General features: G+C 45.2%; 1 protein-coding gene across 1 annotated transcript; it reads left to right on the forward strand.

Moving 5' to 3' along the window:
• Positions 1 to 13,191: 13,191 nt before the first annotated feature.
• On the forward strand, positions 13,192 to 102,850 carry LOC140198477 (uncharacterized). The gene is given in 24 exon segments (XM_072259563.1): positions 13,192 to 13,644; positions 13,722 to 13,817; positions 15,159 to 15,392; positions 16,661 to 16,683; positions 16,780 to 16,895; positions 19,020 to 19,094; positions 25,790 to 26,318; positions 33,538 to 33,761; positions 34,934 to 35,457; positions 35,596 to 35,691; positions 39,364 to 39,597; positions 41,625 to 41,647; positions 41,735 to 41,853; positions 65,280 to 65,791; positions 65,793 to 65,842; positions 71,119 to 71,216; positions 73,357 to 73,652; positions 87,466 to 87,556; positions 90,638 to 91,161; positions 91,300 to 91,395; positions 95,198 to 95,431; positions 96,483 to 96,505; positions 96,593 to 96,711; positions 101,673 to 102,850. Coding segments are annotated over 24 exon segments (5,280 nt in total). The 5' UTR covers positions 13,192 to 13,233; the 3' UTR covers positions 102,206 to 102,850.
• The last annotated feature ends 41,329 nt before the right edge of the window (positions 102,851 to 144,179 follow it).

The raw sequence follows: 144,179 nt of genomic DNA on the forward strand, positions 1-144,179 counted from the left end.
CATTGTGTAAGACTACCTGAAAGTTAATTTACAGGTTGAGTCTGCAGTAATGAAGACAAATGCAATGTTGACATTCACTTCATAGGGACCAAAATATAAAATATACAAAACATAAAAAATATAGTATGACTATGACTATAAAACAGGAAGATAATGCTGAGGCTTTATAAGACATTAGTCAGACAGTTCTTGGAGTGTTGCCAACACTTTTGGGGCCCCATATCTCAGAAAGGATGTGTTGTCATTGGACAGAGTCCAGATGAGGTTCACATGGATGATTCCAGGAACGAAGGAGTTAACATATGAGGAGCGTTTGGCAGCTTTGGGCCTGTACTCACTAGAATTTAGGAGAATGTGTGGGGATCTCATTGAAACCTACTGAATGTTGAAAGGTAGATGTGGAGAGGATGTTTCCTCTGGTGGGGGTATCCAGAACCAGAGGTCACAACCTCAGAATTGAAGAGCAACCCTTTAGAACAGAGCTAAGAAGGATTTTTTTTTATATAGCCAGAGAGTAGTAAAACTGTGGAATGCTCTGCCACAGACTGTGGAGGCCGTCCATGCATATATATAAGGTGGAAGTTGATTGTTTCCTGATTGGTCAGACATGATGGAATGGTGGAGCAGACTAATTCTGCTCCTATGTCTAATGGTCTTATGTACTGTTAGTTGTTGGCACAAATGGCACATTGCAATGTTTCTGTGTGCATGTGACAACATAAATTTAATATTATCAAACTAGAATGGTTTAACCTGCTTCCATCCATAATTCACTATGCAGAGAGCTTCACTTTAACATTGCTGCAGGCAGTGGAGACACAAGAGATGAAGATGCTGGGATCTGGAGCAACACACAGTCAGCTGCAGGAACTCAGAAGCTCGTGGAGAGGACGTTTCCTGAAGTGGCAGAGTCTAGGACCAGAGGACAGAGCCTCAGAACAAAAGGATGTCCCTTTAGAACAGAGATGAGGAAAAATTTCTTTAGCCAGAGCATGGTGAATCAAAGTCAAAGTGTATCTATTATTGAACTATGTATACCTTACGGGCCAAGTCACCTTTACAATCGTTTATACCCTATACATCCCTGAGATTCGTCTTCTTGAAGGCTGCAAGAAAACAAAGAAACACTGTAGAACCTACACAACGATGACCATCAAACATCTCGTGTGTGAAAAACAATAAATTGTGCAAACAATTAAAAAAGTAAACAAATAAGACACAGAACACAAACCAAGAGTCCCCAGAAGTGAGTCCACAGCCACGGAGCCAGTTTAGCCCTGAGGTGAGTGAATGAGATCCAGGACTCTGATGGCTGCAGGCCTCAGCAACAGAGACATTTCAGTGCTGAGCCGAGTCATAAAAACATAGAAAATAGGTGCAGGAGTAGGCCATTCAGCCCTTCGAGCCTGCACCGCCATTCAGTATGATCATGGCCGATCATCCAACTCAGAACCCTGTACCTGCCTTCTCTCCATACCCCCTGATCCCTTTAGCCACAAGGGCCATATCTAACTCCCTCTTAAATATTGCCAATGAACTGTCTTCGAAACTACCTGTAAACTTCACACTTCCATCTGCAGCGTCTGGCTAGTATCCCGATATTCACAGCTTTTAGGAAATACATTGTTGTGAACTCAATCCACTGTACTTTGTCAAATAGAAGGCTGGTGGCCAGAGTTATTTAAGTGTAAATGAACCATCTACCCAAAAACTCACTCTAACAGCAGGAAGAAATAATACAAGCCTTTTGTAACACAGGAAAAATGCTGCAGGATCTCGGCAGGTCAGGAAGCATCTATAGAGCCCTGACCCTACATCAGGATTGGAAAGGAAGGGGGAAGAAGCCAGAAGAGGAAGATACAATAGACAATAGGTGCAGAAGTAGACCATTTGGCCCTTCGAGCCTGCACCGCCATTCTGAGATCATGGCTGATCATCTACTATCAATACCCGGTTCCTGCCTTGTCCCCATAACCCTTGATTCCCCTATCCATAAGATACCTATCTAGCTCCTTCTTGAAAGCATCCAGAGAATTGGCCTCCACTGCCTTCTGAGGCAGCGTGTTCCACACCTCCACAACTCTCTGGGAGAAGAAGTTCCTCCTCAACTCTGTCCTAAATGACCTACCCCTTATTCTTAAACCATGCCCTCTGGTACTGGAGATGGGCAAAGTGAAGGAGTACATATTGATACAAAGGGCACGTTTCTCTGTTTTGATGTTTCAATGTATACTCAGAGGCTACTTTATTAGGTACAAGAGTGGAACTCAATGTGGGGTATTTTGTTTTGCTGTGAAAGCCCATCCACTTCACGGTTTGACATTTTGTGCACCCAGAGATGCTCTGCTGCACATCACTGTTGTAACACGTGGTTATCGGAGTTACTGTCATCTTCCTGTCAGCTTAACCATTCTCCTCTGACCTCGCTTATTAACAACCACAAACAGGAGAAAATCTGCAGATGCTGGAAATCCGAGCAACGCACACAAAATGCTGGAGGAACTCAGCTGGCCGGGCAGCATCCATGGAAAAGAGTACAGTCGACATTTTGGGCTGAAACCCTTCGGCAGGACTGGAGAATAAAAAAGGCTGGAGTAGGTTTAAAGGGTGGGGGAGGGGGAGAGGAAACACAAGATGAGGTGAAACCTGAAGGGGGAGGGACGAAGTAAAGAGCTGGGAAGTTGATTGGTGAAAGAGACAGAAGGCCATGCAGGGAGTGCCAGAGGGACTCGATGGGCTGGCAAGGATATAAAGTGAGAGAGGAAAAAGGGGATGGTGATAGGTGAAACCTGAAGGGGGAGGGATGAGGTAAATTAACAGGCGAGGAGAAGGAGAACAAGTCAGAAGGTGATAGGTGAAGCTGGGGGTGGGGGTGAAGTTCAAAGTACATTCACTATCAAAGTATGTATACGACACAACCCTGAGATTCGTCTCCTTACAGGCAGCCACAAAACAAATGAAACCAAAGGAATCCATCACAAAAAGAAGAACATCATACATCCACGGCATAGAGAAGAAAAAAAATCGTGCAAATAATGAAAGTAACATTCCGATCTCAAGTTCACGAAAGTGAGACCACAGCTATGAAGCCTTTCACAGCCGATCCATGAGCCAGTTAGTTGCCTCTGTTCAGCGCAGAGATGAGGAAACTTCTAGGAGCAGCGAGCTGAACACAGGCCTATCCCTGCCTCCGGCCCTCACACACTAACTTTTTCAATTTGGAAAGTAACAAATTGGGAAGTGATGTGGAAAAGGCAAACTAAATGGCTGGAGAAGAAGGAAACTGATAGGAAAGGAGAGTGGGTCTTGGGAGAAAGGAAATGAGGAGGGCCACCAGAGGGTGGGGATAGGTAGGTGAGGAGAAGAGTTAAGAGCCAATGAAGAAGAAAGAATTGGGAAGGGAAAAATTGCCGAAAAATGGAGAAATTGATTTTCATGCTGTCAGTTTCGAGGCTACCTTACTCCTGACACATGTCACGAGACCCAATCATTTACAGCCCATAGCAGAACTAGAGCAAATTCGCAGCCACTAGTTTTCAATCCAAGTCCAGAAGTAAGGATAAAGTTTCTCTGTGAATTTATTCCCAGTGAAGGTGTAGAGATGGGACTTGGTTTCCGCATCGTGAAATGAAACTGTCCCGGACTCGGAACGGAGATAAACTCCTACCCTCCCGAGGATGGGAACAGTGGGGAGATGGGATTCAGGGACAGTGAGAACCCTGATTATTTGACTAAAATGCCAGATGATCCAGAATGCAGTCACCAGACTCAGTCTGAACCTTCATTTCCTCTCCACAAACTCTGCGGCAACTTCCAGCATCCAAGGCCGATTCCCCATCACCTCCACCTCCTAGTAATGTCTCCCCGCTGTAAATCCCTCCGATCCCAGCGCACAAAACCAGTCTGTGAACCTCTTCCTGGTGTCAGGGAGATTCCTCCGGGTCTCAGTCCATCTCACACTCTTCCGATCCTCAGACACCTCGAGCTCTGGATGCACTGTTTCCACATCCAGGGTGACAGAGACTGGGGGGAAAAGCAGAGAATTAGAGAGTCTCTCGGGATCAGTGGAGGGGAGGGGGCGGGGGGCAGGCAATACGGTCCCTGGACCAGGGAGAGGCCGCTGAGTCTCAGGCACTGTGGTTAACTCAACTCCAGGGATGGACAACCCGTATCTCCCCCATGTTTTCCCTCTGGGATGGAGAACGGAGTTTTACTGATCAACACACAAAATGCAGCTTGAGTGGAGGGAGATAGACAGTCCACATTTCAGGTTGAGTGGAGGGAGATAGACAATCCGTGTTTTGGGCTGAGTGGAGGGAGATGGACAGTCCATGTTTCAGGTTGAGTGGAGGGAGATAGACAGTCCACGTTTCAGGTTGAGTGGAGGGAGATAGACAGTCCATGTTTCAGGTTGAGTGGAGGGAGATGGACAGTCCATGTTTCGGGTTGAGTGGAGGGAGATAGACAGTCCACGTTCCATGTTGAGTGGAGGGAGATGGACAGTCCGTGTTTTGGGTTGAGATCTTTCCTCAGGGATGGTAAGAAAGAGGGTAGATATCCAGTAGAAACCTGTGTGGTGAAAGAGTCGAATGGGATACAGATGGGGATGAGGGTCACTGAATATTGGGGGAATTTAAAGAGGAGGTCAGAATGTCTCTTCGCCCAACTCATTCCACCCGGCCAACTTGCTTTAAAATGCTAGTCCCATTTGCCTGGTAGCATAGTGGTGAGCACAAAGATATTATAGCTCAGGGCATTTGGAGTTCGATGTTCCTTTCTGGCGCTGTGTGTACGTTCTCCCTGTCAACATGTGGGTTTCTTCCAAAGGACGTGTTAGGAGTTTGACTGGCCATTCTCAATTGTCCCGTGATTATGCTAATGTTAAACACCTGGGTCCCTGGGCGGTGCAGATAACTGGACTGGGAGGGCCTATTCCACACTGCATCTCTAAATAAACAAATAACTGTTTACATACATTATTTCTTTACACCTTTCTCATCCAGGTACCTGCCCACATGGATTTTAAAACATTGTCACTGTACCCACCTCTACAGCTTCCTCTGTCAGCCTCCAAGCTTCAGGAAGAAAATCCCAGCCTATTCCACTTCCACTTATAGCCCAAACTCTCCAGCCCCAGTAGCATCCTTATAAAAAAGAGAAAATCAGCAGATGCTGGAAATCCGAGCAACACGCACAAAATGCTGGAGGAACTCAGCAGGCCAGGCAGCATCTATGGTACAGATACAGTCAACATTTTGGGTCGAAACCCTTTGTAAAGGATTTACATCTTCGTAAATCAGGTTTGCACCCTCTCCAGTTGAACGACATCCCTCCTGTAGCAAGGTACCCAGAACCGTACACACTGCTCCAAATATGGTCGGACCAGCACTTTGTACACACGGAACAGGAAGTCCCAGCTCCTGTACTCAGTGTTCTGACCGATAAAGACAAGCAGTCCTCCACTCCCCCCATCCTCCATCCCATTGCTCCATTCCTCAACACTCTCCAGAGTGGTACGATTGTTGTGTAAGCTGTGTTTGGCTTTGTAAATACAACACCATGCTTTTCTCTGAATTAAACTCCATTTTCCATTTCACAGCCCACTGTCTTAGTTGCTTAAGGGCCCATTTTAACTTGAGATAACCCTCTACACTGTTCACTATACCACCAATTTCAGTGTCATCCACAAATGTACAAGCCATGTCACCTGCAATCTCATCATAATCATTAATATGAATGACACACAATAGTGGATCCCTGAGGCACACCTGCAAGGCACAGGCCTCCAGTCTAAAAACGAACCCTCCATCACAACACACTGCCTCCTCCCAGCCAGCCAATTATGCATCCAATTTGCTAGATCGTACTGGATCCTATGTGATAAAACTCACCGGAATAGCATTCCAGGAACTAACTTGTCAAACACCTTGTTAAAGTCCCTGTAGACAATGGCTAGTGCAGTTACATCGTCTGTATCAACCAAATTCATGAGACAATATATTCCAGCCAGAAAGCCATGCTAACTATCCCTCATCAGTCTTTGGCCTTCTAAATACACGTGGATCCTGTGTCTCTCAGAATCCCCTCCATTAACGTACCCACTACCAATGTTAGACTCACTGGTCTGTACTTCCCAGGCATTTCCCTGCTGTCATGGTCTGGTCCGTGAAATCCACATTCCGGTTCACGGTCCGGTCTGTGGACTCAGGACTCCGGGTCTTCCAGCTGTCCCTCATTTGATTGAGTTAAGCATAGGCACCTGATTCCCATCTTGGGGCTTGGAATATAAGTAGACTTGCGGTTGAGTGTGGGTGGTTGGTTTGTCTTGTCAGTTCCCCTTGGAGCAGTCTGCTGATGGAAGGCTAGTGAAACCATTTGTGATCTCTAGGCCTGGTTGGAGGACCACCGCTTCATAGAGCCTTGTTGCCACTCGTTGGAGTAGTCTTTGCGGTATGGATTCAGCTGTTTCCCGGGCCAGCTGAGTGGCCGTCAGCCACTCCAAGCTAGGTAGGGATCCGGCTGTTTCTGTAGCCAGCTGAGGTAGCTCAAAGAACACAAGCCTCGAGGATCACAAGTCTCAAGGATCCCAAGCCAAACTCCAAGAACACAAGCCTGAAGTTGAAGTCCCCAGCTTCCAAGCTCAACACGCAAGACCTAAGACCCCAGCCTGCAGCCAAGCTCACGGGCAAAGACCTCAGCCTGTCTCCAAGCTCAGGCCTCTAGTCCCCAGCCATGTCCTGTCCTGAAGCCATGTCATGTCCTTGTCTGCATCTGGGGTCCAAGCCTGAGGCAAGACCCAGGTTCTGGGTCCTTGTCCTGTCTCGGGCTCAGAGACGATGCCTTGTCTCCTCTTCCATGGTTTCTAGTCCTGGTCCCACTTTCCCTTGCCCAAGTCTGCGTTCTTGTCCCTGCTCCTTACCTGTATCCTGTCATGTCCCTACTCTAGTCAAGTCCTGTTCCTTGTACTTCAGTGTCTGTGTCTCGCATTTGGGTCTGTTCCCAGCACCCCATTGTGACACCTGCAGCCTTTCTTAAATAAAGATACATCTTTAGTCACCCTCCAGGTTTCTAGTCCCTTGACCAGAGTTATCAATGTTACAACTATCTCCAAAAGGAGCCCCACAATTTCTTCCTGAGCTTCCCACAATGTGCTGGGGTACTCTTGATCAGGCCCTGGGGATTTATCTACCTTTATGCATTTTAGGACCTGCAGCATATTTGCTTCTGTAATGTGGTAGAAAATGGGGTTGATCGTCTTCTGTAACACGGGGGAATTGAGGGCCCCGTGGAACTGGCACAGAAGAGGAGTTGAGGCCTGGGACAGAGAAATGATGACAAGGAAGGTTTAGAAGGATAAGGGCTAAATACAGGTAAATGGGCCAAGGGGTGCACAGAGCCCCTGTGCAACTACTGCACAGAGTCTTGTCATTTTCAGAAGTTTTCGGATGACTCTGCCATAGTCGGATGCATCAGCAAGGGAGATGAGGTTGAGTACAGGGCCACTGTAGGAAACTTTGTCACATGGTGTGAGCAGAATTATCTGCAGCTTAATGTGAAAAAGACTAAGGAGCTGGTGGTAGACCTGAGGAGAGCTAAGGTACCAGAGACCCCTGTTTCCATCTAGGGGGTCAGTGTGGACATGGTGGAGAATTACAAGTACCTGGGGATACGAATTGACAATAAACTGGACTGGTCAAAGAACACTGAGGCTGTATACAAGAAGGGTCAGAGCCGTCTCTATTTCCTGAGGAGACTGAGGTCCTTTAACATCTGCCAGATGATGCTGAGGATGTTCTACGAGTCTGTGGTGGCCAGTGCTATCATGTTTGCTGCTGTGTGTTGGGGCAGCAGGCTGAGGGTAGCAGACACCAACAGAATCAACAAACTCATTCGTAAGGCCAGTGATGTTGTGGGGATGGAACTGGACTCTCTGACAGTGGCGGCTGAAAAGAGGATGCTGTCCAAGTTGCATGCCATCTTGGACAATATCTCCCATCCACTACATAATGTACTGGGTGGACACAGGAGTACATTCAGCCAGAGACTCATTCCACCGAGATGCAACACAGAGCGTCATAGGAAGTCATTCCTGCCTGTGGCCATCAAACTTTACAACTCCTCCCTTGGAGGGTCAGACACCCTGTGCCGATAGGCTGGTCCTGGACTTATTTCATAATTTACTGGCATAATTTACATATTACTATTTAACTATTTATGGTTTTATTACTATTTATTATTTATGGTGCAACTGCAACAAAAACCAATTTCCTCCTTGGATCAATAAAGTATGACTATGACTATGGGGTGATCTGACAGAAATATATAAGGTTATGAGAGTGTAGATTGAGCAGATGGTTGAAATCTTCTTCCCACAGGAGGGGAGATCAAATACAAGAGGTTACATGTCTGAGGTGAGAGGGAGGAGTTTGAAGGTGAGTTTATTTGAACAGTGAGTGGTTGATGTTGGAACTTGCTGCCAGAGGAGGTGAGGGAATCAGATACAATCACTCTGTTTAAGACACAAATGAGAGAAAATCTGCAGATTCTGGAATCCAAGGAGCCCCACACGCAACATGCTGGAGGAACTCAGCAGGCCAAGCAGTATCTATAGAAAAGAGTACAGTCAGCGTTTCAGGCTGAGACCCTTCATCAGGACTCTTCTGTCTGATATCTAATCTTGCCTCTTTTACCATTTATATATTTGAAAAAAAAAACAATGAAGGAACCATCAGCAGCTCTATGTTATGATCAGAGGAAATAATTTTTTCCTGGGATGTACGGAAGTTGTGGGAATCCAATTTTGCCACAGCAGTGCTGAATAGTTGCATCACCTGTCTGGTAAAAAATCAGTTTACTACCATTTGTAAACTGTTCATTGATGCCCTTTGACAGAAACAAAATCAAACATAATCCCTCACCTTGAGAAATATCACACTGTCTAGAAGGGCTGAGATGGCCTGTTTCCATGCTGTAATTGTTATATGGTCTTTTTGATCCGCCTGTTCCTGTAACTTTGAGATTTCCTCATTCATAGAATTTAAATTCTCTTCAATCTCTCAAAGATTTTTCTCCACTGGATTTAGAATCCTCTCTTCTTCTTCCCTGAGATCTCGGAGTAAGCACTGTTCTTTCTCAGTGAGAATCTGGTGCAGTTCAGCAAAATGGGATGTGATGTGAAACTGACGGCTATGTGACCCTTTCTGTCAAATCAAAGGTGAAGATTAATTTACTGTATTGCTGTGCTGTGTTTCCTTATGACATCAGGTGACCATTCAGTCAATTTAAATCCATGCTAGTTCTGGGAGCAAGCCCATTTGCTCACATTTCCTGAAACTTCATTGACTCATTAACTCCAACCCGATTCACATACACCCTCCCCCACATCCACAGGGTTAATAGTAATTATCCAGCATATCCTTGGAATGTGGCTGACACTGTTGTGGACACAGGGAGAACATACAAATTCCACGCAGACAGCCTCAGAAGGTCAGGATTGGACCCAGGCTGCTGGAACTGATACTCTGCTATTCTGCATCAAAAGGTGCAAAACTACACAACAATATTGGAAATTCTGCGCAGAATGCCTCACCCGAACTCCAGATTTTTTTTCTCTTTCTGTTGCTGCTTCTTTCCCTGGAAGTCTGATTTCTTTTTTTGTGAGAGAGGCTAAGGAAGATTTAACCTGATCCTGGAAGTCAGAAAGTGAATGAAATAGAGAAAAAGCTACAAAACAAACAGGTGAAATAAAAGAATTATCGCACAACATGCTGGAGGAACTCAGTGAGTCGGGCAGCAGCGATGGAAGGGAAATAAACAGGTAACGTTTCAATATGAGACCTTCATTAGGACTGGGAAGGAATTGGGCAGAAGCCAGAATAAAAAGTCTGGCGATGAGTACCATCTGGCAGGTGACAGGTGAGACAACGTGAGTGGGAACGTGGGGGAGGGTGATAAAGTAAGAAGCTGAGAAGGGCAGGTTGAAGAGGTGAACAGCTGAAGAAGAGAGAATCGAGAGGACAATCGACTATGGAAGAAACAGAGGGAATCAAGGCTGGTTGGGGCCCTGAATCGTGACGAAGGAGGATGTTGAGGAGGCAGGTGAAGCACTTGTCCTGTTTGCAGGTATAAGTGTCAGGACGGGGATCAGGGAGCAGTGGAATGAGTGAATAAAGGAGTTTTGTGGAGAGCGGTCCCTACAGAGAGCAGAGAGTTGTGTGTGTGTGTGTGTGTGTGTGGCTTCTATGAGGGGGTAGAATCGTTGAAGATGGCGAAAGTTGCAGAGAATGATATCTTGGTTGTGGAGGCTCATGTGGTGGTAGTTAGGACAAGGGACAATGGGCTGAGTATGAGTATCAAGTTTGAGTTATTTTGTAGATTTCTACAGCTTCTTGTAACGGCAGGAAGCGGTGCTCTCTGTGTTCCCGCGCACCTCTACAGATCAGACAGAGCAGTTTCTTGTCGGTTTCACAAAACTGCCTCAGTTCTTCCTCATGTTCCTTGCAGTGAGGTTTACTTTCGTTCCCTTTCGGATTCAGGTTTAGTTCTTGAAACTTCTCTGACAGACTTGCTAAGGCCCGACTGACCCTAAGTGTGCGGTCTGCATACTCCTCTCTACATTCCGGGCAGGAGTTTCTCTCCTCCTTTTCCTAATACAGGAGTGGCAGAAGTTGTGTCCACACCCCGAAGACATTGGATTGGTGAAGAAATCGAGGCAGATGGGACAAATTGCCACTCCGGTTAAACGCTCGACCTGGCCTTTCGAAGCCATGTTAACTCCTGAAGCGTCCTGACTCAGAAACCTTTCACTTTCGGGGAGCTGCTGGACCCCTGCAGTACCGCGGTTGTCCTCTAGGGGCTCTGCAGTTTCAGGGAATGATCGTTATCTTGTCAGAAGTGTTCAGTGGGCAGGGATCGCGGCCATTCCCATATCAGGGTGGGATTAGAAACACATTAAACAGGTCTGAATATAAATGAAGCCGGAGAGAAGAGCCTGATTCAATCTAAAGTAGGACTGAAAGGGACAAGTTCTGAAAAGGGAGACACAAGAGACTGCAGGGAGTGAAGAAACTGCACCAATCTCCCTCCAGGCACCTATCCCTCAAGTGGCCTGAATGCTACAGCTGCCCCTACACCTCCTCCCTCACCCTCACCTCCACTGAGGGCCCCAAGCAACTCTTTCCAGCTGCGAATATGCTGGTGTCGTCTGTTGTGTCCGGTGCTCCCGATGCCGCCTCCTCTACCTTAGTGAGATTAGTCGTGAATTGGGGGACCACTTCGTCACGCAGCTCAGCACCACCTGGCGCATGCGGGACTTCCCGTTGGCCAAACACTTTAATTCATTCTGTCTGGATACCTCCGACCAGATGGCATGAATATCGATTTCCCCTTCTGGCAAACAAATCCAAACTCCACTTCCCATTCCCATTCCACTGTGTCAATCCATGGCTTCCCGATGGGGCCACAGTCAGGTTGGAGGAACAACACCTCATGTTCAGTCTGGGTAGCCTCTAACCGGTAATGCCCCCCCCCTTCGGTATTCCCCGTCCCCCTTTCCGTCTCTCAGCTCATCTCCTTACCTGCGCATCACCTCCCTCTGGTGATTCTTCCCCCCCCCACCACCACCACCACTTTTCTTTCTTCCATGGCCTTCTGTCCTCTCCTATCAGATTCCCCATTCTCCAGCCCTGGATCTCTTTCACTAATCAACTTCCCAGATCTTACTTCACCCTCCACCTCCCGGTTTCACCTATCACCTTGTGTTTCCCCCTCCCCTCCCCCACCTTATAAATCTACTCCACATCTTTTTATTTCTCTCCAGTCCTGCTGAAGTGTCTGGTCTGAAACGTCGACTGTTTACTCTTTTCCATAGATGCTGTCTGACCTGCTGAGTTCCTTCAGCCCTTTGTGTGTGTGATTCTGCCAGACGGCTGCCGCCATGCCCATCCAGGACATTCCGTGCTGACCACTCCCTGATGGAACTGTGGTCAAAGGTGTTGGTCTGGAAGAACTATGACCTAGTTCACGAATGCTGGGTTCATACGTAGAGAGCGATGAACACAGCAGTTGCGGAGAAATTTCCGTGACACGCCGCTTCCATCAGATTGTCCACTCCAGCTCCTGGAGGCAGTCACACTCATAGCCGATCAGTGATTGCTGTTCCATAGACCAGTGGGTGGGACGCAGGCCGGAGTTTGGAACAGAGAGCGAGCGGACTACGACAGAAAACGGAGATCAGGAGCTGCACCCCAGGAAAAGGCTGAAACATCAGCCGGGAAGACTGAAAATCCGGCTGAGTGGTGCCACAGTATCAACCGCTCATTCAATGTCAGCAAGACCAAGGAGCTGATTATCGACTTCAGGGGAGGAATCCAGGGGTGAATGAAACAGTTCTCATCAGTGGATTAGGGCTGTGGAGAGTCAGCAGCTTTTAATTCCTCGGTGTTATTATATGGAAAGACCTGTGCGGGACCCACCAAGTGCATGCAATTGAGAGTTCATCTACCTCCTTAGGAGTTTGAGAAAATTGGACACGACACCTAAAACTTTGACAGGCTTCTAGTGGCGAGCTTATTGACAGCTGGTATGCAGACACCAAACGTCTGCAATGGAAAGTCCTACAAAAAGTACTGGATACGGCCCCAGTCCCACTCGGGTAAACCCCTCCCCTCCATTGAGCACATCTACGTGAAGTGTTGTCGTAGGAGAGCAGCATTCATCATCGGGGACCCCCACCACCCAGGATATGCTCTCTTCTGGCTGCTGTCATCAGAAGAAGGTACAGGATTCTCAGAGCTCACATCGCCAGGTTCAGGAACAGGTATTACTCCTCAACCTTCTGAGCCTTGAACCAGGGGGGAATCAGTTCATTTGCTCCAACACTGAACAATTCCGACAACCTACGGACTCACATTCAAGGAATCTTCATCACATGTTCTCGATGGTTTGTTTATTATTACTGGTTCTCTCTCTTGGCATTTGCAGCTTCTTGTATTTTGCACTCTGGTTGATCAATTTGGTGCTGTCTTTCTTTGATTCTATTATAGGTTTTATTCTATTGTGGATTTATTGAGTATGCCCGCAAGAAAATGAATTTCAGGGTAGTAGACGGTGATATATGTGTACTTTAATAATAAATTTATTTTGAACTGTTGTACAGTGGACAATCGCGGTACTGCAGGGGTTCAGCAGCTCCCGAAAGTGAAAGGATCCTGAACCCGGAAGTGGGGAGTTAACATGGCTTCGAAAGGCCAGGTCGAGAGTTTAACCGAGGAGGTAATTTGTCCCATTTGCCTGAACTTCTTCACCGAGCCGGTTATACTGGAGTGTGGACACAACTTCTGCCGCTCCTGTATCACACGGTATTGGGAAAGTGCGGAGAGAAACTCCTGCCCGGAATGTAGAGAGGTGTTTGCAAGCCGCACCCTCAAGGTGAATCGGGCCTTAGCAAATCTGTCTGAGAAAGCTCGAAAACTAAACATGGATCCGAAAGAGAAGGAAAGTAAACTTCACTGCGAGGAACATGAGGAAGAACTGAAGCTGTTTTGTGAGACGGACAAGAAGCTGCTCTGTGTGATCTGTAGAGATGCGCAGGAACACAGAGACCACCGCTTCCTGCCGATTAAAGAAGCTGTGAAAATTTACAAGGTAAAAATCAACCGATTGATCGCCTGTTTACTTTGTCGCATCTTTATTGTCTAACTTACTTACTCTCTGTTTCCCAGGATAAGGTTAAATCTTCCTTAGACTCTCTCACAAAAAAGAAATCTGACATTCAGGAAATGGAGTGGCAACAGAAAGAGAAGATTTCTGGAGTTCGGGTGAGACTTTCCGATCCTTCATCGTATTAGAAACATAGAAAACCTTTAGCTCAGTACAGGCCCTTTGGCCCACAAAACTGTGCCGGACATGTCCTTACCTAGGCTTACTCATACAAGGAGGAACTCAGCAGGTCGGGCAGCATCCGTGGAAAAGATCGGTTGACGTTTCGGGCCGGAATCCTTCGTCAAGACTGTAGGGGGGGAGAGGCAGAGGCCCTATAAAGAAGATGGGGGGAGGGTGGGAAGGAGAAGGCTGGTAGGTTCCAGGTGAAAAACCAGTAAGGGGAAAGATAAAGGGGTGGGGGAAGGGAGGCAGGGAGGTGATAGGCAGGAAAGGTGAAGAAAGAATAGGGGAAAACACAATGGGTAGTAGAAGGAGGCGGAACCAAGAGGGAGGTGGTAGGCAGCTGGGGGAGGGGGCAGAGTGACATAGGGATAGGGGAAGGGAGGGGGAGGGAATTACCGGAAGTTGGAGAATTCTATGTTCATACCAAGGGGCTGGAGACTACCTAGACGGTATATGAGGTGTTGCTCCTCCAACCTGAGCTTAGCCTCATCGTGACAGTAGAAGAGGCCATGTATGGACATATCTGAATGGGAGTGGGAAGCAGAGTTGAAGTGGGTGGCTACTGGGAGATCCTGTCTGTTGTGGCGGACGGAGCGGAGGTGCTCGACGAAGCAGTCCCCCAATCTGCGTCGGGTTTCACCGATGTAGAAGAGGCCGCACCGGGAGCACCGGATGCAATAGATGACCCCAACAGACTCACAAGTGAAGTGTTGCCTCACTTGGAAGTACTGTTTGGGGCCCTGAATGGTGACAAGAGAGGAAGTGTAGGGACAGGTGTAGCACTTACGTTTACAGGGATAAGTGCCATGTGGGAGATCCGTGGGGAGGAACGTGTGGACCAGGGAGTCACGGAGGGACCAATCCCTGTGGAAGGCAGAGAGGGACGGAGAGGGAAAGATGTGCTTAGTGGTGGAATCCTGTTGAAGGTGGCGGAAGTTGCGGAGGATAATGTGCTGGATCCAGAGGCTGGTGGGGTGGTAGGTGAGGACAAGGAGAACTCTGTCCCTGTTGTGGTGGTGGGAGGATGGGTGAGGGCTGAAGTGCGGGAAATGGAGGAGATGCAGGTGAGGGCATCATTGATGACAGCAGAAGGGAAACCATGATCCTTAAAGAAAGGGGACATTTGAGATGTCCTGGAACGGAAAACCTCATCCTCAGAGCAGATGCGGCGGAGACGGAGGAACTGGGAATAGGGAATGGCATTTTTGCATGTGGCGGGGTGGGAAATACAACTTAGTAACATAACATGTTAACCCTCGCCTTTGATTTGACAGGAACAGTCACACAGCCTTCAGTCAGGGATCACATCCCAGTTTGCTGAACTGCACCAGATTCTCACCCAGAAAGAGCAACAGGTACTCCAAAATGTCAGGGAAGAAGAGGCGAGGATTCTACACCCGATGGAGAAAAATCTTCACAAGATTCAAGAGGATTTAAAGTTTATTCAGGAGGAAATCTCAAAGTTACAGGAACAGATGGATCAAGAAGACAGTATAACATTTCTGAAGGTGTGGAATTACATGTAAAATTTGAATCAATAGAAGTGCACTGTCACAAAATGGGGAGTAGCATATTTGAGATAAATACAGTATTTCTGCAATTAAACTGATTTCAACTAGATGTTTTCACTGCTCAGGACTGTTGTCTCCAAATGGGCCTTGTACAACATCTGTACATCACAGGACAGTCTGCAACCTTCTCAGGAATGAGTTACTCTGATCATAGTCCTGAGCTGGTGATCGTTTCTGTGATTCCCACATATAGTATCCCTGAAAACTCGCATTGAAATCCAGTTAAAATCACACACTCTGAGTGTGACTGGTGCTGTGCATTGTCCCCTCTTAGCTGCACAGCTGTGCATAAACTGAAATGCTCCCGTGCACATAGTCTTTGTTACTACACAGCTAGTACTTTCTTTTATATACCACATGATTAATTACAAGATATTTTACAATGATATTAACATAGATGTCAAATTATGAAGGAAAATACCAGCTGTATTGGAGTTTGAGAGTGGGAGCATTTCAGTTCCTGCGCAGCTATAGTGAGGGAACAGCGGCGGTGGGTATGAAGGTCTTTTAATCGACCAGTAGGAATGAGGATAAATTCCAGAAGATAAACATATTCTGTCAGATATGTTCCTCGTGGGATTCCATCCCTTACCATATCACAGCAGGCTATTTAGTCCATCATCTCTCATCAGTTTTCCTACCCTGCACAAGCCTCCTCCCACCTGCTCAGCACACCCATCAACCATCTCCCCAACTCAATGTCTTCATTCACCTTCCACATTATATTTCATCTCTGCTGTCTGCTTCAGCAACAATGGCAGCAAATTTCACATTTTCATTGCTGAATATCTCATAGGATTTATTAAAGTCCATCTTACATTTTATATTTGCCTTATGCTGTCCTCTCAGAAGGAGATACTATACTTTACCAGATATATTCTCCACTCCACTCCTATCATGTCCATTGATAATCTTAAACTCTTCAATCTCATCATTACTGACATTTTATCAAAATGTTGATCCTTTTCAAACTTTCTTGAACTTTTCACCCACTCAGTAGAAGTATAATTTTCAGAAACATTTCTTGTACTTTCTCCTGTTGTTCTTTGTCAAATCTGTAATGTTATCATTTGGTCCCTGTGCCTGTAGGAGTGAGAGTTGGAACCTTTTTAGCATCTGTAATCGCTTGGATGAAATGCCTGCTCTCGGGCTGCATGCAGATGGTCAATCTCAGCTAATTCATATCTGTGTTTTATTTATTTCAGGACAACGCTGATCGGAAGAGGAGGTAGGACCCACTCTATGCTGAAACTCTGCTGGTTTATATAAAATGTGTCATGGATTGTTGCTGTTTGGTTAATAACCAACTGTTTAAAATTTGCAGGATTAGTGATGAGAATCAGTTATTGTCCATGACAGGCGGCACCCTGCCAATTGAGAAATTCGATCAACCTGTATTGTACACAGTGTGGAGTGAAATGTTTGATGCCATAAAGCGGGGTAAGTCTCATACAGAGTCCTTTTAAACTGAGCCAAAAATTGAATTCACCGATGGGGGAATTGAAGCTTTTTCCCTGGGCAGCATCAATTTCATATAGTCAGCTGCTGAAGTCAGATCCCTGAGCTCACCAACCGAGGAGCAGAATAAACCAAGTACATGGGCTTTTAGGTGAACCTCTACATCCTGAAGCCACACACACTGCAAAATACCCCATGAAGTGGGGTTGAAACGAGCCACAGCCACTGAGGAATTGAAATTTGTTTATTTAAATGACAGGGACAAAAAAAAATAAGCCAATGACAATGTAGTGACTCGGGTTGTTCTAAAATACCATTGTGTCCTTCAGGAAAGGAAATTAGCTCGACTCACCTTCTGTGGCTTGCCATGACTGCAGACGCTGGTTAACTCAGGTCTGCCCCCTGCTGGATCTGCAAGCCTCTTAGTTGTTCATTCAAATTACTGTAGTTCATTTCAACCAAGATATCTTCCTGAGCTAGTCCAATTGCCCATGTTTGCACCACATACCTCTAACCCTTTCCTATTTATGTACCTGTCTAACTATATTTTTAAATATTGTAATTTTACTTGCCTCTACAGCTTCCTCTAACAGCTCTTTCCACTGTGTGATAAAGTTGCCTCCAGCTCCATTTTAAAATTTCCCCTCTCACCTTTAGTCTATACCTCTTCTGGTTTTACACTCACCCATTCTAGGAAAAAGGCTGAATATTCATCTTCTCCCCACTCCTCATGGTTTTATACGGTGCCTTGTAAAAGTATTCAACCCCCAACACTTTGTTCACATGAATGAGTGTTACAAGCAGGGATTTTGATCAATTTAACTGAGAATTCTTATTTGTGAATCGCATGCTCCTTTTTTCACAGTAGAGCCCAAAAACAGGGAAAATTGTAAAGCATGGAAAGCTAAAAATTCAAAAACTGAAATGACAGCAGTTCAAAAGTATTCATCCCCTTTGTTCAGTACTTACGTAGTTGGACCACCTCTTGTAGCTATTACAGACAGTAGTCTATTTGGACGAATCTCTACTGGCTTTGCACAACATTATGGAGCAAGATTTGCCCATTCCTCCTTGCAAAATTGCTCAAGCTGTGCCAGGTTATCTGGGGAGCGGCAGTGGACAGCCATCTTGTCAGAGATGTCTGATTGGGCCTCTCAAATACATCAGTTTTCTTCATTTGAACTCCATGGTTGCTCTGGCAGTTGTGCTTTGGGTCTTTGTCCTGCTGAAGGACAAACTTCCTCCCCAGTTTAAACTTTCTGGCAGAGGCCAGCAGATTTTTTTCCAGAATCTCTCTAATTCAGCAACATTCATTTTCCCATCAATCCTGACCAATTTTCTGTCCCTGCTACTGAAAAGCATCACCATATCTCACGGTTATGAGAACATCTGCAAATGCTGGAAATCAGAGCAATGCACACAAAATGCTGGAGGAACTCAGCAGGCCAGGCAGCATCTATGAAAAAAGTAAATAGTTGATGTTTCAGGCAGAGTCCTGATTTTGGTTGTTCCCATAGCTTGCTGTTACCTCTACCATGCTTTACAGTAGCGATGGTGTTACCTACCTGTTGCACAATATTAGATTTATGCCACACTTAGTGTTGAGGCCAAGAAGTTCCACTTTAGTCTCATCAGTCCACAAGATCTTCTTACACATCTTCTAAATGATGCTTTGCAAAGTCTTTATGGGCAAGGATATGCTTCTGTTTTTAGCCAGGCCTTTCTCCTTGCCACTCTTCAATGAACACGCTTTTGGTGCAAGGCCTTAGAGGTTGTAGAGCCATGAATTTCATTTCCAGTTGCAGACTCTGACTGCTACAGCTCACTCAGAGTGACTGTTGGTGTCACAGTAGCTTCTCTTACAAATACAGTTCTTTTCCGGTTTAGAGGGGTGGCCTGACCTAGATAGTATGTCTGTGGTTTCATATTTTTCCACTTTTTCACAATGGATGAGCTCCAAGGTATGTTCCATGCCTCTCAGATTGTCTGTACCCTTCTCCAGATCTGTGCTTCTCTATTAGCATTCCTCTTCCTTGTCTTGAATGCTCTTTTGTCTTCATTTTGGTTCGGTCTGTTGAAAATCTACCGTACTGTTGGACCTCTTAGAGGGGATGGAGGTATTTATTCTTATGAACTCAATGAAAGCAGATGATCTTCTAATTTTCTACATCAACAAACTGGGTGAGTTGATACTTAATATATTGCACCTGAGGAAAGTTACTGTTATAATGACAAAGGGGCTGAATATTTCTCAGCCTCACAGTTTTGGTTTTTAATAATTGACAGGTTTTGGATTTTTTTTTCACTTGACATGATGCACAATGCTTTGCAGATCAGCTCCAAAACTCCTACAATATATTTTAAATTTGGAAAATAAGACAGTGCAATGTGAAAGTTGTTGTGGGACTGAATACTTATTTAGGCACTGTGGTGTTACCCCTTAACCTCCTATACTGAAGGGAAATGGACCCATCTATCCTATAACTACAGTCCTCCAGATCTGGTAAAGTTCTTCTGAATCTTTTGTGCACACTTTCCAGCTTAATGACATCCTTCTGATAGTTGGGCGACCAGAAGTGTGCACAGTTCTCCATGTGCAGTCTGATCAACGATTTCTACAGTGACTTTCCTACTGCTGAGCTCAATGCCCTGTCCAAGGGAACCATGAGTGCCAAATGCCTTCCTGACCGCCCTGTCTACCCGTGCTGCCACCTGCAGGGAGGTCATGTACCTGTATCCTTTGGTCTCTATTTTGGAATTATTTCTGTAATTTACTGTCTGAGTCCTGTGCCAGTTTAACAGACCAGAATGTAACATGTCACAACTGTCCAAGTCAAATTGCATCTATTGTTCTTTGATCCCTGTTCCCAGTTGATCTCAATAAGCTGGAAACTAGACAGCTTTCCCCACTGTCCACTTTATCACCAATTTTGCTGTCAACCACCAACTTACTAACCATACAATCTACATTGTTTTCCAAATTGTTAATACTGATGGCCAATAACCCTAGTACCACTGTGGCTGTGGCTGTGCCCCTTAACAATAAGTACTGCTGTTTGAGTACTGTTGGGGGGGACAGCTTACCTGGGGGAAGCGACACTGGCCGTGCCTCCAGCACAGAGTCCGGCCCTGTAGCTAAGAAGGGTAGGGAAAGGAAGAGGAGGGCAGTAGTAATAGGGGACTCAATAGTTAGGGGGTCAGATAGATGATTCTGTGGATGAAGTCCGGAGACCCGGATGCTAGTTTGCCTCCCTGGTGCCAGGGTCCGGGATGTTTATGATCGTGTCCAAGAGATCCTGAAGTGGGAGGGAGAGGAGCCAGAGGTCGTGGTACATATAGGTACCAATGACATAGGTTGGAAAAGGGGAGAGGTCCTGAAAGAAGAACATAAGGAATTTGGAAGGGAGTTGAGAAACGGACCGCAAAGGTAATAATCTCGGGATTACTGCCTGTGCTGGCGACAGTGAGAGTAGGAATGCAATGAGATGTAGGATACATGCGTGGCTGAGGGATTGGAGCAGGGGCAGGATTCAGGTTTTTGGATCATTGGGACCACTATTGGCGCAGGCGTGACCCTGTATAAAGGGGACGGGTTGCACTTGAATCCTAGGGGGACCAATATCCTGATGGGGAGATTTGCGAGGGCTACTGAGATGACTTTAAACTAGAATGGTTGGGGGGAGGGAATCAAATTATGGAGACTAGGAGAGGGGTGGTTGAACTAGGGAAAATGGAGGAAAAAGATAACAAAGTTGTTTGCTCCATTAAGGATAAACAGAGAGTAGGAGGTGGAGAGTTTCTTAAATGCATCTATTTTAATGCTGGGAGCATTGTAAGAAAGGTGGATGAGCTTAGAGCATGGATTGATACCTGGAAATATGATGTTGTAGCTATTAGTGAAACGTGGTTGCAGGAGGGGTGTGATTGGCAACTAAATAATTCTAGGATTTTGTTGCTTCAGGTGTGATAGAATAGGAGGGGCAAGAGGGGGAGGTGTTGCATTGCTTGTCAGAGAAAATATAACAGCGGTGCTCTGGCAGGATAGATTAGTGGACTCACCTAGGGAGGCTATTTGGGTGGAATTGAGGAATGGGAAAGGTGTTGTGATGTTTATAGGGGTGTATTGTGGTCACCTAATGGGAACCGAGAAGTGGAGGAGCAAATTTGTAAGGAGGTAGCATATATTTGTAGTAAGCACAAGGTTGTGATTGTGGGAGATTTTAATTTTCCACACATAGAATGGGAAGCTCATTCTGTAAAAGGGCTGGATGGTTTGGTGCTTGTCAAATGTGTGCAAGATAGTTTTTTGGAGCAATACATAGAGGTACCAACTGGAGAAGGGGCAGTGTTGGATCTCCTGTTAGGGAATGAGACAGGGCAGGTGACAGAGGTATGTGTTGGGGAGCACTTCGGGTTCAGTGATCACAATACCATTAGTTTCAGTGTAATTATGGAGAAGGATAGGACTGGACCTAAGATTGAGATTTTTGATTGGAGAAAGGCTAACTTTGTGGAGGTGCAAAAGGATTTAGAAGGAGTGGACTGAGACAATTTGTTTTATGGGAAGGATGTAATAGAGAAATGGAGGTTATTTAAAGGTGAAATTTTGAGGGTTCAGAATCTTTATGTTCCTGTTAGGTTGAAAGGAAAGGTTAGAAGTTTGAGAGAGCCATGGTTTTCAAGGGATATTGGAAACTTAGTTCGGAAAAAGAGAGAGATCTTCAATAAATATAGGCAGCTTGAAGTTAATGAGGTACTTGAGGAATATAAAAAATATAAAAAGAATCTTAAGAAAGAAATTAGAAAAGCTAAAAGAAGATTTGAGGCTGCTTTGGCAAGTAAGGTGAAAATAAATCCAAAGGGTTTTTGCAGTTATGTTAGTGGCAAAAGGATAGTGAGGGATAAAGTTGGTCACTTGGAGAATCGGAGGGGATGGCTATGTGCGGAGCCAAAAGAGATGGGGGAGATTTTGAACAGTTTCTTTTCTTCAGTAGTCACTAAGGAGAAGGATATTGAATTGTGTAAGGTAAAGGAAACAAGAAGGGTAGTTATGGAAAGTATGACAATTAAAGAAGAGGAAGTACTGGAGCTTTTAAGGAATATAAATGTGGATAAGTCTCCGGGTCTGGACAAGATATTCCCTAGGACCTTGAGAGAAGTTAATGTAGAAATAGCAGGGGCTCTGACAGAAATATTTCAAATGTCATTAGAAACGGGGATGGTGCCGGAGGATTGGCGTATTGCTCATGTGGTTCCATTGTTTAAAATGGGTTCTAAGAGTAAACCTGGCAATTATCGGCCTGTGAGTTTGACGTCAATGGTGGGTAAATTGATGGAACAGTCAACATGGATTTGTGTGTGGAAGGTCATGTTTGACAAATCTTATGGAATTTTTTGATGAGGTTACTAAGAAAGTTGACGAGGGCAAAGCGGTGGATGTGGTCTATATGGACTTCAGTAAGGCCTTTGACAAGGTTCCACAGGGATGGTTGGTTAGGAAGGTTCAATCATTAGGCATTAATATGGAAGAAGTAAAATAGATTCAGCAGTGGCTAGATGGGAGATGCCAGAGAGTAGTGGTGGATAACTGTGTGTCATATTGGAGGACGGTTTGTCGCAGTGTGCGTCAGGGATCTGCACTGGGTCCAATGTTGTTTGTAATATATATTAATGATCTAGATGATGGGGTGGTAAATTGGATTAGTAAGCATGCAGATGATACTAAGATAGGTGGCATTGTGGATGATGAAGTAGGTTTTCAAAGCTTGCAGAGAGATTTAGGCCAGTTAGAAGAGTGGGCTGAAAGATGGCATATGGAGTTTAATGCTGAAAAATGTGAGGTGCTACATTTTGATAGGACTAATCAAAATAGGACTTACATGGCAAATGGTAGGGCATTGAAGAATGCTGTAGAACAGAGGGATCTAGGAATAATGGTGCATAGTTCCCTGAGGGTGGAATCTCATGTGGATAGGGTGGTGAAGAAAGCTTTTGGTATGCTGGCCTTCATTAATCAGAACGTTGAGTATATGAGTTGGGATGTAATTGTGTAGGGCATTGGTAAGGTCAAATTTGGAGCTTTGTGTACAGTTCTGGTCACTGAATTATAGGAAAGATGTCAATAAAATTGAGAGAGTACAGAGGAGGTTTACTGAAATGTTGCCTGGGTTTCATCTCCTAAGTTACAGAGAAAGGTTGAACAAGTTAGGTCTTTATTCTTTGGAGCGTAGAAGGTTGAGGGGGGACTTGATAGAGGTGTTTAAGATTGAGGGGGATTGATAGAGTTGACGTGGATAGGCTTTTTCCATTGAGAGTGGGGAAGATTCAAACAAGAGGACATGGAGTTGAGAGTTAAAGGACAAAAGTTTATGGGTAACATGAGGGAGAACTTCTTTACTCAGAGAGCGGGAGCTGTGTGGAACGAGCTTCCAGCAGAAGTGGTTGAGGCAGGTTCGATGTTGTCGTTTAAAGTTAAATTAGATAGATATATGCATAGGAAAGGAATGGGGGGTTATGGGCTGAGTGCAGGTCAGTGGGACTAGGTGAGAGTAAGAGTTCGGCACGGACTAGAAGGGTCGAGATGGCCTGTTTCCATGCTGTAATTGTTATATGCTTATATGATTAACAGTGGACCCAGCATCGACCTCTGAGGTCACAGGGCTCCAGCCTGTAGAACAAACTTTCACCAGCAGTCTGTCTCCTATCGCAAAAGTAGTTTTGTATCCAATTAGATGTTTCATCTGCAACTTTACTGAATAACATGCAACGACAGAGGTCCCAACACTGTCCCCTGTGGAACACCACTGGTCATAGACCTCCAGGCAGATTAACACCCCTCTAGGATAACCCTTGGTTTCCCATAGTGACGCCATCTGAATCCAATCTGCACTCGTCTTTTGTAAAATGTGTATGTTCCAAGGCAGAACTATGCATATTCCTCCCATTCCCAATCTCCATGGAAAATACTTTAAAGGCCTCTCCCATCTCCTCTGGGTCCAGATATCAATGACCACATTGGTCCTTAATGAATCAAAACCCTGTATCAGAATGAGAGTGGGGGGGGCTCAGTGATGGGGTCAGGGTGGGTTTGTGTGAAAGAGGACAAAGGGACCCTCAACACCCATATTTATCCCCCTTCACCTTCTGTTTCCATCTACACACACCCTGCACCCACAGGCTTTCCACCCCCTTCCCATCTGGTTCTGATTCCATCTGCCATTCATCTCTCCCCTCACGGTTCCCATTATCACCTCCATTACTGAGAAGATTCTAAGCCAGATCAGTTTTTGTGTTTCTGTTTTCACCTTCCTCCAGTTGACTCCTCCATAACCTCGGTTTTTTACTCAGAGAGCAGTTGGTGCGTGGAATGCACTGCCTGAGTCAGTGGTGGAGGCAGATACACTAGTGAAGTTTAAGAGACAACTAGACAGGTATATGGAGGAATTTAAGGTGGGGGGTTATATGGGAGGCAGAGTTTGAGGGTCGGCACAAAATTGTGGGCCGAAGGGCCTGTACTGTGCTGTACTATTCTATGTTCTATGTTCCCTGTTTAGAAGAATGACAGGAAACATGGTTAGTAGGTTTGTAGGTGACATGGACCTTGATCCAATGGGCCAGTGCCACTGAGGAATGTCCGATGGAGTTTAATTTAGAGAAACAGGAGGCATTGCATTTTGGGGAGCTAAATGCTTCATCGGACATTCATAAGTTGGTGGGCCACTGGCCAGACAGAGCTGGTGGTGAGCGGATTCGTCAGTCAGAGTACTGCGTACAGGAGCTGGGACTTCTATTTCCGTGTGTACAAGACGTTGGTTGGGTCACGTTTGGATCACTGTGTACAGTCTGGTCACCTTGCTGTAGGAGGGATGTCATTCAACCAGAGAGGGGGCAAAGCAGATTTACAAGGATGTTCCGGGTCTGGAGGGCTTGGGCATAAAGAGAGGCGGGATAGGCTGAGACTTTCTCCCTGAAGCTGAGGAGGCTGCCAGAGGAAGCTGCAGAGCTCACAATGGTTTAAGACAACACTCACAACACGCTGGAGGAACTCAGCAGGTCAGGCAGCATCCATGGAAATGATCAGTCGACGTTTCGGGCCGGAACCCTTCGTCAGGACTGAAGAGGGATGGGGCAGAGGCCCTATAAAGAAGGTGGGGGGAGGGTGGGAAGGAGAAGGCTGGTAGGCTCCAGGTGAAAAACCAGTAAGGGGAAAGATAAAGGGGTGGGGGAGGGGCAGCAGGGAGGGGAGAGGCAGGAAAGGTGAAGGAGGAATATGGGAAAGCACAATGGGTAGTAGAAGGAGGCAGAATCATGACGGAGGTGATAGGCAGCTGGGGGAGGGGGCATTGTGAAATAGGGATAGGGGAAGTGAGGGAGAGGGAATTACGGGAAGTTGGAGAATTCTATGTTCATACCAAGGAGCTGGAGACTACCTAGACGGTATATGAGGTGTTGCTCCTCCAACCTAAGTTTAGCCTCTTCATGGCAGTAGAGGAGGCCATGTATGGACATATCCGAATGGGAATGGGAAGCAGAGGTGAAGTGGGTGGCTACCGGGAGATCCTGTCTGTTGTGGCGGACAGAACGGAGGTGGTTTAAGACATGTTGTCAAGTACGTGGACACGAAAGATGTGAAGGATTTGTTTCTTTAGCGACACAGCACAGAACGGGCCATTGTAAGCTTAACGACTCGCACAGCGCAGCAACCCACCTTCTTTAAACACTGACCTAATCACAGGACAATCTACAATCATCAATTGACCCACTAACCAGTACGTCTGTGCCTGGGTCGGCGCTGCCCGAGTCTCTTCCGCACCCGCCCCTCCCCCCCGGCCACCTCAAGATCTTCGATGACTCTAATTCTCTGCTTCTCCCCCCAGTCTCTGTCACCCTGGATGTGGAAACGGCGCATCCAGGTCTCGAGGTGTCTGAGGATCGGAAGAGTGTGAGATGGACCGAGACCCGGAGGATTCTCCCTGACACCGGGAAGAGGTTCACAGGCCGGGGTTGTGTGCTGGGATCGGAAGGGTTCACATCGGGGAGACATTACTGGGAGGTGGAGGTGACAGGGAATCGGTGGTGGTATCTGGGAGTCGCCGCAGAGTCTGTGGAGAGGAAGAGACTGGTCGGACTGAGTCCGAAGACTGGATTCTGGATCATCGGGCGGGATGATCACATAATCAATGTTTTCACCTCCCCTGAATCCCGTCTCCCTGCCGGTCCCATCCCCGGGAGGGTGGGAGTTTATCTCAGTTACGAGTCCGGGACAGTTTCATTTTACAACGCGGAAACCAAGTCCCATCTCCACACCTTCACTGGGAACAAATTCACGGGGAAACTTTATCCTTTCTTCTGGACTTGGCATAAAAACCAGTGGCTGAGAATCTGCTCCGGTTCCGCTCCGGGTCTGTAAACGGGTCGGGTTCCGGGACTGGCGTCAGGAGTAAATCAGTGTAAATATAAATGTGCGCAGAGTGAATTAAACACGGTGTGAGAATTATCGATCCGTTAATTTTAACTCGTTCACCGCATCCGTTACCGGAACAGAAACACCGCGGATTCAGCAGCAGCCGCGGGCGGCGGGTCCTGAGCTCCCTGGCTCCCCCGGGTCCTAATGTCCACTCACATTGGGCCAGGTTAAGTGGGAGAAGTTGTAGTGGTTAGCGAAGTCAAGGTGAATCTTGGGTAGGCGGGACATACGATGGAGGTAATATGGCACGAGGAGAGAGAAAATTAAAAAGTGACAGAGGGGGAAGCAACAATCGGCTGTTTGAGAATTTGATGTTCACGCCGCAAGGCCGCCGGCTGCACAGGCGGAACATGGGGTTGGGATCCTGACGGATTCCCACGTAGAATCAGTTATTCTGTTTTGGACACATTTACCCCCGGGACCTGCAGGAAACTTGCAGGTCAGTCAGGATCAGTGGAAAGAGTAACGGAGTTGGCGATCCACGTCGATGACACCTCACCGAACTGATTCAAACCTACAACACACACAAAAAATGCTGGTGAACGCAGCAGGCCAGGCAGCATCTATATGAAAAGATACAGTCGACGTTTCGGGCCGAGACCCTTCGTCAGGTCTAACAGAAAGAAGAGATAGTAAGAGATTTGAAAGTGGGAGGGGCAGGGGGAGATCCGAAATGATAGAAGAAGACAGGAGGGGGAGGGATGGATCTAAAAGCTGAATAGTTGATTGGCAAAAGGGTTACAGAGATAGAAAAGGGAAAGGATCATGGGACGGGAAGCCTGGGGAGAGAGAGAGAAGGGGGGAGGGGAGCCCGGTGGGTGGAGAGCAGGCAAGGAGTTATAGTGAGAGGGACAGAGGGAGAAAAAGAGAGAGAGAGAAAAGGAGGAAAATAAAAAAAAATATATTAAATACATAAATAAGAGATAGGGTGTGAAGGGGAGGAGGGGCATTAACGGAAATTAGAGAAATCAATGTTCATGCCATCAGGTTGGAGGCTACCCAGACGGAATATAAGGTGTTGTTCCTCCAATCTGAGTGTGGCTTCATCTTTACAGTAGAGGAGGCCGTGGATAGACATGTCAGAATGGGAATGGGATGTAGAATTAAAATGTGTGGCCACTGGGAGATCCTGCTTTCTCTGGTGGTCAGAGCGTAGGTGTTCAGTGAAACGGTCTCCCAGCCTGCGTCGGGTCTCGCCAATATATAAGAGGCCACATCGGGAGCACCGGACGCAGTATATCACCCCAGCCGACTCACAGGTGAAGTGTCACCTCACCTGGACGGACTGCCTGGGGCCCTGAATGGTGGTGAGGGAGGACGTGTAAGGGCATGTGTAGCACTTGGTCCGCTTACAAGGAAAAGTACCAGCAGGGAGATCAGTGGGGAGGGATGGGGGGACGAATGGATAAGGGAGTCACATAGGGAGCGATCCCTACAGAAAGCGGGGGGGGGGGCGGGGAGATGTGCTTGGTGGTGGGATCCCGTTGGGGGTGGCGGAAGTGACGGAGAATTATAGTTGGACCCGGAGGCTGGTGGGGTGGTAGGTGAGGACAAGGGGAACCCTGTCCCTGGTGGAGTGGCGGGAGGATGGGGTGAGATGTGTGTGAAATGGGAGAGATGCGTTTGAGAGCAGATTTGATGGTGGAGGAAGGGAAGCCTCTTTCTTTAAAAAAAAGGAAGACATCTCCTTCGTCCTGGAGTGAAAAACCTCATTCTGAGAGCAGATGCGGCGGAGACGGAGGAATTGCGAGAAGGGGATGGCATTTTTGCAAGAAACAGGGTGAGAAGAGGAATAGTCCAGGTAGCTGTGAGAGTCCGTAGGCTTATAGTAGACATCAGTAGATAAGCTGTCTCCAGAGATAGAGACAGAAAGATGAAGAAAGGGAAAGGAGGTGTCGGAAATGGACCAGGTAAACTTGAGGGCAGGGTGAAAGTTGGAGGCAAAGTTAATGAAGTCAACGAGCTCAGCATGCGTGCAGGAAGCAGCGTCAATGCAGTCGTCGATGTAGCGAAGGAAAAGTGGGGGACAAATAGCAGTATTTTTTAATTTCAAAATATACTTTATTCAAAAATAAAATTATATACAATAAACCATTCAATGACTCTCAATCCTTTACAGATGTTTCCATTATGGTCTGTACATTTCCACACTTTTAGCCACCCACGTGGCGCTCTGTTGTTTCATCTTTCCACACCCTTGTTAAGGGGTATACTCCTCGCCACCCGACCCCTCCCACTCCCGCGGTTGAAGAAACCTATGCCGTGGTCCTTCCCCACCGGGCCCTTGCGGTGGCTGCACCGAGTTTCAGTGCGTCCCTCAGCACGTACTCCTGCAGCCGAGAGTGTGCCAGTCGGCAGCATTCTCCCACGGACATCTCCATGTGCTGGTAGATCATGAAGTTTCGGGCCGACCAAAGAGCGTCTTTCACCGAGTTGATGATCTGCCAGCAGCACCGGATGTTGGTCTCCGTGTGCGTCCCCGGGAACAGCCCGTAGATCAGAGAGTCCTCTGTTACGCAGCTGCTGGGGATGAAACGTGACACTAGCCCGTCCATCCTCCTCCACACCCTCTCTGCGAACTGACAGTGTGCAAAGAGGGGGGTCACAGACTCCTCCTCACTGCAGTCCTCCCATGGGCAGTGGGGTGTGGAGGGGACGTTCCGGGCGTACAGGAGGGATCTGACTGGGATGGCCCCTCTCACTGCCAGCCAGGCGAGGTCCTGGTGCTTGTTGGTGAGATCTGGCGATGAGGCATTTTGCCAGATGAACTGGACGGTCTGCTTCGGGAACCACCCCACTGTGTCCATCACGTCCTTCTCCTGCAGTGCCTGCAGGACATTACGTGCCTGATGGCCCTGTGGTCAAAGGCGTTGACCTGGAAGAACTTTACTACGAAGGACAGATATGGCGGCAAGGACCAACTGACTAGGGCGTTGCGGGGGAGTGGGGCCAGACCCATCATTCATAGCCAGGGCGATAGGTAGAACCTGGGCACATAGTGGTACTTGGTGCCCACATACCTGGGTTCTACACACAACCTGATGCAGCCACACACGAAGCTGGCCATCAGGCTGAGGGCGACACTGGGGACGTTTTTGCCCCCATTGTCCAGGGACTTGTGCATGACGGTCCGTCTGACCCGCTCCATCTTGGATCCCCAGACGATTCTGAAGATTGCTCGGGTGATTTCCGAGCTGTAGGAGCAGGGGACGGGCCACACCTTCGCCAAGTACAGCAGCCCTGAGAGCACCTCACGCCTGATGACGAGGTTCTTGCCCGTTATCGACAGGGAGCGCCGTCCCCACAGTCTCAGTTTCTGTTTCACCTTAACAACAGGAATTCTGCAGATGCTGGAAATTCAAGCAACACACATCAAAGTTGCTGGTGAACGCAGCAGGCCAAGCAGCATCTGTAGGAAGAGGTGCAGTCGACGTTTCAGGCCGAGACCCTTCGTCAGGACTAACTGAAGGAAGAGTGAGTAAGGGATTTGAAAGTTGGAGGGGGAGGGGAGATCCAAAATGATAGGAGAAGACAGGAGGGGGAGGGATAGAGCCAAGAGCTGGACAGGTGATAGGCAAAAGGGGATACGAGAGGATTATGGGACAGGAGGTCAGGGAAGAAAGACAAGGGGGGGGACCCAGAGGATGGGCAAGAGGTATATTCAGAGGGACAGAGGAAGAAAAAGGAGAGTGAGAGAAAGAATGTGCATAAAAATGAGTAACAGATGGGGTACGAGGGGGAGGTGGGGCCTTAGCGGAAGTTAGAGAAGTCGATGTTCATGTCATCAGGTTGGAGGCTACCCAGACGGAATATAAGGTGTTGTTCCTCCAACCTGAGTGTGGCTTCATCTTTACAGTAGAGGAGGCTGTGGATGGACATGTCAGAATGAGAATGGGATGTGGAATTAAAATGTGTGGCCACTGGGAGATCCTGCTTTCTCTGGCGGACAGAGCATAGATGTTCAGCAAAGTGGTCTCCCAGTCTGCGTCGGGTCTCGCCCCACCTCCCCCTCGTACCCCATCTGTTACTCATTTTTATGCACACATTCTTTCTCTCACTCTCCTTTTTCTCCCTCTGTCCCTCTGAATATACCTCTTGCCCATCCTCTGGGTTCCCCCCCCCCCCTTGTCTTTCTTCCCGGACCTCCTGTCCCATGATCCTCTCGTATCCCCTTTTGCCTATCACCTGTCCAGCTCTTGGCTCTATCCCTCCCTCTCCTGTCTTCTCCTATCATTTTGGATCTCCCCCTCCCCCTCCAACTTTCAAATCCCTTACTCACTCTTCCTTCAGTTAGTCCTGACGAAGGGTCTCGGCCTGAAACGTCGACTGCACCTCTTCCTACAGATGCTGATTGGCCTGCTGCGTTCACCAACAACTTTGATGTGTGTTGCTTCTGTTTCACCTTGGCAGTCCGCTCCTGCCAGTTCTTGTTGCACGCCTGGGCCCCTCCGAATCAGATCCCCAACACCTTCACGTGATCAGACCTGATGGTGAAGGGGACACTGGATCGGTCGGGCCAGTTGCCGAAGAGCATGGCTTCGCTCTTCGTGCGGTTGACCCTGGCCCCCGACGCTATCTCGAACTGTTTGCAGATGCCAATCAACCTGTGAACTGACTTCGGATCAGAGCAGAAGACGGTGATGTCGTCCATGTACAGGGAGGTTTTCACTTGGATCCCTCCACTGCCTGGCAGAGTCACCCCTCTTATGCCCTCATCCTTCCTGATGGCTTCGGCGAAGGGTTCAATGCAGCACACAAACAAGACAGGGGAGAGGGGACAGCCCTGCCTGACTCCAGACCTGATGGTGAAGCTGTCTGTTTCCCACCTGTTGACCTGGACTGCACTATGGATGTCTGTGTAGAGCAGTCTGATCCAATTCCGGACTCCCTCCCCAAATCCCATTTTGGAAAGCACGTCCGTCATGTACGTGTGCGATATCCTGTCGAAGGTTTTCTCCTGGTCCAAGCTGACCAGGCAGGCGTTCACCCACCCCCCCACCCCCCGTCCTGCACGTAGGCGATGGTGTCCCTCAGCAGGGCGAGGCTGTCTGAGATCTTCCGGCCCGGTACAGCACAGGTTTGGTCTGGGTGGATCACCTGTCCCAGAGCAGACTTGACCCTGTTGGAGATAGCCTTGCACAGGATCTTGTAATCCACATTCAGGAGAGAGATGGATCTCCAATTCCTAATGTCCTCCCTTTCCCCCTTCTGCTTGTAGATGAGGGTGATGATGCCCTTCCTCATGGACTCTGACATGCTGCCGGCCAGAAGCATAGCGTTGTACACTTCCAGCAGGTCTGGACCCATCCAGTTCCACAGAGCCGAGTACAACTCAGTCGGTAAGCCGTCGCTTCCGGGAGTCTTACCTGACCCAAAGGAACGGATGGAGCCTGTCAGCTCGTCCAGGGTCAGTGGCTGATCCAGACTCTCCGGCTTGCCGTCGTCTAAGACCTGCGTGATAGACGACAGGAGTTGCGGGAGGCTGTGGAGTCTGTGGCCTTTTCGTCATATAGAGCGGCGTAGAAGGACTTGCAGATCCTCAGTATGTCGGTCTGCGAGGACGCGACTGAGCCGTCCCCTTCCTTAAGGTTGCGGATCACAGAGCTCCCCCTGTGCACCTTTTGGAAGAAGAAGTGTGAGCACGTCTCGTCCTGCTCCACGGTTCGGACCTTTGATCAGAAGATGATCTTGGAGGATTCGGCGGCGAGGTGCTGGGCTTGCCGGCCCTTCACATCTCGCAACTCCTCCCTGACTTCCACCCCCTTTGACTGTAGAAGGAGAAATTGCTGCAACTCTGTCTGGAGTTTATGCAGTTCCCTCTGCTCCTGCCTTGCTTTCTGGATACCTTTGCGAATGAAGAACCTTTTGATGTTCTCCTTGGTGGCTTCCCAGCAGTGAACAGGGGAATCAAAGAGGGCTTTCAAGGTTCTCCAACCTGTGTACTCCCTCTCTAGTTCCTCGATGTTCTCTGGGGTCAGCAGCTTTACATTCAGCTTCCAAGTCCCCCTGCCTGCCTCCTGGTCCTCCCGTAAGTGACAGGTGGCTCTCAGAAGGCAGTGGTCAGAGAAGAACACCGGCGTGACGTCGGTGGACCTGACCGTGAGGGACTCTGACAGGAAGAGGAAGTCGATCCGAGAGCGGGCTGAGCCATCCGATCATGTCTTGTGGCTGTGCTCCACCTGTGGGGGTGCCAAAGGCGTCGCACAGCTTGGCTGTCTTCACGGTTTCCATCAGGAGTCTGGAGGTACTGTCCAGCCTGCCGTTGGCACTGTTGGATCTTCCAGCCGCACCAATGGTGCAGTTGAACATTTATTTATATTTCCCCATATTTTCACCCTCCTGCTCTACACCTCTATTTATTCGCTAGCACCTTCTACGCTCCCTCAGTTCAGTCGATCCATGGCTCTGAAGAACATGGAGAATCGAATCAAGGGGAGGCAGTTCAGCCCCTCACCTGACAAACTCCCCTTCCCTGTGCTGATGCCATTTCCAGTGATTCCCCTCCGCATCGAAACCTCTACCCAGTCATCTCAGATTGGCAGCAACCATCTCCTCCACAGTCTCCATCAGCACAGGTCACCCCAAGGCGGTGTGCCTATCTCTCCACCACTCCACTCTACTCTTTGGAAACCTGTGACTGTGAGGATCAGCACAGCTCCAATGCCGTGTTTACATTTGTTGACGACACCACTGCTGTTGGCCACATTAAAGGTGGTGACGAATCTGCATACAGGAGGGAGGTTGAAAATCTGGCTGAGCCTTGTCACAATAACAACCTCTCATTCAATGTCAGCAAGAACAAGGAGCTGATCAGTGACTTCAGGGGGTTCATGAGCCAGTCCTCCTCGGGGGATCAGAGGTGGAGAGGGTCGGCAACCTTAAATTCCTCTGTGTTATCATTTCAGAGCATCTGTCCGGGGCCTGGGACACCAGTGTGATTGCGATGAAAGCATGGCTGTGACTCTACTTCCTCAAAAGTTTGTGAAGATTCAGCAAGACATCTAAAACCTCAACAAATTTCCTCAGATGTGTGGTGGAGCGTATACTGCGTGGTTATATCATGGCCTGGTATGGAAAAAGCCTGTGAATGGAAAATCCAGCCGGGAAGTAGTGACAATCATAAGAACTTCATCCTCCCTTGCTTTCCGTGAGTTGCAGCCTTCGCTTCCACTGTCACTGGACGTCACAGGTGGCCATGTCCGACCTTTGCGCCGCCTTCTTCCTTGGCCTTCAGCCTCTGCGGTGCTGCTTCCGTCATCCAGCAGCAGGTGACGGGTTTAGGAGGCAGCAGCAGACAAAACACCCCGATGCCATGGTCTATGAAAGGATGGGACCCACTGCGGCAGAGGAGTGTAGCCGACTGGCACCTTCCAGGCTGCAGAGTACGTGCTGAGTGACGCATTGATGGGACAGGGTTCCTCTGCCACTGGACAGGGAGAGGCCGGGTTGGGTGAGGAAGCCTCTCTATTATTGTCGTAGTGAACCACCCGGGGGGTCACATGAGCGGCAACCGTCCGATCGGTTTCAATGAATGTAAAGGAGCACTAAGTACCGCATTGACTCTGAATATAAATTCATTGGATAAAGGCATTACACAGTTTATATTTGTGAATATTTTCATGGTAAACAAAATTTGTACTGATTTTCTTAAAAACCAACTTGTTGGGTGTGTCCAGATTGAGGGAGATCGGACCTGCCATTGGAGCCGGGACGGACATAGTGAAGTGAGGAAGCCTCTTCATATGAACGGCAGTGGAACTCAGACCTTCACTGAAAAACCGAATACTTTCCACCCTGTGACGTATAATGTGCTTTTTTCCTGTGCTTTTTCCTGCAGCCACAAGTCATCATCACAACTGCATCTGTCTCCTCATAGCAGAATATTCTCTCCACACCCCCAGTTTCATGGCATGAACTAATTTAACAGTTGCTTTAAATGTTTACTCAACCACAGTTTTAAACTCCAGTCTAGCTCTCTTTAGACTTCAATAAAAATTTAACAAGCTGCTGGAGGAACTGTGGAGGGAAATGTAAAATCGACATTTCGGGTTAACTCCCGCTCAGTTCCTCCAGCATCTCGATTCTTGCTGGAGATTCCAGCATCTGCAGTCTCCAGTGTCCCTATTTTCAGAACTTGTCCCTTTCAGTCCTGCCTCAGACTGAACCAGGCTCTTCTCTCCGGCATCACTTATGTTCTGCCTCTTCTTATGCCAATCACGCCTGCGGGGGCACATGCTGCCAACAGCAGCTCGCCAGAGGCCTCCGTCCTGGGCCGAACGCCGATCGGCCCTCTGGCTCCTCCTTTCACCGGGCGACCAATCATCTTCCAGGCGAAGGTCCTTCCTATCCCAGGGGTGAGGCCTTTGGGGATTCAGTTGACGTATCTGTCACACTGAGATTTTGCGGGACGGGTTGATAAACCCATGCCCAACACTCCTCTTTTCGCAGCCGGGCATGGGACTGTCCATGGCTGAGGCGTTAGTTATGTTCCCACTTGTTTAATGTGTTCCTGATCCCACCGTGTTGTGGAAATGGCTCCTTTGAACACTTGTAGGAACAGAACGATCAATCTCAGACACTTCCGCGCCCCGGGAGGACAATCGCGGTACTGCAGGCGTTCAGCGGCTCCCCGGAAGGATCCTGAACCAGGAAGTACGGGGAGTTAAAATGGCTTCGAAAGGACAGGTCGAGAGTTGGACCGACGAGGTAATTTGTCCGATCTGCCTGGATTTCTTCACCGATCCGGTTATACTGGAGTGTGGTCACTACTTCTGCCGCTCCTGTATCACACAGTGTTGGGAAAGGGAGGAGAGAAACTCCTGCCCGGAATGTAGAGAGGAGATTGCGGACCGCACCCTCAGGGCCAGTCGGGTTTTAGCAAATCTGTCTGAGAAAGCTCGAAAACTAAACCTGAATCCGAAAGGGAAGGAAAGTAAACTTCACTGCGAGGAACATGATGAAGAAATGAAGCTGTTTTGTGAAAACGACAGGAAACTGCTCTGTGTGATCTGTAGAGATACGCGGGAACACAGAGAGCACCGCTTCCTGCCGATTATAGAAGCTGCTGAAGTCTACAGGGTAAAACAAATCGATTTTAATCACCTGATTTTTTTTCATTACATATTTATTTTCTATCCCCGGGTGACTTTGACAATAAACTGGCCCGAATCGGCACTGCATCTTTATTGTCTGATTCCTTCACTCTCTGCTTCCCAGGACCGGGTTAAATCTGCGTTAGAATCTCTCACAGAAAAGAAATCCGAGCTGGAGGAAATGGAACGGCAACAGAAAGAGAAGATTTCCGGAGTTCGGGTGAGGCTTCTTGGGGAAAATTTCCAATGTTGTGTAGTTTTGTTCCCTTTAATGTAGAATATCAGCTTTGGTGATTATTTTTGATCCTGGCCTTTTGTGCTGTCTGCGGGGAGTTTGCATGTACTCCTTGTGAACTCGATGGGCCGACATTGCCAAGAAATCCTGGTTGAATGTTTAATTCTCTCCTTAATTAACCCTGTGAAGGTGGGTTGTCTGTGAATCAAGTGTAAATGAATGGGTCAGTCCACGTGGGGACCAATGATATGGATAGGAGTAGGGATGAAGTTCTGAAGAAGGAATATAGGGAGTTAGGAAAGGTTAAAAAGCAGGACCTCAAGGGTGGTAACCTCGGGATTGCTGTCTGTACCGTGAGACAGAGAGGGTAGGAACAGGAAGTCATGGCAGATGAATGTGTGGCTGAACAGTTGGTACTTGGGACGAGTTCAGATTTCTGGATCATTGGGATCTCTTCTGGGGAAGGTCTGACCTGTACAAAAAGGACGGGCTGCACCTGAACTGGAAAGGGACCAATATCCTGGTGGGCAGGTTTGCTAGAGCTGTTGGGGAGTGTTTAAACTAGTTTGTCAGGGGGGTGGAAATCAGAATGTGAGCGCAGAGATGAGGGTAGAAGGACAAGGGCATGATGCTGTGTGTTCTGAGTTAGTGAGGAAGGACAGGCAGGGGACAAAACATAAATGTAGCCAGTCAGAGGGGTTGAAATGTGTCTATTTCAACACTAGGAGTGTTAGGAATAAAGAGGATGAACTTAGAGTATAGATCAGTATGTGGAACTACGATGTTGTGGCCATTACTGAAACTTGGCTGGAGGAAGGGCAGGAATGGCTGATGCAGTTACTGGGGTTTAGGTGTTTAAAAGGAATAGGATGGGAGGTAGAAAAGGTGGGGGAGTAGCATTACTGGTCAGGGATAGTATCACAGCTATAGAAAGGGAGGACGCTGCAGAGGGAGTGTCCACTGAGTCGGTGTGGGTGGAAGTCAGAAATAGGAAGGGATCAATCACTGTGCCGGGAGTAGTCTATAGGCCCCCAAATAGCCCTCGGAACACCGAGGTGCAGGTAAGCAGGCAGATTTTAGAATGGTGCAGGAAATACAGGGTTGTAGTTATGGGTGATTTCGACTTCCCTCATATTGATTGGCACCTCCTGACTACAAGGGGCTGAATTTGTCAGGTGTGTTTCAGAAGGATTCCTGACACAGTATGTTGACCAGACAACGAGAGGAGAGGCCATACTGGATCTAGTTCTGGGTAATGAATCTGGTCAGATGGCAGACCTCTTGGTGGGTGAGCATTTTGGTGAGAGTGACCACAACTCACTTAGCTTCAGCATAGCTATGGAAAAAGATAAAAACAGACAAAATAGGAAAGGGCTTAATTGGGGAAGGGCTAGCTATGAAGGAATGAGGCAAGAACTAGCGAGAGTAAATTAGAAACAGATGTTCGAGGGTGATAGCACAGAAGAAATGTGGAGGAAGTTTAGGGACCACTTGTGCTGGGTTCAGGATAGGTTTGTCCCACTGAGACAAGGAGAAAATGGTAGGAAAAGGGAACCGTGGCTGACAAAACACATGAGGCAACTTGTCAAGAGGAAGAAAGAAGCGTATGTTAGATATAAGAATCAGGAAACAGGAGGGGCTCATGAGAAATATAGGGTAGCCAGGAAGGAGCTTAAGAAAGGGCTTAGGAGAGCTGGAAGTGGGGCATGAGAAGGCCTTGGCATGCTGGATTAAGGAGAACCCCAAGGCGTTCTATGCGTATGTGAAGAACAGAAGGATGACAAGAATGAAGGTAGGACCTCTAAAGGATAAAGAAGGCAACATCTGCCTAGAGGCGGAGGGGGTTGTGGAAGTCCTAAATGAATACTTTGCTTCAGTATTCACAAGAGAAAAGGACCGTGATCAGGGTGAGGTCGAAATAGAACAGGCCTGTGTGCTGGACAATATGGAGATTAAGGAAGAGGTAGTGTTGGATCTTAAAAACATCAAGATTGATAAGTCTCCAGGGCCGGACATGATATACCCCAGGTTGCTGTGGGAAGTGAGAGAAGAGATCACTGGAGCAGTAGCTATGATCTTTGAATCCTCTTTGGCTGTAGGAGAGGTGCCAGAGGACGGGAGAATGGCAAATGTAGTTCCCTTGTTTAAAAAAGGTAATAGTGAGAATCCTGGGAACTATAGACCAGTGAGTCTTACGTCGGTGGTCTGCAAACTATTGGAAAGGATTCTTAAGGATAGAATCTACGAACATTTGGAGAAATACAGTCTACTCAAGGATAGTCAACATGGCTTTGTGAAGGGAAGGTCATGCCTCACGAGCCTAATTGAGTTATTTTAAGAGGTAACAAAAGAAATTGATGAGGGTAGGGCAGTAGATTTGGTCTACATGGATTTTAGCAAGGCATTTGGCATGGTCCCTCATGAGAGACTTATCCAGAAAGTCATGAGGCATGGGATCAGTGGAACCTTGGATATTTGGATAAAAAATTGGCTTACAGGAAGAAAGCAGAGGGTAGTAGTGGAAGGAATGTATTCTGCCTGGAGGTCGGTGTCTAGTGGAGTGCCGGAAGGATCTGTCCTGGGACCCCTGTGATCTTTTGCAATGACACGAAGATTGGAGCTGGAGTTGTGGACGGAGCTGTAGGTTGTCAAAGGTTACAAGAGGATATAGACAGGATGCAGAGTTGGGCAGAAAGGTGGCAGATGGAGTTCAATCTGGATAAGTGTGAGGTGATGCATTTTGGAGGGACAAACCAGAAGGCTGAGTACAGGGTTAATGGTCAGTTACTTAAGAATGTGAATGAACAAAGGGACCTTGGGGTTCAAACCCATACATCCCTCAAGGTCGCTGCACAGGTTGATAGGATAGTTAAGAAGGGAATTTATGGGATTTTAGGCTTCGTTAATAGGGGGATTGAGTTCAAGAGTAGAGAGGTCATGTTGCAACTCTACAAATCTCTGGTGAGACCACACTTTGAGTATTGTGTTCAATTCTGCTCACCTTATTACAGGAAGGATGTGGAAGCTATGGAGAGGGTGCAGAGGAGATTTACCAGGATGTTTTCCAATCCAGGCAACAAGTCTTATGAGCCAAGGTCAGCAGAGCTGGGAATTTTCTCTTTGGAGCATAGAAGGATGAGAGGGGACTTGATAGAGGTCTACAAGATTATGAGAGGCATAGATAGGGTGGATAGCCAGTACCTGTTTCCCAGGGCACGAATAGCAAACACCAGAGGGCGTATGTACAAAGTAAAGGGAAGGAAGTTGAGGGGAGACATTAGGGGTAAGTTTTTTACACAGAGCGTTGTGGTTGCCTGGAATGACTTGCCAGGGATGGTAGTGGAGGCTAAAACATTAGGGGTATTTTAGAGCCTCTTGGACAGGCCATGGATGAAAGAAAAATAGAGGGTTATGGGGTAGTGTGGGTTTAGTACTTTTTTTTAATATCTGGGTCAGGACAACATTGAGGGCCGAAGGGCCTGTACTGTGCTGTGGTGTTCTAGTGTCTAGTGTTCTGCTGTTTCAGGGAAAGTGAGGGAGAGGGATTGAAGCTCTGTGAACCCACATATAATTTAATGGATTGAATGGTCACTTTCTATGCCATAAGGAAATACTTCACAGCCAAATAATAAACTAGCCTCTCCCTTCATTTGACAGGAACAGTCACAAAGTGTTCAGTCCCACATCACATCCCAGTTTGCCGAACTGCGCCGGATTATCACCGAGAAAGAGCAGCACACACTGCGAGATCTCAGGGAAGAAGAGGAAAGGATTCTGAATCCAATGGAGAAAAATCTTCGAGAGATTCAAGAGAATTTAGATTCTATCCAGCAGGAAATTACCAAGTTACAAGAACAGATGGATGAACAAGAAAATCTGATGTTTCTCATGGTGAGAGTTTTGAGGTGGTTTCTGTAGACAGTGACAGAGTGCACAGTGACAGAATAATGTATTTTGAATCAATGTGGTCTTTACATGGCCAAGTGGTTAAGGCATCAGACTAGTGATCTGAAGGTCGCTAGTTTGAACCTCAGCTGAGGAAGCGTGTTGTGTCCTTAAGCAAGGCACTTAACCACACATTGCTCTGCGATGACACTGGTGCCAAACTGCATCGGCCCTTGTGCCTTTCCCTTGGACAACATCGGTGGCATGGAGGGGTGCAAATTCATGGTCTCACGAGACTAACGGATGCCTGTTAAACTGATTTAAAGCAGATGTTTTGACTGTTCCAGATTGTTGTCCCCAAACCGGCCTCTCACAACATCTGTACACCACAGGACAGTCTGCAACCCTCTCGGGAATGAGTTACTCTGACCGTTGCACTGAGCTGGTGATTGTTTCTGTGATTCCCACGTATAATATCCCCTGATACTCAGAGTAACACCCAGTTACAGTCACAGGCTGTGAGTGTGTCTGGTTGGTGGTTGTGTCGATCAGTGGGAACTGAGGTTGAATTTCAGAATGTGACCCACACATCAAACTTACTATCTATACCATCTATATTCAGTTTGTATCAGATTAACTGTTTTAGAGAATTTTGCACTGTCTGTTTTCTTTTTCATATATACTCTTCATCGGATTATATCCCAATTTACATCATAGACAGGTCTTTCAGCCCATTTTCTCCTATCAATTTCCCTGTTTAACAAGCCTCACCCCACCTCCTCACCACGCCCAGAAACAGTGTCCCAAACTCCATGTGTTTATTGAACTTCCCCATTCAGGTTCAAAGGTACAATTTACTGTCAGAGAAATGTATACAATATAAATCCTGAAATACTTCTTCTTCACAGCCATCCACGAAAACAGAGAAGTGCCCCAAAGAATGAACGACAGTCAAATGTTAGAAGCCCAGAGTTCTCCCCCGCTCCCCTCCCTCCCATGCCTAAGGGACAGCGAGCAACAATCCCCCCCACCCCCCACCGGCGAAAATAAAGCGAGCCCACAACCAGCACTCAGCGTGAGCTAAGTGATAGCAAAGTCACAGACTTGCAGTCACCCCGTAGTTCGACACACTGCAGGCTGTCTTTCTCCTAATAAGGGAGAAAGAGGTGACTCCATTTTGTTTCCAGCCAGCGGGGAGATAACGAACAACTCGCTGGATGATGATGTTAAAAGTCCGTTACATCGCTTTTTCCGAGCTCTGTGCCCGGAGATTACAAGGTTCTCAGATCCCCAGGTGTGCAGCAGATGTTCCGACTCCCCCAGCGACACACGGGTTTCCGTTGGTGACACCGACCCTTGATTCGCCTGTCTCCAGTTGCTTGAGAGCCAAGGCTGCTGGAAACGTGCCAAAACCGTAGGCCGAGGCTCCGACATGTCGAATAGTGGCTGATTGTGGAATCCCGAGAGCGGGTTCCATTCTCGCAAGGAACCGTAGTCAGCGTCTAACTCCAGGTCAGGGTCTCCAAAAGAACCCTGAAAGAGAAAAATAGAGATATTAAAGATGGAAATAAGACTGTTTTCGAAGATGCAAGCAAAGATTCGCCATTAGGCGCCATTGTTCAATCTCTGCTGTTCCACTTCTACCACTCTTGTGGCAGTGACTTCCACGTTCTTTTGCTAAACCACCTGGCACTTTATGTTAATTTAAGGTCTCCCCATAAATAGAGATGGTTTCTCCAACAGCACCCAATTTAATCCATCACTCATCTTATATTCTTCCATCTTATCATCCTGTCACCATATCCAGATAAAAAATACACAACCTGCTCAGCCTTTCCTGTCAGTTGCATCCATTCATTTGTGGCATAATTTTCAGAAACATTCTTTGTGGTTTTCCCTGTGGTTCTGAACTGTTTGTGTGTGCGAGTGACTGCGGGAGTGGGAACTTGTAACACCTTGTAATGACGTGGATGAAATTCAGGATGTGGACAGTAAGCCTAAGTCTTCTCAGATTTGTGTTTTACTTATTCCAGGAGGAAGCTCGTCGGGAGAGGAGGTAGGACACGCTCTTTACTGAAACCCTCTATGGAGTTGTGAAACAATTCAAAATTGCAGAATGTGACCATGGGTTTAATATTTACAGGATTAGTGACGATGTCCATGAATTGTCAGTGACAGATGGAGCCCTACCAGTTGAAAGATTCTATCACCCCTATTTGTTGAACACAGCATTGAGAGAAACACTTGATGCCGTTATTCAAGGTAAAAGTTACGAAGATTCATTTGTCCTTCTTTATGATACACAATTGCAGAATGCGAATGAGGTGGCTTTTTAAAGCAGCTTGTGGTTGAGCCCACTAGTAGGTATTACGGATTTGGTGTTGTGCAATTGTTCAGAGAACTTAAGGAAAAGGAACCCTTAGGGGCCAGAGATGTAATTGACCCTTCAGTTTGAGAGGGATAAGATAAAGCCAGTTGTATCAGTGTTACAGTGGACTAAAGGGAATTACAGAGGCATGAGAGAGGAGATGGCTAAGTTGATTGGAGGTGGATACTGGCAGGGATGACTGCAAAGCAGCGAAGGCTGAAGTTTCTGGAAGCAATTCGGAGGGCGCAGTTTAGATAAATCCCAAAGACAATGAAGTTTACAAAAGGGATAATGAGGCAATCATGGCTGACAAGGGAAATGAAGGACAGCATAAAAGCAAAAGAGAGCGATATTGAGGAGCAGATACGGAAACAGATCCTGGAGAGGTGTAATAATAACAAATTTGTTGTGATAGGAGACTTTAATTTCCCAAATATGATTGGCATCTCCATGGAGTGAGGGGTTTAGACGGGGTGGAGTTTGTTAGATGTGTTCAGGAAGGCTTCTTGACACAATATGTAGATAAGCCTACAAGAGGAGAAGCTGTACCTGATTTGGTAATTTGAAATGAACTTGGTTAGGTGTCAGTTCTCTCAGTGGGAGAGCGTTTTGGAGATAGTGATCATAATACTTTGTACTTTATTGTCACCAAACAATTGATACTAGAACGTGCAATCATCACAGCGATATTTGATTCTGTACTTTCTGCTCCCTGGATTACAAATATTAAATATTAAAAATAAAAATTAGTAAATATTAAAATTTAAAGTTATAAATCATAAATAGAAAATAGAAAAATGGAAAGTAAGTTAGTGCAAAAAAACAAGAGGCAGGTCTTACTTAATTCTATCTTCTTTACAATAGCATTGGAGAGAGATAGGAACAGACAAGTTGGAAAAGTGTTTAATTGGAGTAAGGGGAATTATGAGGCTATCAAGCAGGAGATTGGAGTCTTAAATTGGGAACAGATGTTCTCAGGGGAAAGTATGGAAGAAATGTGGCAAATGCTCAGGGGATATTTGTGTGGAGTTCTGCATAGGTACATTCCAATGAGACAGGGAAGTTATGGTAGAGTACAGGAACCGAGGTGCACAAAGGCTATAATAAATCTCGTCAAGAAGAAAAGAAAAGCTTACAAAAGGTTCAGAGCTAGGTAATGTTCGAGATCTGGAAGATTACAAGGTTAACAGGAAGGAGCTTAAAAAGGAAATTAGGGAACCAGAAGGGGCAATAAGAAGGTCTTGGTGGGCAGGATTAAGAAAACCCCAAGGCATTCTACAAGTATGTGAAGAGCAAGAGGATAAGACATGAAAGAACAGGACCTATCAAGTGTGACAGTGGGAAAGTGTGCATGGAACTGGAGGAAATAGCAGAGGTAGTTAATGAATATTTTACTTCAGTATTCACTATGGAAAAGGATCTTGGTGATTGTAGTGCTGACTTGCAGCAGACTGAAAAGCTTGAACATGTAGATATTAAGAAAGAGGATGTGCTGGAGCTTTTGGAAAACATCAATTTGGATAAGTCGTTGGGACCGGATGAGATGTACACCAGGCTACTGTGGGAGGCTAGGGAGAAGATTGCTGAGACTCTGGCGATGATCTTTGCATCATCAATGGTGACAGGGGAGGTTCCGGAGGATTGGAGGGTTGCGGATGTTGTTTCTTTATTCAAGAAAGGGAATAGAGATAGCCCAGGAAATTATAGGCCAGGGAGTCTTATCTCAGTGGTTGGTAAGTTGATGGAGAAGATCCTGAGAGGCAGGATTTATGAACATTTGGAGAGGTATAATATGAGTAGGATAGTCAGCATGGCTTTGTTAAGGGCAGGTTGTGCCTTACGAGCCTGATTGAATTTTTTGAGGATGTGACTGAACGCACGGATGAAGTAAGAGCAGTAGATGTAGTGTATATGGATTTCAGCAAGGTATTTCATAAGGTGCCCCATGCAAGGCTTATTGAGAAAGTAAGGAGGCATGGGATCCAAGGAGATATTGCTTTGTGGATCCAGAACTGGCTTGCCCACAGGAGGCAAAGAGTGGTTGTAGACGAGTCATATTCTGCTTGGAGGTCGGTGACCAGTGGAGTGCCTCAGGGATCTGTTCTGGGACCCTTACTCTTTGTGATTTTTATAAATGATCTGGATGAGGAAGTGGAGGGATAGGTTAGTAAGTTCACTGATGACACAAAGGTTGGGGGTGTTGTGGATAGTGTGGAGGGCTGTCGGAGGTTACAGCGGGCCATTGATAGGATGCAAAACTGGGCTGAGAAGTGGCAGATGGAGTTCATCCAGATAATTGTGAAGTGGCTCATTTTAGTAGGTCAAATATGATGGCAGAATATAGTATTAATGGTAAGACTCTTGGCAGTGTGGAGGATCAGAGGGATCTTGTGGTCCAAGTCCATAGGTCGCTCAAAGCAGCTGCACAGGTTAACCCTGTGGTTAAGAAGGCATGGGGTGTATTTGCTTTCATCAATCGTGGAATTGAATTTAGGAGCAGAGAGGTAATGTTGCAGCTATATAGGACCCTGGTCAGACTCCACTTGGAGTACTGTGCTCAGTTCTGGTCGCCTCACTACAGGAAGGATGTGGAAGCTGTAGAAAGGGTGCAGAGGAGATATACAAGGATGTTGCCTGGATTGAGGAGCATGCCTTATGAAAACAGGTTGAGTGAACTCGGCCTGTTCTCCTTGGAGCAACGGAAGATGAGAGGTGATCTGATAGTGGTGTGTAAGATGATGAGAGGCACTGATCGTGTGGATAGCCAGAGGCTTTTTCCCAGGGCTGAAATGGTTGCCACAAGAGGACACAGGTTTAAGGTGCTGGGGAGTAGGAACAGAGGAGGGGTCAGGGTTAAGTTTTTCACTCAGAGAGTGGTGAGTGCATGGAATGGGCTGCTGGCAATGGTGGTGGAGGCGGATACGATGGGGTCTTTTAAGAGACTTTTGGATAGGTACATGGAGCTAAGGAAAATAGAGGGCTATGTGTAAGCCTAGTAATTTCTAAGGTAATGACAAGTTCAGCACAACTTTGAGGGCCGAAGGGCCTGTATTGTGCTGTCGGTTTTCTGTGTTTCTAGAGGGCATACAACATTGCAAAAATTTGTAGAAAGGCTGAGGACTGGGAAAAACTGGCATATGGAAATCATGTCGGTAGGTGTATGATCATGCACTTTGGTGGAAAGAAGAAATGTGTAGACTATTTTCTAAATGGGGAGAAAATTCAAAAGTCAGAGTGCAAGGGAATTTGGGAGACCTTGTGTAAGATTTCCTAAAGGTTAACTTGCTGGTTGGGTTGGTAAGGAGGACAAATGCAGTGTTAGCCTTAATTTTAAGAGGGATGGAATATAAAAGCAGGGGCTTTATAAGACATTGGGCTGGCTGCACTTGGAGTATTGTGAGCAGGTTTGAGCCCCAGAACTAAGAAAGGGTGTGCTGGCATCAGAGAGGATCCAGAGGAGGTTCACAAGATTGATCCCAGAAATGAAAGGGTTAACATATGAGGAGTGTTTGATGGTTCTAAGCCTGTACTCACTGGAGTTTAGAAGAGTGGGGGAAGATTGCTCTCAAACCTATTGAATATTGAAAGGTCTGGATAGTGTCAATGAAGGGAGGATGTTTGATACAGTGGGTGAGTCAAGGAGCAGGGGGCACAGACTCAGACAAGATCAGCCTTTCTCACCATTTTGCCCTGGAGGAACCCTTGAAATAATTTTCAGGTCTCGAGGAACCCTTGTGTAAAAAATATTATATCTGCAGCTCATGGTACATTAGCTTGATCAGTAAGTAAGTTGTAGATATAATAATCTGAAAATAATTCAGTATTGTTTTAAGTAGAGAATCAATTTGTAGCCAACCATTCTTGGAAAAAAAACAGGTAGTTAAGATTAGCTTCAGTTTCTTGAAATTAATCTCTTTCTTTCCCTTTAATAAGTTTAAAAAAATCAAAAGGCAATCATAATAAATTTCTGTTAAATAACTGGTTCTGGAATTCTTCCAGGTAGTTTTTTTTAAGGCTTGAGACTTTTTGATATCCTTCCTCACTCTCAAGTCCAAGTAGCAGTGGAAACATTTCAAGATTTCCTTTTGCAACATGATTGTTTCAAAGATTCAGTTTTCTTTTAAATCCAAGAATATTGTCACTTAAGTCAAATCATTTTCTCCATGGCCTTGCAGAGACTTGTTCAACTGGTTCAGACTGTATGATGAAAAATGTCTGCTAGGTAGATTAGTTTCTGCAGCTATTCTTCATCTTCAAAGCACTCAGCAAAATCTGGCCGACTATTTTCTTAAAAGTACTCCTGCAATTCACCTTTCAGCTCAAATACCCGGTTGAGAACTCTTCTTCTGCTAAGCCACCAGATTTCTGTATGTGAACTTTGTTCAAGTTTTCACACTTTTTTAAACATTCTGGAGTGAACTGGTCTTTCTTTAATAAAGTTAACCATTTTTGTAGCATCATCCGGAACTTTTTTCATTTAATCTCCGAGAGTTTTTGACATCAGCACCTCTCTGTGAAGAGATTTTCTTTAACAGGAGAAATGAAACTTCTCATGGAGCCAACCATTGATGGTCACCATCAGCGCAGATGTCTACACAGCTCCTCCGGGTCAGACCTTTGGCTTTCAGCTATGAAACAAAACAAAATACCATAAGCCAAAGGAGCAGAAATTGGCCATTCAGCATATAGTCTGCTCCACAATTTTATCATGAGCTGATCCATTCTCCCATTTAGTCCCACTCCCCCGCCTTCTCACCATAATCTTTGATGCCCTGGCTACTCAGATACCTATCAATCTCTGCTTTAAATACACCCAATGACTTGGCCTCCACTGCTGCCTGTGGCAACAAATTCCATAGATTCACCACCCTCTGGCTAAAAAAATTTCTTCGCATCTCGTTCTGAATGGGTGCCCTTCAATCCTTAAGTCATGGCCTCTCGTACTAGACTCCCCATCATGGGAAACAACCTTGCCACATCCACAAACAACAGGAATTCTGCAGATGCTGGAAATTCAAGCAACACACATAAAAGTTGCTGGTGAACACAGCAGGCCAGGCAGCATCTCTAGGAAGAGGTGCAGTCGATGTTTCAGGCCGAGACCCTTCGTCAGGACTAACTGAAGGAAGAGTGAGTAAGGGATTTGAAAGTTGGAGGGGGATGGGGAGATCCAAAACGATAGGAGAAGACAGGAGGGGGAGGGATGGGGCCAAGAGCTGGACAGGTGATAGGCGAAAGGGATACGAGAGGATCATGGGACAGGAGGTCTGGGAAGAAAAACAGGGGGGGGGTCCCAGAGGATGGGCAAGGGGTATATCTGATGGACTTCTCTAACTTCTGCTAATGCCCCACCTCCCCCTCGTACCCCATCTGTTACTTATTTTTATATGCACATTCTTTCTCTCACTCTCCTTTTTCTCCCTTTGTCCCTCTGAATATTCCCCAGCCCCTCCACCTACCTTCGTTTCATGAGCAAACTTAGCCACAAAGCCATCTATTCCATAATCTAAATTGTTGATGTACAACGTAAAAAGAAGCGGCCCCAACACAGACCCCTGTGGAACACCACTGGTAACCGGCAGCCAACCAGAATAGGATTCCTTTATTCCCACTCTGTTTCCTGCCAATCAGCCAACGCTCTATCCACGCATGTAACTTTCCCGTAATTCCATGGGCTCTTATCTTGTTAAGTAGCCTCATGTGTGGCACCTTGTCAAAGGCCTTCTGAAAATCCAAATATACAACATCCACTGCATCTCCCTTGTCTAGCCTACTGGTAATTTCCTCAAAAAATTGTCATGGGTTTGTAAGGCAGGATTTTCCTTTAAGGAAACCATGCTGAGTTCTGCCTATCATGTCATATGCCTCCAGGTACTCTGTAACCTCATCCTTCACAATTGACTCCAACAACTTCCCAACGACCGATGTCAAGCTAACAGGTCTATAATTTCCTTTTTGCTCCTTGCCCCCTTCTTAAATAGTGGAGTGACATTTGCAATCTTTCTGTCCTCCGGAAACATGCCAGAATCTATCGACTTTTGAAAGATCATCGCTAATGCCTCCGCAATCTCCACAGCTACTTCCTTCAGAACACGAGGGTGCATTCCATCTGGTCCTGGAGATTTATCTACCTTTAGACTATTCTGCTTCCTGAGTATTTTCTCTGTCGTAATTGTGACTGCGCACACTTCTCTTCCCTGCCACCCTTGAGTGTCTGGTATACTGCTGATGTCTTCCTCAGTGAAGACTGATGCAAAATACTCGTTCAGTTCCTCCGCCATCTCCTTATCTCCCATTACAATTTCTCCAGCATCATTTTGTAGCAGTCCTTTATCTACTCTCACCTGTCTTTTACTCTTTATATACTTGAAAAATCTTTTAGTATCCTCTTTGATATTATTTGCTAGCTTCCTTTCATAGTTCATCTTTTCCCTCTTAATGACCTTCTTAGTTTCCTTTAGTAAGCTTTTAAAAACTTCCCGATCATCTGTCTTCCCACTAATTTTTGCTTCCTTGTATGCCCTCTCCCTTGCTTTAACTTTGGCTTTGACTTCTCCTGTCAGCCACGGTTGCATCCTTTTTACATTCAAAAATTTCTTCTTTTTTGGAATATATCTGTCTTGCACCTTCCTCACTTCTCGCATAAACTCCAGCCACTGCTGCTCTGCCGTCCTTCCCGCCAGTGTCCCTTTCGAGTCAACTTTGGCCAGTTCCTCTCTCATGCCACTGCAATTTCCTTTACTCCACTAAAATACCGACACATCAGATTTCAGCTTCTCTTTTTCAAATTTCACAGTGAACTCAATCATGTTATGATCACTGACTCCTCAGGGTTCCTTCACCTCAATCTCTCTAATCACCTCCAGTTCATTACACAATACCCAATCCAGTACAGCCGATCCCCGAGTGGGCTCAACAACAAGCTGTTCTAAAAGGCTATCCCGCAGACATTCTACAAATTCTCTCTCTTGAGATCCAGTGCCGACCTGATTTTCCCAATCCACTCGCATGTTAAAATCCCCCACAATTATCATAACACTGCACTTCTGACAAGCCTTTTCTATTTCCAGTTGTAACTTGTAGTCCACATCCCTGTAGCTGTTTGGAAGCCTGTATATAACTGCCATCAGGGTCCTTTTACCCCTGTGATTTCTGAGCTCAATCCATAAAGATTCTGCACCTTCTGATCCTATGTCACCTCTTTCTAATGATTTAATATCACTTCTTACCAATGAAGCCACGCCACCCCCTCTGCCTACCTTCCTATCCTTCCGATACACCGTGTATCCTTGGACATTCAGCTCCCGGAGACATGCATCCTTCAGCCACGTCTCAGTGATGGCCACAATATCATCCCTGCCAATCTGTAGCTGTACGACAAGATCATCCACCTTATTCCCTATGCTGTGTGCATTTAAGTACAACACCTTAAGACCAGTATTTGGTGCTGCAACTTCATTGCACCGCAACTCACCCCAATGGCTACAAATTTGCCCCATCACCTGCCTGTCTTTCCTGACATCTTTACTGTTCACTATCTTAGATTCATTTCTGTTTTCCCCTTCCTCAGCTCTGTCATTCCAGTTCCCATCCCCCTGCCAAATTAGCTTAAACCCTCCCTTAGAGCTCTATTAAACCCTCCTGCCATATACATGTAGATATATCTTGGCCTTTGCTTCTTTCAGGCGGCTCTTTTCTTTTTTATTTTCTTTAAATTTTATTTTTATTTGGATAAGGTATTTACAAGTCATACACAAACTTTTCTTTTACATATATAACCTTTTCCATTTTTTATGTGAGTAAATCTATATTAATTTGTACATTCACAAGTGCACATTGAGATAATATAGAAAATAATTAGGCACTCAGATGTTTATGTGCAATTGTAATTCCACTCTATTAAACTAAATAATGATAATAGTAGTTATAAAAATATAAATAATAGTGGCTGGATACTAATTTCCATGTATCTCTTCTGGTCCATTTCTTTTTCATCCAAAATTTCCTCAGATCCTTTCTTTACTTGTGTTAATTCCACATTTTCCAAAAAAAGAACAGTAAACTTCGACTCATAAGGGAGAATGAGGCAGTCATAGATGAGAGCTACAGGGAGGTAGTCACACCTAGGCTGTCGGAAGCAGGTTGTTGGGTGACAGTCAGAGGGGGGAAAGTGAAGGTGAGCAGACAGGTAGTGCAGAGCACCCCTGTAGCCATTCCCCTGAATAATAAGTTTACCATCCTGGATACTATTGGTGGGGACGACCGACCAGGTGTGAGCCACGGTGGCAGGGCCTCCGGCACTGAGTCTGACCCGGTGGTGCAGAAAGGTGGGATGGAAAAGAGGAGAACTGTCATCAAGAGATTTTGTGGATGCGAAAAGGATACCCGCATGGTTTGTTGCCTCCCGGGTGCGAGGGTCTGGGATGTCTCTGACCGGGTGCACGACATCCTGGTACGAGAGGGAAAGCAACCAGAAGTCATGATACATGTTGGGACCAACGACAAAGGCAGGAAGAGGGATGAGGTACTGAAGTGTGAGTTTCGGGAATTAGGTAGAAGGCTGAAGAACAGGTCCTCAAGGGTGGCGTTCTCAGGATGGCTGCCAGTGCTACGTGACAGTGATGGTAAGAATTGGAGGAGATGGCAGTTGAATGCGTGGCTGAGGAGTTGGTGCAGGGAGCAGGGTTTTAGATTTTTAGATCATTGGGATCTCTTCTGGGGAAGGTGGGACCTGTACAGATTGGATGGGTTGCACCTGAACTTGAGGAGGAGCAATATCCTTGCAGGTAGGTTTACTGGCATGGTTCAGGAGGGTTTAAATTAATTTGCAAGGGGGATGGGACCCAGAGCGATAGAGCAGTGAAAGAAGTGCATGGAGTAAAGCCAGATCTAACATATAGAGAGGCTTTGAGGAAAGAGAAGCAGAATAAATGGTGTAAAGACAGTAAGGTAGAAGGGCTGAAGTGTGTGTACCTCAATGCAAGAAGCATCAGGAACAAAGGTGATGAACTGAGAGCTTGGATACATACATGGAATTATGATGTAGTGGCTATTACAGAGACTTGTCTGGCACCAGGGCAGGAATGGATTCTCAATATTCCTGGATTTCAGTGCTTTAAAAGGGATAGGGAGGGTGGAAAAAGGGGAGGAGGGGTGGCATTACTGGTCAGGGAAACTATTACAGCTACAGAAAGGGTGGGTAATGTAGCAGGATCCTCCTTTGAGTCAGTATGGGTGGAAGTCAGGTACAGGAAGGGAGCAGTTACTCTACTGGGGGTATTCTATAGGCCCCCTGGTAGCAGCAGAGATACAGAGGAGCAGATTGGGAGGCAGATTTTGGAAAGGTGCAAAAATAACAGGGTTGTTATCATGGGTGACTTTAACTTCCCTAATATTGATTGGCACCTGATTAGTTCCAAGGGTTTAGATGGGGCAGAGTTTGTTAAGTGTGTCCAGGATGGATTCCTGTCACAGTATGTGTTCAGGCCGACTAGGGGGAGTGCCATACTGGATCTAGTACTAGGTAACGAACCGGGTCAGGGCACAGATCTCTCAGTGGGTGAGCATCTGGGGGACAGTGACCAACGCTCCCTGGCCTTTATAATTATTATGGAAAAGGATAGGATCAAAGAGGACAGGAAAATTTTTAATTGGGGAAAGGCAAATTTTGAGGCTATAAGGCTAGAACTTGCGGGTGTGAATTGGGATGATGTTTTTGCAGGGAAATGTACTATGGACATGTGGTCGATGTTTAGAGATCTCTTGCAGGATGTAAGGGATAAATTTGTCCCAGTGAGGAAGGTAAAGAATGGTAGGGTGAAGGAACCATGGGTGACAAGTGAGGTGGAAAATCTAGTCAGGTGGAAGATGGCAGCATACATGAGGTTTAGGAAGCAAGGATCAGGTGGGTCTATTGAGGAATATAGGTAAGCAAGAACGGAGCTTAAGAAGGGACTGAGAAGAGCAAGAAGGGGGCATGAGAAGGCCTTGGTGAGTAAGGTAAAGGAAAACCCCAAGGCATTCTTCAATTATGTGAAGAAAAAAAGGATGACAGGAGTGAAGGTAGGACCGATTAGAGATAAAGGTGGGAAGATGTGCCTGGAGGCTGTGGAAGTGAGCGAGGTCCTCAATGAATACTTCTCTTCGGTATTCACCAATGAGAGGAAACTTAATGATGGTGAGGACAATATGAGTGAGGTTGATGTTCTGGAGCATGTTGATATTAAGGGAGAGGAGGTGTTGGAGTTGTTAAAAATACATTAGGACGGATAAGTCCCCGGAGTTGACGGAATATTCCCCAGGCTGCTCCAGGAGGCGAGGGAAGAGATTGCTGAGCCTCTGGCTAGAATTTTTATGGCCTCGTTATCCACGGGAATGGTACCGGAGGATTGGAGGGAGGCGAATGTTGTCCCCTTGTTCAAAAAAGGTAGTAGGGATAGTCCGGGTAATTATAGACCAGTGAGCCTTACGTCTGTGGTGGGAAAGCTGTTGGAAAAGATTCTTAGAGACAGGATCTATGGTTATTTAGAGAATCATGGTCTGATCGGGGACAGTCAGCATGGCTTTGTGAAGGGCAGATAGTGTCTAACAAGACAGAGTTCTTTGAGGAGGTGACCAGGTATATAGATGAGGGTAGTGCAGTGGATGTGATCTATATGGATTTTAGTAAGGCATTTGACAAGGTTCCACACGGTAGGCTTATTCAGAAAGTCGGAAGGCATGGGATCCAGGGAAGTTTGGCCAGGTGGATTCAGAATTGGCTTGCCTGCATAAGGCAGAGGGTCATGGTGGAGGGAGTACATTTAGACTGGAGGATTGTGACTAGTGGTGTCCCAGAAGGATTTTTTTCTGGGACCTCTACTTTTCGTGATTTTTATTAATGACCTGGATGTGGGGGTAGAAGGGTGGGTTGGCAAGTTTGCAGAGGACACAGAGGTTGGTGGTGTTGTAGATAGTGTTGAGCATTGTCAAAGATTGCAGAGAGACATTGATAGGATGCAGAAGTGGGCTGAGAAGTGGCAGATGGAGTTCAACCCAGAGAAGTGTGAGGAGGTACACTTTAGAAGGACAAACTCCAAGGCAGAGTACAAAGTAAATGGCAGGATACTTGGTAGTGTGGAGGAGCAGAGGGATCTCGGGGTACATGTCCACAGATCCCTGAAAGTTGCCTCACGGGTAGATACGGTAGTTAAGAAAGCTTATGGGGTGTCAGCTTACATAAGTCAAGGGATAGAGTTTAAGAGTTGCGATGTGATGATGCAGCTCTGTAAAACTCTGGTTAGGCCACACTTGGAGTACTGTGTCCAGTTCTGGTCGCCTCACTATAAGAAGGATGTGGAAGCATTGGAAAGGGTACAGAGGAGATTTGCCAGGATGCTGCCTGGTTTAGAGGGTATGGATTATGATCAGAGATTAAGGGAGCTAGGGATTTACTCTTTGGAGAGAAGGAGGATGAGAGGGGACATGATAGAGGTGTACAAGATAATAAGAGGAATAGATAGAGTGGATAGCCAGCGCCTCTTCCCCAGGGCACCACTGCTCAATACAATAGAACATGGCTTTAAGGTAAGGGGTGGGAAGTTGAAGGGGGATATTAGAGGAAGGTTTTTTACTGGGAGAGTGGTTGGGGCGTGGAATGCACTGCCTGAGTCAGTGGTGGAGGCAGATACACTCGTGAAGTTTAAGAGACTACTAGACAGGTATATGGAGGAATTTAAGGTGAGGGCTTATATGGGAGGCAGGGTTTGGCACAACATTGTGGGCCAAAGGGCCTGTACTGTGCTGTACTATTCCATGTTCTTTGTTCTATGTTAAACATTCGAGCCAAAGGTGCTGACATTAACACTATTACTATGTTGGTGAGACGAACAGTATAAACCATTCGGAGAGTCATCTAAAGTCTGCTCACTGTGGGGTTATAAATTCAATCCATTTATTCCAAATTTGATAAAATTTTTTCCTTTTGAATTCTCAGAGAATAGGTCATCTTTTCCATTTTAAATATTTGCAAAATGATTTCATGCCAATCTTCTAATGTAGGTGATGTTGGATTTAACCACTTTCTGGTGATTGATTTCTTACTTGCTGCTAAAAGGGCCTGCAGCAGCTTTATATCTACCTTCTGTTCCAGAAACAATACATCCCCGAAGTAGAGAGTTTCAAAGTTCAGAGGTATCTGAGTCTTGAATACCTTAACTGTTTGTGAATACCTTCCCAATATGAACTTAATTTAGGACAATCCCAAAAAATATGGAAATGTTTGCCTCCTTGGAGCCACACCTTCTCCAACACGCAACGTTTGTGTCTTTATATTTTTCCTGGTATGGGGTCTTGAAGTATCTTATAATATTTTTCCAACAATGTTCTCTCCAAATCAAAGAGTTAGTCGAAGAGCACTGGAAGCTGCATATTTTCCCCCAAGCCTCCTCTGAACGTACCAACCCCGCTTCTTTCTCCCACTTCTCTTTAACGTACATTTTCATTTTTGGTGTGAGAGAGGGCACTATATAATCGAGAAATTGATTTACTTGGTATTGAGTTGTAAGCCAAATTCAGAATCTGGAAAAATTCTAATTCTACTGTTGATAAGTCTGTATATCTACAACTCTGGTTAACATGATTTCGTACTCGAAGGTACCGAAAAAAAAAGTCATTGTGTTCTAGGCCATGTTTGTCCTGCAGGGATTGAAAACTTTGTAATACACTTTTACGTGTGAATGTGAGGTAGGTTGTCAGACCTTTCTTTATCCAAGGTTCAAATCTTTTTATCTCCTCTGCTGGGAAGAAATTTGGTTTGATAAGCACGCCATCTGAAAAGTTTTAACATGTTGTTAATTCCACATGAATTCGCCACCTTCTGCCATACTTTTAATGTGAGATTTATCCAACTGTTTTTAATCTTTTCCAATTGGGCCATCAATCCTTTGTCCACTATTGAGGCCTGTAGAGGAAAGCTGTCAATCAATCCAAATTCTATTTCCTTCCATCTAGCCATATTACACCAATATAACAGAGGGGTTATCTGTGAAGCATAAAAATAATTTCTCAAACAAGTAAGTGCCATACCTCCTCCTTCCTTTCCTAACTGTAAGGTGTTAAATCGGATTCTAGGTTTCTTTCCTTGCCAGGTAAAGCGGCAAATCCATTTGTCCCATTCCCTGAATTGATTATCATCCACCTCCACAGGTAAAGTCCGGAAAAGATAAAGTAACCAAGGGAGAATATTTATTTGTATGGTATTTATCCTTGAATTTAAACTTAAAAAAGGGATAAGATTTCACTTCTGTATACCGTATCTGCTTTTATCTCTGAAATTAATGGCCCATAATTTACCTGTGACAATGTTGAAAGATCTTTTGGCAGGGTTATTCCTAAATACTTCAATGATTCAGCTTCCCACTCAAGATCATATGTATCCTGCAGTTTTTTGGATGCTGTATATTTTAAGGACAAAACCTGCGTTTTCTTTACATTAATTATATAACCTGATATTTTCCTGAACTCATCCAACAGTGTAAACAATCCTATAAGTGCTTTTTCTGGTTCACTCAAATAGACTAAGATGTCATCTGCGAATAGCGCCACCTTCTGTTCAATCCCTGCCACCTTGATACCTTTTACAATTTCGCTCTTTCTTATTAGTTGGGCAAGAGGTTCCATATATAGTGCAAAAGGGAGAGGGGAAATTGGGCATCCCTGTCTAGTTCCCCCCTCTAAAATAAAAGAGAGAGGTCCCCATTGATCTTAATTCGAGCTGTAGGGCTGTCATATAAAGTCTGGATTACCTTAATAAACTTCTCTTGAAAGCCGAATCTTCCTGACACTCTGTATAGGAATACCCAACCATAGAAACCATAGAAAAACTACAGCACAGAAACTGGCCTTTTGGCCCTTCTTGGCTGTGCCAAACCATTTTCTGCCTAGTCTCACTGACCTGCACGGGGACCATATCCCTCCATACACCTCCCATCCATGTATCTGTCCAATTTATACTTAAACGTTAAAAAAGAACCCACATTTACCACCTCATCTGGCAGCTCATTCCACACTCCCACCACTCTCTGTGTGAAGAAGCCCCCCCCCAATGTTTCCTTTAAACTTTTCCCCCCTCACCCTAAACCCATGTCCTCTGTTTTTTTTCTCCCCTTGCCTCAGTGGAAAAAGCCTGCTTGCATTCACTCTATCTATACCCATCATAATTTTATATACCTCTATCAAATCTCCCCTCATTCTTCTACGCTCCAGGGAATAAAGTCCTAACCTATTTAACCTTTCTCTGTAACTGAGTTTCTCAAGTCCTGGCAACATCCTTGTAAACCTTCTCTGCACTCTTTCAACCTTATTTATATCCTTCCTGCAATTTGGTGACCAAAACTGAACACAATACTCCAGGTTCGGCCTCACCAATGCCTTATACAACCTCATCATAACATTCCAGCTCTTATACTCAGTACTTTGATTGATAAAGGCCAATGTACCAAAAGCTCTCTTTACGACCCTATCTACCTGTGACGCCACTTTTAGGGAATTTTGTATCTGTATTGCCAGATCCCTCTGTTCTACTGCACTCCTCAGTGCCTTACCATTAACCCTGTACGTTCTACCTTGGTTTGTCCTTCCAACGTGCAATACCTCACACTTGTCTGTATTAAACTCTATCTGCCATTTTTCAGCCCATTTTTCCAGCTGGTCCAAACCCCTCTGCAGACTCTGAAAACCTTCCTCACTGTCAACTACATCTCCAATCTTTGTATCATCAGCAAATTTGCTGATCCAATTTACCACATTATCATCCAGATCATTGATATAGATGACAAATAACAATGGACCCAGCACTGATCCCTGTGGCACACCACTAGTTACATGCCTCCACTCGGAGAAGCAATTCTCTACCACCATTCTCTGGCTTCTTCCATCGAGCCAATGTCTAATCTAATTTACCACCTCTCCATGTATACCTAGCGACTGAATTTTCCTAACTAACCTCCCATGCGGGACCTTGTCAAAGGCCTTACTGAAGTCCATGTAGACAATATCCACTGCCTTCCCTTCATCCACTTTCCTGGTAACCTCGTCGCAAAACTCCAAGAGATTGGTCAAACATGACCTACCATGCACAAAGCCATGTTGACTCTCCCTAATAAGTCCCTGTCTATCCAAATGCTTGTAGATTCTGTCTCTTAGTACTCCCTCCAATAACTTACCTACTACCGACGTTAAACTTACCGGCCTATAATTTCCTGGATTACTTTTCGATCCTTTTTTAAACAACGGAACAACATGAGCCACTCTCCAATCCTCCGGCACCTCACCTGTAGACAGCGACATTTTAAATATTTCTGCCAGGGCCCCTGCAATTTCAACACTCGTCTCCTTCAAGGTCCGAGGGAATATCCCGTCAGGTCCCGGGGATTTATCCACTTTAATTTTCCTCAAGACAGCAAGCACCTCCTCCTTTTCAATCTGTAGAGTTTCCATGGTCTCACTACTTGATTCCCTCAATTCCATAGATTTCATGCCAGTTTCCTTAGTAAATACAGATGCAAAAAACCTATTTAAGATCTCCCCATTTCCTTTGATTCGCACATAGCCAACCACTCTGATCTTCAAGAGGACCAATTTTATCCCTTACAATCCTTTTGCTCTTAATATACCTGTAAAAGCTCTTTCGATTATCCTTCACTTTGACTGCCAAGGCAACCTCATCTTTTCTTTTAACCTTCCTGATTTCTTTCTTAAGTATTTTCTTGCACCTCTTATACTCCTCAAGCACCTTATTTACTCCCTATTTCCTATACATGTCATACCACTCCCTCTTCTTATTTATCAGAGTTGCAATATCCCTTGAGCACCAAGGTTCCTTATTCCTATTCACCTTGCCTTTAATCCTGACAGGAACATACAAACTCTGCACTCTCAAAATTTCTCCTTTGAAGGCTTCCCACCTACCGATCACACCTTTGCCAGAGAACAACCTGTCCCAATCCACGCTTTTTAGATCCTTTCTCATTTCTTCAAATTTGGTCTCCTTCCAGTTCAGAACCTTGACCCTAGGACCAGATCTATCCTTGTCCATGATCAAGTTGAAACTAATGGTGTTATCTTCACTGGAACCAAAGTGCTCCCCTACACAGACTTCTGTCACTTGTCCTAACTCGGTTCCTAACAGGAGATCCAATATTGCATCCCCTCTAGTTGGTCCCTCTATATATTGATTTAGAAAGCTTTCCTGAACACCAACCAACTGAATCAAAAGCTTTCTCAGCGTCTAATCCCACTACCGTTGTCTCTGTCCCGTTCTTAATAACCTGTTCTAATAGATGTAAAGTTCTCCTTATGTTGTCCTGAGTTTGTCTTTGCTGAATGAATCCAGTCTGGTCTAAGTGGATGAGGCCAGGTAGAAGCTTTTCCAGTCCATGAGCTAATATAGATGTAAATAATTTGTAGTCCAAATTAAGAACACTGATTGGCCAGTAATTACCACATTCTAGTTTATCTTTACCCTCTTTAGGAATAACTCAGATAATCGGCTCTCTCCAGGAAGGTGGAATTTCTCCTCTCTGTAAGATCCAATTAAAGTTGTTAAGTAATAATGGAACTGACAGTGACTTCAGCGATTTGTACCACTCTGAGGTAAACCCATCAGAGCCTGGAGACTTTCCGACCTTTCATCTAGAGATGGCTGCGTTCAGTCCTTTAGCAGTTACTGGTTCTAATAGGCATTCATTTTGTAAATCTATAAGCTTGGGTAGATCTAAAGTATTCAGGAAAGTGTCTATACAGGGCTCGTTGGAGGCCCGGGGTTGAGAGTACGGCTCTCGATAATATGTTTCAAAACTCTCTTTTATTTTCCAGTTGTATTCTCCACAAGCTTTGTTTTTGGATTCTTTATTTTATGAATTATATTATCTGCTTGTTGTTTACGTAACTTATGTGCTAATAATCTAGCTGATTTTCCTCCTACTTCATAATTCTTTTGTCTCAGGTAAAGAAAGTTTCTTTGAGTTTCCAATCTGTATATATCATCAGTTTCACTTTGCACTTTCTTAATTTCCTGTTTTAAATTAGAACTAATTTTATTGCTATCTACAACTTGAAGTTGTTTTAATTTTCCTTGAAGTTCTGCTAGTTTTTGTTCATTGAATTTTTTCATGTGAGTAGTAATGGAAATAATTTTCCCTCTGAGTACAGCTTTCAATGTATCCCATGAGATCACTGGTGATGTTTCTCCCGTGTCATTATGCTCCAAGTATTCTTTGATTTCTCCCCTTAATTTCTCCATTACTTTCGGGTTATTGAGTAGATGTGAATTTAACCTCCATAGTGTTTTCCTCATTTTCCTTTCCAGAATTAGAGACATAGAGACTGGACTATGGTCCGACAGATCAGTTGCTGCAATATTACACTCTTTTATCCTGAATCTATCTATGTTAAATATATATAAAAAAAGTCTATCCTTGAATAAGCTGAATGAGGGAAAGAATAATGTGTATAGTCTTTACTAGTGGGGTGTAATTCCCTCCACACATCTATAATTCCCAGTTCCTCCATCAATAGATTCACCTTCCTAGTCAGAGGTTTATTCTGAATAACTGTTCTTGAAGAATCTAATGCAGGGTTTAACCTAATATTACAATCCCCTCCGCAGATTACTGCCCTTGAGGGCTGACCATTAGGTCAAAAATGTGTCTATAGAATGACCATTCACAACCTGGTGGAGCATAAACATTTAATAGAAGGCATTTCAGTACATTCTATTCTTCCTGTAATTTTTACAAATCATGCATCCTTGTCTTTAGTCTCTGAAATATGTTCATAATTATGAGCACTTGATATTAAAGTAGCTACTCTTCTTTTGTGGCCCAATTTATATGATGAATAAAATACATGCTTAAAGCCCATTCTTTTTAATTTTGCATGTTTGGATTGGCTCATGTGCGTTTCCTGAAGGAAGGCTATTTGTGCCCTCTCTTTTTTCAATTTAGACATAATCTTATTTCTCTTCATTGGATTCAAAACCCCATTTACATTATAGGAAATTATTTTTACCAGTTCAATTTGCATTTTTCTCTATTAGAAAAAAAACACTCTACTAAACGAACAGTAAGCAATCCCTCCTCAAGAATAAACCAGAACATAAAACCAAACCCTAGGCATTTTTGAACAAAGAGCACTTGAAAAATTTTCCTGACTTCCAACAGTGAGGCCTGAGCACTGACCCGCCTCAATTCAGAGGGATAACCCCTATCTCCAGTCTGTGATAGAGGGCCCTCCGCAGTATGAACAGTCATAGAGAATCCTCTCCTTTTTATGTCTCGACCATATTGCTATCATTCAAGTTATTCCGTCTAGATTATTTTCAATTATCAGTTTTTATTTTACCTTAAGTGCAATTTACTCTTTTCAGACATTCCTCAATTATTCTACACTCTCTGTATCTTCTTCAGTAATGACTCTGGATGGGTGATAACTTTAATGGGTAGTCCCCGAACCGCCAGATCCAACGTTGCCTCCTCCAATGTAGCAACACACATCAAAGTTGCTGGTGAACGCAGCATCTCTAGGAAGAGGTACAGTCGACGTTTCAGGCCGAGACCCTTTGTCCTGAAATGTCGACTGTACCTCTTCCTAGAGATGCTGCCTGGCCTGCTGCGTTCACCAGCAACATTGATGTGTGTTGCTTGAACTTCCCGCATCTGCAGAATTCCTGTTGTTTGCGTTTCCTCCACTGTAGCGTAGGTTTTTGTCCCTTCATCGTAAAAGACTCTTAGCCGAGCTGGATACAGGGTTCGAAATCTGATGTTGTTTTCCTTCAGGACCCTCTGTGTTTCCGCGTATTCCTTCAGTCTGGCAAGGATTCCCGGTGCGTAATCGTGGTCCAAACTGATTTTACAGTTGTTCCACATAAGGCCTTTCTTTTGCCATGCCAGTTTAAGCACTTCTTCCTTTGTTCTGTAACTGAGAAATCTGACTAGAATTGATCTGGGCTGGGCATCTGCCGGGGCGTGTGGTGCTAACATGCGGTGAGCCCTTTCTATCTGTCGGTCTTTTGGGTCTGGTATTTCAAGGTTCTCTCTAAGCAGCTTCTCCATGAAGGGAATCACCAATCCAGGTTTTCCTTCGGGGACTCCATGGATCCTCACATTTTGCCTTCTTGGTCTGTTAACTTCCACTGGAGCTGCTCTTGTAGCTTCAGCATTTCTCCTGTCACTTCCTCTGTGTTTTGCAGCCTCTCCTCGTCCCTACAATCCTCGCTTCGGCTTCATCTAACCTCAGATCAGTTTTTCCTATTTCTCCTTTAATGTCTTCCAGCTGTTTGTTGATACCCGGTCGGCAATTACGAATCTCTCCAAGAATCAAAGTCAGTTTCACCGATTCTTCCACATTATCTCCGTCCTGGCTAGCTGTGGGGGAGCTAGGCCCCTCTTCTTGCTGCGTCTTTATATATTGATCAGCCTTCTGAGCGGACTTTTTATTCTTGTATTCAGACTCCATCCTTGCCCTTTTTATTGAGAAAGTTATACAATACTAAATATTTGTCTAATTTCGACTTTGGGGCAGTTTACATTCCTTTTTGTCGAGAGCCCTTTTCCTATGTCACCGTCCTCCTGGTGACCCGGGAGTCCTCCACCGAGCCATGATTTTTTTCATGTACAATGCCGTGCTGACGATCCTTGCCTTTCCAAGTGCTGTCTGTCCTGTCTTTCAGAAACTTTATCACTACTGATATTAGGCTCAGCGGCCTGGAGTTCCCCAGCTTGCTCATCTGCTCCTTCCTAACCAAAGGCACCACCTGAGCCACCCTCCAGTCTTCCAGCAGCTCACCTGTGGTGAATTGTCAAGCAAATATGTCTGCCAGCATCTCTGCAACTTCATCCCGTGTTCTAATGAGATGGGGGTGGGATCGCAAGCAAGAAAACAAAGAGATCCTCGTTGCCCGTCTGCATCCCCTCCACCTTGTAGTTCCATCTATACACACTGCTACATGGATCTTAACCTTAGTAATAATGATCAGGGAGGCACAGAAAGAATCTGTAATTCGCAACAAGTAGCTTTATTGCCTCCACGAAAGCACATGTGAATGTGCACAACCGATTACCTGTGGGTCACCTGCTGAGTTTTCCAGATCCTCCATGAACAGTCACAGAATAGAAAAGGTAATCCCAGTAAAAAAAGAGTCTCTGCTGGCCCTGTGTTCCTCATAGTCCCGTTTTGAATCTCAACATCGGTGGGGCATTTCAAATCCACGATGGTGGCTCTCAGAGAGTCAATGTAGCCAGAACACTCGAATCGTCTGCTTTTGTATTCACTTCTTACAATTTCAAATGTTGCATTTCAGTGTTATTGGCTGTGGGTCATGTGACTGACCTTTAACACATTCATATTGGTTCTACTCCAAATCAGCATTCATTCTTTCACAACAAGCTGGAGGAACTCAGCAGGTCGGGCAGCATCCGTGGAAAAGATCGGTCGATGTTTTGGGCCAGAACCCTTCGTCAGGATGCGGCCCGACCTGCTGAGTTCCTCCAGCTTGTTGTGAGTGTTGCTTTGACCCCAGCATCTGCAGATTATTTTGTGTTTAGCATTCATTCTTTGCTCTCTCGCCAGCAAATGACAACTGGTAATTTATGGCTCTTTGTTCTCTTCAGTAACCATCACGAATCGTGCAGAACAGATACAGACCCCGGCGGTTACAAACCTCCAGCCAAATAACATATCAGAAATAACTTCTTATTCGGAAATGAGCCTTAGCCCAGCAGATTACCCGATGCATTGTTTCTGCTTTAAAACATTTATCAAGCCAAGCAACTTAAGTTCTCAAAATGGAGGACAGATTTTTATGGCAGCCTCTGTCTCCTTCTACTTCATGGCAAGAGCAAAGACAATTGGTCTGTCTGCTTCCACTGTCCTTGATTCATTCAAATTCATTCATTTGTAGCCTGTAGTTCCTCCTGGCCAGAAACACTGTTCACTCACAGGCCTTCCACCCCTCTCCCATCCGGTTCTGGTTCCATCTGCCATTCATCTCTCCCCGAATAGTTCCCATTATCACCTCCGTTACTGAGAAGATTACAAAACAAGGCAGCCTTTGGATTCCTGTTTTCCACTTTCTCACGCTGTCCATCACCCAATCCTGCAACCTCGCTCCATCGTCCTCTCACTTGTTTCTCTGTGTCAGTCTCCATCTGTCATTCACCTCCCGGTGTCCCCCAACTGGAGACCAGACTCCCTCACCCCTCCCCGACCTGGGATAACCTGCCCACCATTCTTCACCACTCCTTGGTCCACAGTCACTCCTGTCTCATCACCCCCCTTGTCCTCTGTATTCCAGCCATCTCCCCTCTCCACTCTCAGTCCTGATGTAGCGTTTTGACATGAAACGTCGACAGTTCCTCTCCCCGACAGATACTGCTCGACCCACTGACTTCCTCCAGCAGTTTGTGTGAGGCCTGATTATTGGATATAGGTAGGTGGAGGGAGAGAAATTTTTGAACGATCGGAGGATGGAGGTTGTTGATATCTGACATAGAAGAGGAATTGATGCCGGGATCGATCAGTCACTGTCACATTGAATGAAGGGCCTGTTCCTGTGCTGTACTGTTCTGTGTGTTCTCTGTCCCCTGTTTAAAGTAATGAGAGGAGATCTCAGGGAATACAGGGAGGATGTTTCCGCTGTCAAGCAGTTGAGGGTCAGAGCTGACTACCTCAGGGTGGTTATACCCTCGAGCGGATGGTGTATCTTTGGAACTCTCTGCACCAGAGGGCTGTGGGGTCTCAGTCATTCAGTTGATTGAAAGTCACAGAGTCATCTTCGTACATCACAGAAATGGGCCTTTCAACCCATCACCTGTGTGCTGATCTATTTACCCATCTACACTCAGCCCATTGGCTGGTATTAGGTGACACTCCTTCTGTGCCTTGCCGATTGAAATGACCGTCCAAGTGAATCTTAAACCCGGTGGGCTGGAGGCCTGTGACCTGCAGGGGTCGCTGCTGGGTCCGCAGTTGTTTGTTATTCATTTTAATGATTTGGATGAGAATGCAGGTGACATAGTTAGTAGGTTTATGATTGACACTAAGATTCGTGGTACAGTGGGCAGTGAAGAGGGTTATCTATGTTTACAATGGGCCATTGATCAACTGGGCTCATGGGTTGAGGAATGGCAGGAGGAGTTTAATTCAGGGAAATGTGGGGTGTTGTCCTTTGGGAAACAAACCAGGACAGGACTTACATAGCAATTGTACCACTCTGGAGAATGTTGCCCAACAGAAAGTCCAAGTGGCACAGGTACATAGTTCCTTCAAAACTGTGACACAGTTTAGAGTGCTTACCTTTATCAGTCAGAATACTGAGTACAGGAACTGGGACTTCCTGTTCCGTGTGTACAAGACGTTGGTCCGGCCACATTTGGAGCAGTGTGTACAGTTCTGGTCACCTTGCTATAAGAGGGATGTAACTCACCTGGAGAGGGTGTATACAGATTTACAAGGATGTTACAGAGGCTGGAGAGCTTGGGTTATAAGGAGAGGCTGGACCAGGCTGGGACATTCTCTGTGGAACTGAAGAGGTTGCCAGAAGAAGCTGTCGAGGTGGATAGAGCAACTCAAGTATTTATCATTGGCCTCATCACAAGACAATTTACAATAATCAATTAACCTAGTAACTGGTACACCTTTGGAGGAAACCAGAGCATCTCGGGGAAACCCACGCAGTCATGGGGGTGGGGGACGTAGAAAACTCCTTCCAGACAGCACCGGAATTTAACTCCAAACTCCAAAAGTGGATGCAAGTTGTAATGACCTCGCACAAACTGGTATGATGCCAAGCAAATGGGACTATGTCATTTAAGCAAGTTGGTTGGCACAAACGTGTTGGGCCGAAGAGGCTCTCTGACCTCCTGTTTAAACCCCTCCAATATTCACTCACCCCATCCCCATCTGGATCCAGTTGCTGTCCCAGCGCCTACCCACACCGGTTTTTACTGGTCATCCCCCCCCCCCCCTTTCCTTCCATTCTGCAGGAAAGATCTGGACTTGAAACGTGGCCTGGTCACTTCCCTCCGCACACGTTGATCCGTTAAGTTCCTGCAGAATTTTGCCTTTGTTGATCTGGAAAACTCAGCTCTTTATCCAAGAGGAAAAACCTCGGGAAGATGTTGGTTGTCCATCCGCTGTGTTTGTGTAAAACCCCGGGAAAGGGTCCTGTCGGCCACCCGACTGTGCCTGAGGCCGAGCGGCCTCTCCCCCGGTCCCGGGACCACGCTGCCCGAGTCTCCCCCCGGTCCCCGGGGACTCTCTAATTCTCTGCTTCTCCCCCCAGTCTCTGTCACCCTGGATGTGGAAACGGCGAATCCGGAGCTCGAGGTGTCTGAAGATCGGAAGAGTGTGAGATGTACCGGGACCCGGAGGGATCTCCCTGACACCGGGAAGAGGTTCACAGTCGGGGCTTGTGTGCTGGGATCGGAGGGATTCACATCGGGGAGACATTACTGGGAGGTGGAGGTGACGGGGAATCGGCGCTGGAGTCTGGGAGTCGCCGCAGAGTCTGTGGAGAGGAAGGGATTGTTCACACTGAGTCCGGAGACCGGATTCTGGATCATCGGGCGGTTTAATGACGTGATGTGGGTTTACACCTCCCCTGAGTCCCGTCTCCCTGCCGGTCCCATCCCCGGGAGGGTGGGAGTTTATCTCCGTTACGAGTCCGGGACAGTTTCATTTTACAACGCGGAGACCAAGTCCCATCTCCACACCTTCACTGGGAATAAATTCACGGAGAGACTGTATCCTTTCTTCGGGCCTTGGGATGAAAACGAGTGGCTGAGAATCTGCTCCGGTTCCGCTCCGGGTCTGTAAACGCGTCGGGTCCCGGGACCGGCGTCAGGAGTAAGTCAGTGTAAATATAAATGTGCCGAGAGTGAAATAAACACGATGTGAGAATTATCGATCCGTTAATTTTAACTGGTTCACCACATTCGTCAACGGAACAGAAACACTGAGGATTCAGTAGCAGCTGCGGGCGGCGGATCCTGAGCTCCCCGGCTCCTGCAGTCCACCGGCACTGAGCCGGGAGAAGGGGGACAAGTGGCGGGGGTGCTGACTGGTAGAAGGAAGTCAAGCTGAACCTCAGGGAGGTGGGACATGTTGAATGTGGATCAGAATGAGGTTTAATATAACCAGCACAAGTCGTGAAATTTGTTGACTTTGCGCCAGCAGAACAATGGAATACATAACGATAGAGAAAAAAAACCTAATTCTGGTAAGGATATATATCAGATAGTGAAATTAAGTAATTAGTGCAAAACTGGAAATAAAAAGTAGTGAGCTAGTGTTCGTGGATTCAATGTTCATTCAGAAATCGTTTGCCTGAGGGGAAGAATCTGTTCCTCAATTGTTGAGTTTCTGTAACTCCTTCCTGATGCTAACAATGAGAACAAGGCATGACCTGGGTGATGGAGCTGACTAAGTTTATCACCCTGTGCTGCTTATTTCTATCTTGTGTTGTATCCAGTGATGCAGCCAGTTTGAATGCTCTCCTCAATACACCTGCAGAAATTTTCAAGTGTGTTTGGTGACGTACCAACTCTTCTCAAACTCCTAATGAAATATAACCACTGCAGTGCCTTCTTCGTAGCTGCATCGATACATTGGGTCCAGGCCGATCCTCAGCGATATTGACAAACAGGAACTTGTAATTGCTCACTGTCTCCACTTCTGATCCCTCTATGAGGACTGGTGTGTGTTCCCTCGCCTTACCCTTTCTGAAGTCCACAATCGGTTCTTTGGTTTTACTGACGTTGAGCGCAAGGTTGTCGCTGCATCACCACTCAATGAGCTGGTATATCTCACTCCTGTACGCCCTGTCATCACCGTCTGAAATCCTGCCAAGAATGGTTGTATTAGCTGCAAATTTATAGGTGACATTTGAGCTCTGCCTAGCCACAGTCAGGGGTGTAGAGAGAGAAGACCAGAGGGCAAAGCTCACATCCCTGAGGTGCACCAGTGTTGATTGTCAGTGAGGTGGAGACATTGTTTCCATTCCACACAGATTGTGGTCCTCTAGTTTGGGAGTTGAGGATCCAATTGCAGAGGGAGATAAGAGGCCCAGTTTCTGGAGCTTTTTGATCAGAACTGTCGGAATGATGGTGTGAAACGTGGAGCTGTAGTCAATAACCAGCAACCTGACATAAGTATTTTTATTGTCCAGGTGATTCATGTTGCATGGAGAAACAATGAGATTGCTTCCACCATACACCTATTGTGGAGATAGCAAATGCTGTTCTGTCATTTAGGAATGCTCTGAAAATAAATGAGGAAAATATAGGCCGGTGAGTCTGACATCAGTAGTGGGAAACTTACTGGAAGGTATTCTAAGGGACAGGATATGCAAGTATTTGCAAGACAGGGACTGATTAGGGATAGTTAGCATGGCTTTGTGCATGGTAAATCATATCTAATCAATCTTGTCGATGTTTTTAGGAAGTTTCCAAAGAAAATTAATGAAGGCAAGGCAGTGAATGTTGTCTCCATGAACTTTTGCAAGGTCTCGAATTGGAGGTTGGTCAAAAAGGCTGGATTGTTTTGCATTCAGGATGAGGCAATAAATTGGATGAAAATCAGGTTTGATACCACCTGCTTATGTCGTGAAATTAGTTGATATGCACTCAACATTGCAGTACATGATAAAATCTGAATTACAGTGAGAAATATATAAATATATAAAGTTAAATTCAGTAAGTATTGAGAAAAATAAAGTAGTGAGGTAGTATTCACGGGTTTGATACCCATTCAGAAATCTGATGAGAGAGAGAGGAGGCAGCTATTCTTGAATTGTTGAGTGTGTGTCTTCAGGCTCCTGTACCTCACCCTGATGGTACCAAGGAGAAGTGGGCATGTCCTGGGTGATGGGGGTCGTGAGTGATGGATGTCCCCTTTTTCAGGCAGTGTTTCTTGAGGGTCCTGGATGCTGGGGAGCCGAGTGCCCGTGATGAAACTGATAAGTTTACAATTTTCTGCAGCTTATTTTGATGCTATGCAACGTCCCACCCCCAGAGCAGACAGTGATGCAGCCAGTCAGAATGCTCTCCTTGGTACATCTATAGAAATTTAATGTTCTCTTTGGTGTCATACCAAATCTCCTCAATCTCCAAATGAAGTATAGCCGAAGGGATGGGTCAAACTGACACCAGTTCAAGTTCCTGGATGTCAGTATCTCTGCGGATGTATAATATTGATGCATTTACAAAGAAGGTGTCAGTACCTCCAGTTGAACTCTGTCTTTTTGTGTGTTTCCCCCAGCTGTCAGTTTTGTATTTTGCATGTGCTCCTGTCCCTGCTCCTGCTCTGCTCCGGCCCCTGTATTACTGAGTGCTGCCTCTTTTACCTGTTTCTCATTATTACCTGTTTTGCTGCCACCTGTGTCTCATTGTGCTCCACCTATCATCTGCCTCTCTGTTTATTGCTCAGTGTATTTCAGTCCTGTATTATCACCTGTTTGTTGCCAGATTGTGCCAGTAAATTTTCCTGAGCCTTTCCAGCATTTGTATTTGTGTTCTGTCCATCTGAATATCGACTCTGCCTGTTTCCCGATTCTGGGTTTTGGATTTCTCTGGATGTTTTGATCTCTGCCTGAACTTTGACTCCAACTTTGTTTGCACTTCAGGATTTGTTACTCAATTAATATCACAATGTGCACAGTACTGGATCAGTGACTGGATACCTGCTCCAGTATCCTGACAGAAGGCATGACAGTGGCTAGATTTCATTAGGAATCTGAAGAGACTTCGTATGTCACCAAAGATGCTGGCAAATTTCTACAGATGTAATGTGGAGAGTATTCTCACTGGCTGCATCACTGTCTGGTTTGGGGGGAGCAGGATCGGAAAAAATCTGCAGAAAGCTGTCAACTCAGCCAGCTCCATCGTGGCACTAGTCTGCCCAGTGTCCAGAACACCTTCCAAAGACAACATCTCAAAAAGCTGACATCCATAATTAAGGAATCCATCACCCAGGACATGCCCTCTTCTCATTGCTATCAAGGAGAAGGTACAGGAGCCTGAAGACACACTCAACATTTCAGAAACAGCTTCTTCCCCTCTGCTAACAGATTTCTGAATGAACAATGAACCCATACTTATTATTTTATTATTAGTATTTTAATAATTTATTTTACTATGAATTGCAAAGTACTGCTGCAACAAAACAACAAATTTCCTGACATCTGCCAGTGATATGAAACCTCATTCCAATTCTGATTCTGGGTCACCGAGGGGGATGGTGACGTGTTCGATGTGAACTCCTACTCTGAATCCAATCTCTCTGCCATCGCAACCTTAAGACACCCTCATTGGAATAAATTCCCAGAGGAGCATTATCCTTTCTCCTCACTCCTGACTGAGAAGCTTTATGAGATAAAGCCTGGAACTGGTCCTTCGAGTCACACTGCCTAGCAATCGCCCGATTTCATCCCAAGCCTAATTACAGGACAATGTACAGTGAGCAATTAACTTACAACCAGTACATTTTTAGATTGTGGGAGGGAACCAGAGAACCCGGAGGAAACTCACGTGGTCATGGGGAGAAACTAGAAACACCTTGCAGCCAGCAGCGGGAAATAAATTGGGGTAACTGGCACTGTAAAGTGTTGTGACAACCAATACACGACTGTGCCATGAAGGACTCGTGGCCCAGTCTGCGTACCATACAAAGATAGGTGGAGTGGTAGTAGTTCTGAGGAAGAAGGGGAGCTACAGAATAACTTAGGCAGATTAGGAGAATGGGCAAATAAGTGGCAGATGGAATAAAGTGTTGGAGTGTCTCATCATGCATTTTGGCAGAAGAAATTAAAACAGACTATTTTCTAAATGGAGAGAAAATTCAAAACTCTAAAGTGCACGGGCACTTGTGCAGTATTCCCTGAGGGTTAATTTGCAATTCAAGTCGGGGGTGATGAAGGATAATGGAATGTTAGCATACATTTCAAGAAGACTAGAATATAAAAGGATGTAACGTTGAGGCTATATAAAGCACTAGTGAGGCCTCACGGAGTATTTGGAGCAGTTTTTGGTCCCTTATCTAAGAAAGGAGAGAATACAGAACAGTTCAACAGAGGGACTGGTCATTTGGCCCACAATGTTTTGTGAACCAGCTGAAAAGGAAATCAAAAACACACAAACACTAATCCCTCCGACCATGTCCATATCCTCCGATCTTCCTTACATCCATGTGCCGATCCAAATGTCTCTTAAAAGCCTCTGGTGTGTTGGCTTCTACCACCATAGTAGGCAGCGCATTCCAGGCATCTATGACTCTGAGTAAAAAAAAACTTACCCCACATCCCCCTGGAACCTACCTCCTCTCACCTTCAATGCATGCCCTCTGGTACGAGAGGATGTGCTGACGTTGGAGAGATTTCAAAGGAGGTTCTCGAAAACGATTCTGGAATTGAAAGGCTTATGAAATGAGGAGCGTTTGATGACTCTGGATCTGTATTCATTGGAATTAAGAGAATGTGGCGAGGGGGTAAGATGGGATCTCCTCGAAACCTTCGGAATGTTAAAAGGCCTTGGTAGAGTGGATGGTGAGGCAGTCAAAGACGAGAGGAGTCAGACTCAGAATAGAGGGACGTCCATTTTGAATGGAGATGAGCAGGGAATTTCTTTAGGCAATGAGTGGTGAATCTCAGAATTTGTTGCCACAGGCAGTTGTGGAGGCAAAATCTTTATGTATATTTAAGGCAGAGGTTGATAGATTCTTGATTAGTCAGCACATAAATGGAAGAGATTGAAGGTGAGAGGGAAATGGACCGTGCATGATGAAATGGCGGAGCAGACTCAATGGGCCAAATGGCCTAATTCTTCTCCTGTATTTTATGGTCTTCTGGTCAATGTGTCCGGGCCAGAGGCGAGGGACGGGCCATTGTTCAGCTCACTGCTCTGCAAGGTGAACTTGTCATTATGCTGAATTGAGACTGTGGCCTGCAAGTAACAGGCTCGTGGAACAGCTGTGACTGGCTTCGTGGCTGTGAACGTACCTTCGTGAACTTCAGTTCAGAATAATATTTGATGTTAGTATTGAGCAGACACAACAGAAGCCATCCTGCACAGGTCTGGCGAAGAGCTTTAGAATCCCAGTCACTATAAAAGAGAGGTCCCGCCCAGCAGAGTGTTCCTCACGGGAGCGGTCGTCGTCGGAGTAGTCTTGAGTCAGAGTGGAAAGGCTTTGGCTCGACAGGGCTTCAGTGAGAACAGGCGGAGGCAAGGTAAGTAGGTGAGTTCATTACTTATTTCAAGATCAGTGGAGGGGCAGGTAGTGTTGAGGACGGGCTGCAAAAGGACTTGGACAGATTAGGAGAATGGGGGAAGAGAGTGGCAAATGAAATACAATGGTGGGAAATGCATGGTCATACAGTTTGGTAGTAGAAATAAATGTGCAGACTATTTTCCAAACGGGGAGAAAATCCGAAAATATGAGATGCAAGTCTTGCATCTGAGATGGGAGTCCTTGTGTAGAATACCCTAAAGGTTAACTTGCTGTCATAAGGTGGTGGCTGGGAACAGACCCAAGTGCAAGACACAGGCTCTGAAGTACTAGGGACAGGACTAGGATACAGGGGGATGGCAAGGACATGGACAGGAAAACCAGGAACCTGGAACAGGACTGAACAAGAGAGCTAGGAGCCCGGGCTTGGACTCTGAGCCAGAGATTGGACAAGGACCCAGTACCTGGGTCTTGCCTCTGGCTCGGACCCCAGAACTAGGCAAGGACGAGGCTTGGCAGGCAGGCAGGACGAGGCTGGAGTCTTCAGGCTGGAGGCACGAGGCTGGAGACTTGAGGCGAGGCTGGAGTCTGGAGGCTGGAGACTCGAGGCGAGGCTGGGCTCCACCTGGGCAGGGCACGGATCACCACCCGACAGAGGCAAGGGGCAGGGAGGGACAGAACCAACCCCAGGTAATGGCAAGATGGCCTGGCTTACCTGGGCGGAGGCAAGGGACAGGAAAGGAGCGAGGTACAGGGTGGCTCCAGGACCAGACAGCAAGACAAGGCAAGGCTACTGGCAAAGCAAGGCGAGACAGACCTTCAGGCGAGGCGAGAGTTACTGGCAAGAGAAGGCAGGGCTTCAGGTGAGGAAACAGAAGGCAGAGGAAGGGATCCAAGGAGTAAGGACAAGAACAATCCTGGTCTCTGGAGGTATTTATGCAGCCAGCCCCAACTAGCATCAGCTGACTCAATTAGAGCTCAACAAGACAGAAACAGGGTAGATAGGAAAACCTGGAGCAAGGGACAATGGACTGGACTGTGAACCGGAATACAGATTTCACGGACCGGACTATGACACTTGCCGGTAGAGTCGATGGTGAGGAGGGCAAATGCAATGTTAGCATTCATTTGAAGAGGCCTAGAATACAAGAACAGGGATGTGATGCTGAGGCTTTATAAGGCGCTGGTGAGGCCTCACCTTGAATAATGTGAACAGGTTTTGGCCCCTCATCTTAGAAAAGACATGCTGGCATTGGAGAAAGTCCAAAGCAAGTTCACAAGGATGACTCCGTGAATGAAAGGGTTATCATCTGAGGAACATTTGATAGCTCTGGGTCTGTACCGGCTGGAATTTAGAAGTATGGTGGGGTGGGATCACATTGAAACCTTTCATATGTTGAACGGCTCAGACAGAGTTGATGTGGAAAGGATGTTTCCCATGGTGAGAGATTCAAGGCTAAGAGGGCACAGCCTCAGATAGAACGGCGCCCATTTAGAACAGAGCTACTGGGAACAAACACATTTCACAACCCACCCCAGTGATAACAAACCTGATTCTGATTTCTTTAGCCAAAGGGTGGTGAATTTGTGGAATTTATTACCACAGGCAGCTGCGGAGGACAGATCCTTGCGGGTATTTAAGGCAGAGCTTGACAGGATCTTGCTTGGACATGGCATCAACAGTACTGGGGAGAAGGCGCAGGAGAGATATGTCCCACAGAAGTTGTTCTCAGATAGCAGGGCGAGCCAACCGTGGCTGACAAGGGAAGTTAAGGACGGCATAAAAGCCAAGGAAAGGGCATGTAAGGTAGCAAAAGTGAGAGGGGTTGGATGATTGGGAAGTTTTTAAAATGCAAAAAGGCACAAGATGGGAAAAGATGAAACATGATCGCAAACTAGCCAATAATATAAGGAGGATACTAAATTTTTTTCAGTTGCATAAATGAAAAGGAGGTGAGAGTTGATATTGAATCACTGGAAAATGATGCTGGTCAGGTAGTAATGGTACCTGAGTCCCAGCGGGCTCTCCCCACACCGCCCCCCCCCCCACGCCCCCGGTAATGGGACCGCGCTGCCCGAGTCTCCCCCCGATTTTCGGAGGCGCTAATTCTCTGCCTCTTTTCCCCCGCCCCTCACCACAGTCTCTGTCACCCTGGATGTAGAAACGGCGAATCCGGGGCTCGAGGTGTCTGAGGACCGGAAGAGTGTGAGACGGACCGAGACCTGCAGGGATCTCCCTGACACCGGGAAGAGGTTCACAGTCCAGCTTTGTGTGCTGGGGTCGGAGGGATTCACATCGGGGACACATTACTGGGAGGTGGAGGTGACGGGGAATCGGGGCTGGGGTCTTGGAGTCGCCGCAGTGTCTGTGGAGAGGAAGGGAGGGGTTGGAACGAGTCCGGAGACCGGATTCTGGATTATCAGGCGGCACGATCACGTAATCAAATTTTTCACCTCCCCTGAATCCCGTCTCCCTGCCGGTCCCATCCCCGGGATGGTGGGAGTTTATCTCAGTTATGAGTCCGGAACAGTTTCATTTTACAACGCGGAGACCAAGTTCCATCCCCACACCTTCACTGGGAATAAACTCACGGAGAAACTCTATCGATTCTTCTGGATTTGGCATGAAAACCAGTGGCTGAGAATCTGCTCTGGTTCCGCTCCAAGTCTGTAAACGGGTCGGGTCCAGGGACGCGTCAGGAGTAAGTCAGTGTAAATATAAATGTGCGGAGACTGAAATAAACACAATATGAGAATTATCGATCCATTAATTTTAACTCGATCACCACATCCGTCAACGGAACCGAAACACCGCGGACTGAGCAGCAGCCGCGGGCGGCGGGTCCTGAGCTCCCCGGCTCCCCCGGGTCCTAAAGTCCACACACACCGATAACAGATGAAGTCGGACAAGTTGTGCTGGTTAGCGAAGTGAAAGTGAATCTTGGGTAGGCAAGACATACGATGGAAGTAGTATGTCACGAGGAGAGAGAAAAAGTGACAGAGGGGGAGTAACCATCGGCTGTTTGAGAATTTGATGTTCACGCCGCAAGGCCGCTGGCTGTACAGGCGGAACATGGAGTTGGGATCCTGAGAGTTCCCACGTGGAATCAGTTATTCTGTTTTGGACACATTTACCCCCCGGGACCTGCTGGAAACTTGCAGGTCAGTCAGGATCAGTGGAAGGAGTAACGGAGTTGGCGATACACGTCGATGACACCTCATCGAACTGATTCAAAGCTGCTGCGGATTTCAAGTATGTTCCGTTTATTTTTAGTTCTCCGAGCATCGGGTTGAAGCAAAAGAAAAGTAGATCTGACATCTGCTCTCACTCCATCCTCCCGCTACCCCACTAGGAATAGGGTTCCCCTTGTCCTCACCTACCACCCCACCAGCCTTCGGGTCCAACATGTTATTCTCCGTAACTTCCGCCACCTCCAACGGGATCACACTACTAAGCACATCTTTCCCTCCCCCACCTCTCTCTGCTTTCCGCAGGGATCACTCCCTACGCGACTCCCTTGTCCATTCGACCTCCCCATCCCTCCCCACTGATGTCCCTCCTGGCACTTATCCTTGTAAGCGGAACAAGTGCTACACATGCCCTTACACTTCCTCCCTTACCACCATTCAGGGCCCCAGACAGTCCTTCCAGGTGAGGCGACACTTCACCTGTGAGTCGGCTGGGGTGATATACTGCGTCCGGTGCTCCCGATGTGGCCTTCTATGTATTGGCAAGACCCGATGCAGACTGGGAGATGGCTTTGCTGAACACCTACGCTGTGTCCGCCAGAGAAAGCAGGATCTCCCAGTGGCCACTCATTTTAATTCCACATCCCATTCCCATTCTGACATGTCTATCCACGGCCTCCTCTACTGTAAAGATGAAGCCACACTCAGGTTGGAGGAACAACACCTTATATTCCATCTGGGTAGCCTCCAACCTGATGGCATGAACATTGACTTCTGAAACTTTCGCTAATGTCCCACCTCACCCTCGTACCCCATCCGTTATTTATTTACATACACACATTCTTTCTCTCACTCCCCTTTTTCTCCCTCTGTCCCTCTGACTATACCCATTGCCCATCCTCTGGGTTCCCCCCTCCCCCTTTTCTTTCTCCCTGGGCCTTCTGTCCCATGATCCTCTCATATCCCTTTTGCCAATCAACTGTCCAGCTCTTGGCTCCATCCCTCCCCTTCCTGTCCTCTCTTATCAACTTGGATCTCCCTCTCCCCTTTTACTTTCAAATCTCTTACTAGCCTTTCTTTCAGTTAGTCCTGACGAAGGGTCTTGACCTGAAACGCCGACTGGACCTCTTCCTAGAGATGCTGCCTGGCCTGCTGCGTTCACCAGCAACTTTGATGTGTGTTGGCCGTAAGATCTGTCAGTTTCATGGTGCAGGGTCACCTCCTGCTGGTGGAAATGGGTACAGCAGAGCAGGCACAAAATGCTGCAACTCTCGACTGGAACTGAGCCAAAAATTTATTGTTTACAGAATCTCGGCATCGCCAGGAGATCAACATTTGCTGTATAGTAAAGGAATTCCCAAATTGTTGCTAGGCAGCCAGATCTGGAGTCCACGACCATGAAGGAACGGCCAATCTATTAATCAGCTGGAACTGTTTTCTGGGGTAAAAGGAAATTGGAGCAGAGAGAGTGAACAGATTCCGATGTTAGATACCTTCACCGACCTGGGAGGAGCGGTGACAGCAGCACAATCCAGGATTCCGAGGGAAAGGGACAGGAGAGGCAGCAAACTGATGGGTCAATGGTGATTTTCACATTGACTTGGTGTAGAAGTTGGGATAGTAAATTGCAATAATTAATGGTCGTGTTTATTATCCAATCACTTCATCTACTAATAGAATACTGACCATTTTATGTCACTGTTAAGAAACTGATTTAAGTGCATGACGGCACACGGATTGCAGCAGCTGAGGTCGCTCATTTCAACTTTTTCAAGGACAGTTAGTGGGCAGACAATGTTGGTCCGGCTGTCAATGTTCACTTTGCGTAGAAATAAATTCTTACTCCTGTTCTTCATATTTTCATGATAAATTTACCCTGCCTCCTGATTCACATGGATAACTCCACTCACCACAACTCTGAACTAATTCCACAAGTGACAGACCAGCTTTCAAGGACTCTACAATTTATTTCTTTGCCGTTTGGTTGCGTCTCTGACAGGACGCCTGTGACCAGTGGTGTGCTGCACGGATCGATGCTGGGACAATTGTTTGTCTTCAGTTTCAACGATTTGGATGTTACTCTGGTAAACGGAATCAGCAAATTTGCAGATGACAAGTTTGGAGCGTAGTGGACAACCAGGCAGACTTTCCAAGCATTCAGCTGGTTTTGGACCAGCTGGAAAGATGGGCTGAAAATGGCAGATGGAACTTAATCCAGACAAGTGAGGTGCTGCACATTGTGGAGCACAACCCAGGGTAGGATTTACACGGTGAATGTTAGTGCACTGAGGAGTGCAGTACAACAGAGGGAGAAAACATTGGTGAGGACTAATTTGGAGTATTGGGTGCAGTTCCGGTCACCTTCCTGCAGGAAAGATGTCGGTAAAATTGAAAGAGTACAGAGAAAATTCACAAGGATATCGAGGACCTGAGTTATAGACATAATTCCCTGGCGCTTAGGTGAATGAGGAATGATTTGATAGAGATATACACAATTATGAGTGGTACAGTATATATAGGGGAAATACATGCAGGCTTTCCCACTGTGTTTGAATTAGACTACAAGTAGAGTTCAGAGGTTAAGGGTGAAGGGTGAAATATCGAAGGGGAACGTGTCACTGAGAGAGTGGTGCAAGTGCAGAACAAGATTCTTGCAGAAGTTGTTCAATTTCAATGTTTAAGTTTGGATAAGTACATGCATGGGTGCGCTATTGTCCAGGTGCAGTTTGATGGGACGAGGCAGAATAAGAGCTTGGCACAGATGGGCCGAAGGGTTTGTTTCTGTGCTGTAGTGCTCTATTATTCTATGCCTATTTGCAGATATTGTCCCCTTTTACATTGATTGCTTGTTTTAGTTTACGGTTATCTTCACAAAATTCGATTGTATTTGCTGTAAACGTTGCCAAGAAAATGAATTTCATTGTCCTGCATCTTGACAGATGCGTACGTTGGTAATAAATGCACTTTGAATTTGCTCCAGCTGAAAGTTACAGCGGGTGGCGGTATTGCGTCGTGAAGCTGCGCAGATATTCAGCCCCAAACAGGAGAAAATCTGCAGATGCTGGCTATCCGAGCAACTCACACAAAATACTGGAGGAACTCAGCAGGCCAGGCTGAGTCCAGTAGACAGTTCGCGCCGAGACCCTTTGGCAGGATGAGGAATAGAGTTAAAAGGTGTGTGGGGAGGGGTGAAAGAAACACGAGGTGATAGAAACCGAGAGGGGCAGGGATCAAGCAGAGCGCTGCGAAGTTATTTAGTGAAGGAGATATAGGGCTGGAGAACAGGGAGTCTGATAGAAGAGGACAGAAGGCCATGGAAAAAAATAATAAGGCGGAGGAGCACCAGAAGGTGGCGATGGACAGGCAAGGAGATGAGGTGGAGAGTGAAAGGGGGATTGGGAATCGCGAAGGAGATATTCAGGCTGTTCGCTATCCCTATCCGTAGATTGAATTTTCTTACATCTATCAACAGGATTGGCAGAGCACTGAATTCAGGATATGAACAACGATGAATGACGGTTTTACAACGCAGCAGAACATTAGATAGGACGGAAATGTAGATGTTTGAAAATTCAACAAATTCCCCAGCTTCCACACCCATCTTCACTTCAAACACAGGAAAGTTATCAAAACTCACCAATCCCCTCTCCCCTCTCCCCTCTCCCCTCTCCCCTCTCTCCTCCCCCTCCCCTCTCCCCTCTCCCCCTTCCCTCTCCCCCTTCCCACTCCCCCTTCCCTCTCCCCCTTTCCCTCTCCCCCTTCCCTCTCCCCTCTCCCCCTCTCCCCCTCTCCCCCTCTCCCCCTCCCTCTCCCTCTCTGCCCCCTCTCTGTCCCCTCTCTCTCCCCACTCCCGTCTCCCCCTCTCGCCCCTCCCCGCTCCTGTGTAGACGCATCTAGACGTATTACTGCCCTCCACAGCATGTATAATTACTTATATAATTTCAAGAAACTCAGATTCTCCAATAGAAACTAGTCGCACGTATAAACTGAATAATAGACTCTTCAATCAGATGTTGGTTCTCCTGGAGGTCAAACAAAGATTTAATAGAAAACCAAAATACATTTAAGTCAACACTTTCAGTACGCTGGATGAACTCAGCAGGTCGGGCAGCATCAGTCAGAAACGATGAGTCGAGGTTTCGGGCCGGAACCCTTCGTCAGGACTGAAGAATGAAGGATGAGGAAGGAGTGGAAGAATGCTTGTAGCTTCAGTTGAAAGGGTTTTTTTCTTTTGCAATGCCATCCACAATTTAATTACCCTCCACCCCAGCATGCCCAGGTATCCATGAAAATCTGACTGCACAACCCATCTTCCCTACTCTAAACAACAGTAAGAGAATCCCAATAACTACGTCAGGTCGAGCTTCTGATTTATTCCCTTTTATAGACTCTAAGGCAGCGGCAGAATCCGAACAGATGATAACCCTACGTGGTTGAGAGTCTTCTATCCACCATAAGGCCCAGAGGATTGCTAATAATTCTGTTGCAAAGACAGAAACACCATCTGAAACCCGGTGACCAATCTTAACTCCAAGTTGAGACATATACACCCCAAATCCTGCCCTACTGCTCTCTGTGTCCACTGAGCCATCAGTAAGAATCTTCAGATAAGATCCCCATTTATTATTTAAATATTCATTTATGATCGATGCTGTTGAAATTGCTCTGCTTCCTTGAGGCTGAAGAAGGAGGAATAGGTCTACTTCTGGTTCTGGCAAGAGCCAAAAAGGAACGGGTGGCAAGTAAATTTGGTCAGCTATGTCTTCCTCAATCAGTTTCAATTTCATAGCCCAGTTATTAACCACATCTAAAAATGGCTATCTTTTAATGTTACTTTGGTGTTCCGACTTCCCCTGCAAAAGACATTTTGATGGACAGCTGTGATTGAAGCCATTTAGTTTTGCCCAATACTGCAGGCCCAACTGAATTCGTCTTAAATGCAGAGGCACTTATTCCATCTCCACACGTAACGCAGGGACTGATGTTGCTCTAAAAGCTCCACAACAGAGTCGAAATGCTTTGGACTGCACAGTGTCTAATTTTTCAAGCACTGCTGTAGCAGCGGAACCATAAGCAATACAACCATAATCAAGAACTGATCTAATCATAGCTAGATCTATTAATTACATCATTTTCCGCCCTGCTCCCCAGTCACATCTAGCAATACTTCTCATAACATTTAAAACTTTCTCACACTTTCCAATTGTTTTATCTATATGAACTCTCCAAGTAAGTCTTTCATTGAACCTAAGAACTTGAATACTTTGACTTTTCTAATGCACCATGATATAGACACAATTCACAGTCAGGAATCTTTCTTCTAAAGCCAAAAATCATATATTTGGACTTAGAAGCATAATTCCTGAAACCCCATTTATCTGGCCAGTTTTCAACTGATCTTAAAGCCTTTTGTACCTGCTTTAATATATACTTGACGTTTCTTCCTCTTTTCCAGATTGCACCATCATCTGCAAACAACGATTTGCCAAATCCTGTCCCTACCTGATCAAAGGTATCATTTATCATGACATTAAAAAGAACTGGATGAATGACACTTCCTTGAGGGGTACCATTACCTATTTTAACTGACTTGGAGCTTGTTCCGCCTATTGTTACTTGAATTGTCCTTTCCTTTAGAAAATGTTTTGATCCAATTAAACATTCTACCTCTAATTCCCACATCATAGAGTTTAATTAATAAACCATCCTTCCATAGTCAGTTATATGCTCTTTCAATATTTAGAAATACACTTACCATTACTTCTGTATTTTGAAACGCTTTTTAATATCATGATCTGAAAGTGCAACTGATTCCATTGTTGATCTTCCAGTTCTGAAACCATTTTGATAGGCAGCAAAATGTCCCTTATTTTCCAAAAAATAAACAAGTCTGTTGGTGACTATTCATTCCATGGTTTTACAAATCACTGATGTTAAAGCTATAGGCCGATACGAGCTAGGACTAAACACGTCTTTACCTGGCTTTAAAACTGGAGCTACCACCGCATGCTTCCATTCTACTGGTAATTTTCCTCCCTTCCACACTGAATTAAACGAAGCTAGCATTCCTATTGAGAGTCATCTGAATGCTTAAGCATTTCTTAACACAGTCCATTCCGACAAGGAGAAGTGTTTGAACCTGATTGGACAGATTCCTGCAATTCCTGAAGAGTTATCCAAATTCCTGTCCAATTTCCAACTTTCCTTTGATACAATTTCCTTTCTCAAATCACCTAACTCTCCAGAACTGTGTAAAGCTTGGAACACCTCTACAAACATATCAGCCTTTCCCTTATTGGTTACAGCTTCAATATCTCCATCCAGCAAAGCTGGGATAGATGGTTTCCTATATATCCCTGACATTCTGTGAATGATCGTCCATAGCTGCTTTATAGGTGTCTCAGGACAAAGGGTGCCACAAAATCTTCTCCAACTATCCCTCTTTGCATTTTAATTCCACTCCTTGCTACTGCTCTTTCCTTTTTATACTCCATAACATTATCTAACACTGGGTACTTTCTTAATTTCCTGTAAGCTCTATTTCTACTTCTTACTGCTATATCACAATTTCGATTCCACCACGGAACTAATGCTCGAGCCTTAGGAACATTATGTAGCGGAATAGTCAACTGATCAACTTTATGAATTATATAATAGAGGGATTCAATCCAATCGTCTATGGAGCCCTCGCTATCAATCTGTTCGATGATATGCAGAGCTTTCTGCTGTAGTCATCCCAACGGTCAAAAGAAACTTTATACCTAGCAGACCTCTCCTCAACTTCTACTATCAAATTTTGACCAAATCTGCATAATATAGTATAGTGATCACTTCCTACTGTGTATCTGTCCATAACATCCCATTCCCCAACCCTGGCTAAGTTTGAGGAAGTGATTAATAAGTCTAAGTGACTATAAGTATTCTTTACAATATTAAATCTTGTAGGCCTTCCGTCGTTTAGCAGTACCATGTTGTATTTGTCTAGAAACTCCTCTGCTACCTCTATATTACTATCTTTACTTTCACTACTAGTCCAGATAGGATTATGGGCATTGAAATCTTCAACACAGATTATTGGGGATCTTACCTTATTCATCATTTCATCAAAAATCTGATAACATCATCATGTTACCTAGATTATAAAAGTTAATCAAAGTTTTTTGACCACGAGAGCACCAAACCTCCACAGCCACCATTTCAAGGTTAGATTTAAAATCAAGTCTTCTAAACTGGGGCCTGTTCTTATGAAAGTTGCACACCCTCCACCAGATTTACCCGTTTTGTCAGCTCTCAAACTATCATATCCAGGGATCGCAAAATCTAAATGAGGCGTTAAGCATGTCTCCTGTATACAGATCAAATCAGGCTTACCCTTAAAAGTTCCAACACAGCGCTGTAATTCTTGACCATTCTTGCATTCCATTGTCATATTAAAAACACCCAAATACTAATTATCGGCCTTTTCATCCACATAATGCTCCTCCATACTCTCTGGCCCCGACAACTGGGAAGTATTCAGAGATTATTTGTCTGTCACATACTCATGTAATGTTTCCGGTAAAACCTGTTTCATATCAAGGAATCTCTCTGCAGCTCCAACAACTTTGATCATATCCAACCTCTTGGTTGTAGTTTTAGCCCCGACCAATACATCAACAACAAACGCCAAAAAAGACTCTTTAGTCATCAACAACATGTCTGAAGGAACCATAGTTGGAGAACGCGGAATGCGCTGACTCCCCACCCTTCCAATCTTTTCTTTACTTATCCTGTGCTCTTTGTCAACTTTCTTTACTGCCTCAGCATATGATATATTTTTTTGGTTACTAACAACCTGAATCTACTTTGCCTTGATAAAATACTCACATCCTCTGAACGCCGCTACATGGTCACACAGACGCAGATACTTAAGCGGGCATTTTATACTTTGATCTCACGCCAATTCGAGGAGACTCCTGGAGGAGAAGGTTCATTTCCCTGTGCGGCCAGCAGATGGGGGAATTGCTCCAGTTATTCCCTCACACACTCTGCTTTCACCCAGTCGGGACGGATTCTGCCAACAGATGTCAAGTGCACACTCGCTGCTCCCCACTGTCCAGCAGCGGTTGTGGGGAATTACTCTGGCCCACACTCTCTGACTCCCTACCCGAGGGAACATCACAGACCGAGGAGATCACAAGGTTCAGAAGTCTGGGAACACGGTGCTTCAGCAGCTGTCGAGGAATCATTCAACAACAACTGACACAGACATGATAGACAGTCGGAGTCTCTTTATCCTCAGCGTGGGAATGTCAAATACAACAGGGTGTAAATATAAGCTGAGAGGGGAAGGGTTAAAGGAGATTGATGAGGCAAGTTTGTTTTACACACAGAATGGTCGGTGCCTGTAACGTGCTGTCAGGGGAGGTGGGGGAAACAGATACAACAACAACATTTCAGTGGCATTTAGACAGACACATGAACAGACAGGGAATGGAGGGTTGTGGACCATGTACAGGCAGATGGGATGAGATTGAATTGGCACAATGTTCAGCACAGACTTGTGGGCCGAATGACCTGTTCCTGTGTTGTATTGTTCAATGTTCTATGTTCAGCAGGTGGGGACGCAGCAGTCGCTGAGTAAATACAGTAAAGTGTCCCGGGCGCTTACACAGACGTGTTTCTCACTGGATACAAAAACAATGAATACAACAGACTCTGCAGACTGTTACATGCATTGGAGACAGTGGAGTGAATACGGTCAACACGGGGTACAGATGATGCTCTACACAGAGTGCACGGGTTACCGCTCCCCTGTGTAATCCAACAGGTAGAAGAAGAAAAAAATAAACGACACAAAGATCGGTTTGTGTTTCAAGAAAATGAGAAACAGGAGCAGGAGTGGCCATTCGGCCCCTTGCTCCTGCTCTGCCCTTAACTCAGAACATGGCTGATCATTGACCTCAGTGCCAATTTCCTGCACCATCCCATCATCACTGTTACTCTTGAATGCAGAAATCTTTTGTAAAGAATTCCAAATACTCACCGCACACTGGGAGAGGAAATTTTTCCTCATCTCAGTTCTGCAGAGGCGACCTCTGATTGTGAGTCTGTGACCCCTGGTTCCACATCTCATCCAGGGGAAACATCATTCCTGCCTCTACCTTGTCAATACCCAGTGAGACTGTGTCTGTGCCAGTGAGACCACCTCTTATTCTTCTAATTATGAGACAGTCTCACTCAGTGTAATCTCCTTGAGGACACCACGTGAAGGGTAAAGTTTTAAAATAAGTGGGTCAAAGTTGAACCGGGATGTGCAAGGAATGTTTTTGGACACAATGAGTGGTATCTCCCTGCAATGCACAGCCGAGATGGGGAGTGGTGGAAGCAGATAAGATCGTGATGTTTAACAGACATTGAAACAGGGAAATGAACAGACAGGGAATGGAGGATATGGATCATTTGCAGGCAAACGTGATGACATTATGGTCAGCATAGACAGCGTGGGCAGAATGGCCTGTTCCTGTGCTGTACTGTTCTATGTTCAGTGTTTGAAATATCACAGCCAGGGACCCAACAATTTCCTCCCTGAACTCTCACCATGACAGAGGGCGAACTGGGTCAGACCTTGGGATTTATTCAGCTTTATGTGCTTAAGCTGGCCAGCCTCGTTTGTAATGTCGGTATGTTTCAGGGCATTCTTATTCTCCTCCCTAAATTCCCCAGCTTCCATCACCTTCTCCATAGTAAATACAGATGGGAAGTAATTAGTCATAGTCATACTTTACTGATCCCGGGGGAATTTGGTTTTCATTACAGTTGCACTATAAATAATAAATAGTAATAGATCCATAAATAGTTAAATAGTAATATGTAAATTATGCCAGTAAATTATGAAATAAGTCCAGGACCAGCCTATTGGCTCAGGGTGACTGACCCTCCAAGGGAGGAGTTTTAAAGTTTGATGGCCACAGGCAGGAATGACTTCCTATGATGCTCTGTGTTGCATCTCGGTGGAATGAGTCTCTGGCTGAATGTACTCCTGTGCCCAACCAGTACATTATGTAGTGGATGGGAGACTTTGACCAAGATGGCATGCAACTTAGACAGCATCCTCTTTTCAGACACCACAGTGAGAGAGGCCAGGTCCATCCCCACAACATCACTGGCCTTACGAATAAGTTTGTTGATTCTGTTAGTGTCTATTACCCTCAGCCTGCTGCCCCAGCACACAACAGCAAACATGATAGCACTGGCCACCACAGACTCGTAGAACATCCTCAGCATCGTATGGCAGATGTTAAAGGACCTCAGTCTCCTGAGTAAATTGAGACGGCTCTGTCCCGTCTTGTAGACAGCCTCAGTGTTCTTTGACCAGTCCAGTTTATTGTCAGTTTGTATCCCCAGGTATTTGTAATCCTCCACCATGTCTACACTGACCCCCTGGATGGAAACAGGGGTCACCGGTACCTTAGCTGTCCTCAGGTCTACCACCAGCTCCTTAGTCTTTTTCACATTAAGCTGCAGATAATTCTGCTCACACCATGTGACAAAGTTTCCTACCGTAGCCCTGTACTCAGCCTCATCTCCCTTGCTGATGCATCCAACTATGGCAGAGTCATCCGAAAACTTCTGAAGATGACAAGACTCTGTGCAGTAGTTGAAGTCCGAGGTGTAAATGGTGAAGAGAAAAGGAGACAAGACAATCCTCTGTGGAGCCCCAGTGCTGCTGATCACTCTGTCAGACACACAGTGTTGCAAGCACACGTAATGTGGTCTGCCAGTCAGGTAAACAAGAATCTATGACACCAGGAAAGCATCCACCTGCATTGCTGACAGCTTCTCCCCCAGCAGAGCAGGGCGGATGCTGTTGAATGCACTGGAGAAGTCAAAAAACATGACCCTCACAGTGCTCGCTGGCTTGTCCAGGTGGGCGTAGACGCAGTTCAGCAGGTAGATAATGGCATCCTCAACTCCTAGTCGGGGCTGGTAGGCGACCTGGAGGGGATCTAAGTGTGGCCTGACCATAGGCCGGAGCAGCTCCAGATCAAGTCTCTCCAGGGTCTTCATGATGTGGGAGGTCAATGCCACCGGTCTGTAGTCATTGAGGCCACTGGGGCACGGCGTCTTCGGCACAGGGATGAGGTAGGCTCAGGTTGAATACATGGCGAAGTACTCCACCTATCTGAGGGGCACAGGCTTTGAGCACCCTGGTACTGACACCATCCGGTCCTGCAGCCTTGCTTGGGTTGAGACGTTTCAGCTGTCTTCTCACCTGTTCAGCTGTGAAGCCCACCATGGTGGTTTCGTGTGGGGAAGGAGTATTTATTTCAGACCTCGCCCATCTGCTGTGTCTCCACACAGAGATGACCACACTGTTCCTTCACAGGACATAATACCTCACTCGTTACCCTTCTTGTTTCAGAGACTGGTAGAATCATTTGTAGAATCTCCTTCATCTTACCTGCTGAAGCTATCTCACACTCCCTTTTGGCCTCCTAATTCTTTTCCCTCTTCAGTGTTTTTCTGCATCCCTTCTGCTCCTTGAGGGATTCATCTGATCCCAGCTGCTTTCATCTGATGCACAATTCCATCCTGACCAGAGCCTCAATAACCCTCATCAGCCAGGGTTCCCTCATCCCTCCAGTCTCGCCATTCACTCTGACAAGGACATGCTGATCCTGAACCTTTACAAACTCAGTTTTAAAGCCGCTCACTTGCCAGATGTCTGTTTACTTGGGACCACCCTCCTGTTCTACACCTCTATTCATTCCCCCACCCCTTCTATCCTCCCTCAGTTCAGTCTGTTCACTGCTCTGAACATCAGAAATAGCAGCAAGAGGAGGCTGTTCAGCCCCTGACGCCTGCTGTCCCATTGAATCAGATCAAAGCCACCTCACTGTGCTACAGATGCAGAGGACGTGACAGAAGTGGAGGTCAGAGAGGAGGGGGAGTTGTGACGTTGATTAGGGAGAACATCACCACAGCACTTAGAGAGATTCTCGTGGGGGACGGCCAGTAAGAGTATATTGGTAGGAGTTAGAAATATGGAGATGGTCACTTTGCTGGGATTGTACTATAGGATGCAAAATGTCAGTGAGAATCAGAAGAGCTCATGTGTAGGGAGAATGCAGATAACTGTTGGAATATCAGGGTTGTAATAGTCAGAGACTATTGACTGGCACATACAAAGTGCTGATCTATTGTACAAGGTAGACTTTGTGAAGTGTGGTCTGGAATGGTTTCACAAGCAACCTGCAGATACCCGACTAGAGAAGGATCTTGGCCTGAATAGCTGCTGCCTGGCCTGCTGAACTCCGTCAGCATTTTGTGTGTTAACTGGATAAAACATTTGCTTGTGGTAGGAGGCAGAGGGTGGTGGTGGAGGATTGCTTTGCAGATGGTTCAAAGGTTCAAAGTTACGTTTAATGTCAGAGAAATGTATGCAATACAAATCCTGAAATGCTTTTTCTTTGTAACCATCCGCGAAAACAGAGGAGTGCTCCAAGAGTGAAGGAGTTAAATGTTAGAACCCCAAAATCCCCCCAACTCCCTCCCTCCCTCGCGTAAGCGGCAGTGAGCAACAATCCCCCCACCCCCCACCGGCAAAAAAACGCACCTGCTACCAGCACTTAAGCGTGATCAAGGCAATAGCAAACACACAGAGCTGCGGTTACCCCCAAAGACTATATTGTTCAGCCGGTAATTCAACATTCTGCAGGCTCTCTCCCTCCCTAATAAGGAAGACAGAGATGACTCCATTTTCCAGCGAGCGGGAGAGACATAACGTGGAGGCCTGTGATAAGTGGTGTGCTATGGGGATCGATGCTGGTTCCCTATTATTTGTCATTTATATTAATGATTTTCATGAGAGGTTGGTGCCATGGTGAGTAATTTTGTGGTTGTGAGGTGAGAGCAGAAAAATATTTAAGAAGAGCTGAAAGGAAACATTTTCCACAGAGAAAATGGAAAAAAGCTGCAAGTGGAGGTGGATTTGAATAGAAGTCCTGCTGCAATCGTGTTCATCTAATTATCAAATAATCAATCACCTAAGCTTATTTCTTTTATGTTCTGATACATAGAGAACGAATGATCTGGATGAGAATGTGGGTGAGCTGATCAATAAACTTGCAGATGTCACTAACATTGGAGGTGTGGTGGACAGTGAAGATGGTAACAACAGAATGTCGAATTACGCTTAAATCAACTGGGAAAGTGGACAAGGAACCGCAGAATGAATTCAACTCAGACAAGTTTGGGAAGTTAAGCCAGTGAATGGCAGGGCCCTGGGGATTGTTGAAGAACACAGATACTGATGGAAACAAGTATTTTATGCCAGAGTGAAGATGCACAGTGCTGCTAGAAAGTTTGTGAACCCTGTAGAATTGTCCCTATTTCTGCATACGTATGACGAAAAATGTGATCATTTCTTCATGCAAGTCCTAAGATTAGACAATGAGAGCCCAATTAAATAAATAACACAATCGCATGATACTTGTTCATTTCTTTATTGAGAAGAAAGATCCAACATTACATGTATTTGTTGGAAAAAGTATGTGAACCTCTGGGCTAATGCCTTCTACAAAAACCATTTGGAATCAGTTGTTCCATTCAATGAGATGAGATGAGCTGTGGGTTGTAGAGGTGCCCTGCCCTATAAAAAAGACACACAAAGTCAGGTTACTGACAGTGCCTGCTCTTCCCAAGAGAGATCTGTTTATGTGCACCATGCCTCAATCAAACCAGCTCTGAGATGACCTCAGAAGAAGGAATATAGAGATGCATGAAGCTGGAAAAGGCTACAAAAGCATTTCTGAAGACCTGAGTATTCATCAGTCCACAGTAAGAAAAATTGTCTAGAAATGGAGGAAACTCAGTACGGTATCAGCAAAAGACCTGCAGAAATAACTGGAACTTGCTAAAGACTCTATTCATGTGTCCACTCTAAGAGAAACACTGAACAAGCCTGGTGTTCATGGAAGGACACCCCGGAGGAAAGTCCACAGAAAAAGAAGTTGCTGGATGTCTCAAGTCTGCAAAAGACCCCCTGGATGTTCTACAATGCTTCTGGGACAATGTTCTGTGTACAGATGAGGCAAAACATAGAAACATAGAAAACCTACAGCACAATACAGGCCCTTCGGCCCACAGAGTTTTACGGAACATGTCCCTACCTTAGAAATAATTAGGCTTACCTATAGCCCTCTATTTTACTAAGCTCCATGTATCTATTTCTTAAAAGACCCTAGTGTATCCGCCTCCACCATCGTTGCTGGCAGCCCATTCCAAGCACTCACCACTCTCTGAGTAAAAAACTTACCACATTTTGGGAGAAAAGCACATTGCTACGTTTGGAGGGAAAAGGATACTGCACAGCAACACCAAACCTCATACCAACAGTGAAGCATGGTGGGAGGAGCATCATGGTTTGGGGCTGCTTTGATGACTCAGCTTGCAATCATTAAGGGAACAATGAATTCAAGACATTTTACACGAGAATGTCAGGGTAGCAGTCTGTCACCTGAAGCTTAATAGAAGTTGGATAATGCAACAATTCAATCACCAAAAGACAAGACTAAATCAATAACAGAATGGTTTGACAAGAAAAATCATGTTTTGGAATGGCCGAGTCAAAGTCCTGACCTTAATCCAAGAGAAATGTTGTGGAAAGACTTGAAGCAAGCAGTTTATGCAAGGAAGCTCACAAACATCCCAGAGTTGAGCAGTTTTGCAAGGAGGAATGGCCTAAAATTCCTCCAAGCTGATGTGCAGGACTGATCAACAATTAGCAGAAATGTCTGATTGAAGTTATTACTGTTCAAGGGGGTCACATTAGTTACTGAAAGCAAAGGTTTGCATACCTTTTCCAACAAATACATTTAATATTGGATCATTTTTCTCAATAAATAAATGAACAAGTATAATTTTTTGTGTTATTTATTTAATTGGGTTCTCTTTATGTAGTTTAGGACTTGTGTGATGATCTGCTCACACTTTAGCCCATACTTAAGCAGAAATTCTACAGGGTTCACAAAGTTGTTAGCACCACTGTAGGGAGGCAATGTGGTGAAAAAGGAGTTTGATACCCTTCTCTTTATCAATCAGTGTATTAATTGCAAGAGTTGTCATGACATGGTACAACTGTACAAGAGATTGGTGAAAATGCTCACCTTGCCATATCATGTTGCATCGAAGTCCCCATCTCACTGAGAAAGTTGTTTGCCTAACGGTTGTTTATATTTCACCACAGGCCAGAACATAAAGCAATAGGAGCAGGAACAGGCCCTTCAGCCCATCATCTCTGTGCTGACCATTTATTTATTCTTCCCCATATTTTCACCCTCCTACTCTACACCTCTATTTATTCACTAGCACCTTCTACGCAGTGACGGGTTTAGGAGGCAGCAGCAGACAAAACGCCCCGATGCCATGGTCTATGAAAGGATGGGAGCACCTGCTGGAGAGGAGTGGAACGACTGACACCTTCCAGGCTGCAGAGTACGTGCTGAGGGACGCATTGAAGGTATTGAGTTCCTCTGCCACTGGACGGGGAGGACGGTTTGGGTGAGGAAGTCTCTCTATTATTGTAGTAGTGAACCACCCCAGGGGCCACATGAGCGGCAACCGTCCGATCGGTTTCAATGAATGTAAAAGAACACTAAGTACCGCATTGACCTTGAACGTAAATTCATTGGCTAAAGGCATTACACAGTTTATATTTGTGACTATTTTAATGGTAAATAAAGTCTGTTATGATTTTTAAAAATCAGCTCGTTGGGTGCGTCCAGAGTGAGGGAGACCGGACCTGCCATTGGAGCCGGGATGGACATAGTGAAGTGAGGAAGCCTCTTCATATGAACGGCAGCGGAAATCAGACCTTCACTGAAAAACCGAACGTTTTCCGCCCTGTGACATATAACATCCATTCAATAGAAAATTGATAGCAGCTCGCCCGAGGCCTCCTTCCTGGGCCGAACGCCGATCGGCCCTCTGGCTCCTCCTTACACCAGGCGACCAATCATCTTCCAGGCGAAGGTCCTTCCTATCCCACGGGTGCGGTCTTTGAGGATTTAGTTGACGTATCTGTCACACTGGAGTTTTCCGGGCCGGGGTTGATAAACCCATGCCCAACACTCCTCTGTTCGCAGCCGGGCATGGGACTGTCCATGGCTGAGGCGTTAGTTATGTTCCCACCTGTTTGATGTGCCCCTGATCCCACCGTGTTGTGGAAATGGCCCCTTTGAACACTTGTAGGAACAGAACGATCATTCTCGGACACTTCAGCGCCCCTAGAGGACAATCGCGGTACTGCAGGCGTTCAGCGGCTCCCCGGAAGGATCCTGAACCAGGAAGTAGTGGGAGTTAAAATGGCTTCGAAAGGACAAGTGGAAAGTTGGACTGACGAGGTAATTTGTCCCATCTGCCTGGATTTCTTCACCGATCCGGTTATACTGGACTGTGGACATAACTTCTGCCGCTCCTGCATCACACGGTGTTGGGAAAGGGAGGAGAGAAACTCCTGCCCGGAATGTAGAGAGGAGTCTGGGAACCGCATCCTGAAAGTCAATCGGGCCTTAGCAAATCTGTCTGAGAAAGCTCGAAAACTAAACTTGAATCCGAAAGGGAAGGAAAGTAAACTTCACTGCGAGGAACACGAGGAAGAACTGAAGCTGTTTTGTGAAAACGACAAGAAACTGATCTGTGTGATCTGTGTAGCTTCCCAGGAACACAGAGAGCACCGCTTCCTGACGATTAAAGAAGCTGCTGATGTCTATAGGGTAAAACAAATCGATTTTGATCACCTGATGTTTTTTCGTTGCATATTTATTTTCTAACCCCTGGTGTATATGACAATAAACTGGCCCGAATCGTTACTGCATCTTTATTGTCTAATTCCTTCACTCTCTGCTTCCCAGGACCGGGTTAAATCTGCGTTAGAATCTCTCACAGAAAAGAAATCCGAGCTCGAGGAAATAGAGCGGCAACAGAAAGAGAAGATTTCCGGAGTTCGGGTGAGGCTTCTTGAGGAGAATTTGCAATGTTGTTGTGTAGTTTTGTTCCCTTTACTGCGGAATATCAGCTTTGGTGATTATCTTCGATCCTGGCCTTTTTTTTCAAAGATTCAAAAGATTCAAAAAACTTTATTGTCATTCTAACCATACATCAGCTCTGCAGGGCAGAATGAGACAGCGTTTCTCAGGGGCAGTGCAATCATAACATAACAGACGCAACACTAAATAATAAATATAACAATAAATAGTAAAACACAACAGCCACATGTCAGTTAAAATCAGTTATAAATGTCCAGTGCAAATTAAAAGTGTCCAAAGCAGAGTCAGGTGGAGCAGCTATTTAGCAGTCTGACTGCCTGTGGGAGAAAGCTGTTTAGTAGCCTTGTGGTTTTAGGTTTGATGCTCCTGTAACGTTTAACATGGAATATAGAATAGTACAGCACAGTACAGGCCCTTCGGCCCACAGTGTTGTGCCGACCTTCAAACCCTGCCTCCCATATAAGCCCCCACCTGAGATTCCTCCATATACCTGTCTAGTAGTCCCTTAAACTTCACTAGTGTATCTGCCTCCACCACTGACTCAGGCAGTGCATTCCACGCACCAACCACTCTCTGAGTAAAAAACCTTCCTCTAATATCCCCCTTGAACTTCCCACCCCTTACCTTAAAGCTGTGTCCTCTTGTATTGAGCAGTGGTGCCCTGGGGAAGAGGCGCTGGCTATCCACTCTATCTATTCCTCTTATTATCTTGTACACCTCTATCATGTCTCCTCTCATCCTCCTTCTCTCCAAAGAGTAAAGCCCTAGCTCCCTTAATCTCTGATCATAATGCATACTTTCTAAACCAGGCAGCATCCTGGTAAATCTCTTCTGTACCCTTTCCAATGCTTCCACATCATTCCTATAGTGAGGTGACCAGAACTGGACATAATACTCCAAGTGTGGCCTAACCAGAGTTTTATAGAGCTGCATCATTACATCATGACTCTTAAACTCTATCCCTTGACTTCTGAAAGCTAACACCCCATAAGCTTTCTTAACTACCCTATCTACCCGTGAGGCAACTTTCAGCGATCTGTGGACATGTACCCCGAGATCCCTCTGCTCCTCCACACTACCAAGCATCCTACCATTAACTTTGTACTTTGCCTCGGAGTTTGTCCTTCCAAAGTGTACCACCTCACACTTCTCCAGGTTGAACTCCATCTGCCACTTCTTAGCCCAATTCTGCATCCTATCAATGTCTTTCTGCAATCTTTGACAATCCTCCACACTATCTACAACACCACCAACCTTTATGTCGTCTGCAAACTTGCCAACCCACCCTTCTACCCCCACATCCAGGTCGTTAATAAAAATCACGAAAAGTAGAGGTCCCAGAACAGATCCTTGTGGGACACCACTAGTCACAATCCTCCAATCTGAATGTACTCCCTCCACCACCACCCTCTGCCTTCTGCAGGCAAGCCAATTCTGAATCCACCTGGCCAAACTTCCCTGGATCCCATGCCTTCTAACTTTCTGAATAAGCCTACTGTGTGGAACCTTGTCAAATGCCTTACAAAAATCCATATAGATCACATCCACTGCACTACCCTCATCTATATGCCTGGTCACCTCCTCAAAGAACTCTATCAGGCTTGTTAGCCACGGTCTGCCCTTCACAAAGCCATGCTGACTGTCCCTGATCAGAACATGATTCTCTAAATGCCTATAGATCCTATCTCTAAGAATCATTTCCAACAGCTTTCCCACCACAGACGTAAGGCTCACTGGTCTATAATTACCTGGACTATCCCTACTACCTTTTTTGAACAAGGGAACAACATTCGCCTCCCTCCAATCCTCTGGTACCATTCCCGTGGACAACGAGGACATAAAGAACCTAGCCAGAGGCTCAGCAATCTCTTCTCTCGCCTCGTGGAGCAGCCTGGGGAATATTCCGTCAGGCCCCGGGGACTTATCTGTCTTAATGTATTTTAACAACTCCAACACCTCCTCTCCCTTAAGATCAGCATGCTCCAGAACATCAAACTCACTCATATTGTCCTCACCATCATCAAGTTCCCTGTCATTGGTGAATACCAAAGAGAAGTATTCATTGAGGACCTCGCTCACTTCCACAGCCTCCAGGCACATCTTCCCACCTTTATGTCTAATCAGTCCTACCTTCACTCCTGTCATCCTTTTTTTCTTCACATAATTGAAGAATGTCTTGGGGTTTTCCTTTACCCGACTCACCAAGGCCTTCTCACTCCCCCTTCTTGCTCTTCTCAGCCCCTTCTTAAGCTCCTTTCTTGCTTCCCTATATTCCTCAATAGACCCATCTGATCCTTGCTTCCTAAACCTCATGTATGCTGCCTTCTTCCACCTGACTGGATTTTCCACCTCACTTGTCACCCATGTTTCCTTCACCCTACCATTCTTTATCTTCCTCACGGGACAAATTTATCCCTTACATCCCGCAAGTGAACTCTAAACATCGACCACATGTCCATAGTATATTTCCCTGCAAAAACATCATCCCAATTCACACCCGCAAGATCTAGCCTTATAGCCTCATAATTTGCCTTTCCCCAATTAAAAATTTTCCTGTCCTCTTTGATTCTATCCTTCTCCATGATAATTATAAAGGCCAGGGAGCAGTGGTCACTGTCCCCCAGATGCTCACCCACTGAGAGATCTGTGACCTGACCCGGTTCATTACCTAGTACTAGATCTAGTATGGCATTCCCCCTAGTCGGCCTGTCCACATACTGTGACAGGAATCCGTCCTGGACACACTTAACAAATTCTGCCCCATCTAAACCCTTGGAACTAATCAGGTGCCAATCAATATTAGCGAAGTTAAAGTCACCCATGATAACAACCCTGTTATTTTTGCACCTTTCCAAAATCTGCCTCCCAATCTGCTCCTCTGTATCTCTGCTGCTACCATGGGACCTATTGAATACCCCCAGTAGAGTAACTGCTCCCTTCCTGTTCCTGACTTCCACCCATATTGACTCAAAAGAGGATCCTGCTACATTACCCATCCTTTCTGTAGCTGTAATAGTTTCCCTGACCAGTAATGCCACCCCTCCACCCCTTTTTCTGCCCTCTCTATCCCTTTTAAAGCACTGAAATCCAGGAATATTGAGAATCCATTCCTGCCCTGGTGCCACCCAAGTCTCTGTAATGGCCACTACATCATAATTCCATGTATGTATCCAAGCTCTCAGTTCATCACCTTTGTTCCTGATGTTTCTTGCATTGAAGTACACACACTTCAGCCCTTCTACCTTACTGTCTTTATACCACTTATTCTGCTTCTCTTTCCTCAAAGCCTCTCTGTATGTTAGATCTGGCTTTACTCCATGCACTTCTTTCACTGCTCTATCGCTCTGGGTTCCATCCTCCTTGCAAATTAGTTTAAACCCTTCCGAACCATGCAGCAAACCTACCTACAAGGATATTGCTCCCCCTCGAGTTCAGGTGCAGATGGCAGAAGAACAAACAGTTTTGTGCTGTCTGTGGGGTGTTTGCATGTACTCCTTGTGAACTCAATGGGCCGACATTGCCAAGAAATCCTGGTTTAATGTTTAATTCGTTCCTGTAATTAACCCTGTGATGGTGGGTGGTCTGTGAATCAAGTGTAAATGAATGGGTCAGTGTGGAACAATCGGTTTCAGGGAAAGTGAGGGAGTGGGATTGAAGCTCTGTGAACCCACATACAATTTAATGGACTGAAAGGCCACTTTCCATGTCAGGAGGAAATACTTTACGGCCAAATAATAAACTAGCCTCTCCTTTCATTTGACAGGAACAGTCACGAAGCGCTCAGTCCCACATCACATCCCAGTTTGCTGAACTGCGCCGGATTATCATCGAGAAAGAGCAGCACACGCTCCGAGATCTCAGGGAAGAAGAGGAGAGGATTCTTAATCCATTGGAGAACAATCTTCGAGAGATTCAAGAGAATTTAGATTCTATCCAGCAGGAAATCTCCAAGTTACAGGAACAGATGGATCAACAAGAAAATGTGATATTTCTCATGGTGAGAGATTTGAGTTGGTTTCTGCAGACATGCACAGTGATAGACTAATGTATTTTGAATCAATGTGGTCTTTACAAATATTGTAGTTGCAAACTGATTTAAACCAGACAGATGTCCTGACTGTTCCAGATTGTTGTTATCCTCAAACCGGCCTCTCACAACATCTGCACATCACAGAACAGTCTGCAACCTTCTCGGGAATGAGTTACTCTGATCAGAGCACTGAGCTAGTGATCGTTTCTGTGATTCCCATGTATATTATCCCTGATACTTAGAGTAACAACCAGTTACATTCACAAACTGTGAGTGTGTCTGGTGTGGTGGGTGTGAGGGTCTCTCTGTTGATCAGTGGGAACTGAGGTTGAATTGCAGACTGTGACCCACACATCAGATTTACCATCTATATTCAGATTGTATAAGATTCACTGTTTTAGAAAATTTTGCACCATCTGTTTTCCTTTTCAGATATATTATTCATTGGATTATATCCCAATTTACATCATAGACAGGTCTTTCAGTCCATTCTCTCCTATCAATTTCCCTGTTTAACAAACCTCCTCCCACCTCCTCACCACGCCCAGCAACAGTGTCCCAAACTCCATGGTCCCTCATGTGTTTATCCAGCTTCCCCATTACATTCAGTCTCTGCTGTTCCACTTCAACCACTCCTGTGCCTGTGAATTCCACATTCTCTTGCTAAACCACCTGGCACTTTATGTTTAATTTAAGGTCTCTCCATAAATAGAGATGGTTTCTCCAACAGCGCCCAATCTAATCCATCACTCATCTTAAATTCCTCCATCTTATCATCCTGCCATCATATCCAGATAAAAATACTAAACCTGTCCAGCCTTTCCTGTCAGTTGCATCTATTCATTTGTGGCACAATTTTCAGAAACATTCTTTGCAATTTTCCCTATGGTTCTGAACTGTTTGTGTGTGCGAGTGACTGTGGGAGTGGGAATTGCAACACCTTGTAATGACTTGGATGAAATTCAGGATGTGGACAGTGAACCTAAGTCTTCACAGATTTGTGTTTTATTTATTCCAGGAGGAAGCTCGTCGGGAGAGGAGGTAGGACACGCTCTTTACTGAAACCCTCTATGGATTTGTGAAACAATTCAAAATTGCAGAATGTGACCATGGGTTTAATATTTACAGGATTAGTGATGATGTCTGGGAATTGTCAGTGACAGATGGAGCCCTACCAGTTGAAAGATTCTATCACCCGTATTTGTTGAACACAGCATTGAGAGACACGCTTGATGCCGTTAATCAAGGTAAAATTTACGAAGATTCATTTGTCCTTCTTTATGATACACAATTGCAGAATGCCAATGAGGTGGCTTTTTAGAGCAGCTTGTGGTTGAGCCTGCTAGTAGCTGTTATGGATTTGGTGCTGTGCAATTGTTTAGAGAGCTTAAGGAAAAGGAACCCTTAGGGGCCAGTGATATAATTGACCCTCCAGTATGAGAGGGATAAGATAAAACCGGATATGTCAGTATTACAGTGAACTAAAGGGAATTACAGAGGCATCAAGAGGAGATGGCAAAGTTGATTGGAAGTGGATACTGGCAGGGATGACTGCAATGCAGCAAAGGCTGAAGTTTCTGGAAGCAATTCGGAAGGTGCAATTTAGATAAATCCCAAAGAAAAAAAGAAGTTTACCAAAGGGACGATGAGACAATCATGGCCGACAAGGGAAATGAAGGACAGCATAAAAGCAAAAGAGAGGGCATACAACATAGTAAAAGTTAGTAGAAAGTCTGAGTCTGAATATTAGCATTCATTTTGAGAGGGATGGAATATAAAAGCAGGGGCTTTATAAGACATTAGTCTCGCTGCACTGGGAGTATTGTGAGCAGTTTTGAGCCCAATAACTAAGAAAGGATGTGCTGGCATTGGAGAGGGTCCAGAGGAGTTTCACAAGATTGATCCCAGAAATGAAAGGGTTAATGTATGAGGAGTGTTTGATGGTTCTAAACCTGTATTCACTGGAGTTGAGAAGAGTGAGGAGGGAGTGTACTGAAACCTATTGAATATTGAACGGTCTGGATAGAGTCAATGTAGGGAGGATGTTTCAAGGACCAGAGGGCACAGACTTAGACAAGGGTAGCCATTCTCACCATTTTGCCCTGGAGGAAACCTTGAAATAATTTTCAGGTCTCAAGGAACCCCTGTGTAAAAAATATTATATCTACAGCTCATGGTAGGTTAACTTGATTAGTAAGTTGTAGTTATAATAATCCAAAAATAATTCAGTATTGTTTTAAGTAGAGAATCAATTTGTAGCCAACCATTCTTGGAAAAAAAACAGGTAGTTAAGATTAGCTTCAGTTTCTTGAAATTAATCTCTTTCTTTCCCTTTCATAAGTTTAAAAAAGTCAAAAGGCAAACATAATAAATTTCTGTTAATAACTCATTCTGCAATTCTTTGAGGTGGTACCTTTCATAAGCCTTGAGACTTTTTGATATCCTTCCTCACTCTCAAGTCAAAGCTTCAGTGGAAACATTTCATGATTTCCTTTTGCAATATGATTTTTCCAAAGATTCTCTTTTGTTTAAAATCCAAGAATCTTGTCACTTGAAGTCAAAACATTTTCTCCATGGCCTTGCAGAGACTTGCTCAACTAGTTCGTATGATGAAAAATGTCTGCTAGGTAGGCTAGTTTCTGCAGCCATTCTTCATCTTCAAAGTACTCAGCAAAATCTGACCTACAACTTTCTTGATAGTACTCCTGCAATTCACCTTTCAGCTCAAGTACCCTGTTGAGAACTCTTCCTCTGCTGAGTCACCAGATTTCTGTATGTGCACTTTGTCCAGGTTTTCACACAGTTTTTTAAAACATTCTCTAGTGAACTGGTCTTTGTTTAATAAAGTTAACCATTTTCTGTGTAATAAATTCTGCTACTAAAAAATCTGTGTCCTGAACCCTTTATCTGACTGTGACTTTATTAACAAAATCTTTATTCTGTTTCTTTTGATATTCCAGTAGCCATTTAAAAGAATCAAGTCTTTTACATGTCATATGACTGATTTGTAGTTAAGTGCCTTTTCAATGATGCTTGAGCCATTGCTACAGTTGCTGGTTGTGCCACAGATTAGGCTCCATGTGTCACCAGTCTGTGTAAAACCAATTGATAAGTAGCTTTCATTGCAAAGACAGACCTTTTTGTGTCCCTGTTGCATTAGTGCAGTGAAATGACTCAGAAGATTGTAATTTCTCATCCCTCAGCTTATCAGGACTGTCCATTGGCCTAGAATCCTCCTCTTCAATCTCACATTTCCTCATCAAAAATTGCCACAGTGCTGTCTTTGGAGTGAAGATTTTGATCCAGTTTTCAGCTATACTTAATCAGATTTGTGAGCCGCGCTGACTGTCCTTGCCTTTCCAGGTGCAGTCAATCCTGTCTTTCAGAAACATCATCACTACTGATATTAGGCTCAGCAGCGTGGAGTTCCCCGGCTTGCTCATCCCATACTTTCTAACGAAGGGCACCACCTGAGCCGCCGTCTAGTCTTCCAGCAACTCAACCTGTGGTGAATTGTCAGGCAAATATGTCTGCCAGGGTCTCTGCAAATTCATCCCGTGTTCTAATGAGGGACTGTGGGGGTGGGATCATAGGCAAGAGATCCTCATCACCCATCTTCATCCCCTCCACCTTGTAGTTCCATCTATATACACTGCTACATGGATCTTCATGCATTAAGTCTACTTTCAAAGCAAAGCAACTTAAGTTCTCAAAATGGAGGACAGATTTATATGGCAGCCTTGATCTCCTTCTACCTCATGGCAAGAGCAAAGACAATTGGTCTGTCTACTTCCACTGTCCTTGATTCATTCAAATTCACTCATTTCTAGCCTGTAGTTCCTCCTGGCCAGAAACACTGTTAACTCACAGGCTTTCCACCTCTCTCCCATCAGGTTCTGGTTCCATCTGCCATTCATCTCTCTCCGAATGGTTCCCATTATCACCTCCGTTACTGAGGAGATTACAAAACAAGGCAGCCTTTGGATTCCTGTTTTTCACTTTCTCACGCTCTCCATCACCCAATCCTGCAACCTCGCTCCATCGTCCTCTCACTTGTTTCTCTGTGTCAATCTCCATCTGTCATTCACCTCCCGGTGTCCCCCAACTGGAGACCAGACTCCCCCACCCCTCCCCGACCTGGGGTAACCTGCCCACCATTTTTCACCACTCCTCAGTCCACAGTCACTCCTGTCTCATCACTCCTCTTCTCCTCTGTATACCGGCCATCTCCCCTCTCCACTCTCTGTCCTGATGTAGGGTTTTGACATGAAACGTCGACAGTTCCTTTCCTCAACGGATGCAGCTCAACCCACTGACTTCCTCCAGCAGTTTGAGTGAGGCCTGATTATTGAATATATTTAAGGTGGAGGGAGAGAAATTTTTGAAATATCGAGGGATGGAGGTATTGGGGATCTGAAATAGAAGAGGAATTGATGCCGGCATCGATCAGTCACTGTCACATTGAAAGGAGGGCCTGTTCTGGTGCCGTACTGCTCTATGTTCTCTGTCCCCTGTTTCGAAGAATGAGAGGAGATCTCAGGGAAACACAAAACTCTTCCCAGGCTCAACAGACAGGATGCAGGGAGGATGTTTCCCCTGTCTGAGGAGTCGAGGGTCAGTGGTCACTACCTCAGGGTGGTTATACCCTTGAGAGGAAGGTGTATCTTTGGAATTCTCTGCATCAGAGGGCTGTGGGGTCCCAGTCATTCAGTTCATTTAAAGTCACAGAGTCATCTTCGTACAGTACAGAAATGGACCTTTCAACCCATCACCTGTGTGCTGACCTATTTACCCATCTACACTCATCCCATTGGCTGGTATTAGGTGACACTCCTTCTGTGCCTTGTCCATTGAAATGACCGTCCAAGTGAATCTTAAGCACAGTGGACTGGAGGCCTGTGACCTGCAGGGGTCGCTACTGGGTCCGCAGTTGTTTGTTATTCATTTTAATGATTTGGATGAGATGTAGGTGACATTTTTGGTAGGTTTATGAATGATACTAAAATTCATGGTACAGTGGACAGTAAAGAGGGTTATCTAAGTTTACAATGAGCCCTTGATCAGCTGGGCCAGTGGGAGATTAACTCAGGGAAATGTAGGATGTTGTATCTTTTCAAAACAAACCAGGACGGGACTTACACAGCAATTGTACCACTCTGGAGAATGTTGTCCAACAGAAAGTCCAAGTGGCACAGGTACATAGTTCCTTCAAAACTGTGACACAGTTTAGAGTACTTACTTTTATCGGTCAGAATACTGAGTACAGGAGCTGGGACTTCCTGTTCCGTGTGTACAAGACGTTGGTCCGGCCACATTTGGAGCAGTGTGTACAGTTCTGGTCACCTTGCTATAAGAGGGATGTAACTCACCTGGAGAGGGTGTAGACAGATTTACAAGGATGTTACGGAGGCTGGAGAGCTTGGTTTATAAGGAGAGGCTGGACCAGGCTGGGACATTCTCTCTGGAACTGAAGAGGTTGCCAGAAGAAGCTGTTGAGGTGGGTAGAGTAACCCAAGTATTTATCATTGGCCTCATCACAAGACAATTTACAATAATCAATTAACCTAGTAACCAGTACATCTTTGTAGGAAACCAGAGCATCTGGGGGAAACCCACGCAGTCACAGGGGGTGGGGAGGGGGGAGACGTAGAAAACTCCTTCCAGACAGCACCGGAATTTAACTCCAAACTCCAAAAGTGGATGCAAGTTGTAATGACCTCGCACAAACCGGTATGATGCCAAGCAAATGGGACTATGTCATTAAAGCAAGTTGGTTGGCACAAACGCGTTGGGCCAAAGAGGCTCTCTGACCTCCTGTTTAAACTCCTCCAATATTCAATCGCCCCATCCCCATCTGGATCCAGTTGTTGTCCCAGCGCCTACCCACACCGGTTTTTACTGATCATCTCCCCTCTTTCCTTCCATTCTTGAGGAAAGATCTGGAATTGAATCGGGTCCCGGCCACTTTCCTCCACACATGCTGCTCAATCCGTTAATTTCCTGCAGAATTTTGTGTGTGCTGATCGGGAAAACTCCGCTCTTTATCCCAGGAAAAACCTCGGGAAGATACTGGTTGTCTATCCGTTGTAGTCGGGTAAAATCCTGTGTTCGATTACTGTCGGCCACCCGACTGTGACTAAGCCCCAGTGGGTGGCCGAGTCTCCCCCCGATCCCTGGGGACTCTCTAATTCTCTGTTTCAACCCCCAGTCTCTGTCATCCTGGATGTGGAAACTGCGCATCCGAAGCTCGAGGTGTCTGAGGATCGGAAGAGTGTGAGATGGACCTGGACCCGGAGGGTTCTCCCTGACACCAGGAAGAGGTTCACAGTCTGGGGTTGTGTGCTGGGATCGGAGGGATTCACATCGGGGAGACATTACTGGGAGGTGGAGTTGACAGGGAATCGGTACTGGAGTCTCGGTGTCGCCGCAGAGTCTGTGCAAAGGAAGAGATGGGTCGGAGCGAGTCCGGAGACCGGATTCTGGACCATCGGGCGGATTGATGACGAGATGAAGGTTCTCACCTGCCCCGAACCCCGTCTCCCTGCCGATCCCATCCCCGGGAAGGTGGGAGTTTATCTCAGTTACGAGTCCGGCACAGTTTCATTTTACAACGCAGAGACCAAGTCCCATCTCCACACCTTCACTGGGAACAAATTCACGGAGAAACTTTATCCTTTGTTTTGGACTTGGGATGAAAACCAGTGGCTGAGAATCTGCTCTGGTTTCGCTCCTGGTCTGTAAACGGGTTGGGTCCAGGACCGGCGTCAGGAGTAAGTCAGTGTAAATATAAATGTGCGCAGAGTGAAATAAACACCATTTGAGAATTATCGATCCATTAATTTTCACTCGCTCACCGCATCCGTCAACGGAATGGAAACACTGCGGATTCAGTAGCAGCCGTGGCCGGCGGATCCTGAGCTCCCCGGCTCCTGCAGTCCACCGGCACTGAGCCGGGAGAAGGGGGACAAGTGGCGGGGGTGCTGACTGGTAGAAGGAAGTCAAGCTGAACCTCAGGGAGGTGGGACATGTTGAATGTGGATCAGAATGAGGTTTAATATAACCAGCACAAGTCGTGAAATTTGTTGACTTTGGGCCAGCAGAACAATGGAATACATAACGATAGAGAAAAAACCTAATTCTGGTAATTATACATATTAAAAAGTAAAATTAAGTAATTAGTGCAAAACTGGAATAAAAAGTAGTGAGCTAGTGGTCGTTTATTCAATGTTCATTCAGAAATCGTTTGGCTGAGGGGAAGAATCTGTTGCTCAATTGTTGAGTTTCTGTAACTCCTTCCTGATGGTAACAATGAGAAAAAGGCATGACCTGGGTGATGGAGTTTATAACCCTCTGCAGCTTACTTTGATCTTTTGCAGTAGCCCCCACCCCACCATAGCAGCCAGTGATGCAGGCAGTGTGAATGCTCTCCACAATACACCGCAGAAATGTTCAAGTGTGTTTGGTGACGTACCAACTCTTCTCAAACTCCTAATGAAATATAACCACTGCAGTGCCTTCTTCGTAGCTGCATCGATGCATTGGGTCCAGACTGATCTTCAGAGATATTGACAAACAGGAACTTGTAATTGCTCACTGTCTCCACTTCTGATCCCTCAATGAGGTCTGGTGTGTCTTCCCTCGCCTTACCCTTTCTGAAGATCACAGTCGGTTCTTTGGTTTTACTGACGTTGAGTGCGAGTTTGTTGCTGCATCACCACTCAATGAGCTGGTACATCTCACTCCTGTACGCCCTGTCATCACCGTCTGACGAAGAATGGTTGTATTAGCTGCAAATTTATAGATGGCATTTGAGCTCTGCCTAGCCATTGTCAGGGGGTGTAGAGAGAGTAGACCAGAGGGCAAAGCTCACATCCCTGAGGTGCACCAGTGTTGATTGTCAGTGAAGTGGAGACGTTTCCATTCCACACAGATTGTGGTCTTCTTGTTTGGAAGTTGAGGATCCAATTGCAGAGGGAGATACGAGGCCCAGTTTCTGGAGCTTTTTGATCAGAACTGTCGGCATGGTGGTGTGAAACGTGGAGCTGTAGTCAACAACCAGCATCCTGACATAAGTATTTTTATTGTCCAGGTGATTCACGTCACATGGAAAGACAATGAGATTGCTTCCACCATACACCTATTGTGGAGATAGCAAATGCTGTTCTGTTGTTTAGGAATACTCTGAAAATAAATGGGGAAATTACAGGCTAGTGAGTTTGACATCAATACTGGGAAAGTTACTGGAAGGTGTTCTAAGGGACAGGATATGCAAGTATTTGGAAGACAGCGACTGATTAGGGATAGTTAGCATGGCTTTGTGTGTGGTAAGTCATATCTAATCAATCTTGTAAATTTTTTTAGGAAGTTTCCAAAGAAAATTAATGAAGGCAAGGCAGTGAACATTGTCTACATGAACTTTTGCAAGGTCTCGAATTGGAGGTTGGTCAAAAAGGTTGAATTGTTTTGCATTCAAGGTGACGCAATAAATTGGATGAAAATCAGAATGAAAATCAGGTTTGATATCACCGGTATACATCGTGAAATTTGTTGATATGCACTCAAAATTGCAATACATGATAATAAAATCTGAATTACAGTGAGAAGTATATAAATATATAAAGTTAAATTCAATAAGTATTGAGAAAAAGTAAGTAATGAGGTAGTGTTCATGGGTTTGATACCCATTCAGAAATCTGATGACAGAGAGGAAGAAGCTATTCTTGAATTGTTGAGTGTGTGTCTTCAGGCTCCTGTACCTCACCCTGATGGTACCAAGGAGAAGTGGGCATGTTCTGGGTGATGGGGGTCGTGAGTGATGGATGCCCCCTTTTTCAGGCAGCGTTTCTTGAAGGTCCAGGATGCTGGGGAGCCGAGTGCCTGTGATGGAGCTAGTAAGTTTATAACTTTCTGCAGCTTATTTTGATGCTATGCAACGTCCCACCCCCAGAGCAGACGGTGATGCAGCCAGTTAGAATGCTCTCCTTGGTACATCTATAGAAATTTGCTGCTGTCGTTGGTATCATACCAAATCTCCTCAATCTCCAAATGAAATATAGCCGATGATGTGCCTTCTTTGTAGCTGTATCAATATGTTGGGCCCAGGATAGATCTTCAGCGATGTTGACACCCAAGAACTTGAAATTGCACATTATTTCCACCTCTGATCCCTCTGTGAGGATTGGTTCATCACAAATAGTGCTAAAATAGTTGTGTCATCTGCAAATTTAGAGATGGCACCGGAGCTGTGTCTAGCCACACAGTCATGGATGGAGAGAGGGTATAGCGGTGGGCTAAGCACACATCCCTGAGGTCCACCAGTGTTGATTACCGAAGAGGTGGAGATGTTATTTCTGATTCGTACAGACTAGTCTTCCGGTGAGAAAGTCGAGGATCCAGTGGCAGAGAAAGGTACAGACCCCCAGATTTTGGAACTTTTTTTTAAAATCAGAACTGTAGAATGATTGTGTTAATTGCTCAGCTGTAGTCAATAAACAGCAGCCTGACATAAATATTATTGTCCAAGTAATCCAAGGCCACATGAAGAGCCAATGAAATGGCATTCCCTAGCACAGGGCTACGGTAGGAAACTTCGTCACATGGAGTGAGCAGAATTATCTGCAGCTTAATGTGAAAGAGACTAAGGAGCTGGTGGTAGACCTGAGGACAGCTAAGGTACCGGTGACCCCTGTTTCCATCCAGGGGGTCAGTGTGGACATGGTGGAGGATTACTAATACCTGTGGATACAAATGACAATAAACTGGACTGGTCAAAGAACACTGAGGATGTCTACTAGAAGGGTCAGAGCCGTCTCTATTTCCTGAGGAGACTGAGGTCCTTTAACATTTGCCGGACAATGCTGAGGATGTTCTACGAGTCTGTGGTGGCCAGTGCTATCATGTTTGCTGTTGTGTGCTGGGGCAGCAGGCTGAGGGTAGCAGACACCAACAGAATCAACAAACTTATTCGTAAGGCCAGTGATGTTGTGGCGATGGAACTGGACTCTCTCAAGGTGGTGTCTGAAAAGAGGATGCTGTGTAAATTGCATGCTATCTTGGTCAATATCTCCCATCCACTACATAATGTACTGGGTGGGCACAGGAGTACATTCAGCCAGAGACTCATTCCTCCAAGATGCAGCACAGAGCGTCATAGGAAGTCATTCCTGCCTGTGACCCTCAAACTTTACAACTCCTTCCTTGGACGGTCATACACCCTGTGCCGATAGGCTGGTCCTGGACTTATTTCATAATTTACTGGCATAATTTACATATTACTATTTAACTATTGATGGTTCTATTACTATTTATTATTTATGGTGCAACTGTAACGAAAACCAATTTCCCCCTGGGATCAATAAAGTATGACTATGACTATGACTATTCACTGTAAACCTATTGTGGAGATAGGCAAATTGCAGTGGGTCCCGATCCTTGTTGAAGCAGGAGTTGATTCTAACTGTAAACAACCTCTCGAAGCACTTCATCACTGTAGATTTGAGTGCTACTGGATGACAGACATTAAGACCCTGGTGGTCTTAGGAACTGGTGTGATTCTTGCCCTTTTAAAGCAGGTGTCAACTTCTGACTATAGCAATGAGAGATTGAAGATGTTTTTGAAGACCCAGCAGTTGGTTGGCACAGGATCTCAGAGCCATACCAGGCGCTCCATCGAGGCCTGTCAGCTTGCGAGGATTCTCACTCCTGATAGACAGCCTGACGTCAGCCTCTGAGACAGAGATCACGAAGTCACCGGGTGCTGTAGGGATCCTCATGACTGCTGTTTTATTCTCCTTTTCAAAGCAAATAAAAGGTGTTGAGCTCACCTGGGAGCAACCATCACTGCCAAGCATGGTGTTAGGTTTCGCTTTGTAGGAAGCAATGGCTTGCAAACATTGCCAGAGTTGATATGCATCCAATTTCGCCTCCAGCCTTGTTCAGATTTGTTCCTTAACTCTTGAAATAACCTTCTCAGGTCCTGCTTTTCTTGTACAGACTTGGGTCGGCAGACTTGAATGCCACAGTTATAGCCCTCTGCAGACTATGGAGCTCCTGGTTCATCCATGGCTTTTGGTTTGAGAAGGAGTAAGTTTTTACAGGCACACTGTCATCCACATTGCTTAGTTCACCCAGAGTCACATCCCATTGGCCTGTGGTGGGATGTACACCACTACCAAGATAATCGCTGAAATCTTGAAATCTCCCACAGCAGAGGAAGGGATGGGTCAAACTGACACCAGATGCTGAACACCGGTTCAAGTTCCTGGATGTCAATATCTCTGCAGATGTATAATATTGATTCATTTACAGATAAGGTGTCAGTACCTCCAGTTGAACTCTGTGTGTTTTCCCCTAGCTGTCAGTCTGTGGTTTTGTCTTGCCATGTGCTCCTGTCCCCACTCCTGCTCTACTCTGGAGTATTATAAAGTACTCCGTCTCTCATCTGTTTCTCATTATTACCTGTATTGCTGCCACCTGTGTTTCATTGTGCTCCACCTATCATCTGCCTCTCTGTTTATTGCTCAGTGTATTTCAGTCCCGTGTTTTCACCTGATTGTGCCAGTGAATTCCTAGAGAAGTGTTATCCTTTCTCCTGAATTCTACCTGAGAAGCTTAATGAGATACAGCTTGGAATTGGTCCTTCGAGTCACACTGCCGGATTTCGTCCTAAGCCTAATCACAGGACAATGCACAATGAGCAATTAACTTACAGCCAGTACGTTTTTAGACTGTGGGAACGAACCAGAGAACCCGAAAGAAACCCACATGGTCATGGGGAAAACCAAGAAACACCTTGTAACCAGCAGCGGGAAATGAATCGGGGTAACTGGCACTGTAAATTGCTGTGACAACCAATACACGACTGTGCCATGACGGACTCGTGGCCCACTCTGTGTACGATACGAAGATAGGTGGAGTGGTAGTAGTTCTGAGGAAGAAGGCGAGCTACAGAAGAACTTAGGCAGATAAGGAGAATGGGCAAATAAGTGGCAGATGGAATAAAGTGTTGGAGTGTCTCGTCATGCATTTTGGCAGAAGAAATTAAAACAGTGACGATTTTCTAAATGGAGAGAAAATTCAAAACTCTAAAGTGCACGGGCACTTGGGAGACCTTGTGCAGTATTTCCTGAGGATTAACTTGCAGGTCAAGTCGGGGGTGATGAAGGATAATGGAATGTTAGCATTCGTTTCAAGAAGACTAGAATATAAAAGGATGTAATATTGAGGCTATATAAAGCACTAGTGAGGCCTCACGGAGTATTCGGAGCCGTTTTCAGTCCCTTTATCTGAGAAGGGGGAGAATACAGAACAGTACAACAGAGGGACTGGTCATTTTGCCCAGAATGAACCAGCCGAAAAGCAAATCAACAACAGACAAACTCTAATCCCTCCGACCATGTCCATATCCTCCGATCTTCCTTACATCCATGTGCCTATCCAAATGTCTCTTAAAAGCCTCTGGTGTATTGACCTCTACCACCACAGTCGGCAGCGCATTCCAGGCATCCATGACTCTCTGAGTTAAAAAAAACTTACCCCAAACATCCCCCTGGAACCTATCACCTTCAATGCATGCCGTCTGGTATGAGAGGATGTGCTGACATTGGAGAGAGTTCAAAGGAGGTTCTGGAAAACGATTCTGGAATTGAAGGGCTTATGAAATGAGAGCGTTTGATGGTTCTGGATCTGTATTCATTGGAATTGAGAGAATGTGGCGAGCGGGTGAGATGGGATCTCCTCGAAATCTATCAGATGTTAAAAGGCCTTGATAGAGTGGATGGTGAGGCAGTCAAAGACGAGATCAGTCAGACTCTGAATAGAGAGACATCCATTTTGAATGGAGATGAGGGGGAATTTCTTTAGCAATGAGTGGTGAATCTCAGAATTTGTTGCCACAGGCAGCTGTGGAGGCAAAATCTTTATGTATATTTAAGGCAGAGGTTGATAGATTCTTGATTAGTCAGCACATAAATGGAAGAGATTGAAGGTGAGAGGGAAATGGACTGTGCATGATGAAACGGCGGAACAGACTCAATGGGCCAAATGGCCTAATTCTTCTCCTGTATTTTATGGTCTTCTGGTCAATGTGTCCGGGCCAGAGGCGAGGGATGGGCCATTGTTCAGCTCACTGCTCCGCAAGGTGAACTTGTCATTATGCTGAATTGAGACTGTGGCCTGCAAGTAGCAGGCTGCTGGAAGAGCTGTGGCTGGCTTCGTGGCTATGAACGTACCTTCGTGAACTTCAGTTCAGAATAATATTTGATGTTAGTATTGAGCAGACACAACAGAAGCCATCCCACGCAGGTCTGGCGAAGACCTTTAGAACCCCAGTCTCTATAAAAGAGAGGTCCCGCCCAGCAGAGTGTGCATCACAGGAGCGGTCGTCGTTGGAGTAGTCTTGAGTCAGAGTGGAAAGGCTTTGGCTCGACAGGGCTTCAGTGAGAACAGGCAGAGGCAAGGTAAGTAGGTGAGTTCATTACTTATTTCAAGATCGGTGGAGGGGCAGGTAGTGTTGAGGACAGGCTGCAGAAGGACTTGGACAGATTAGGAGAATGGGGGAAGAGAGTGGCAAATGAAATACAATGGTGGGAAATGCATGGTCATACATTTTGGTAGTAGAAATAAATGTGCAGACTATTTTCTAAACGGGGAGAAAATCCAAAAATATGAGATGCAGGTCTTGCATCTGGGATGGATCTCATTGTGCAGCACACCCTAAAGGTTAACTTGCAGGTAGAGTCGATGGTGAGGAGGGCAAATGCAATGTTAGCATTCATTTGAAGAGGCCTAGAATACAAGAGCAGGGATGTGATGCTGAGGCTTTATAAGGCACTGGTGAGGCCTCACCTTGAATAATGTGAACAGTTTTTGGCCCCTCATCTTAGAAAAGACATGCTGGCATTGGAGAAAGTCCAAAGCAAGTTCACAAGGATGACTCCGTGAATGAAAGGGTTATCATCTGAGGAACATTTGATAGCTCTGGGTCTGGTCTCGCTGGAATTTAGAAGTATGGTGGGGCGGGATCACATTGAAACCTTTCATATGTTGAACGGCTCAGACAGAGTTGATGTGGAAAGGATGTTTCCCATGCTGAGAGAGTCAAGGCTAAGAGGGCACAGTCTCAGATAGAACAGCGCCCATTTAAAACAGAGCCACTGTGTACAAACGAATTTCACAACACATGCTGGTGATAATAAACCTGATTCCGATTCTTTTAGCCAAAGGGTGGGGAATTTGTGGAATTTATTACCACAGGCAGCTGCGGAGGACAGATCCTTGGGGGTATTTAAGGCAGAACTTGACAGGATCTTGCTTGGACATGGCATCAACAGTATTGGGGAGAAGGCGCAGGATAGATATGTCCCACAGAAGTAGTTCTCAGATAGCAGGGCGAGCCAACCGTGGCTGACAAGGGAAGTTAAGGACTGCATAAAAGCCAAGGAAAGGGCATGTAAGGTAGCAAAAGTGAGAGGGATTGGATGGTTGGGAAGTTTTTAAAATGCAAAAAGGCACAAGATGGGAAAAGATGCAATATGATCGCAAACTAGAAGTTTTTACAGTTACATAAATAAAAGGGAGGTGAGAGTTGATATTGGACCACTGGAAAATTATGCTAGTCAGGTAGTAATGGTGACAAAGACTGTACCTGAGTCCCAGCGGGCTCTCCCCACACCGCCCCCCACCACCCGCCCCCGGTCCTGGGACCGCGCTGCCCGAGTCTCCCCCCCGATTTTCGGGGGCGCTAATTCTCTGCTTCTTCCCCCCGCCCCTCACCACAGTCTCTGTCACCCTGGATGTGGAAACGGCGAATCCGGGGGTCGAGGTGTCTGAGGATCGGAAGAGTGTGAGACGGACCGGGACCCGGAGGGATCTCCCTGACACCGGGAAGAGGTTCACACACCGGGCTTGTGTGCTGGGATCGGAGGGATTCACATCGGGGAAACATTACTGGGAAGTGGAGGTGACGGGGAATCGGGGCTGGTGTCTGGGAGTCGCCGCAGGGTCTGTGGAGAGGAAGGGAGGGGTCGGAACGAGTCCGGAGACTGGATTCTGGATTATCAGGCGGGATGATCATGTAATCAAATTTTTCACCTCCCCTGAATCCCGTCTCCTTGCCGGTTCCACGCCCGGGAGGGTGGGAGTTTATCTCAGTTACGAGTCCGGGACAGTTTCATTTTACAACGCGGAGACCAAGTCCCATCTCCACACCTTCACTGGGAATAAATTCACAGAGAAACTTTATCCTTTCTTCGGGCCTGGGATGAAAACCAGTGGCTGAGAAACGGGTCGGGTCCAGGGACGCGTCAGGAGTAAGTCAGTGTAAATATAAATGTGCGGAGACTGAAATAAACACAATATGAAAATTATCGATCAATTAATTTTAACTCGATCACCACATCCGTCAATAGAACAGAAACACCGCGGATTGAGCAGCAGCCGGGGGCGGCGGGTCCTGAGCTCGCCGGCTCCCCCGGGTCCTAAAGTCCACACACACCGATAACAGATGAAGTCGGACAAGTTGTGCTGGTTAACGAAGTGAAAGTGAATCTTGGGTAGGCAGGACATACGATGGAAGTAGTATGTCACGAGGAGAGAGAAAAAGTGACAGAGGGGGAGTAACCATCGGCTGTTTGAGAATTTGATGTTCACGCCGCAAGACTGCCGGCTGTACAGGCGGAACATGGAGTTGGGATCCTGAGAGATTCCCAAATTGAATCAGTTATTCTGTTTTGGACACATTTACCCCCCCCCCCCCCCCCCGGGACCTGCAGAAAACTTGCAGGTCAGTCAGGATCAGTGGAAGGAGTAACGGAGTTGGCGATCCACGTCGATGACACCTCACCGAACTGATTCAAAGCTGCTGTGGATTTCAAGTATGTTCCGTTTATTTTTAGTTCTCCGAGCATCGGTTGAAGCAAAAGAAAAGTAGATCTGACATCTGCTCTCACTCCATCCTCCCGCCACCCCACTAGGAATAGGGTTCCCCTTGTCCTCACCTACCATCCCACCAGCCTTCGAGTGTAACATGTTATTCTCCGTAACTTCCGCCACCTCCAACGGGATCCCACCACTAAGCACATCTTTCCCTCCTCCACTCTCTGCTTTCCGCAAGGATCGCTCCCTACGCGACTCCCTTGTCCATTCGTTCCCCCCATCCCTCCCCACCGATCTCCCTCCTGGCACTTATCCTTGTAAGCGGAACAAGTGCTACACATGCCCTTACACTTCCTCCCTTACCACCATTCAGGGCCCCAGACAGTCCTTCCAGGTGAGGCGACACTTCACCTGTGAGTCGACTGTGTCCGGTGCTCCCAGTGTGGCTTTCTATATATTGGCGAGATCCGACGCACACTGGGAGATCGTTTCGCTGAACACCTACGCTCTGTCCGCCAGAGAAAGCAGGATCTCCCAGTGGCCACACATTTTATTTCCACGTCCCATTCCCATTCTGATTTGTCTATCCACGGCCTCCTCTACTGTAAAGATGAAGCCACACTCAGGTTGGAGGAACAACACTTTATATTCCGTCTGGGTAGCCTCCAACCTGATGGCATGAACATTGACTTCTCAAACTTCCGCTAATGTCCCACCTCCCCTCGTACCCCATCCGTTATTTATTTATATACACACATTCTCTCTCTCTCTCTCTCTCTCTCTCTCTCTCTTCTTTTTCTCCCTCTGTCCCTCTCACTATACCCCTTGCCATTCCTCTGGGTTCCCCCCTCCCCAACCCCCTTTTCTTTCTCCCCGGGCTTCCTGTCCCATGAACCTCTCATATTCCTTTTGCCAATCAACTGTCCAGCTCTTGACTTCATCCCTCCCCTTCCTGTCCTCTCTTATCAATTTGGATCTACCCCTCCCTCCTACTTTCAAATCTCTTACTACCTCTTCTTTCAGTTAGTCCTGACGAAGGGTCTCGGCCCGAAACGTCGACTGTACCTCTTCCTGGAGATGCTGCGTGGCCTGCTGGGTTCACCAGCAACGTTGATAGGTGTTGGTCGTAAGATCTGTCAGTTTCACGGTGCAGCGTCGCCGCCTGCTGGTGGACACGGGTACAGGCAGAGCAGGCACAAGTGTTGCAACTCTCGACTGGAACTGAGCCAAAAATGTATTGATTACAAAATCTCGGCATCGCCAGGAGATCAACATTTGCTGTATAGTAAAGGAGTTCCCAAGTTGTTGCTAGGCAGCGAGATTTGGACTCCGCGACCATGAAGGAACGGCCAATCTATTAATCAGCTAGAACTGTTTTCCGGGGTAAAGGGAAATTGGAGCAGAGAGAGTGAACAGATTCCGATGTTAGATACCTTCACCGACCTGGGAGGAGCGGTGACAGCAGCACAATCCAGGATTCCGAGGGAAAGGGACAAGAGAGGGAGCAAACTGATGGGTCAATGCTGATTTTCACATTGATTGGGTGCAGAAGTTGGGATAGTAAATTGCACTAATTATCCATTATCCAATCACTTCATCTACTAATAGAATACTGACCATTTTATGTCATTGTTAAGGAAGTGATTTAAGTGCATGACGGCACACGGATAGCAGCAGCTGAGGTCGCTCATTTCAACCTTTTCAAGAACAGTTAGTGGGCAGACAATGTTGGTCCGGCTGTCAATGTTCTGATTGCGTAAACAATAAATTCTTACTCCTGTTCTTCATATTTTGATGATAAATTTACCCTGCCTCCTGATTCACATGGATAACTTCACTCACCACAACTCTGAACTAATTCCACAAGTGACAGACCAGCTTTCAAGGACTCTACAATTATTTCTTTGCCGTTTGGTTGCGTCTCTGACAGGACGCCTGTGACCAGTGGTGTGCTGCACGGATCGATGCTGGGACAATTGTTTGTCTTCAGTTTCAACGATTTGGATGTTACTCTGGTAAACGGAATCAGCAAATTTGCAGATGACAAGTTTGGAGCGTAGTGGACAACCAGGAAGACTTTCCAAGCATTCAGCTGGTTTTAGACCAGCTGGAAAGATGGGCTGAAAATGGCAGATGGAACTTAATCCAGACAAGTGAAGTGCTGCACATTGTGGAGGACAACCCAGGGTAGGATTTACACGGTGAATGTTAGTGCACTGAGGAGTGCAGTACAACAGAGGGAGAAAACATTGGTGAGGACTAATTTGTAGTATTGTGTGCAGTTCCGGTCACCTACCTGCAGGAAAGATGTCAGTAAGATGGAACAAAACTAATAAGGCGGAGGAGCACCAGAATGAGGCGATGGACAGGCAAAGAGATGAGGTGGAGAGTGAAAAGGGGATGGGGAATCGCGAAGGAGATATTCAGGCTGTTCGCTATCCCTATCCGTAGGTTGAGAATGTCACTGCCGTAAATGGAGTTTTCTTATAACTATCATCAGGATTGGCAGAGCACTGAATTCAGGATATGAACAACGATGAACGACTGTTTTACAAAGCAGCAGAACATCAGATAAGATGGAAATGTAGATGTTTGAAAATTCAACAAATTCCCCAGCTTCCACACCCATCTTCACTTCAAACACAGGAAAGTTATCAAAACTCACCAATCCCCTCTCCCCTCTCCCTTCCCCCCTCTCCCCTCTCCCGTCTCCCCCCTCTCCCCTCTCCCCCCTCTCCCCTCTCCCCCTTCCCTCTCCCCTCTCCCCCTCTCCCCTCTCCCCCCTCTCCCCCCTCTCCCCTCTCCCCCCTCTCCCCTCTCCCTCTCCCCTCTCCCCCTCCCCCTCCCCAAAATACACTTAAGTCTGATAGCCTCTTGAACAACAAGCTTCTTTCAATTTTATATCGTTTGCAGCTCAGCAAAACATGCTGGACTGTCTCTGGACAACCACCGTCACATAATCCAGTAGGATGTTTTCCTATTATCTTTAAATAATAGTTTAGCCCACAATGCCCCAACCTAAGTCTTGTAAATTTCACAGTATCTCTGCGATTTAAAAAGTAACAGTCTGAGACCTTTTTAACTAGTGGGTGACTAGAAAAGAAATGCCTTCCCTTTAATTCATTTTTCCAGTTTCCTGCCACTTCTTCTCTATATCTTTTTTATCCTACTTCTCAATTCTGCTCTGCCTAGAGATACTCTAATGTCTACTTGCCTGCTCTGTAAGGAAGACTTTGCAATGCCATCCACAATTTCATTTCCCTCCACCCCAGAATGCCCAGATATCCATGTAAATCTGACTGCACAACCCATCTTCCCTACTGTAAACAACACTAAGAGAACTTCAATAACTATGTCAGGACGAGCTTTAGATTTATTCCCTTTTATAGACCCTAAGGCAGCAGCAGAATCCGAACAGGTGATAACCTTGCATGGTCGGGAGTCTTCTATCCACCATAAGGCTCAGAGGATTGCTAATAATTCTGTTGCAAAGATAGAAACACCATTTGAAACCCGGTGACCAATCTTGACTGCAAGTTGAGACACGTGCATCCCAAATCCTGCCCTACTGCTTTCTGGGTCCACTGAGCCATCAATAAAAATCTTCAGATAAGATCCCCATTTATTATTTAAATATTCATTTATGATCGACGTTGTTGAAATTGCTCTGCTTCCTTGACGCTGAAGAAGGAGGAATCGGTCTATTTCTGGTTCTGGCAAAAGCCAATTTGGTCAGATGTCTTCCTCAATCAGTTTCATTTTCACAGCCCAGTTATTAACCAAATCTAAAAATGGATATCTTTTAATGTTACTTTGGTGCTCCGACTTCCCCTGCGAATGACACTTTGGCGGACAGTTGTGATTGAATCCATTTAGTTTTGCCTAAGACTGCAGGCCCAACTGAATTAGTCGTAAATGTGGACGCACTTCTCCCATCTCCACACATAATGCCGGGACTGATGTTGTTCTAAAAGCTCCATAACAGAGTCTAAGTGCTTTGGACTGCACAGTGTCTAGTTTTCCAAGCACTGCCGTAGCAGCAGAACCATAAGCAGTACAACCATAATCAATAACTGATCCAATATTAGATAGACATATTAAGTATATAGTTTCCCGCCCTGCTCCCCAGTCACATCCAGCAATACTTCTCATAACATTTAAAACTTTCTCACACTTTCCAATTATTTTATCTATCTGAACCCTTCAAGTAAGTCCTTTGTCGAACCAGACACCTAAAAACTTGAATACCTTGACTTTTTCTGATGCAGCATCATATAGACACAATTCACAATCAGAAATCTTTCTTCTAAAGCCAAAAATCATATATTTGGTCTTAGAAGCAGAAATCCTGAAACCCCATTCATTAGCCCAGTTTTCAGCTGATCTTAAAGCCTTTTGTACCTGCATTAATATATACTTGACGTTTCTTCCTCTTTTCCAGATTGCACCATCGTCTGTAAACAACGATTTGCCAAATCCTGTCCCTACCTGATCAAAGATATCATTTATCATGATATTAAAAAGAACTGGACTAATGAAACTTCCTTGAGGGGTACCATTACCTATTTTAACTCACTTGGAGCTTGCTCCGTCTATTCTTTGTTGAATTGTCCTTTCCTTAAGAAAATCTTTGATCCAATTAAACATTCTACCTCTAATTCCCGCATCATAGAGTTTAATTAATAAACCATCCTTCCATAGTCAGTCATATGCTCTTTCAATATCTAGAAATACACTTACCATTACATCTCTATTTTGAAACGTTTTTTAATATCATGATCTAAAAGGGCAACAGATTCCATTGTTGATCTTTCAGTTCTAAAACCATTTTGATAGGCAGCAAAACGTCCCTTATTTTAGTCATAGTCATAGTCATAATCATACTTTATTGATCCCGGGGGAAATCGGTTTTCGTTACAATTGCACCATAAATAATAAATAGTAATAGAACCCTAAATAGTTAAATAGTAATATGTAAATTATGAAATAGGTCCAGGACCAGCCTATCGGCTCAGGGTGTCTGACCCTCCAAGGGAGGAGTTGTAAAGTTTGATGGCCACAGGCAGGAATGACTTCCTATGACGCTCTGTGCTGCATCTTGGAGGAATGAGTCTCTGGCTGAATGTACTCCTGTACCCACCCAGTACATTATGTAGTGGATGGGAGACGTAGTTTCTAAAAAACTTAACAAGTCTGTTGGTGACCATTCGTTCCATAGTTTTACAAAGCACTGACGTTAAAGCTATAGGCTGATACGAACTAGGACTCGGCACGACTTTATCTGGCTTTAAAACTGGAACTAGCACCGCATGCTTCCATTCTACTGGTAATTTTCCTTCTTTCCACACTGAATTAAATAAAGCTAGTATTTCTATTAATACGGAGTCATCTAAATGCTTAAGCAATTCATAACACAGTCCATCCCTACCAGGAGAAGTGTTTGAACCTGGTTGGACAGCTTCCTGCAATTCCTGAAGGTAGAAAAACAAATTTATGGAGCTATTATCATCCAAACTCCTGTCCAATCCAACTTTTCTTTAGCATAATTTCCTTTATCAAATCACCTGGCTCTCCAGAACTGCGTAACACTTGGAACAGCTCTACAAACATATCAGCCTTTTCCTTATTGGTTACAGCTTCAATATCTCCTTCCAGCAAAGCTGGGATATATGGTTTCCGATATATCCCTGACATTCTGTGAATGATCGTCCACAGCTGCTTTATAGGTGTCTCCCGGCCCAGGGTTCCACAAAATCTTCTCCAGCTATCCCTCTTTGCATTTTTAATTCCTCTCCTTGCTACTGCTCTTTCCTTTTTATACTCCATAACATTATCTAACACTGGGTACTTTCTTAATTTCCTGTAGTCACGGACCCCGTGATGGGAATAAAGAATCTGCAGAACTGGAAAACACTTTGGAGTCCAGTTTTGCTATAAACTAATAATATTGATTAGTTACTAAGCAATACAGTAATATAAATGTAGATAAATCAAACAGGTTAGCAATGATTACATAAAAGTGAGTGTGGAATATATAGGTATGAAAAACCAAGCTTCTTTAAGTCTCGGGGTAAAAAGATATAGTCTTACGATGATGAGTAAAGTTCAGTTCAGTTCAGTTCATGGTATTGAGTTGAGTAGTGATGGAGAGAGAGAGAGGGAGAGATTTGAGTCTTCAGGTGAGTTGATGCCGTCGATCTTCTCGTCGTCCTTCGATCTCCTTTAAAAGTCACTGACTGTGACTATGACAAAGGGGACCGGTTTTCTGTGGTGGAGCTATTACCCAGGTGAGGGTGGACACATGGACAACTCCCCACCAGTCAACCCCTTTTCCTCCTTCTACTGCAAGAGCAATGGATCAATCTGCCTGATCGATCCTCCAAAACCCACTTTCTCTGCAGGCACAACAATGCTCATTCAGTGTCCAGATCATGTGTCTGAGGTCTCTATCATCTGACCTCCCATTTATTTCTCTGTGCTGAGCATCACCTGTCATTCAAAAAGTCCCTCACTCCTTTGTCTGTGTAAGAAATGCAAGCAGGCACACTGTCCTTGAAGTAATATCAACAACCTGCCTCCGGTCACCATAGCAACTTTCGAGCTGCTCGGTGCTGTCTCGAACTCCAAACTCAGTAGAAATCCAAAGTTACTTCCAGTGCCTTAAACTGACAGTCCAACCCTTAATCTTCGTCTCTCTCTCTCTCTTTTACAAACAAGCTGTGAAATAACTCTCTCTCTCTTTTCAAAAGCACAGTTAATAGGGGTACTTCAGGATCCCCTCACACTGTAAGCTCTATTTCTGTTTCTTGCTGCTATATCACATTTTTTATTCCTCCACGGAACTAATGCTCTAGCCTTAGGAACATACCATAGCGGAATAGTCAACTGAGCAACTTTATGAATTATAGAACAGAGGGATTTTTCCAATCGTCTATGGAGCCCGCACTATCAATCTCTTCGATGATATCCATAACTTTCTCAGTGGCCCAACGGGCAAAAGAATAATTATAACTAGCAGACTTCTCCTCAACTTCTACTATCAAATTTCTACCAAATCTACATAATATAGGATAGTGATCACTTCCTAGTGTGTATCTGTCTGTAACATCTCATTCCCCAACACTGGCTAAGTTTGAGGAAGTGATTGATAAGTCTAAGTGACTACAAGTATTCTTTACAATATTCAATCCTACAGGCCTTCCGTCGTTTAGAAGTACCATGTTGTATTTATCTAGAAACTCCTCTACTACCGCTCCATTTTTGGGTACTAAAGGAGGTGGCTCTGGAAATTGTGGATGCATTGGTGATCATTTTCCAATGTTCCTTAGATTCAGGATCAGTTCCTGAGGATTGGCGAATGGCTAATGTTATCCCACTTTTTAAGAAAGGAGGAAGGGAGAAAACAGAGAACTATCGCCCTGTTAGCCTAACATCGGTAGTGGGGAAGATGCTAGAGACCATTATTAAAGATGAAATAGCGGCATATCTTGATAGCAGTGATAGGATTGGGCCGAGCCAGCATGGATTTACCAAGGGCAAATCATGCTTCACTAATCTATTGGAGTTTTTCGAGGATGTAACCAGGAAGATAGACGCGGGAGATCCAGTTGGTGTGGTGTACCTTGACTTTCAGAAGACATTTGATAAGGTACCATATAGGAGATTGGTGGGTAAAATCAGAGCTCATGGCTTTGGAGGGAGAATATTGACATGGATAGAAAACTGGTTGGCAGATAGAAAGCAAAGGGTAGCAGTGAATGGGTGTTTCTCGGAATGACAGGTGGTGACTAGTGGGGTGCCACAGGGCTCGGTATTGGGACCACAGCTGTTTACGATTTACGTCAATGATCAGAGGAAGGCATTGTGAATAACATTAGCAAGTTTGCTGATAACACTAAGCTGGGTGGCAGTGTGACATGTGATGAGGATGTTAGGAGAATTCAAGGTGACTTGGATAGGCTGGGTGAGTGGGCAGAAACTTGGCAGATGGCGTTTAATGTGAATAAGTGTGAGGTTATTCACTTTGGGAGCAAGAACAGGAAGGCAGATTATTATCTGAACGGTGTGGAGTTAGGTAAGGGAGAAATACAAAGAGATCTAGGAGTACTTGTTCATCAGTCTCTGAAGGTGAATGAGCAAGTGCAGCAGGCAGTGAAGAAGGCTAATGGAATGTTGGCCTTTATTGCAAAGGGAATTGAGTACAAGAGCAAGGAAATCCTTTTGCATTTGTACAGGGCCCTGGTGAGACCACATCTGGAGTATTGTGTGCAGTTTTGGTCTCCAGGGTTAAGGAAGGACATCCTGGCTGTGGAGGAGGTGCAGCGTAGGTTCACTAGGTTAATTCCTGGGATGTCCGGACTGTCTTACGCAGAGAGGTTAGAGAGACTGGGCTTGTAAACGCTGGAATTAAGGAGATTGAGGGGGGATTTGATTGAGACATATAAGATTATTAAGGAATTGGACAAGATAGAGGCAGGAAATATGTTCCAGATGCTGGGAGAGTCCGGTACCAGAGGGCATGGTTTAAGAATAAAGGGTAGGTCACTTAGGACAGAGTTGAGGAGGTGTGGAACGCGCTGCCTCTGAAGGCAGTGGAGGCCAATTCTCTGGATGTTTTCAAGAAGGAGCTAGATAGGTATCTTATGGATAGGGGAATCAAGGGTTATGGGGACAAGGCAGGAACCGGGTATTGATAGAAGATGATCAGCCATGATCCCAGAATGGCGGTGCAGGCTCGAGGAGCCGAATGGTCTACTTCTGCACCTATGGTCTATTGTCTATTGTCTATTGTCTATTGTCCATTACTAGCTTTACTTTCACTGCTAGCCCGTATAGGATTACGGGCATTGAAATCTCCAACCCAGATTACTGTGTATCTTACCTTAGTCATAATTTCATCAAAATCTGATAACAACATCATATTACGTGGATTATAAAAGTTAATCAAAGCTGTTTGACCACAAGAGCTCCAATCCTCCACAGCCACAATTCCAAGTTTAGATTTAAAATCAAGTCTTCTAAACTGGAGTCCTGTTCTTGTGAAAGTTGCACACCCTCCAGCAGATTTACCCATTCCGTCAGCTCTCAAACTATCATATCCAGGGATCACAAAATCTAAGTGAGGCTTTAACCATGTCTCCTGTTTACAGATCAAATCAGGCTTATCTTTAAAAGTTCCAACAAATCGTTTTAATTCTTGACCATTTGCAATTAAACTTCTTTCATTCCATTGTCATATTAAAAACACTCAAATATTAATTATCGGCCTTTTCATCCATATAAAGCTCCTCCATACTCTTTGACCCGGACAACTGGGAAGTCTTCAGTGATTATTTGTCTGTCACATACTCATGTAATGTTTCTGGTAAAGCCTGTTTCATATCAAGGAATCTCTCTGCAGCTCCAACAAATACTTTGATCATATCCAACCTCTTGGTTGTAGTTTTAGCCCCGACCAATACATCAACAACAAACGCCAAAAAAGACTCTTTAGTCATAAACAACATGTCTGAAGGAACCACAGTGGGAGAACGCGGAATGCGCTGACTCCCCATCCTTCCAATCTTTTCTTTACTTATCCTTTGCTCTTTATCAACTTTCTTTACTGCTTCAGCATATGATATTTTTTGTTGGTTACTATCAACCTGTATCGGCTTTGCCTTGATAAAATATTCACATGCTCTGAACGCCGCTACATGGTCACACAGACACAGATACTAAAGCGGGCATTTTATACTTTGCTCTCAACCCAACTCTGGGAGACTTCTGGAGGAGAAGGTGCATTTCCCTGTGCGGCCAGCAGATGGGGGAATTGCTCCAGTTATTCGCTCTCACACTCTGCTTTCACCCAGTCGGGGCAGATTCTGCCAACAGATGTCAAGTGCACACGCGCTGCTCCCGACCGTCCAGCAGCGGTTGTGGGGAATTACTCTGACCCACATTCTCTGACTCCCTACCCAAGGGAACATCACAGACCGAGGGGATCACAAGGTTCAGAAGTCTGGGAACATGGTGATTCAGCAGCTGTCGAGGAATCATTCAACAACAACTGACACAGACATGATAGACAGTCGGAGTCTCTTTATCCTCAGCGTGGGAATGTCAAATACCACAGGGAGTAAAGATAAACTGAGAGGAGAAGGTTTAAAGGAGATTGATGAGACAAGTTTTTTTTTCTACACGGAGAATGGTCGGTGCCTGAACGTACTATTAGGGGAGGTGGTGGAAATAGATACAACAACAGCATTTCAGTGGCATTTAGACAGACACATGAACAGACAGGGAATGGAGGGTTGTGGACCACGTACAGGCAGATGGGATGAGATTGAATTGGCACAATGTTCAGCACAGACTTGTGGGCCGAATGGCCTGTTCCTGTGCTGTATTGTTCAATGTTCTATGTTCAGCAGTTGTGGGCGCAGCAGTCAACAACAACTGGTATTTAGTCGCTGTGTAAATACAGTAAAGTGTCCCGGGCGCTTACACAGACGTGTTATTCACTGGATACAAAACAAAGAATACAACAAACTCTGCAGACTGTTACATGCATTGGAGACAGTGGAGTGAATACAGTCAACACGGGGTACAGAGGATGCTCTACACAGAGTGCGTTTGTTACCGCTCCCCTGTGTAATCCAACAGGCAGAAGAAGAAAAAAATTAAAGACACAAAGATCGGTTTGAGTTTCAAGAAAATCAGAAACAGGAGCAGGAGTGGCCATTCGGCCCCTTGCTCCTGCCCTGCCCTTCACTCAGAACAGGGCTGATCATTGACTTCAGTGCCAATTTCCTGCACCATCCCATCATCACTGTTCCCCTTAAATACAGAAATCTTTTGTAAAGAATTCCAAATACTCACCGCACACTGGGTGAGGAATTTTTCCTCATCTCAGTCCTGCTGAGGCGACCTCTGATTGTGAGTCTGTGACCCCCGGCTCCACAGCCCATCCAGGGGAAAGATCATTCCTGCCTCTACCCTGTCAATACCCAGTGAGACTGTGTCTGTGCCAGTGAGACCAGCTCTTATTCTTCTAATTATGAGACAGTCTCAGTCAGTCTAATCTCCCGTGGAGGGTAAAGCTTTAAAGCAAGTGGGTCAAAGTTGAACCGGGATGTTCAAGGAATGTTTTTGGACACAATGAGTGGTATCTTCCTGGAATGCGCGGCCGGGATGGGGAGTGGTGGAAGCAGATACGATTGTGATGTTAAACAGACATTTAAACAGGGAAATGAACAGACAGGGAATGGAGGAAATGGATGATTTGCAGGCAAACGTGATGACATCATGGTCAGCATAGACAGCGTGGCCAGAATGGCCTGTTCCTGTGCTGTACTGTTCTATGTTCAGTGTTTGAAATATCACGGATAGGGACACAACAATTTCTTCCCTGGATTCCCACCAAGACAGAGAATGCACTGGGTCAGACCCTGGGATTTATTCAGCTTCATGTGTTTAAGCCTGCCAGCCTCCTTTGTAATGTCGGTATATTTCAGGACATTACTATTCTCCTCCCTAAACTCCCCAGCTTCCAACACCTTCTCCACAGTAAATACAGATGAGATTTATTTCAGACCTCACCCATCTACACATAGATAACCACACTGATCCTTCAAGGGACATAATACCTCACTCGTTACCCTTCTTGTTTCAGAGACTCGTAGAATTATTTGTAGAATCTCCTTCGTCTTACCTGCTGAAGCTATCTCACACTCCCTTTTGGCCTCCTAATTCTTTTCCCTCCTCAGTGTTTTTTTGCATCCCTTCTGCTCCTTGAGGGATTCATCTGACCCCAGCTGCTTTCATCTGACACACAACTCCATCCTGACCAGAGCCTCAATGACCCTCATCAGCCAGGGTTCCCTCATCCCTCCAGTCTCGCCATTCACTCTGACAAGGACATGCTGAACCTGAACCTTTACAAACTCAGTTTTAAAGCCACTCACTTGCCAGATGTCTGTTTACTTGGGACCACCCTCCTGTTCTACACCTCTATTCATTCCCCCACCCCTTCTATCCTCCCTCTGTTCAGTCTATTCACTGCTCTGAACATCAGGAATAGCAGCAAGTGGAGGTTGTTCAGCCCCTCACACCTGCTGTCCCATTGAATGAGATCAAAACCACCTCACTGTGCTACAGATGCAGAGGACGTGACAGAAGTGGAGGTGAGAGAGGAGGGGGAGTTGTGATGTTGATTTGGGAGAACATCACCACAGCATTTAGAGATCCTTGTGGGGAACGGGTAGTGAGAGTATATTGGTAGGAGTTAGAAATATGGAGATGGTTATTTTGCTGGGATGCCAAATGTCAGTGAGAATCAGAAGAGCCCATATGTAGGGAGAATGCTGTTGGAATATCAGGGTTGTAATAGTCAGAGACTAGTGACTGGGACAGACAAAGTGCCAATCAATTGTACAAGGTAGTCTTTGTGAAGTGTGGTCTGGAATGGTTTCACAAGCAACCTGTAGATACCCGACCAGAGAAAGGTGTTGGCCTGAAATGTCAACTGTACATTTTTTGATAGCTGCTGCCTGGCCTGCTGAGATCCGTCAACATTTTATGTGTTAATTGGATGAAACATTTGCTTGTGGTAGGAGGCAGAGGGTGGTAGTAGAGGATTGCTTTGCAGATGGTTCAAAGGTTCAAAATTCCATTTAATGTCAGAGAAATGTATACAATACACATCCTGAAATGCTTTTTTTTGTAACCATCCACGAAAACAGAGGAGTGCTCCAAGAGTGAAGGAGTTAAATGTTAGAACCCCAAAATCCCCCCAACTGCCTCCCTCCCTCACGTAAGCAGCAGTGAGCAACAATCCCCCCACCCCCCCACTGGCAAAAAAACGCACCCGCTACCAGCACTTAAGCATGATCAAGGCGATAGCAAACACACAGAGCTGCAGTTACCCCCAAAGACTATATTGTTCAGCCGGTAATTCAACATTCTGCAGGCTCTCTCCCTACCTAATAAGGGAGATAGAGGTGACTCCATTTTCCAGCGAGTGGGAGAGACATAACGTGGAGGCCTGTGATAAGTGGTGTACTATGGGGATCGATGCTGGGTCCCTATTATTTGTCATTTATATTAATGATTTGCATGAGAGGTTGGTGCCATGGTGAGTAATTTTGTGGATGTGAGGTGAAAGCAGAAAACTATTTAAGAAGAGCTGAAAGGAAACATTTTCCACAGAGAAAATGAAAAAAGCTGCAAGTGGAGGTGGATTTGAATAGAAGTCTTGCTGTAATCGTGTTCATCTAATTATCAAATAATCAATCACATAAATCTATTTCCTTTATCTTCTGATACATAGAGAACGAATGATCTGGATGAGAATGTGGGTGAGCTGATCAGTAAACTTGCAGATGTCACTAACATTGGAGGTGTGGTGGACAGTGAAGATGGTAACAACAGAATGTAGAATTATGTTTAGATCAACTGGGAAAGTGGACAAGGAACGACAGAAGGAATTCAACTCAGACAAGTTTGGGAAGTTAAGCCAGTGAATGGCAGGGCCCTGGGGAGAGTTGAAGAACACAGATACTGATGGAAACATTTCTGCATACTTATGACCTAAAATGTTATCATTTCTTCCTGCAAGTCCTAAAATTAGATAAAGAGAGCCCAATTAAATAAATAACACAAAAACATGATACTTGTTCATTTACTTATTGAGAAAAAAGTTCCAACATTACATGCATTTGTTGGAAAAAGTATGTGAACCTCTGGGTGAATGCCTTCTACAAAAGCCATTTGGAGTCAGTTGTTCCATTCAATGAGATGAGATGAGCTGTGGGTTGTAGAGGTGCCCTGCCCTATAAAAAAGACACACAAAGTCAGGTTACTGACAGGGCCTGCTCTTCCCAAGAGAGATCTGTTTATGTGCACCATGCCTCAATCAAACCAGCTCTGAGATGGCCTCAGAAGAAGAAATATAGAGATGCACGGAGCTGGGAAAGGCTACAAAAGCATTTCTGAAGACCTGAGTGTTCATCTGTCCACAGTAAGAGAAATTGTCTAGAAATGGAGGAAGCTCAGTACTGTTGCTGCTCTCCCTGGGAGTGGGCATCCTGTGAATATCACAACGAGAGCACAACGTGCAAAGCTGGAGGAGCTGAAAATGAACCCAAGGGTATCAGCAAAAGACCTGCAGAAATCTCTGGAACTTGCTATTCATGTGTCCACTATAAGAGAAACACTGAACAAGCCTGGTGTTCATGGAAGGACACCACGGAGGAAGCTCCACACAAAAAGAAATTCTTGGATGTCTCAAGTTTGCAAAAGACCCCCTGGACGTTCTACAATGCTTCTGGGACAATGTTCTGTGTACAGATGAGGCAAAACATAGAAGCATAGAAAACCTGCAGCACAATACAGGTCCTTCGGCCCACAGAGTTGTGCGGCACATGTCCCTACCTTAGAAATTACTAAGCTTACCTATAGCCCTCTATTTTACTAAGCTCCATGTACCTATCTCTTAAAAGACCCTAGCGTATCCGCCTCCACCATCGTTGCTGGCAGCCCATTCCAAGCACTCACCACTCTCTGAGTAAAAAACTTACCACATTTTGGGAGAAAAGCACATTGCTACGTTTGGAGGGAAAAGGATACTGCACAGCAACACCAAAACCTCATACCAACAGTGAAGCGTGGTGGGAGGAGCATCATGGTTTGGGACTACTTTGATGACTCAGCTTGCAATCATTAAGAGAACAATGAATTCAAGACATTTTACAGGAGAATGTCAGGGTCGCAGTCTGTCACCTGAAGCTTAATAGAAGTTGGATAATGCAACAATTCAATCATCCAAAAGACAGGACTAAATCAGTAACAGAATGGTTTAACAAGAAAAATCATGTGTTGGAATGGCCAAGTCAAAGTCCTGACCTTAATCCAAGAGAAATGTTGTGGAAAGACCTGAAGCAAGCAGCTCATGCCAGGAAGCTCACAAACATCCCAGAGTTGAGCAGTTTTGCAAGGAGGAATGGCCTAAAATTCCTTCAAGCTGATTTGCAGGACTGATCAACAGTTAGCAGAAATGTTTGGTTGAAGTTATTACTGTACAAGGGGGTCACGCCAGTTACTGAAAGCAAAGGTTCACACACTTTTTCCAACAAATACATGTAATATTGGATCATTTTTCTCAATAAATAAATGAACAAGTATAATATTTTTTGTGTTATTTATTTAATTGGGTTCTCTTTATGTAGTTTTAGGATTTGTGTGAAGATCTGTTCACGCATTAGCCCATACTTATGCAGAAATATAGAAAATGCTACTGGGTTCACAGACTTGCTAGCACCACTGCAGGTAGGCAAAGTAGTGAAGAAGGAGTTTGATACTCTTGTCTTCATCAGTTAGGGTATTAAGTGCAAAAGTTGTCATGACATGATACAACTATACAAGAGATTGGTGAAAATGCTCAGAGTATTGTACAAAATTCTGGTTACCTGGTGATAGCAAAGGTAACATGAAGCTGGGAATGGTGCAGAAATATTTCAGTCTGGTGTTGTCAGAACTACTCCTGAAGTGATGAGGAGAAAGTGGATCAGCCTGGACTGTTTTCCCTGGAGCGGATGAGGCTGCGGGCTGAGCTTATTGAGGTTTACAAAATACACGGATAAGGTGGATGGTTACAATCCATTTCCAAGCGTCACAGAGTCTAAACCCCGTGGACAGAGGTTTCAGGTGAGGGGAAAGTGTGGTGAGTTTGTGGAATGAGCTGCCAGAGGGAAGGGTGGAGGTGGGTCTAATTAAAACATTTAAAAGCCAAGAAATTACAACATCGATAAGTCCTTGATGGGACATGTTTAGAGGAATGATGGAAAAATGTCGGTAAATGGGATGTGTTCAGGAAAACAGCTCGGTTTGCAGGGACATGTTGGGCCGAAGGGCCTCGGTCCATACTGTCTGTCTCTCTGCATCTAATTCGGCAGAGCAGGACCTTACAGCACAACAGGAATGCACGGGGTGAAGTCAGGAAGTTTTCATGCAGCTGTGTCAGTAATCCCATTGTACTCGACACCTCGCCATATCATGTTGCATCGAAGTCCCCATCTCACTGAGAAAGTTGTTTGCCTGATAGTTGTTTATATTTCACCACAGGACAGAACATAAAGCACTTCCACCTACCTTCGTATCATGAGCAAACTTAGCCACAAAGCCATCTATTTCATAATCCAAGTCGTTGATGTACAATGTAAAAAGAAACAGCCCCAACACGGACCCCTGTGGAACACCACTGGTAACTGGCAGCTAACCAGAATAGGATCCCTTTATTCGCACTCTCTGTTTCCTGCCAATCAGCCAACGCTCTATCCACGTATGTAACTTTCCCGTAATTCCTTGGGTTCTTATCTTGTTAAGTAGCCTCATGTGTGGCACCTTGTCAAAGGCCTTCTGAAAATTCAAATATACAACATCCACTGCATCTCCCTTATCTAGCCTACTTGTAATTTCCTCAAAAAATTGTCATGCGTTTGTAAGGCAGGATTTTCCTTTAAGGAAACCATGCCGAGTACTGCCTATCATGTCATATGCCTCCAGGTACTCTGTAACCTCATCCTTCACAATCGACTCCAACAACTTCCCAACGACCAATGTCAAGCTAACAGGTCTATAATTTCCTTTTTGCTTCCTTGCCCCCTTCTTAAATACTGGAGTGACATTTGCAATCTTCCAGTACTCCGGAACCATGCCAGAATCTATCGACTTTTGAAAGATCATCGCTAATGCCTCCGCAATCTCCACAGCTACTTCCTTCAGAACACGAGGGTGCATTCCATCTGGTCCTGGAGATTCATCTACATTTAGACTATTCTGCTTCCTGAGTATTTTCTCTGTTATAATTGTGACTGCGCACACTTCTCTTCCCTGCCACCCTTGAGTGTCCAGTATACTGCTGATGTCTTCCTCAGTGAAGACATATGCAAAATACTCGTTCAGTTCCTCCACCATCTCCTTATCTCCCATTACAATTTCTCCAGCATCATTTTCTATCGGTCCTATATCTACTGTCACCTGTCTTTTACTCTTTATATACTTGAAAAAGCTTTTAGTATCCTCTTTGATATTATTTGCTAGCTTCCTTTCATAGTTCATCTTTTCCCTCTTAATGACCTTCTTAGTTTCCTTTAGTAAGCTTTTAAAAACTTCCCGATCATCTGTCTTCCCACTAATTTTTGCTTCCTTCTATGCCCTCTCCTTTGCTTTAACTTTGGCTTTGACTTCTCTTGTCAGCCACGGTTGCATCCTTTTTACATTCAAAAATTTCTTCTTTTTTGGAATATACCTGTCTTGCACCTTCCTCATTTCTCACATAAACTCCAGCCACTGCTGCTCTGCTGTCTTTCCCACCAGTGTCCCTTTCCAGTCAACTTTGGCCAGTTCCTCTCTCATGCCACTGTAATTTCCTTTACTCCACTGAAATACCGTCACATCAGATTTCAACTTCTCTTTTTCAAATTTCACAGTGAACTCAATCATGTTATGATCACCGCCTCCTAAGGGTTCCTTCACCTCAATCTCTCCAATCACCTCCGGTTCATTACACAATACCCAATTCATTACAGCCGATCCCCTAGTGGGCTCAACAACAAGCTGTTCTAAAAAGCCATCTCACAGACATTCTACAAATTGTCTCTCTTGAGATCCAGTGCCGACCTGATCTTCCCAATCCACTCGCATGTTAAAATCCCCCACAATTATCATAACACTGCACTTCTGACAAGCCTTTTCTATTTCCTCTTGTAACTTGTAGTCCACATCACTGTAGCTGTTTGGAAATCTGTATATAACTGCCATCAGGGTACTTTTACCCCTGCGATTTCTTAGCTCAATTCATAAAGATTCTGCACCTTCTGATCCTATGTCACCTCTTTCTAATGATTTAATATCACTTCTTACCAATGAAGCCACGCCACCCCCTCTGCCTACCTTCCTATCCTTCTGATACACCGTGTATCCTTGGACGTTCAGCTCCCGGAGACATGCATCCTTTAGCCACCTCTCAGTGATGGCCACAATATCATCCCTGTCAATCTGTAGCTGTACGACAAGATCATCCACCTTATTCCCTATGCTGCGTGCATTTAAGTACAACACCTTAAGACCAGTATTTGGTGCTGCAACTTCATTGCACCGCAACTCACCCCAATGGCTACAAATTTGCCCCATCACCTGCCTGTCTTTCCTGACATCTTTACTGCTCACTATCTTAGATTCATTTCTGTTTTCCCCTTCCTCAGCTCTGTCATTCCAGTTCCCACCCCCCTGCCAAATTAGTTTAAACCCTCCCTTAGAGCTCTATTAAATCCTCCCGCCATATACATGTAGATATATCTTGGCCTTTGCTTCTTTCAGGCGGCTCTTTGCAATAGAAAAAATATTCTTGAATTTCACCATCATTTACAAATCTTACAAAGGCTGGAACATGACATTTATTGGTGAAATCTGTTGACTCATCAGCCTGGATGGAGAAGATGTTGTTTTTCAGTTTATCACACGAAACCTTTTCAGTATCATGTGACATGTCGTCAATATGTCGACTGTTTGAGAGTGAAACATTTTCAATTTCTCATACTGTATCTTGTCCTAGCATTTTACCCACAATAGTTTTACATGTTGGCATTATTAGGTTCTCAGCAACTGTGTGACTTTTCCTTTTCTGCTACTATATGACTCGTGTCCTGAATCCTTTCACTGACTGTGACTATATTAACAAAAGCTTTACTCTGTTTCTTTTGCTATTCCAGTCTTTTACTTTCAACTCTTTTACGTGTCATATGACTGATTTGTAGTTAAGTGCCTTTTCAATTCTGCTTGATCCATTGCTACAGTTGTACATTGTGTGCCACAGATTAGTCTTAATGGATCACCAGTCTCTGTAAGACCAATTGAAAAGTAGCTTTCATCGTAAAGACGGACTTTTTTGTGTCCCTGTTGCATTAGTGCAGTGAAATGACTCAGAAGATTGTAGTTCCTCATCCTTCAGCTTATCAAAGTTGTCCACAGGCCTAGAATCCTCCTCTTCAATCTCACATTTCCTCATCAATAAATTGCCATGTTACTGTCTTCAGAGTGAAAATTTTGATCCAATTTTCTGCTATACTTAATTAGATTTCTGAGCCATGATGTTTTTTCTTTTTTATTTTCTTTAAATTTTATTTTTATTTGGATAAGGTATTTATAAGTAATACACAAACTTTTCTTTTACATATATAACCTTTTCCATTTTTTATGTGAGTAAATCTATATTAATTTGTACATTCACAAGTGCACATTGAGATAATATAGAAAATAATTAGGCACTCAGATGTTTAAGTGCAATTGTAATTCCACTCTATTAAACTAAATAATGATAATAGTTGTTATAAAAATATGAATAATAGTGGCTGGATACTAATTTCCACGTATCTCTTCTGGTCCATTTCTTTTTCGTCCAAAATTTCCTCAGATCCTTTCTTTACTTGTGTTAATTCCACATTTTCCAAAAAAAGAACAGTAAACTTCGACTCATAAGGGAGAATGAGGCAGTCATAAATGAGAGCTACAGGGAGGTAGTCACACCTAGGCTGTCGGAAGCAGGTCGTTGGGTGACAGTCAGAGGGGGGAAAGCGAAGGTGAGCAGACAGGCAGTGCAGAGCACCCCTGTAGCCATTCCCCTGAATAATAAGTTTACCATCCTGGATACTATTGGTGGGGATGACCGACCAGGTGTGAGCCACGGTGGCAGGGCCTCCGGCACTGAGTCTGACCCGGTGGTGCAGAAGGGTGGGATGGAAAAGAGGAGAACTGTCATCAAGAGATTTTGTGGATGCGAAAAGGATACCCGCATGGTTTGTTGCCTCCCAGGTGCGAGGGTCTGGGATGTCTCTGACTGGGTGCACGACATCTTGGTACGAGAGGGAAAGCAACCAGAAGTCATAATCCATGTTGGGACCAACGACATAGGCAGGAAGAGGGATGAGGTACTGAAGTGTGAGTTTCAGGAATTAGGCAGAAGGCTGAAGAACAGGACCTCAAGGGTGGCGTTCTCAGGATTGCTGCCAGTGCTACGTGACAGAGATAGTAAGAATTGGAGGAGATGGCAGTTGAATGCGTAGCTGAGAAGTTGGTGCAGGGAGCAGGGTTTTAGATTTTTAGATCATTGGGATCTCTTCTGGGGAAGGTGGGACCTGTACAGATTGATGGGTTGCACCTGAACTCGAGGGGGAGCAATATCCTTGCAGGTAGGTTTACTAGCATGGTTCAGGAGGGTTTAAATTAATTTGCAAGGGGGATGGGACCCAGAGCGATAGAGCAGTGAAAGAAGTGCATGGAGGAAAGCCAGATCTAACATACAGAGAGGCTTTGAGGAAAGAGAAGCAGAATAAATGGTGTAAAGACAGTAAGGTAGAAGGGCTGAAGTGTGTGTACCTCAATGCAAGAAGCATCAGGAACAAAGGTGATGAACTGAGAGCTTGGATACATACATGGAATTATGATGTAGTGGCCATTACAGAGACTTGTCTGGCACCAGGGCAGGAATGGGTTCTCAATATTCTTGGATTTCAGTGCTTTAAAAGGGATAGAGAGGGCGGAAAAAGGGGAGGAGGGGTGGCATTACTGGTCGGGGATACTATTACAGCTACAGAAAGGGTGGGTAATGTAGCAGGATCCTCTTTTGAGTCAGTATGGGTGGAAGTCAGGAACAGGAAGGGAGCAGTTACTCTACTGGGGGTATTCTATACGCCTCCTGGTAGCAGCAGAGATACAGTGGGAGCAGATTGGGAGGCAGATTTTGGAAAGGTGCAAAAATAACAGGATTGTTATCATGGGTGACTTTAACTTCCCTAATATTAATTGGCATCTGATTAGTTACAAAGGTTTAGATGGGGCAGAGTTTGTTAAGTGTGTCCAGGACGGATTCCTGTCACAGTATGTGGACAGGCCGACTAGGGGGAATGCCATACTAGATCTAGTACTAGTTAATGAACCGGGTCAGGTCACAGAGCTCTCAGTGGGTGAGCATCTGGGGGGCAGTGACCACCGCTCCCTGGCCTTCATAATTATCATGGAAAAGGATAGAGTCAAAGAGGACAGGAACATTTTTAATTAGGGAAAGGCAAATTATGAGGCTATAAGACTAGAACTTGCAGGTGTGAATTGGGATGATGTTTTTGCAGGGAAATGTACTATGGACATGTGGTCGATGTTTAGAGATCTCTTGCAGGATGTTAGGGATAAATTAGTCCCGTGAGGAAGATAAAGAATGGTAGGGTGAAGGAACTATGGGTGACAAGTGAGGTGGAAAATCTAGTCAGGTGGAAGAAGGCAGCATACATGAGGTTTAGGAAGCAAGGATCAGATGGGTCTATTGAGGAATATAGGGAAGCAAGAAAGGAGCTTAAGAAGGGGCTGAGAAGAGCAAGAAGGGGGCATGAGAAGGCCTTGGCGAGTAAGGTAAAGGAAAACCCCAAGGCATTCTTCAATTATGTGAAGAAAAAAAGGATGACAGGAGTGAAGATAGGACCAATTAGAGATAAAGGTGGGAAGATGTGCCTGGGGGCTGTGGAAGTGAGCGAGGTCCTCAATGAATACTTCTCTTCGGTATTCACCAATGAGAGGAAACTTGATGATGGTGAGGACAATATGAGTGAGGTTGATGTTCTGGAGCATGTTGATATTAAGGGAGAGGAGGTGTTGGAGTTGTTAAAATACATTAGGACGGATAAGTCCCTGGGGCCTGACGGAATATTCCCCAGGCTGCTCCACGAGGTGAGGAAAGAGATTGCTGAGCCTCCGGCTAGGATTTTTATGGCCTCGTTGTCCATGGGAATGGTACTGGAGAATTGGAGGGAGGTGAATGTTGTCCCCTTGTTCAAAAAAGGTAGTAGGGATAGTCTGGGTAATCATAGACCAGTGAGCTTTATGTCTGTGGTGAGAAAGCTGTTGGAAAAGATTCTTAGAGATAGGATCTATGGTTATTTAGAGAATCATGGTCTGATCAGGGACTGTCAGCATGGCTTTGTGAAGGGCAGATCATGTCTAACAAGACAGAGTTCTTTGAGGAGGTGACCAGGTATATAGATGATGGTAGTGCAGTGGATGTGATCTATATGGATTTTAGTAAGGCATTTGACAAGGTTCCACACGGTAGGCTTATTCAGAAAGTCAGAAGGCATGGGATCCAGGGAAGTTTGGCCAGGTGGATTCAGAATTGGCTTGCCTGCAGAATGCAGAGGGTCATGGTGGAGGGAGTACATTCAGACTGGAGGATTGTGACTAGTGGTATCCCACAAGGATCTGTTCTGGGACCTCTACTTTTCGTGATTTTTATTAATGACCTGCATGTGGGGGTAGAAGGGTGGGTTGGCAAGTTTGCAGACGACACAGAGGTTGGTGGTGTTGTAGATAGTGTAGAGCGTTGTCAAAGATTGCAGAGAGATATTGATAGGATGCAAAAGTGGGCTGAAAAGTGGCAGATGGAGTTCAACCCAGAGGAGTGTGAGGTGGTACACTTTGGAAGGACAAACTCCAAGGCAGAGTACAAAGTAAATGGCAGGATACTTGGTAGTGTGGAGGAGCAGAGGGATCTCGGGGTACATGTCCACAGATCCCTGAAAGTTGCCTCACGGGTAGATAGAGTAGTTAAGAAAGCTTATGGGGTGTTAGCTTACATAAGTCAAGGGATAGAGTTTAAGAGTTGCGATGTAATGATGCAGCTCTGTAAAACTCTGCTGAGGCCACACTTGGAGTACTGTGTCCAGTTCTGGTCACCTCACTATAGGAAGGATGTTGAAGCATTGGAAAGGGTACAGAGGAGATTTACCAGAATGCTGCCTGGTTTAGAGGGTATGGATTATGATCAGAGATTAAGGGAGCTAGGGCTTTACTCTTTGGAGAGAAGGAGGATGAGAGGGGACATGATAGAGGTGTACAAGATAATAAGAGGAATAGATAGAGTGGATAGCCAGCGCCTCTTCCCCAAGGCACCACCGCTCAATACAAGAGGACATGGCTTTAAGGTAAAGGGTGGGAAGTTCAAGGGGGATACTAGAGGAAGGTTTTTTACTCAGAGAATGGTTGGTGCGTGGAATGCACTGCCTGAGTTAGTGGTGGAGGCAGATACACTCGTGAAGTTTAAGAGACTACCAGACAGGTATATGGAGGAATTTAAGGTGAGGGCTTATAAGGGAGGCAGGGTTTGATGGTCGGCAAACATTGTGGGCCAAAGGGCCTGTACTGTGCTGTACTATTCTATGTTCTTTGTTCTATGTTAAACATTCGAGCCAAGGGTGCTGACATTAACACTATTACTATGTTGGTGAGACGAACAGTATAAACCATTCGGAGAGTCATCTAAAGTCTGCTCACTCTGGGGTTATAAATTCAATCCATTTATTCCGAATTTGATAAAAATTTTTCCTTTTGAATTCTCAGAGAATAGGTCATCTTTTCCATTTTAAATATTTGCAAAATGATTTGATGCCAATCTTCTATGTAGGTGATGTTGGATTTAACCACTTTCTGGTGATTGATTTCTTACTTGCTGCTAAAAGGGCCTGCAGCAGCTTTGTCTCTTTCTTCTGTTCCAAAAACAATACATGCCCCAAGTAGAGAGTTTCAAAGTTCAGAGGTATCTGAGTCTTGAATACCTTAACTAATGTTTGTGAATACCTTCCCAATATGAACTTAATTTCGGGCAATCCCAAAAAATATGGAAATGTTTGCCTCCTTGGAGCCACACCTTCTCCAACACGCAACGTTTGTGTCTTTATATTTTTCCTGGTATGGGGTCTTGAAGTATCTTATAATATTTTTCCAACAATGTTCTCTCCAAATCAAAGAGTTAGTCGAAGAGCACTGGAAGCTGCATATTTTCCCCCAAGCCTCCTCTGAAAGTACCAACCCCGCTTCTTTCTCCCACTTCTCTTTAACGTACGTTTTCATTTTTGGCGTGAGAGAGGGCATTATATATCGAGAAATTGATTTACTTGGTATTGAGCTGTAAGCCGAATTCAGAATCTGGAAAAATTCTAATTCTACTGTTGATAAGTCTGTATATCTACAACTCTGGTTAACATGATTTCATACTCGAAGGTACCTAAAAAAAAAGTCATTGTGTTCTAGGCCATGTTTGTCCTGCAGGGATTGAAAACTTTGTAATACACTCTTATGTGTGAATGTGAGGTGGGTTGTCAGACCTTTCTTTATCCACGGTTCAAATCTTTTTATCTCCTCTGCTGGGAAGAAATTTGGTTTGATAAGCACACCATCTGAAAAGTTTTAACATGTTGTTAATTCCACATGAATTCGCCACCTTCTGCCATACTTTTAATGTGAGATTTATCCAGCTGTTTTTAATCTTTTCCAATTGGGCCATCAATCCTTTGTCCACTATTGAGGCCTGTAGAGGAAAAACGTCAATCAATCCAAATTGTATTTCCTTCCGTCTAGCCTTATATTCCCTATTGCACCAATATAACAGAGGGGTTATCTGTGAAGCATAAAAATAATTTCTCAAACAAGGAACTGCCATACCTCCTCCTTCCTTTCCTAACTGTAAGGTGTTAAATTGGATTCTAGGTTTCTTTCCTTGCCAGATAAAGCGGGAAATCAATTTGTCCCATTCCCTGAATTGATTATCATCCACCTCCACAGGTAAAGTCTGGAAAAGATAAAGTAACCAAGGGAGAATATTCATTTGTATGGTATTTATCCTTGAATTTAAACTTAAAAAAGGGATAAGATTTCACTTCTGTATACAGTATCTGCTTTTATCTCTGAAATTAATGGCCCATAATTTACCTGTGACAATGTTGAAAGATCTTTTGGCAGGGTTATTCCTAAATATTTTAATGATTCAGCTTCCCACTCAAGATCATATGTATCCTGCAGTTTTTTGGATGCTGTATATTTTAAGGACAAAACCTGCGTTTTCTTTACATTAATTTTAAAACCTGATTATTTTACCGAACTCATCCAACAGTGTAAACAATCCTATAAGTGCTTTTTCTGGTTCACTCAAATAGACTAAGATGTCATCTGCGAATAGCGCCACCTTCTGTTCAATCCCTGCCACCTTGATACCTTTTACAATTTCGCTCTTTCTTATTCGTTGGGCAAGAGGTTCCATTTTTGTGCAAAAGGGAGAGGGGAAATTGGGCATCCCTGTCTAGTTCCCCTCTCTAAAATAAAAGAGTCAGAGAGGTCCCCATTGATCTTAATTCGAGCTGTAGGGCTGTCATATAAAGTCTGGATTACCTTAATAAACTTCTCTTGAAAGCCGAATCTTCCTAACACTCTGTATAGGAATACCCAACCATAGAAACCATAGTAAAACTACAGCACAGAAACTGGCCTTTTGGCCCTTCTTGGCTGTGCCAAACCATTTTCTGCCTAGTCCCACTGACCTGCACATGGACCATATCCCTCCATACACCTCCCATCCATGTATCTGTCCAATTTATTCTTAAACGTTAAAAAAGAACCCGCATTTACCACCTCGTCTGGCAGCTCATTCCACACTCCCACCACTCTCTGTGTGAAGAAGTCCCCCCACTGATGTTCCCTTTAAACTTTTCCCCCTTCACCCTTAACCCACGTCCTCTGGTTTTTTTCTCCCCTTGCCTCAGTGGAAAAAGCCTGCTTGCATTCACTCTATCTATACCCATCATAATTTTATATACCTCTATCAAATCTCCCCTTATTCTTCTATGCTCCAGGGAATAAAGTCCTAACCTATTCAACCTTTCTCTGTAACTGAGTTTCTCAAGTCCCGGCAACATCCTTGTAAACCTTCTCTGCACTCCTTCAACCTTATTTATATCCTTCCTGGAATTTGGTGACCAAAACTGAACACAATACTCCAGGTTCGGCCTCACCAATGCCTTATACAACCTCATCATAACATTCCAGCTCTTATACTCAACACTTTAATTAATAAAGGCCAATGTACCAAAAGTTCTCTTTACGACCCTATCTACCTGTGACGCAACTTTTAGGGAATTTTGTATCTATATTCCCAGATCTCTCTGTTCTACTGCGCTCCTCAGTGCCTTACCATTAACCCTGTATGTTCTACCTTGCTCTTCCTAGAGATGCTGCCTGGCCTGCTGCGTTCACCAGCAACTTTTATGTGTGTTGTTCTACATTGGTTTGTCCTTCCAATGTGCAATACCTCACACTTCTCTGTATTAAACGCTATCTGCCATTTTTCAGCCCATTTTTCCAGCTGGTCCAAGTCCCTCTGCAGACTCTGAAAACCTTCCTCACTGTCTACTACATCTCCAATCTTTGTATCATCAGCAAACTTGCTGATCCAATTTACCACATTATCATCCAGATCATTGATATAGATGACAAATAACAATGGACCCAGCACTGATCCCTGTGGCACACCACTAGTCACATGTCTCCACTCGGAGAAGCAATTCTCTACCACCATTCTCTGGCTTCTTCCATCGAGCCAATATCTAATCTAATTTACCACTTCTCCATGTATACCTAGCGAGTGAATTTTCCTAACTAACCTCCCATGCGGGACCTTGTCAAAGGCCTTACTGAAGTCCATGTAGACAATATCCACTGCCTTCCCTTCATCCACTTTTCTGGTAACCTCGTCGAAAAACTCCAAGAGATTGGTCAAACATGACCTACCACGCACAAAGCCATGTTGACTCTCCCTAATAAGTCCCTGTCTATCCAAATGCTTGTAGATTCTGTCTCTTAGTACTCCCTCCAATAACTTACCTACTACCGACGTTAAACTTACCGGCCTATAATTTCCCGGATTACTTTTCAATCCTTTTTTAAACAACAGAACAAGATGAGCCACTCTCCAATCCTCCGGCACCTCACCTGTAGACAGCGACATTTTAAATATTTCTGCCAGGGCCCCTGCAATTTCAACACTAGTCTCCTTCAAGGTCCGAGGGAACACCCTGTCAGGTCCCGGGGATTTATCCACTTTAATTTTCCTCAAGACAGCAAGCAACTCCTCCTTTTCAATCTGTACAGTTTCCATGATCTCACTACTTGTTTCCCTTAATTCCATAGACTTCATGCCAGTTTCCTTAGTAAATACAGACGCAAAAAACCTATTTAAGATCTCCCCATTTCCTTTGGTTCCGCACATAGCTGACCACTCTGATCTTCAAGAGGACCAATTTTATCCCTTACAATCCTTTTGCTTTTAATATACCTGTAAAAGCTCTTTCGATTATCCTTCACTTTGACTGCCAAGGCAACCTCATCTCTTCTTTTAGCCTTCCTGATTTCTTTCTTAAGTATTTTCTTGCACTTCTTATACTCCTCAAGCACCTTATTTACTCCCTGTTTCCTATACATGTCATATAACTCCCTCTTCTTATTTATCAGAGTTGCAATATCCCTTGAGAACCAAGGTTCCTTATTCCTATTCACCTTGCCTTTAATCCTGACAGGAACATACAAACTCTGCACTCTCAAAATTTCTCCTTTGAAGGCTTCCCACCTACCAATCACACCTTTGCCAGAGAACAACCTGTCCCAATCCACGCTTTTTAGATCCTTTCTCATTTCTTCAAATTTGGCCTCCTTCCAGTTCAGAACCTCGACCCTAGGACCAGAACTATCTTTGTCCATGATCACGTTGAAACTAATGGTGTTATGATCACTGGAACCAAAGTGCTCCCCTACACAGATTTCCATCACCTGTCCTAACTCGTTTCCTAACAGGAGATCCAATATTGCATCCCCTCTAGTTGGTCCCTCTATATATTGATTTAGAAAGCTTTCCTGAACACCAACCAACTGAATCAAAAGCTTTCTCAGCGTCTAATCCCACTACTGTTGTCTCTGTCCCGTTCTTAATAACCTGTTCTAATATGTGTAAAGTTCTCCTTATGTTGTCCTGAGTTTGTCTTTGCTGAATGAATCCAGTCTGGTCTAAGTGGATGAGGCCAGGTAGAAGCTTTTACAGTCTATGAGCTAGTATAGATGTAAATAATTTGTAGTCCAAATTAAGAACACTGATTGGCCAGTAATTACCACATTCTAGTTTATCATTACCCTCTTTAGGAATAACTCAGATAATCGCCTCTCTCCAGGAAGGTGGAATTTCTCCTCTCTGTAAGATCCAATTAAAGTTGTTAAGTAATAATGGAACTGACAGTGACTTCAGCGATTTGTACCACTCTGAGGTAAACCCATCAGAGCCTGGAGACTTTCCGACCTTTCATCTAGAGATGGCTGCGTTCAGTCCTTTAGCAGTTACTGGTTCTAATAGGCATTCATTTTGTAAACCTGTGAGCTTGGGTAGATCTAAAGTATTCAGGAAAGTGTCTATATAGGGCTCGTTGGAGGCCCGGGGTTGAGAGTACGGCTCTCGATAATATGTTTCTTTCAAAACTCTCTTTTATTTTCCCAATTGTATTCTCCACAAGCTTTGTTTTTGGATTCTTTATTTTATGAATTATATTATCTGCTTGTTGTTTACGTAACTTATGTGCTAATAATCTAGCTGATTTTCCTCCTACTTCATAATTCTTTTGTCTCAGGTAAAGAAAGTTTCTTTGAGTTTCCAATCTGTATATATCATCAGTTTCACTTTGCACTTTCTTAATTTCCTGTTTTAATTTAGAACTAATTTTGTTACTACCTACAACTTGAAGTTGTTTTAATTTTCCTTGAAGTTCTGCTAGTTTTTGTGCATTGAATTTTTTCATGTGAATAGTAATGGAAATAATTTTCCCTCTGAGTACAGCTTTCAATGTATCCCATGAGATCACTGGTGATGTTTCTCCCGTGTCATTATGCTCCAAGTATTCTTTGATTTCTCCCCTTAATTTCTCCATTACTTTCGGGTTATTGAGTACCACTCTGAATTTAATTATTGAATTTAACCTCCATAGTGTTTTCTTCATTTTCCTTTCCAGAATTAGAGACATAGAGACTGGACTATGGTCCGACAGATCAGTTGTTGCAATATTACACTCTTTTATCCTGAATCTATCTATGTTAAATATATATAAAAAAAGTCTATCCTTGAATAAGCTGAATGAGGGAAAGAATAATGTGTATAGTCTTTACTAGTGGGGTGTAATTCCCAGCTCCTCCATCAATGAATTCACTTTCCTAGTCAGAGGTTTATTCTGAATACCTGTTCTTGAAGAATCAAATGCAGGGTTTAACCTAATATTACAATCCCCTCCGCAGATTACTGCCCTTGAGGGCTGACCATTAGGTCAAAAATCTGTCTATAGAATGACCATTCACAACCTGGTGGAGCATAAACATTTAACAATGTTATTTCAGTACCTTCTATTCTTCCTGTAATTTTTACAAATCGTCCATCCCTGTCTTTAGTCTCTGAAATATGTTCATAATTATGAGCACTTGATATTAAAGTAGCTACTCTTCTTTTGTGGCCCAATTTATATGATGAATAAATACATGCTTAAAGCCCATTCTTTTTAATTTTGCATGTTCGGATTGGCTCATGTGCTTTTCCTGAAGGAAGGCTATTTGTGCCCTCTCTTTTTTCAATTTAGACATAATCTTATTTCTCTTAATTGGATTCAAAACCCCATTTACATTATAGGAAATTATTTTTATCAGTTCAATTTGCATTTTTCTCTATTAGCAAAAAAACACTCTACTAAACGAACAGTAAGCAATCCCTCCTCAAGAATAAACCAGAACATAAAACCAAACCCTAGGCATTTTTGAACAAAGAGCACTTGAAAAATTTTCCTGACTTCCAACAGTGAGGCCTGAACACTGACCCACCTCAGTTCAGAGGGATCACCCCTATCTCTAGTCTGTGTTAGAGGGCCCTCCGCAGTATGAACAGTCATAGAGAATCCTCTCCTTTTTATGTCTCGACCATATTGCTATCATTCAAGTTATTCCGTCTAGATTATTTTCAATTATCAGTTTTCATTTTACCTTAAGTACAATTTACTCTTTTCAGACATTTCTCAATTATTCTACACTCTCTGTACGTTCGCGTCTGAATACTTGCAGCTTTTCCTTATAGCTTGACACTCTGGTTCGAGTGGCGTGTTCTCGCTGCCCTGGTTGCCACGTCCACCGCCGAATCTTCTCCAGTAACGACTCCGGCTGGGTGATAACTTTAATGGGTAGTCCCCGAACTGCCAGATCCAACGTTGCCTCCTATAATGCAGCAACACACATCAAACTTGCTGGTGAACGCAGCAGGCCAGGCAGCAACATTGATGTGTGTTGCTTGAATTTCCGGCATCTGCAGAATTCCTGTTGTTTGCGTTTCCTCCACTGTAGTGTAGGTTTTTGTCCCTTCATCGTAAAAGACTCTTAGCCGAGCTGGATACAGGGTTCGAAATCTGATGTTGTTTTCCTTCAGGACCCTCTGTGTTTCCGCGTATTCCTTCAGTCTGGCAAGGATCCCCGGTGCGTAATCGTGGTCCAAACTGATTTTACAGTTGTTCCACATAAGGCCTTTCTTTTGCCATGCCAGTTTAAGCACTTCTTCCTTCGTTCTGTGACTGAGAAATCTGACTAGAATTGATCTGGGCTGGGCATCTGCCGGGGCGTGTGGTGCTAACACGCGGTGAGCCCTTTCTATCTGTCGGTCTTTTGCATCTGGTATTTCAAGGTTCTCTCTAAGCAGTTCCTCCACGAAGGGAATCACCAATCCAGGTTTTCCTTCGGGGACTCCATGGATCCTCACATTTTGCCTTCTTGGTCCGTTAGCTTCCACTGGAGCTGCTCTTGTAGCTTCAGCATTTCTCCTGTCACTTCCTCTGTGTTTTGCAGCCTCTCCTCAGTCCCTACAATCCTCGCTTCGGCTTCATCTAACCTCAGATTAGTTTTTCCTATTTCTCCTTTAATGTCTTCCAGCTGTTTGTTGATAGCTGGTCGGCAATTACGAATCTCTCCAGGAATCAAAGTCAGTTTCACCGATTCTTCCACATTATCTCCATCCTGGCTAGCTGTGGGGGAGCTAGGCCCCTCTTCTTGCTGCGTCTTTTTATATTGATCAGCCTTCTGAGCGGACTTTTTATTCTTGTATTCAGACTCCATCCTTGCCCTTTTTATTGAGAAAGTTATACAATACTAAATATTTGTCTAATTTCGACTTTGGGGCAGTTTACGTTTTTTTTGTCAACAGGCCTTTTCCTATGACGCCATCCTCTTGGTGACCCAGAAGTCCTCCCCCGAGCCATGATTTTTTTTCATGTACAATGCCGTGCTGACGATCCTTGCCTTTCCAAGTGCTGTCTGTCCTGTCTTTCAGAAACTTTATCACTACTGATATTAGGCTCAGCGGCCTGGAGTTCCCCAGCTTGCTCATCTGCTCCTTCCTAACCAAAGGCACCACCTGAGCCACCCTCCAGTCTTCCAGCAGCTCACCTGTGGTGAATTGTCAAGCAAATATGTCTGCCAGCTTCTCTGCAAATTAATCCCGTGTTCTAATGAGAGTCTGTGGGGGTGGGATCATAGGCTAGAAAACAAAGAGATCCTCGTCGCCCATTTTCCTCCCCTCCACCTTGTAGTTCGACCTATACACACTGCTACATGGATCTTCCCCTTAGTAATAATGATCAGGGAGGCACAGAAAGAATCTGTAATTCGCAACAAGAACCTTTATTGTCTCCACAAAAGCACACGTGAATGCACATAACCAATTACCTGTGTGCTTACCTGCTGAGTTTTCCAGATCCTCCATGAACAGTCACAGAATAGAAAAGGTAATCCCAGTAAAAAAGAGTCTCTGCTGGCCCTGTGTTCCTCATAGTCCCGTTTTGAATCTCAACATCGGTGGGGCATTTCAAATCCACGATGGTGGCTCTCAGAGAGTCAATGTAGCTAGCACACCTGAATCTTCTGCTTTTGTATTCACTGCTTACCAATTCAAATGTTGCATTTCAGTGTTATTGGCTGTGGGTCATGTGACTGACCTTTAACACATTCGTATTGGTTCTACTCCAAATCAGCATTCATTCTTTCACAACAAGCTGGAGGAACTCAGCAGGTCGGGCAGCATCCATGGAAAAGATCGGTCGATGTTTTGGGCCAGAACCCTTCGTCAGGACCCCTGACAAAGGGTTCCAGCCCAAAACGTTGACCGATCTTTCCCGTGGATGCTGCCCGACCTGCTGAGTTCCTCCAGCTTGTTGTGAGTGTTGCTTTGGCCCCAGAATCTGCAGATTATTTTGTGTGTAGCATTCATTCTTTGCTCTCTCGCCAGCAAATGACAATTGGTAATTTATGGCTCTTTGTTCTCTTCAGTAACCATCACGAATCATGCAGAACAGATACAGGCCCCAGCAGTCACAAACCTCCAACCAAAGAACATATCAGAAATAACTTCTTATTCAGAAATGAGCCTTAGCCCAGCAGATTACCCGATGCATTGTTTCTGCTTTAAACATTTATCAAGCCAAGCAACTTGAGTTCTCAAAATGGAGGACAGATTTTGTTCATAAAATGGCAGCCTCTATCTCCTTCCACTTCATGGCAAGAGCAAAGACAATTGGTCTGTCTGCTTCCACTGTCCTTGATTCATTCAATTTCACTCATTTGTAGCCTGAGGTTCCTCCTGGCCAGAAACACTGTTTACTCACAGGCTTTCCAGCCCTATCCTATCTGGTTCTGGTTCCATCTGCCATTCATCTCTCCCTAAATGGTTCCCATTATCACCTCCGTTACTGAGAAGATTACAAAACAAGGCAGCCTTTGGAGTTCTGTTTTTCACTTTCTCACGCTCTCCATCACCCAATCCTGCAACCTCGCTCCATCGTCCTCTCAGTTGTTTCTCTGTGTCAGTCTCCATCTGTCATTCATCTCCCGGTGTCCCCCAACTGGAGACTAGACTCCCCCACCCCTCCGCGACCTGGGGCAA

Source organism: Mobula birostris, chromosome 5 (assembly GCF_030028105.1).
Source record: "Mobula birostris isolate sMobBir1 chromosome 5, sMobBir1.hap1, whole genome shotgun sequence".
Taxonomy (NCBI): Eukaryota; Metazoa; Chordata; class Chondrichthyes; order Myliobatiformes; family Myliobatidae; genus Mobula; species Mobula birostris.